The sequence below is a fragment of the Nelumbo nucifera genome, chromosome 3, assembly GCF_055504915.1.
Source record: "Nelumbo nucifera cultivar China Antique chromosome 3, China Antique-T2T, whole genome shotgun sequence".
In the NCBI taxonomy this organism is placed as follows: domain Eukaryota; kingdom Viridiplantae; phylum Streptophyta; class Magnoliopsida; order Proteales; family Nelumbonaceae; genus Nelumbo; species Nelumbo nucifera.
This window is the reverse complement of record NC_142651.1, coordinates 44079705-44223883: the sequence shown is the minus strand read 5'-3', so window position 1 is coordinate 44223883 and position 144179 is coordinate 44079705. Positions and strand designations below refer to the sequence as shown.

General features: G+C 38.8%; 3 protein-coding genes and 1 non-coding gene across 19 annotated transcripts; all 4 read right to left on the bottom strand.

Annotated features, from left to right (window-relative positions):
* Positions 1-10247: 10247 nt before the first annotated feature.
* Positions 10248-14803, bottom strand: LOC104612862 (E3 ubiquitin-protein ligase SINAT2-like). 3 transcript variants are annotated; one of them, XM_010280474.3, is made up of 4 exons: positions 14526-14803; positions 13244-13637; positions 12380-12766; positions 10248-10766 (listed from the first exon to the last, which is right to left on the bottom strand). In XM_010280474.3, the coding sequence occupies exons 2-4, from the start codon at positions 13454-13456 to the stop codon at positions 10446-10448; spliced, it is 921 nt and encodes a 306-aa protein (XP_010278776.1). In that variant the 5' UTR covers positions 13457-13637; positions 14526-14803; the 3' UTR covers positions 10248-10445. The 3 variants fall into 3 exon arrangements, with proteins under 3 accessions (XP_010278776.1, XP_010278778.1, XP_010278779.1); XM_010280476.3 differs by having other exon boundaries at positions 14343-14795; XM_010280477.3 differs by lacking the exon at positions 14526-14803 and adding an exon at positions 14224-14324.
* An 8680-nt stretch (positions 14804-23483) lies between these two features.
* On the bottom strand, positions 23484-126184 carry LOC104612863 (protein transport protein SEC23 C-like). Of its 14 annotated transcripts, XR_016083925.1 has the most exons (14): positions 125192-126166; positions 124665-124838; positions 91957-92118; positions 90145-90296; positions 89249-89324; positions 88990-89165; positions 88812-88893; positions 49108-49185; positions 45698-45859; positions 45295-45558; positions 41526-41630; positions 38273-38490; positions 38077-38200; positions 37457-37766 (listed from the first exon to the last, which is right to left on the bottom strand). XR_016083925.1 is itself a non-coding variant. In XM_010280481.3 (13 exons), the coding sequence occupies exons 1-12, from the start codon at positions 125918-125920 to the stop codon at positions 24559-24561; spliced, it is 2301 nt and encodes a 766-aa protein (XP_010278783.1). In that variant the 5' UTR covers positions 125921-126165; the 3' UTR covers positions 23484-24056; positions 24552-24558. The 14 variants fall into 14 exon arrangements, 5 of the variants coding, with proteins under 5 accessions (XP_010278783.1, XP_088756899.1, XP_010278782.1 ...); XM_010280481.3 differs by lacking the exons at positions 37457-37766; positions 38077-38200; positions 38273-38490 and adding exons at positions 23484-24056; positions 24552-24699 and having other exon boundaries at positions 125192-126165; XM_088900773.1 differs by lacking the exons at positions 37457-37766; positions 38077-38200; positions 38273-38490 and adding exons at positions 23485-23801; positions 24552-24699 and having other exon boundaries at positions 125192-126165.
* Positions 126185-139277: 13093 nt separating this feature from the next.
* Positions 139278-139359, bottom strand: TRNAS-GCU (transfer RNA serine (anticodon GCU)). Its single transcript has one exon. It is a non-coding gene; the product is annotated as a tRNA-Ser (tRNA).
* Positions 139360-141568: 2209 nt separating this feature from the next.
* LOC104612865 (late embryogenesis abundant protein At5g17165-like) lies at positions 141569-143274 on the bottom strand. The gene is made up of 2 exons (XM_010280486.3): positions 142864-143274; positions 141569-142162 (listed from the first exon to the last, which is right to left on the bottom strand). Exons 1-2 carry the CDS (start codon positions 142983-142985, stop codon positions 141883-141885), a joined length of 402 nt encoding a protein of 133 aa, XP_010278788.1. The 5' UTR covers positions 142986-143274; the 3' UTR covers positions 141569-141882.
* Positions 143275-144179: the final 905 nt, after the last annotated feature.

Below are 144179 nucleotides of genomic sequence, written 5' to 3'. Positions count from 1 at the left end.
TCAATTCCTATTCTCATTCTTGTCTTAACCAAACAGATTATGGGAACCATTTCGATTTCAGCTCTGATTCCGATCTAACTGCGAACCAAATGGACTCTTACTCAACTCCAAATACAAAATTGTATTTTCAAAAGCAAATATAAGAAAGGCTTTAATGATACAAACAAAAACTTTAATATATTATATTATAATATATATATATATATATAAAATCATGTCCGAGTCAGATTTTTATCAGATGGGGTACATCTAAACCTAATCCAATTTTCAATGGGATCAAATGTTCGATTGAGCTACAGAATTTTAAGTATCATTGATAGACCTAATCACATTCAGCTAATCCAAATTCCACCAAAAGAGACCAATGAGGCTATAATCGAGATCAATGACTTTACACTGAAACATTGGTCTTAATTTTGCCAAAGTTACTTTACACTGTCATTGGTTTTAATTCTGCCAAAGTTTTTTCAAGGTTTTGGAATATTTCAGTAATCCAACACCGAAACATTTAAATTAATACTTTGACCGACCATCTCTTTTTTTTTGTTTTTTTTGAAGTATGTACTTTTATTACTATAGTAGCGTTAATGATAAATTCTATTTTCCATTTAATTTTTTTCAAAATATTTTTGGCAAGAAAACCTTCAAATTAATTTCTTTTTTAGAAACATGGTATTGTAAATCAATTAAATTTAGTGTAAAAGACTTAAACATACCCGACTTCTTCAAATTGACTTAAATATACCTTGTGGGCTAAGCTGGTAACCCCATTAGACTTAAATATACCCTCTACTAGTAAATCATTCTTATGAGATGTCAAGTGACTTCTTTAAAATTTAAAAACTTCATTTTACCTTTTCTTGACTGTTCTCATGTTCCACCAACAAAGAGAACAAAGGCTTTGTTTTCACCTCTTTCCTTCAGTTGTTCATGTAGTGAGCAAGATTGTTTGTATCCACAAATAACTACCACCAAAGGATCAAAGTATTAGTATTGGATATCGTATTAGATTATTTGGATACGGATACACTTTGGAAATGTATGGATACGGATGAAAGATATGAAAGTACATTAATACACTAGGAAAATACATATGAATTTCATAAATACATAAATCAATTATACTAACTCTAAGGTTAAAATAACCACAAATAAGGCATAAATACATAAAAAATGTATATTTTAATGGTTTATATTAAAAAACATATTACAATTAATATAATGGGATGCATAGATATCATATTGATAATCCATCAATCAAGAGTCCAAGACTCATATTATATAGATATTTGCAAATTAACACATGCATAAAACCATTATTATGTTATATTCTATTTAAGTCCAAGACACAAAACATATGTAATTATTATATTTTAATTACTATATCAATTATTTTCTATTTTACTATTTTTACTTTTCAACGTTAATAAAAAAAGTCAAATAAATATTTGAAATGTTTGATAAACAATATATTTTTTTTTGTAAATAATAAATATTTTATTATAAAATGTAAATTAAAATATCAATTAATAATTTATAAAATATATAATCTTAGCTTAAAATATTTCATATCTATATTAAAATTTTTAAAATACATATCACATGCAAATTCATAATTTTTAATTACTAAAATATCTATTCCATTATTAACATTTTTATTTCAATAAATTTTCTAACATAAGAAATCATTTTTTATATAAATTTAAATTAGGGATTTGATAGATTCGATATAATATTATATGCTTGAAATTTTTATTTTTTATAAATAATAAATATGTTATTATATAGTGTAAAATAAAATATCAATTAATAATTTATAAAATATATTAAAATATCAATTAATAATAAATATGTACAAATGTATGAACTTTAAATACTAAATAACTATTCTATTATTAATATTTTTATTTGTATAATTGAGAATAGAAAATCATTCTTTGATATAAATATAAAAGTAGTAGAATTGTTATTTCATTTATAATTATAAATATTAATTTTTAATATTATTCTTTGAACATATTAATTTTTAATATGTCATTTCTTTAAATTGCATGTTTACAATAAATATAATAAAATTAATTTATTTCACTTTGTATCGTAAATTAAAGGGTGGCTTAGTGGTTTAAATGCTAAGCATTTAGTATCTAATTCATCAAACCATGGTTCGTGCAAGCCCCATTTTTTATATGGGAGTTGTGTGTGTTCCTGTATTTATCGATGTGTATTGATTCATATCGGTCAATATGACGCGATATGCACCGATACAGCACTATATCATATCAATACGTACGACCAGCACAATACGATGCCAATATATCTGGCATCGTCTACTATGAATACCAATGGATACCAATACAATATGCCCGGCCTTATGGATATTTTAATCCATGCTACCACCTTCTAACAATCATGTCAAATGGTGGCCCTTGTCAATTCATCAGGGAGAGAGTCGCGACACCCATAGAGGTTATCAAACTGATTTGTAGGAAGAACTGGGACAGTTAGAACAGGGTGAAACTAAAATTCAGAGTATTAATTGATTCCAATGATAATATCTTTTATCTGAAATCAAGGCAATGGTTACCAAAACTAATTTGAAGTTGATTTGCATCTTCAAAATCACAAGACAACACATTTTTACATGGAGGCAATGGAAATTTCGTTGTTTGATCGACCATTTTAGCCCAGGACTACCACAATGGGAGTAACATTTGAGCATTTTATGAGAGGAATTATATCTCCACATAGTAAGAAAGTTGGATCAGGTGTCTCTTAAAACAAAAGCTGATCCACCACAGCCCGAAAATCTGAAAAGCAATTGTACAACTCGTATGTGTTTGCACAAACCAACCAGGTTACAGATTTCTTCCTTTCACTTTTTTAGCCCTCGTTCTGCCGCAATATAGAACCATGTTTATTTGAACCAACAGGCAGAATATCTTTTCAGTCTGGACTGTACATATACCACATATATATTGGATACTATCAAAATTTATAGAAATCTGAGGGTCCATTGATCCATTCGCATAGTCTGTTTGATTCAGACAGGAATGGGAATGAGAATTAAAATCAGGAGGAATAGGATTTCATTCCCAAAAGAGAGATAGGGAATGGCCATTCCCTCAAATAAGAAATAACATTCCAGTAGGAATGGGAATGGGATTCTGATTCCGTCCAACCAAATAGTTGAAATCGGAATAACCCATTCCGATTCAGATTCCAAACCCCTATTCCCACGAATCAAATGGGGCCTGAATTTTTTTGATGACTTGATTAACAAACCTCAAGGAGGATATAAACACTAAGGTAACAGTAATTCGTGGTGACTGGGATTCTTCTACAAGTAATCTTGAATTTTGACTACTCTTTAATGGGAAAAAGCCCAATTAGAGTGTCAAACGATCACAAAAGCGAGGCCTAAAGAAAGGAATGGGTTCTTGAGGTAGAAGATGACACTCTTTTATGAAGGGCAAAATCATCTTTTTCTTAATTTTGGTATTACATAATGGGGTGAAGGTATTTTTAACTCCATCTCTAAAACTTAGGGTATGTTTAAGTCTTTTACTCTTAAACTTAATATTAAAATAGGGATATTAAACTAGGACTGCAACTTGGGCCAAGTTAGTCCGAACCCAAGTAATGATCCTATCAATCTTCCAAAACATCTGCTTTGTTAAAAACACAGTGGCATTATAAGAGTTTTACTATGATATCGAAAGACAAGATACTAAGAAAACTTGAAACCAATCAACCAGTATCATAAAAGTTGTAACCAATCAGTGATACTTATCAAAATTCATGGGTAGGTTTTGATTGGCCAAGCTATTCTGGTATCATGTCTATCCGGCAGCATAGATATTTCCTCATTAGAAAGTAATATTATCATTTTAAAGTTTACAACTAAAAGAATGGGAGTTCAAATCGAACTTCCAAGTTTGTCAAAGACCTAACTTCATTCAAGTTCCAACTTGATAAAAAAATAGCAAATAAAACCATGCAATGGGATAGAAATTTAGTAAAAGCCTCTAGAAAAAGATTTTGGGTATGCCATTGCCAATTAATGGGAAAGTAGTTGAAGACTATGAAAGATTGTAAGAAGTTTACAAAATATCATTAAACATTTTTCAAGTAATTGTGAGGAGTTCAAAAAGTAGTTGAAGACTATCAAAGATTGTAAGAAGTTTACAAATATCATTAAACATTTTTCAAGTAATTGTGAGAAGTTTACAAAATAACCCCTTTTGATTTTTTATATTATTTTTTTTCATCGAGACATGCATAGCCCCTCTGTCTTCATCGAGCTTCTCCCCACAACTCTTTCACTTTTACAAATTCTTCTTCTTCCCATCTTCTCCCCTTCTCCCTACAACCCCTCTGTCTTCATCGAAACATGCATAACCCCTTTTCATGGTCGTGTTTCTCCCCATCTCTGTCTCATCTCCCTCTCCCCTGGTCATGGTCGTGTTATCATAACTTGCAATCAGAGATTCAGAGGTTGAAGAAAAAAAGGAAAGAGCACCGGGTTTCATCAAAAACAAATGAGCTTCATGGCGTTCTTCACTTCTAACTTCTTCCATTCAAATCTCAGCTTTCTCTGTTACTTCTTTATACCTCTTTTTTATTTTTAGATTTTTCAGGTGCTTTTTGCTATTATTTTCTTCTTATTCTAGTATTTTGAGGCATTTTCTTTTTTTTTTTCTCACAGGCCAAAGGGGTTTCTCCTTGTGTAATCTAATTTCTAGATTTAGGATTTTTAATATTTATAAAATTAGTCGAATTCAAATCCATTCGAATATTCGATATTTTAATATCCGATGGATTTCGAATCGAATTTGAATCAATTATTTTGTAATCGGAATCGAATTCGAACATGGCCTGATTCGATTCGAATTCGCTCCATTTACAGGCCTACCTGGTGAATCATTGATCTCAAACCTCCAATGGCCACTTTTTAGTCTTACTCTAAAGAGTTTGGTGAGAGGTGAAGAATCGGATGTGAGTTACAAAGAAAATGTTAGAATTAGCATGTGGACAATTAATAAGTATATATGTATATATATGTATGTACATATGCATGTATAATAGATATTGTTTTAGTGGACCAATTCATATTATAATATGCCAAGAGCCAATTCCTTTAAATGGTGTTAATTAGCTCAGTTGTTAAGGTCTCTAGTTGTTTATAGTAGAGACATGGGATAAAGCCATTGCCTTCACCAGTGTTAGGGGGCTTTATATTATAGGTATGGAGGAGTGTAGTGTGCAGACAAGTTTTGATCTGCTCCTCACACATTGTGCCTCACACTATCCTCACAGTGCATCGCAGCCGTGCGTTGGGAACATCTTCCCATAAATGATGGCATCATGTATGGGAGATGTTATCAACACACGACTGCGATGCACTTTGAGGTTTGTGTGAGGCGCGCTCTGTGAGGAGCAGATCCAACCTCTGTGCAGACCTATTGCAATCTAATAGCAACATATGTAGACTGAATAAAAGACCACCTCCTGTCCTCCTGTTCTTTACATGGGTAGAGGCCTCTTGTGTGATAAAATTAGTAAGGGAAAATTCCCGATCAGTACCCTATACTTTGGCTCGAGTGACAATTTGGTCCCCGAATTTTAAAATGCAACAATTTAGTACCCAAACTTTCAAGATGTGACAATCCAGTACCCGAACTTTCAAAATATGGCAATCCAATACCTGCCATTAGACCTGTTCATGGGCCGGGTGGCCCGATGGGCTGGCCCGGCCCCCGGACGGGCTTGAGCATGTGTTTTAGCCCGCGGGCTTGACCTCGGGCCTAAAAGCCCGAGCCCGACTATTTTACGGGCCGGGCTCGAGATTTGTTAAAAAAGCCCGACCCAGCCCGACTTTTCCAAAACTACCTAACCCTAACCCTAAATACATAAAATCTTTCTTTTCATTCTCCTTTCTCACTCTCACTCTCAGAAGCGGCTCTCATTTCTCCCTCTCAACTCTCAGAACCGGTGAACCCAACTGCATGTGCGAACTCAGTCACCGACAGCCGACTCCACCAGAACTAGTCATCTCTCTCTCTCTCTATCTCTCTCTCCCCCTCTCTCTCTCTCTCTAGCTGGCACCGTTTTCATCTTCTTTCTTCTCATTCTCAGTTCTCTCTCTTCTTAGAACTAGGTCTTCTATCTTCTTAGTTCTCTCTCCAGCCGACGCCACCAGAACCCAGGCGCACCATTTTCATTCTACGAACTCAGGCACCGCCACATCGGTGGCTAGCACCACCAGATCTAGATCGTCTCTCTCTCTCTCTCTCTCTCTCTCTCTCTCTCGAGCAGTGAGCTCTCTTTCTCTCTCTAGTCGGCACTGTTGTCATCTTCTATTTTCTCACTTTCTGGGTTTCTATTCTCACTCTCAGATTCCCAGGAATCGGCAAACTCAACAGGCACCATTCTCTCAGACGGCACTGGCGCTCAGACTCCCAAGTCGGGCTTCGGGCTCGGACTTCGGGCTTTTTTGAGGGTCAGGCTCGGGCCCAAGTTTTAGGCCCGTTGGTTGGGCCGGGTTCGGGCTCGGGCCTAAAAAGTTTATGTTAATAAAGAGCAAAAGCCCAACTCAAGCCCGGGCCGGCCCGGCCCATGAACAAGTCTACCTTCCATTAACCAATTCGTTAATCAGTTGTTAAGTGACATTTTGAAAAGTCAAAAATGCCCTAAGAATTAATGCCATCTAATTCTCTTTATCAACCATCCAAACATTGACAATAAAATGAACAGTTCCAAATTCTAGATTCTTCTAAACAATCACCAACTTTTTTGAATATAAGAGGCTAGGATTTGGGACTATTCAGTTTTTTGTCAATGCCTGGATGGTTGATAAAGAGAATTAGATGGCATTCGAAGGGCATTTTTGACTTTTCAAATGCCATTTAACAGTTGATTAACGGTTTGATTAATGATAGGTACTGGATTGTCACATTTTGAAAGTTTGGATACTGGATTGTCACATCTTAAAAGTTTGGGTACTGAATTGTCGCATTTTGAAGTTTAGGGACCAAATTGTCACTTGAGCCAAAGTACAGGATACTGATCGGGAATTTTCCCAATAAGTAAATAATAGACATCATAGAACATCATGTGTAACATTCTCATGTTTTCCTTTTCCTATTTAGGCCCTGTTCGCTTTTCGGTAAGTTACTTACTCAAGTAAGTAAGTGCATTTATCCATATTCTTTTATTTCCCATGTAAACAAGACAATGGCCATTTTAGCCATAAAAATTCATTATTAAAAGAAGTATTTTTGTCTCATTCAAGTGTTGACAATTTCTCCTTAGGTAGGAAAGCTATTTACCCATGTAGGAGATGGGTAAAATAAACTTTCACTGATCCCCACATAAATCGAAAAAAATAAAAAGAACATGAGACTCTTATCAATGAAAACCAAAATCCTATTGACCAACTTTCCCCTCTCAAAATTCAGAAAAAGAATGCCCCCTTAATTTAAATTAAAATACAAAGATAATATATGATATAGGAAGAACTTTGATCAATCACAACCTCTAGGGGATTCGATAAATACCAGTTGATACCACTTATTGTACCAGTTGATTGGTTATCAGTTTTTAGGTATTATGCCCTTCTGGTGTCATTGTCAAGACTCTTAAAGATATAAAGTAGAAATACCAGGAAAAATAGATATTTGACAATAGAAGTTTTTTCTAGTGATAACGAATCGGGTGGTTTTCATCAAAATGGATGGGTTTTGATTAATCAAATGCTTTTCCGATAGGCTACTCCTCTCCATTGACCAAATACTCCCATGACACCACGACCACCACCTCGGAATTGATACTTCCATTGAAACCAAACATATTGATTAAAAAAAAAAAAATTGAAACCTAACATATCCCTCTTGTGTTTTCCTCCATAAAATTAATGCTCAACAGTGGCACGAAAAGCACCCAAAACAATCACCAGGTCTAACCCCACCACCACATAATCAGTGCATTCTAAGGTAACTTCAAACCTCAAGAAATATTTGTGACGATTCAAAGGGGTTATAAACTTGGGTTGACTTTTTTTTTGGTAAATTTCAAGATTGAAACCCTTCAAAATGGCCACTTGTCATTTTGAGTTGACTAAGTCCGAAATGCAATACATACCAAAATGTATCAATACTTCGAACCTTGCTCTCAAAAAAATCTCCTAATGCTTCCAAATGGCATTAATTAAGTTTCATTATATTTGCATCTTAATGGCTTGGTTTCCATTAAACAGTTAGATTTTATTGCATTTTCATCAATCTGCTTATTAGGCCCAATCTCATTGTGACACTTCATTTGCTTTTGATCCGTTTAATTGATGGCAATGTGCCTGCTCTATTCAACAAATCAAATGACAATTTGATTGGGTATGGCCGTATGGGGAAGAACGAGAGGATTAGGTCCCTTAGGAAGAATAGAGAAATATTTTCTCTCACAAAATCCTTATTTGCTCCTTCTTTCTTTCTCTCATTTACTTTAATAGTCAATGTTTGTAACATTTTTCTTCCCCATTAAATGCCTATTTCAGCTTACATCTCTCATAATCCCTTTTGGTTCTATTTGATGAAGTAGGGGTGTAAATTAGATGTATGGATTAGGTTAAGGGACAACTCTAAACATGACCCTAGCTGGGATCCAAATTAATGTCAAAACTCAAATTTGCCCACCTAGTACATAGGCTGAACCAATACTCTTCTATAAAATTCAAAAGAAAACACTATTCCTTTCCTTTCCAAGGGTTATCAACTCTTTCTCTCTCTCTCTCTCTCTCTCTTATTAATTTAATGTAGATTTGTTTCATGGATTGTTATGGCTCAATAACAAAATGTAATAGAAATAGTCCATCCCCCAACCCTAGTGGCAATGGAATTTGATCCCAGGTCTTAACTACAATTAGCCAGAGAATCTACCAATTAACCAGTAAACCACCATCAATTGGTTCTCATAATAAATAAGCTATATAAAAATGAATAAATTTGAAGTTCAATAACTAAAAAAAAAAAGTTTTTACTATTTTATATATAAAGAGCTAAAAATATAAAAATTCTAATGAATCACTGTTATTTCATAATAACTATGCTATGCATTGCACAGGTCACCACTAATTTCATATAACTAGAAGAGCCATGCAATGCACGGGCTAAAAAGATGGCTATTCATTAACCGAATTGGTTGTAGATGAGTTTAAATAGCCCCATATTGATTTTTTTTTTAATTTCAAAAAACCATAAAGTTGTAAAAGAATTGTGAAACAATTTGAAAAATCTGGCCTGTACAACAGCATTTTAGAATATAGTATAGGGTGTACCAGCAGCCAGGTCTGTTGAATGTTGTGCACAGGTCCTTCTCATGGTAATCAAATATGTAGGTTAAACTTGGAAGAAAGTTTGAAAAGGATTCAATGTTTGATGATTTACAGGCAACCTCTCTGGCTGATGTGATTTATGCTATTAGAACATCTGGTGCAACAAAACTACAACCACAAGAGGACATGAATTACTGACGTTAAATGGAAAGAACAGGACCTCTCGATACAAATGTTAAGAGCGTCTATTTTTCATACAACTTTGTATTTTCAATGGATAGAAGCAGAGGAAAAGGCTTAAACGTATCAGATTGATGAAACAAACGGAAAATAAGCACTTCCACATTTTTATAGTCAAAGCAATATGCATCATCCATGAACCACCATAGGCGGCATCTCATAATGCCATACACAGACCAACAGGCGACAGCCAGAATCCAGAATATTTCAATTTCTCTGGTGATGCCTAGCCTTTCTTGTTGCCTTTTGCCTAACAGTGGGTCCATTTTGGATTTGGATATAGATATCCCACCAGAACCCTTGACTTCCTGCTAAGGTAGTTGAGGTTTTGAAGAGAACTAAAATATTCCCCCCAGCTTACTCTTCCCTGGATAGCATTTATGGGTTAAGCAGCTGGATTTGTAGTCCTGTACTCCTGTTTGCCCTGCGTTTCCCGGCTCGAATGAAAGCTAATGCCATTGGTTTTTTGAAAGACATTCTGTTGTTTGGATGCATACATCATTGGCATGTAGCAAATTCATATTTCCTACCTTTTTTGGTACTTCATATTTCTTGCTTGGCTAATAAATATATTCAGTTTACTAATGAGTTGTCTATGTTAAATCAAGATCTTTAATCTTCTTTTGGTGCATCCAAACAGGCTGAAACCCTGAAATAAGAATTCCAGTAGGCCAAGAAACAATTTTGGGTAAATACATGTGGTGGGGGTGGGGGGGATTTATTCTTAAGCTTACAACACAAAGTTCATTTCATTTACAGTTTAAAGCATGCACCAGATCAAGCATATAATTTCTGGTCTTAGGGTCAGATTATTCACAGTTAAATCAACGAGAATGATGGCCATGGAATAAGGCTAGGAAATATATTTTAAGGGCCATGTCTATTGTTCCCTCCATATTCGACCAGTCACTCGCAGCTTCAGCTCCTGTCTATTGCCACCGGAGAAAAAGAGTGCCATGTTACGGTGAATGACCAACCCATCATAACTGTCACGGACCTTCCTGTGGCTGTCTCGAATGCTTCTTGGAACCCCCTGCCATATTAGTTTCCGGCCATATCCACCTACTTCTAGACTGTAGCTGAAGTTCTTTGCTTCGTTGTCATCTCCCATGAATCTCAGGAAAGCCATATAAACTGGAGCTATTCCCAGAAGAAATGCCTCAAAGTGTAGACAGAAGTGTTGCCCAAAGCAATTAAAAACCTACATGAAAGATTAACAGTTTAGCCAACGAGGGAAAAAAAAACTAGAAAATGTATGTGCAAAATGCTAAATATATGCAATATGCTATAGAAATTTAGAGAACACATTGGAATTTGGAAATACTGCTTCTACACAAATTTTAAACAATAACACCAAGGTGGCAGCCCAAAATGTTTCCACATGTTCTCCTGGGTTTACCCTCTCTAGGGATGGTCCTGGCTTTCCAGGGTCTTGAGAGGGGTAGACTGGACATGGACCTAATCTTTGGCTTTATTTTATTTTATTTTTATTTTTATTTTTGCACAAAGTTGCAGCTCTCAAGCTTGAGCCGGTTTTCTCATGCTTTATCAGCCTGAGATTTTACCACTGTGCCATGCAATGGCCCCTCGGTCATTCTCCTTGTGGAAAATTAAGCCAATGACCTCTGCCACAGGCAGAAGGTTACCATTTCAGCTTAGGTTATTCTAAAAGTTTCAAGAAAAGTCAGGACTATCATTCATTGGGGAAAAGTGAGCTACATCAGATGGCTTAGCTAGACAAGCGGTGTTATGGGGAGTTAAGCTACTTTAGCTCTTTCTATGTATTTTCAGTCTTTAATCATTTAATGAAATCTCTGTTATTGATAGGAAAAAAAAAAAAAAACAAAAGTAAGCTACATCAGAGTATGGGGCCCAGATAAATAAAAGCAACGCTAACACTATGTGCTTTTTATCACAAGGAACTTGATAGGTTATGGGTATTTTCATTTGTTCTTTGTAGTTTATATCCAACTAGACATTATTTCTAGGATTAAAATACCCCAGTATGTACAGAAGAGGAATATAAAAGACATAATTAAATGGGAAGGATTCTCCTTGTTTTGTTGATGGGGTTTTGTTTTATCTAATTTATTGTATTTTTTGGCTAAATATTTTATTTCATTTTTATTTTATGGATTCTGATATCACTTTGTGATAATGATACCGATTTTCTAGGTAGCTGCATTTTTCTCTGTATTGCAAAAATATAGAAAAATCAACCACTTCCTAGTTAGATGGTAACTTAAGGTTCTGTTGACTCTGATAAATCAAATGGTTGTGTTGGTCATTGCTGGAGTCAGGATTCATAATTTTCTTTTTTCTTCTTTTCTTTTCTTTTTTCTTTTCTTTTCTTTTTTTTTTTTTTTTTTTTTTTGGGGGGGGGGGGCTCTATTAAGATGGAAGGACACATCCTATAATTCTCCCACATATACAGGTTTTTCAAACTTTAAGCCCCACACCCCTTAGCTCTGCCCCCAATGTTGGTGAAACCCATAATATCAGCCTTCTTCATCAGTAACCAATCAAGGTTCAAAGTATCAATAAAGGGGTGTATCAGTACTTTGTACCACATGCCACTTATCTGCTTTAGTTTTTTTTCTCAAAAATAGGACAGGGGTAGGTCTTAGACCTGCCTACCCCTTGAAATAGGTCAAAATCCCAAAAGCTACATATTTGGCATATCGGTGATCCACCAGTACAATATGTATCGGCCGATAAGGCCTGATACGTGACGAAATTTTGAACCTTGTAACCAATATACCAGCTTGCCTCAGCCATACAAAGCCATGATGAGAAGGAAAAAACATGACTTACAGTGAGCATCCATGTTGCATTCTCAACCTCTTGTGGATTGGATTTGACATAGCGATGATTAAATGTGCATCCGTCATGCATGTCCACCTTGTGATCATTTTTAAGGTGTGCAACAAGTGTTGGAATATCACCGGTAACCAGGCATTCTGAACCCGCATAGGGACAATTATAGGGTCTGAATCTGCACAGCTGCTCATGTTTCAATTTACTATAATAAGGGAACATGTCAGGACATCCAAGGTTCTGAAATCGGCAAGGAAGTTCAAGTGACTCAGCCACTTTCTCAAGAGCTAGGCACCTTATGTTTCCCAATTCGAATCTGCAAGTAGGACAGTGATTATGAACTCTAGCTTTGCAATTCGAGCAAAGTGTGTGGCCATTTGGACACTGCAAACATCCATACCACAGCAAATAAATTGAAGGCAAAATAAACATAATATAGAATAAACAACACAGAATGTACTGGACAAGAAAAATGGTGGTGAATGTCAGAAATATGAAAAGGTAAAAAACAAGTTTAAGAACCAGAATTTCTGGACTCTCTAGAGACTACAAAATAACTAAGAAAGAATTTCTTATATAATATTATTATAAGCCACAAAGCAAGAATTTGACGTATTTAACACAACATAAATGAAAAGGATCACACCACAACATTAAAACTCAACTAAAATTGATTTAGCTAATCATTTACTTGCAGTCTTCACAAAAATACTAATGAGAGTAAAAGGAAATGCAAAATACATCTGCAATATCAGGTTGAACAGTATATTATAAAATAAAAACATAAAACCAGAGACAATTATGTCTCATTTTATACAGAACTGAAAAATGAAACATGAGCTCAGAAATAGGGAGAAGGACCTGGTGTATGGGAGGATACATGGAATTGGTGCAAACTGGGCACTCAAGTAGCTCATGCACACCGCTGGTTGATGACAAACCCACTTGAGCATTAGAAATGTTGGAAATTTTACCCGTCAAAGCACTCTCCATTTCATTTTTAGTTGAAGATAATTCCATATTCATGGACAAAGATTCTGGAACCTCTACGCGGATACTGCTTCCTGGAGCCATCCAAGGCCAACTGGCTTCAGTTTCTCAAAATCTGGGTACCTAATAATTCTTATAGAGAACAATGTTCAAATTCCTGCCAAGGAACTCGTCCATTTGATACTTGAGAACTTAAATTAACAGAAACCCAGTCTCCTCATTGCCATGGAATCAATTATATGAAGTACGGATTGAGGTTCATTAACTGCAGATCACAAAAGAAAAGGAACTCAAATAAGGCATGGGAGCAAGTTGTTGATTATATAACCATAGAAAAAGTTTAATGCACTTGCAAATACCCAGCAGAAAAAAAAAAGAAAAAAAAAAACACAGAAGGTTTAAACTTGACAAAATACATTAGTTAAAACCAAGAAAAGGAGAAGATTTAGAATTTAAAAGATCCAACCATAACATGTAAAAGTTGAAAAGCTAACGAATCTAGCTTTCTTACTTGTTGATATTACCAATATCTAGAATATAAAAATAAACAGAAGTTAGAATCAGCAAGAAAATTAGAAAGAATTTACATAATAATTGTTAAGAAAACTAAAAATCCTGGAAATTATTCACAAAATATACTTTATTTCTTCTTAAAGAATCACTTATGAAAATTCAAAATAAATTCAGCTCAAGCACCCGTTTCACACAAAGGACTAAACTATCAGAGTCGAAGTAAAACATAAACAACATGCAATTCAGTTTCAAATACACAAATGTAAGTCCGAGTCCAGATGCTGCTAAAGAAACAGGAAATGCAAAAAAATAAAAGGGTGAAAGGAATTTCCACCGACATAAACTCAACCAGACTCAGACCCCCTAAACTCACTGATTCAAACCATTCGACCAAAACCCATTTGAAATTCAAGCAAACCCTAATAACCCAAATCTCCAAATGTCACATTTCAAGTACCTGCGGATGGAAAGGGAAGTTCCACAACAAAACAAAGCGACAGAAAAAGAGATAAAGAGGGTCAAAACCCTAGAGAAAACAGTAGAATCTGTAACTCCACGGTTGAATTCAAGGACTAAACAAGCCACAAGGAAATCGAAGAGGATAAAGAGAAGAATCTAAAAGGGGAAAGAGATTCATCACCTCGACAACGGCCGAGAGGAAGATTACGAAAGCGCAGAAAAAAGGGAACCCTAAAAAGTTTGCTCCGACAACGCGTGGGGGTTTGATGTCGTATACGGTTCCCTGAGTTTAAGAAACAACGCGATTTGTTCTGTCTGCTTAGCCTTTGTCCATTTGTATGCGAGTCACCGCTTTCACTGAAGAAACCTTCTAAGTTGTAAGCCTAGCCTACTACACACCGAGAGAAGAGGGGAGACGGTGGGGGTGTTGGCGGAACGGAATAACGTAGACCAGATCGTGCATTGGATTGGAATCTTTTTTGCTCAGAAATTTATATAAATATTAAAGAGAAATAAGTTTTTTTTATAGGCCTTCCTTACAATTTACAAAACATGGGGGTTCCTAACGATTTTTTTTTTCTTTTATGTTAGCCCCCTCTTTACTTTCATTTGTAACAAAAATCTACCGTGAAACTTTGAGATTCCAACGTTTTACCCCTATCTAGTAATGGAAGAGATTCAGTGGATGTGGAATCATCATTTCATAAATTAACTAGTTAATTGAACTTATGTCGTGTTGATGTCATTTTGATTGAACACATGTTATGCTTATTATAAAATCTTATTTGTTTTAACTGTTTGAAATGAATTGTTTGTTGTGTTTTAGATGCTATTTATATTTAGATGATTTATTATCTATTGGTTTTTCCATTGTCAAGTGAGAGGGGATCATAGTTCATTAAATAAATGTTTATATTTGATTTGTTTTTAAAATCGAGAAAAGCATTTGATAAATCATTTATTAATAACTAGGTATCATTAGGCACCACATCAATGGAATAGTGAATAAATACTTAACTATTAAGGAAAGTGTTAAAATGAACCTTCCCCTAACGGTTGATGCACACATAAATCATACCTACTTTTGTGAATACCTATGCGTACAGATCAACATGATAGGATAAATAATAATTTGGCAATAACATACATGACACCATACAAAACACCGCCTATATAGACAAAGCAATACTTTGATACACACCAAATGCCACCTCAATCTCATTTCAATTGGCTAACTCCTTCAACTATGTCCATAGCATAACAACAAATATTTTGATTTTATTGTATTTTGTGGTTGAAACATCATATAATGTGTCTTATGGGTGTGGGTGTAGTTAGTAATGATCTTAATAGTCTTGAAGTGATGGAGGGATAATTTCTTAATTACTATGTTTGATTAGATGATTCAACGTACAGATTTAGCTTTACAAAAATTATGTTTCAGCCTAGGTTCGTTAGATAATTTCTTGCCATGGAGAGCATAGTTCAACATAATGCATGAGGCGTGAAGAACTCATATGGGACATACACTTAAATACATTATTAGTTTGAAAGAAAAATATAATTATAAGTTTAAATATATGCATAAAGAGTTTATTATGGTTTATGACATCTCTTGGATTTCCATTTTGAACAATCCAATCGAACTGTTGGACGTATATCTTGATATATTTTAACTGTTGGGTCTCTAAATAAGCAAATATTGGTTGTTAGATAGGAAGCTAGCATAAGATAAACATCAACCTGTGTTGGTGCAATATATGCGTCATATACTTGATCAAAAAAATCACCCACAATTGTTTCACTTCAAACCAAAATGAATTACAACGTGAAAACATTGCTACTTTTCCTATATGACAACAACAATGTCAAACAACAAAAGTAGTGTTTTTGTGGTCATTTTTACGCCTTGTTTGATGATTAAGTACTTGTTAAAAGTACTTGTTTTATAAGTATTTCTTAAAAGTACTTATTTTAACAACTACTAAGGTTGTTTGGTGAACCACTTTTCAAATCACTTATTATGTGTTTAAGCACTTATTGGGGTGGCAATGTTTGGTAAGCTACTTTCCTCATAAGTACTTATATTGACACAAATGACAATTTTAACTGTCACTTCACTCATACATATATACAATGATTTTCACATGTTATAGTATATATTTCAACTGACAGCCCATGTGGGCTATCATGTGAATTTAATTAATAATAATAATAGTAATAAATAATAATAATAATAATAATAATAACTACTATTAACAACAACAACAACAATAATAATAATAATAGTAATAGGGGAAGACGACAGAGAATAGGTCTCCAAGCTGATGCAAGATGCCGACAAGTCCAGTCATGGCGACGCTTTCAAGTAGCGCTTCGGGGTCATCTTTATTAGCAGCTCTGTACAGCTTCGGATCGACGATGTTGTACTCGTTTCTTATCCGTACCTTGTAATGGGAATTTCGTCCAAGTATCACAAACCCTAGTTTCTGAAACTGAGTTTCCACTCTAATTTTACCGCTATATTTTCGCCATTAAAAGCCCCTAACAAATTTTCATTAGGGAGGGAGAGAGAACAACATCAGGGCCTATAGGAAATGCAATACGCAAATTCAGAAGTTTTGATGATAGGAACCACCACTGGGAGCAGTTATAGTTCGCCAAAATCCTTATTGAAACTGACAATGCGATGAAGATTCCAACACTATTGGACTTGTTCTACATAGAAGAAAAGTTCAACTAAGAATTGTAGTAGCAAGGAGAGAAATAGGGGAGAGATTGGGAGAGGAACTTACGAAGAGGGGCCAAGATTTGGCGAATAGAAGAAAAGAAAGAAGAAAGGTTTCCAATGTCAAAGTTGGTCAGCGGGGAGGTGAGGTAGATGAAGGGACAAAGCAAGGGAGGGAGGGGTGGAAGGAAGATGACGAAGCTGAAACCGTGAAGCGTCAAATTGGGGAGTAGGGACAAGTCAAGGAAGAAGATGATGAATAGTGCTTTTTGGGCGTGGGGGTATTTTAGGCATTATAAAAAATTATCAATGACTGGTTCATTCTGTTTTTTTTTTGGAGAAATATTTCTTCAAGAAGTACTTAAAAAGAGTCAATTTGAAGTCACTTTTTCAAAGAAGTACTTCTTCCCCACTTTTTTACCAAACACTCATAAGTACTTAAAAACCACTTAATGTGTGGTCTCATGTCTTAAAAGAAGTACTTGTTAAAAGAGGTACTTCTTTTAAGTGTTCTCAAACACTATCTTAGTGTGATATGGTGTTTCAGTTTCCTCCAAAAAAAATGCCTCACTCGATGTTGCCATGATACCAAACACCATCTTAGTATCTTATTAATGAGTTCAACGATAAAAAAACAAAATTTCTAAAATGCCCATCTAACGTTTGATGGACTAAGAGTCTACAACTTGAGAGAAGAAAATATTAAAAGAAAAATCATGAAAATAGGCATGTTAATTAAAAGCCGGGTTAGTTTCTCTTGTTGTATTTTTAATTTTTTTGCATGTTTCTATTCTTTTTTTTTATTTTAATGTACTTTATCAATTTTCTTTGAAATTCTTCAAAATGGTCTCATGAAATGGGAAAAATCTATGATGCCAGAAAGGCATGGTGTCAAAAGAGCCTTGACCAATCAAAAATCAAAACCCAGATGTAAATTTTGATAAATACCACCCGATTGACTAACACATTTATGATACCAGTTGATTGATTATAAGTTTTTCAGTTATCATATCTTTCTAGTATTCTGGAGTTTTAGAAGCCATATGAAAAATCTTTTCTAAGTCAATTGACAGGATATTAAAGGAAGGGGCAAAGTGCTGGAATCTAAAAGTCTAGGATGGGTATTTATTGCAAATGAAAGTCGAGGGAACTAAGTATGACTACCTCAAATTATAGGATGGGAATATGTAATATACCTTTTTCTTCCTCATTTTGGTCTGTTATCTAGTTTTATCTAACATATACAGGGCTGATTTGGCAAAACAGACTGTCCATTGATAAGGACATGTTGACTTTACATGTCAGCCCTACATCGGCTAAACCCCACCGCTCCACCCATTTATTAGAGTGATTGCTGAAAGTGAAATTTGTAACTGAAAAGCTTTCACCATTTTACTTTCAAAGACATAGCCAAGGAAAGGACTGGGTCTTGCCTTTGCCTCTTCTTTTTTAGCCACCTGGCAAGAGCCTAGGGGGCGGTAGGGGTTGAGAATGGTAATCCCTCCAATTGATAAACAATAAGAAAGGAAGTGAGTAATAAATGGTGAAGTGAACTCAAATTGAATATCTATCAATGCTTGTCAGGATGAATTGATTGATGATGATGACAATGATGAAAGCTCTTATTCAGGGCCATCCTTGGGATACAAGCAGGGAAGATAATTGAGCATGGCAGCACAAATTTGGAATTGTGATTATTCCGTTGTATGTGTAATCCACATATTAACAAACTTTGATATATATGACGTTTGGAGGTGATTAGTTGTTAATTAAATGAAATCGAAACCCAATTTCACTCCCACAATCTGATTTTGCAGAAATAGACATTTTAAGTTCATTAGAAAGGAACTGAAATGCTGTATTAGTTATCAAAATCTGTCGCATTCAAAACATTATTGGGCTTTTGAATACAATTTCCAAGGAATTTTTCCCATCTGAAAGAAAAAAGTGCATCATTTACACGTTACTAAGAGGTGGCAATTGGCTGGATTTGGTACGGGTTGAGGACCAACCCACCCACTAAAGTGCGGGTAGAATAGAGGGTGTTTGTGTGTAGGTGCAAGTGGAAAAAACCTTGTATATATATTGTGTATGACACGTAATCATGTGTGGGGGGGGTAAAAGAGTATTTTTTGTAACCAATATTTTTTTAGCCAAAAAGTTAAGCATGGAATTGAGTGGGTAATGTAAAGCTTCCAAAACAGTCATGACTCATGACACGTTACAATAGTGTGGGGCAAAAGAGTATTTGCAACCAATACTCTTTTAGCCAAAAAGACAAGCAAGGAATTGAGTGGGGTAATGTGTCGCAGGAAGCTTCCAAACAATTTGGGCTGTTTTTTTCCAAACAGGCAAAGTTTTTCCCGTATAATTTGGGTTGAGGTAAACCCTAAACCAACCAAAGTTGTTGAAGCTTACCGCTGATCTAAGTCATTTGGGTATTTCTTTACTTTATTATGCTCAAATGTTCTTATTTCTTAGGCTTAAGATTGATGGGTTAGGGTAACTGGTTTTAGAATTATTATATATTGGAAGAGAGTTATGGTGCTTTAGGAGTAATATAATTAGGGACTGTTTGGTTCATAGTTGAAATTGGAATCAAAATTCCTCATAACCAAAATCAGAATAGTCTAATATTTCCATAGTTTGTTGACTCTAGATCTCCTGCCCATGTCTACTCACAATACACTATCCCTCTGAATTGGGAACATCTCCCCCTGCATAATACTATGTAGGAGGATGAGATGTTCTTCATGTGTGGCTGAGATGTTATATGGGTAACATGGACAGAGTTTGTGTGGGCAGGAGATCCGGACTCTTGTTTGTTTGATTCAATCAGGAATTGAAATCAGAATTGGATGACATTGGGCATTTCATTCCCAAAGAAGGGGAGTGAATGACCATTCCCTCAAATGGGGGAATATCATTTCACCAGAAATGAAATGGAAATAGAATTCCAAAATAAAAAATGCAATTCCAATTTCGTTCAACCAAACAATTGGAATTGGAATGACCCAATTCTAAACCCCTATTCCTGGTTCCTGCAACCAAATAGGCCCTTATGTCACACTGAAAAATTTGTCTTTGGAATATATCATACCTATATTGGTCAGTGTCAGCCGTATCTGTTGATATACAACTTTTTTTTTTTCTTTCTATTGATATACAACTATTACAAACCAATGCATGCCACTACAAACCATTATAAAACCGATATCTGATTGCTATGTACAAACCATTAGGTAATAGGTATTATCCACACTCAACTTTACAAAATTGATATAAATCCCTAGTCAACCACTATAAACCTTAACCATTTTAAACCAATACTCAATTGATGCTATTGTTATAAACCCATAATCAACCGTCACAAATCATGATCAATTGTTATAAACCAATACTCAACCATTGCAAACTGACACTCGATTGGAGAAGCTTCAATAACTTTCAGGGCAAATAATTAATTTAGGGAAAATTCTTGATTAGTATCCTCTACTTTGGGCCTAGTGTCACTTTGGTCTCCGAACTTTAAAATGTGATAATTCAGTATCCAAACTTTCAAAATGTGTCAATTTAATACTTACCATTAACCATTAACCATCTATAAATCAGTCATTGAGTGACATTTGAAAAAGGCACAAATACCTTTCGAGTGTCATTTAATCTTCTTTATCAACCATCCAAACGTTGACAAAAAATTAACAATCCTAAATCCTTGCCTTTTTTTATTCAAGAAAGTTAGGGTCACGTCTCAATGGGCATTCTGGACCCCAACTTTCTTGAATAAAAAGGACAAGGATTTAGGATTGTTAATTTTTGTCAACGTTTGGATGACTAATAAAGAAAATTAAATGACACTCAAAGGGAATTTGTGTCTTTTTCAAATTCCATTTAACCACTGATTAACGGTAGATGTTGGATTGACACATTTTGAAAATTAGGGTACTAAATTATTGCATTTTAAAGTTCGGGGACCAAAATAATCGGGAATTTTCCCTTAATTTTAAAAGTATAAGGCTTTTTGATGAGTAAGGGAGCTCATCATAAATGTGCTAAAATAGTACAAAGACAAATGGGGATTAATAGGTTGGAGTGTTCTAAATATATGGGAGTTCCTTTTGGTGTTGGGTAGGAAGATGACTCAAGCAACTGTAAATTTTATTTTAAAATTTAATCAGAAATTGAATAGGTGGAGAGCTGTACATGCTTTTATCTCAAGCTGAAATATTAACTTTCATCAAGTCAAGTTTTGCAAACTTTGCCTAATTATTATATTGTCAATCATTGAATTTCTAATTCCGTTTTGCAAGAAATGGACAAATTACAAATGAATTTCTGGAGTGAAGAACAAGGAAATAGAGGCTATTATTGGTGTTCATGCGATCAATTATGTTGTAAGGATGAAAAGGGTGGGGTTGGATTAAGAAAAGCAGAACAGGTTAATAAGGCATTGTTATTGAAGTTGGGTGGGAGATCTATTAATTCAAAAGATGAATTATGGACTAAGCTTATAAAGTCCAAATATTTATCAAATTATGAGTGATGCCCAAGGAAAATTGAAAAAAAAAGCAAGGCTCACCTGTTGAGAAATGCATAGGAAGGAGCTTAATCAAATTAAGAAAGGATATTGACATTCAAGTTGCTAGAGATTCTGAGATGTCTAATTGAGGGAATATGTCGATAAAGGGTGATTAAAGCTCAATTTAAAAAATTCTGATCTTATGAACAATAACTCTGGTCAAACAATAAGCTTAAGATTTTAATCAATGAAGTGTGGAAACTAAAAATTCCTCCTAGATTTAAGTTATTTAGGCTCACTTTGGAAGGAGTACAAATGCAAATATGTATGGTGTAAATACATACAAAATAATACAAAATATAGGGTTTTGCACTCTACATATTTGCATTTGTACTCCTTCTAAACTCAGCCTTATGTAAAAGGTCTATGAAGGTTTTCTAGGAATTAAACTTAGGAGATTAGTGTCTGATTTTGTGTGGCAGATTTTAGATTCTATAAAAGGCAAAAACTCAATGAGGCATGCAATGTTTTGGGAAATTATCACCAAGGTTCAAAGTATTGATACACCCAATATGAATGAACTTGCATACTGGGTGAAACAAAGGCACACAATTTTTTTATTATTTTTTAATTTTACTGGGGTCGGTCAGGAGTGTCAATGGACTGATTTTAGGTTGGACCCCATCCAAACCAAAATCAATTTGGACAGATTGGATAGATCAATAAGATATATTGAATTGAACTAATCCAAACTTGATGGTCCAAAGTATTTATTGGATTAGATTGAACCTGGTCCATCTATAATGAATTTATATTGGATTGAGTGAATATCTGGCCCCTTGGTATAAGATAAGAATATAGGTGTCAATTGACCTGGTTTAGGTTGGAATTTGGAACCAATCTAAATTAAAACAAATTTGAACAGATTGGACGGTCCAGACATTGAATTAGATGGGTCCAAAATATTCATTGGTTTGGATTGGACCTGGTCCATTTGTAATGGACTCACATTGGACTGGATCGGATTGGACCAAATCTGGTCCAATTGACACCCCTAGGTCGGTCTCAGACCCGACTACCCCCTGAAAATATAAAAAACCCAAAACCTTGAGTATTTAGTGTATCGGGGTGTAGCTGGAATGATACGATATGCTCAATACACCCGATATGTTGCAAAGTTTTGATGCTTGGATATTACCGGTTATTATTTTTAGTTGATCAGAATTAGGAAAAAATTTCAAGGTAAGTAAGCTTCTGTTAGTAGAATTGTAAATCAGATCAAAAATATTTTTAATAAGTGCGATAGCTGGTGCTTGGATAATTGTAGAGATCCTCCTGAGTTTATTAATTTGTATTGAGATAGTCGTCTAAAAAATGAGAGTGAAGGCATTGTTGCTTTTGTTGCCAGAACTGATGGATTATTAATTTATTATTATTTTTTTTAATGTTACAATACAGATGAAAGCAGTATCCATGGAGAAAATACGCTGAAAAGTGGAAATGGAGTTCTTAGCTATTCTTTTTACAATTAAATTGGCTGAAGTTTTGGGATGGATTCTCTTTTGGTTATCAGAGCTTTATATTTACATTTCGAAAGTGCTGTTTTGGACATGTAGTTCTGTTTTGGGTGATATTAAATCTTTATGTAGTTCTTTGATGATGATTTAAGCATGCAGGTAGGAATCTAGATAGAGCAGCCCATACTGTTGCTCAATATGTGAAAGGTTTGAATGGACTGTTTATCTGGTGGTTTGAATCTTTTGTTGTTTAATTAATATTAAGTTTTATTCACAAAAAAAAAGAGAAAAAAAGAAAAAGTGCATTCAATTTAACTGACAAAAATAAAGAGCTTAAACCACCTGCTTGAACATCAGCGACCAGGAGATCCTTATACATGTGAATGCATGTGAAAAATGTGATAATCTTTTCTTTTTTTCTTTATTTTTTTGGAAAAATATAGATCCTTTTTATTTGGCCAAGATTGTTAAACATGGACCACCTTTACATCATCTCCAGACAATCTTAAAAGGGATCCCTCAGTGGGGTTTAGAACTTACAAGAGGACAAACCTTAGAAAGCCAAGCAGAAGTTGAATTCAGTCTTCATGGTATACCGTCATCAGTCCCAAGCGCTGCATCATTCCCTGGCATTCCCTGAATAAGATTATGTCCAGCCTAGCCACCAGTATCTGAGTGTCCTTGTCCTGTAGCCTGTAGTGTACATAATATACCACCCAAGTAGAGTCAAGACTCAAGACTCTATTATCAGATAATGAAAGCCACTGATTCTTAACGAGTGTACTGTACCACATCAAAGATACCAGTGTTCTTCCCATGTAGGATTAATGGATTCGAATAATTGCTCAAGCTTGTGGATAGATGGAACTAAGGCTGGGGCAGATCATGGATCTCTTTCTCCATTCTATTCCTATCCTTGCGAGTACAGCAGTCTTCCTTATTTCTCATCTAGGTTAATAGAATACACAAGATTGCAGACTCGTAAAATTACCCAGAAAATCACAGTTATTCACAGCAGCAAAAAGCATGCAACTTGGGTCCCTCTGGGCTGATGCGTATCGATACTTGAAACCTTGACTAAGTGAGTTTTAGATTAGACAGCCATTGAAAAGATGTCGTATTGGTGAAACCATGATATTAGAGATTTCATTTTACTCAGGAGTATAGTCAGTATAGTATACTCTCTCCTTGATCTTAGCAGTCTCAGCATCCAACTCGAAGATGGTGGGTGATTATGAAATGAAACAATATAGATAAAAAATAATAATAAATATTAAGAAAAAAATATGGAGCATCCAGAAAATACAGGCCTTGTACAGAAGGCATAGTCCATTAGAAAACACAAGGAGCTGAAGATTTCAGGTAAACAAGAAGGATATACTCTAACTTGCTGTACAAGGAAATAATAGGAAATTATACAAACTGGAGGTAGCTTTCTCATACCCGATTACTATTGAACAGCTAGCCTCTGGAGATGATCCAAGAATACCTCAAAGCTGACATCATCTGTGAAAATTACATTTCCTCCTGGTGAGGGAGCATTTAAGTTGTAAGTGGCTGAAGGATTCAATTTAGCCAAAAGAAAGCGGGCCTGCATTAATTCACAGTATTGTCAAATTCATACTAGAAAGAAAACCCCATTTTATACTACTTTTTGGGGTGTGGAATCAAAAATAAAATAAGCACATATGTAAATGTAGGGGCTGTTCAGGTATATTATAATTCCATGATAGCATGCAGGGAGAATTTCTCAGTTGCACATGTGGATGGTTATTCCAATCAGGCATCCATTAGAACTAAACTAACCAACAAGTAACAATAACAGAAACAGTTAAAGAAAATGAAAAAAGACAAAGGTCAAAAAACAATTTTATCACAAATGTTGCATTATATAACAAAATATATGTAATAGATAACATTGATCCGCATAATAACAATATTTATCATATTAGACAACCTTAATAAGTATATAACCACCGGAAGAAGAAACATAATTTAGACAGGCAAATTTGAATAGTTATCCTATGCAGCATCTACTGTATAAATTTATAGGTATTTAAAAACACCCAGCAAGGTCAGAAAAAACCGGAAAAACTCCATTGATGTTCTTGGACACCAACACCTCCCGTATGTTTTGAGTTTAGCATATCTACCAAAAATTTGTTACTTTAGGGTAAAAAAATGAACAAATGTCATCCTGGTTATTTTGAACACTTAGTACTCATCCTTGGTTTAGTCATTGGACAAAGAAAAAAATCTGTTGTACTCCTAAATTTGTCTCTTAAAGAAAGTACCAATGGAAATGATAAATTTGTCTTTTCTACTCAGAAAATGGCCAAAGTATATATGCATTGTCTTGAAGATATACATTTTGACTGACAATGATGCACGGATTTTCACTTTTTTCAACAAAGAAATTCATTAAGCATTAAAATAAATTTAAATTTGTAACAACATGTTGGAGCACTCCAACTAAGCCTAGATGCACAGAGCATACTTTTGCCCAAAAAACTGATGACTATTGACCCCTGTTTATAGCCAGTACATCAGCCGTTCCATTTGCAGTTCTTCTAACCCAATTGAAAGTGGTGTTGAGTTCCCTTGAGAGGTAGGTTATCTCTTTGAAGGCATGCTTGTAAATCCAAAGAGCTGAATTTGTTTTTCTTGTTTAAGATATGACTTGAATCCCCTTCCACTTTCAACTCTTGGCGTTCAAGCTGTTTTGCTAATCTTAATCCTTGTAGCAGTACTGTCAGTTCAGCTATAACTGAGTCACCAGTTCCAATTGGCCTAGAATACAAAGCCACCATCGAGCTCAAGTGGTTCCTGAATACACTCCCTATGCCCTGCCCTCCCCAGATTACCCATGGAGCTACCATCAAACTTCAGCTTTCTCTTGTTCTCATCTGGTTAATTCCAATTCAAATGCATATTTTCTTTCCTTGTTCCTGTTTGAGCCACTTCTGTCCAAGTCCTTACAATATCATCGACTGAGAATGTTTGAAAGAGTTCAAAGTTTTTATCCAAAGTAATGGATTTTCACCTTTCTAATAAAGGAAGTGATATAATTGTCAAAACATTAATGAAGGTTGGCTGATATTTAAGAAACTTGAGGGCAAACAATTTTCAAAAACACAAGGGTAATTTCCAAAACAAAAGCCATAAATATAATCTCTTAAATATTAAATATATAAGCACATGAATTGTAACATGTAGGTATGAATGGGAAGTCCCATCTGTTGGATCTTCCGTAATTATCACAATTTAGACCATGCTATGACACTAACTTCCAGTCTCACTAAATTAAAAGCAATTAATTTCAAATAGGTAAACAATGATTAACTGGACCTACATCATACAGTGGCATAAGAGAGCAGTTTAAAGATCTGATATAGATCATACATTCTTCTTCTTCTTCTTCTTGTTCTGAAACCTTTCTAGAAGAAGTTCTGGATGTAGCTTCCAACAGGTATCCTTGGTGTGTTTCGGTTTTTTACAGTATTCACATATCACATCTTTCTTCTCAGTAGGCCCCTTTGACTTCATCCCTGCATGTGCAAAATGCTTTGGGGAGGTGGTCCTTGTAACTATACTTTCTGCCTGCTTTCTTCACTACTAACCATGAAATATGCTTGAGCAAGAGTCACTTCATCCTTTGCTAAAATATTCTGCTTAGTGATATTGAACTCGGAATTGAGTCCAATGAAAAACTCAAACACCATGTTCCTTTCCACCAAATTTCTATAAGTTTCTGCATCTTTGGCGCTCTCCTACACAAATGTTTCCATCACATCAATTTCCTGCCATAGAGATTTCAACATAGAGTAATACGCAATTACACATTTCTCCCCCCGTCTTAGGTTGTTCACATCATTCTTCAATTTATAAGATTTGGAAACATTTAATTTCTGCTGAGAATATGTTTATGTAACACTGTCCCAAATCACCTTGGCTAAGTGCACCCAGAAGTAATGCTGACTTATGTGAGGCTGCATAGAGTTGACTAACCACCTAATAACTGTGTAATTCTCCTGCATCCACTTCTCATATGTGGGATTAATCTCTGCTGGTTTCTTCTCACTGCCTGTAAGATACCCCAATGTTAAAATACAGCTTTGTTTTAGGGTTATTTTAGTCTTTTTTCTTCTTTAAATCAGTGTTTTTTGTCTCTATTCTCAAGCATTTGTATATAGGGGTAATAGTGTAATTTTACCTTTTATTATGAATTAAACATTCTGGGCGGCAATTCTCTTCTTTGATAGAAACTGTGAAGCCCTATTCTATTCTACCTTTCTTCTCCATCTCTTCTCCTTCTAGGCTCATACCAGAAACCTTCTTTTTATTTATTTAACTACATACAAGCCTGGTAACATGGTATCAGAGCCAGGTTGGTCGAGTTTCCAGGTTTAGGGGTTGCGGCTATGCTGTTGAAGTTTCAAAAACAATAGTTAAGTTGGTTGGATGCTGTTATTGAGTCGAGAAGGTGTTTGTCTAGGGAGAGTGTTGCAGAAGTAACTGATGGCTACCTCTGGCAATGAATACAAAATTAGTGTGAAGGTACAACTTGATTTCATGGCTGTACAAATGACGTTGGTTAAACTTAATGGTACTGACTACGTACCAAGGGCAAAGTCGGTGGAGGTAAATTTGATGATGAGAGGAAAGTTAAAATATATTAAAGAAAACAAACCAGACCCAGGAGCTGCAGGGTATGATGATTGGATCTAGGAGAATGCACAGATTATGACATGTCTTTGGAATAGTATGGAACCTCATATCAATGTGAACCTGATGTTCTTTGACACTGTGAAAGAAATTTGGGAACATGCTTAGTAGTTGTATTCTGGACAAGACAATGTAACTAGAATCTATCAATTGTATCAAGAGTATTTTCAATTACAGCAAGGTGATAGGAGTGTGGAAGAGTACTATGCTTCCTTGAAGAGTTTGTGGAATGAATCGGATTCGTATCAGCCTCTTTCGATTGATCTCAAAGTGCAAAAACAACAGAGAGATCAGTTGGATGTGGCACGTTTTCTTTCCGAATTGAGGTCTGAATTTGAACCAGTGCATGCCTAGATTTTAGGTAGCAGTGACATATATCAGAAGTCTTCTCCAGAGTAAGAAGGGTTACGAGTCCACATATAGATAGCTCTCCAGTATTAGAGAAGTCATCCCTAGCCGCAACCAGAGGTGGTAGAGGTGGCTCACGTGGTAGAAGTAGCTATCCCAAAGGTAGTAACTTTGGTGTGAGAGGAGGTCGCAATGGTGGTAGAGATGGGAATTTTAAAGGTTGTGGTGTCAGCATTGCTGGTCGAGGAATGATCAAAGAATGCAGCTATTGTGGACGGGAAGGACACACTGTGAACTACTGTTATGATTTGCATGGCCCATCTTCTACTTGGGCCAATCATGCTACTGTAGAAGGAGATAGTGGTACTATGAGAGATGGCTCCATTTCTTTAGGTACTGGGAAGGAGAAGGAAATGGTTTCCATCACCTGAGAAGAGTATGAAAAACTTCATCTGTCTTCTTCTTCTTTTGGAAATACTGCAACTCTTACAAAGTCAGGTACAACATGTCTTGTTTCTTCCTTTGAACCATGGATTATTGATTCTGGGGCCTCAGATCACATGACTGGGTACTCTCGAACCCAGAAAGGATATAAGTGCTACAGTCCTTCACTCCTTCCTTTTGGCGTTCCTTTGTTATTCCTGATATGACTTTCTTTGAAAATGTTCCTTTTTTTCCTCAATTGAACCTACTTCTCTTAATACTCTATCCCCACCTCCACTTCCCTTACCAATGGAGGAGGTGTTTGTGCCTACTCCTGCTGTTCAAGAGTCAATGCGACCACCGATCCATCGAGTGTATGCTCACGACCCTCGTGGTATTGTGTTTCAGCCTTCTCCAGCTCTATCTCCGCCATCAGCGGCTCCTCCGTCGATGGATCCATCTCATTTCGATCTTCCCGTTGCGCTTCGCAAAGGTAGGCGTGCTTGTACTGAACATCCTATATCTCGTTATGTTTCATTTGCCCATTTATCTCCATCCTATCGGAATTTTGTATCCCTTTTATCGTCTGTGTTTGTTCATTGATCTCTTCAAGATGCTCTTCTCTTTCCGGAATGGAAAAAGGGCGATGGATGAGGAATTTCATGCTCTTCAATCTAATCATACTTGGAACCTCACTTCTTTGCCTCCAGGAAAGAAAGCAGTTGGTTGTCGGTGGGTTTACACTGTTAAGCATCTTGCTCTTGCCAATGGTAGTGTGGAGAGATATAAAGCATGCTTAATAGCCAAAGGGTATATACAGACCTATGGTGTTGATTATACTGAGACCTTTTCACCTGTAGCTAAAATGGGTTCGGTCCGGGTGCTTATTTCCTTGGCTGCACACTTTGATTGGCCATTCTAGTTGGATATTAAAAATGCATTTCTTCACAGTGACCTAGAGGAGGAGGTGTATATGGAGCAACCTTCAGGGTACGTTGCTCAGGGGGAGGAAGGTAAGGTGTGTCGGTTGAAGAAAGCAATTTATGGGTTGAAGCAATCTCCGAGGGCCTGGTTTGGGAGATTTAGTAGTGTAGTACAAAAGTTTGGGATGACACAATGTAGGGTTGATCATTCAGTGTTCAGTAGAGACACCACCTCTGAGAAGATTGTGTTAGTAGCCTATGTCGATGACATCATTATCATAGGAAGTGATGAGTAGGGCATTGAAAAGCTTAGACGGTTTTTACAAAACCAGTTCCAGACTAAGGACTTGGGGCACTTGAAATATTTTTTGGGCATAGAAGTAGCATGGTCAAAGTTGGGAATCTCTTTCTCACAAAGGAAGTATGTGTTTGACCTGTTGGAAGAAACTGGTCTTTTAGGGGAAAAACCAGTGGATACCCCTATAGATCCGAATGTGAAGATGTCTGATAGTGAGGGGGAACCCCTAGATGATCTTGGACAGTACAGGGGAGTAGTTGGAAAACTGATTTATTTAACCATTACAAGACCTGACATTTCCTTCAGTGTTGGATTATTGATCCAATTCATGCAAAACCCAAGGACAATCCATTGGGAAGGTATTGTTAAAGTTCTATGCTATTTGAAGGGGGCTCCAGGTAAAGGGTTGTTGTATAAGAAAGAGGGAGAACTTTCCTTGGAAGGATACACAGATGCTGATTAGGCAGGGTCGGTTACTGGTAGGAAATCAACAACTGGTTACTGCACTTTTTTGGCAGGGAATTTGATTACTTGGAAAAGCCAGAAGCAGAATGTGGTGTCTAGGAGTAGTGCTGAGGCCGAGTACAGAGCCATGGCCCACACTACATGTGAGTTGGTGTGGTTGAGACAATTGTTACAAGAGATGGGAATATCAGTCACAACCCCCATGAAGCTATTTTGTGACAACTTGGCTGCCATTCATATCTCTTCCAATCTAGTGTATCATGAGAGGACCAAACACATAGAGGTGGATTGCCACTTTGTTAGAGAAAAGGTGGTCAGTGGAGAAATCATTACCCCATATGTGAAGTCTGAAGATCAACTAGCTGATTTGTTTACCAAAGGCTTAAGTGGTGCTCGGATGAAGTACATTTGTAACAAGTTGGAGTTGTATGATATATATGCTCCAACTTGAGGGGGAGTGTTAAAATACAACTTTGTTTTAGGGTTATGTAGTCTTTTTTCTTCTTTAAATCAGTGTTTTTTGTCTCTATTCTCAAGCATTTGTATATAGGGGTAATAGTGTAATTTTACCTTTTATTATGAATTAAACATTCTAGGCGGCAATTCTCTTATTTGATAGAAACTGTGAAGCCCTATTCTATTCAACCTTTCTTCTCCTCTTCTTCTTCTCCATCTTTTCTCCTTCTAGGCTCATACCAGAAGCCTTCTTTTTATTTATTTATCTAAATACAGGCCTGATAACACCCAATTTGCCTCTGCTGCAAACATAAATCCGTATGATTGTGCCTAAGCCAAGTAATTTGTTCCATCTAGCTTAATTGTTGTCACAACATTCAGCATAGGTTCTGCTGGATCAATCCCGGATTCTGTGTTTTGTTTCCAAACTGCTCCATTAATCAAACAAAAATCCAAAAATGATATTTCTAGCCTAGTGGGGTGGGTAAGTGAGTATTTACTATGAAACATAGAGCTAATGGCATAGTGGAAGGATATAAGGCTAGGTTGGTGGTAAAGGGATTCACACAGGTGTATGCAATTGATTATGCTGAAACTTTTGCCCCGGTGGCCACTCCATTAGAGTCCTCATTTCCTTGGTTGCCAACTTTGATTGGAAACTTCACCAATTAAATATTAAGAATTCCTTTTTGAATGGTAATCTAGAGGAAGAAGTATATATGGTCCAACCTCCTAGTTTTTGTGCTAAAGGTAGTGAGAAGAAAGTGTGCAAATTGAAGAAATCTTTGTATGGCTTGAAACAATCACCGAGGGCTTGATTTAGCAGGTTCCACTTAGCTATGCAAAAAATTGGTTTTAAGCAGCATTAGTCTAGTCATACATTATTTGTGAAGAGGGGGTGAAAGTAAAATTGCAACAGTAATTGTGTATGTTGATGACATAGTTGTCACTGGAGATTGAACAAGTGAGATTGTAAAGTTGAACAAATTCTTAGCTACTCTGTTTGAGGTGAAAGATCTAGGCCCTTGAGGTATTTTCTTGGAATTGAAGTTGCCTGCTCAAAGAGGGGTATCTTCATTTCTCAAAGGAAATACATCCTAAATCTTCTTTAGGACATAGGTAAACTGGGAGTAAAGTTAGTTGATTCTTCTATTGATCCCAATCACAAGTTGGGTAATTGTGATGGGGAGGCAATAAAAGATGTGAAACAGTTCCAAAGGCTTATGGGAGAGCTTTTGTATTTACCTATGACTAGACCATACATTGCAAATGTTGTAGGTGTCCCCAGCTAGTTCATGCATGCTCCAAAAGTTGCTCAAATGGAAGCCACAGAGATGATTCTTAGGTATCTCAAGAAGTATCTAAGGGCTGGTTTACTCTTCTAGAAGTATGGACATCTAAAGGTGGAAGTGTATATAGATGCTGATTGGGTGGAAACTTTGCCACATGGAGGAGTAAGAAGCAAAGTGTGGATGCAAGATCCAGGGCAGAATCAGAATATAGAGCTATGTCCCATGGTGTTGCTGAAATGTTGTGGATAAAAAATTTGTTAAATGAGTTGGGATTTGCTGTTGGCAGTCCTATGTCATTGTATTATGACAACAAGGCATCCATCAATAGTGTCGCCAATCCAGTTCTCCATGATAGGACTAAGCACATTGAAGTGGATAAACATTTTTATTAGGGAGAAGATTGAAAGTGGGGAAGTTTGCATCCCTTTTGTCTATTCTGAAGAACAAAATGCAAATATCTTCACAAAGTGTGCCTGTCCTTAGAAGAAAAAATCACTTTTACTAAGAAAACATCTCTTTTGTATCTCTCACCCCCACAATGTGTGCACTTGAGGTGCTTTTTGTCTGAACCCTTCCCTCCTTTTGGCTTGAAGAAATCAAAGATGAATGCTCAACACACTACAAATGGGTGTCTACTTGCATCTCTTTCCTTCTAACTTCCTCACTCCATACAAGATAACAAACATGCTATAAATCCAAAAGTTCATCCCTTCCCAATATTTGAGATCTTATCCCTTTGTATATAGGGTCTATGCCAACTAGGAACTTAAAAGCTCTATCTTCCTTTGTCTGTTTATCATGCTTCTCCTTATCTTTTGCATTCTCCCATTCAATCACAAGATGATGATCTAATTCCTCTCACAACCCTACCAAAGTTGCAATGTAAGTTGCTATAGACATATCCCCTTGCTTTAAGGAAGCAATATCTTGTCTTCACCTGTAAATTCTTGCATTGTTCTTCTGCGATCCATAGGTCTTATACACTTTTTCTTGGATCTTGAAGGTTGTGGGAAAGTGTTGAACAGTTCTTGCTACCCTCAGAGTCATTAAAGCAAGTAACCAAGGCATAACAATAGCATTTTCCCTACACCAAGTCGAGAATTCAGCACCCCCCTCCTTGGGTTCCTTCTTCTTTCCATTTATATAGCCCATAAGATCCCGGGGGGTAATGAATAACTTGAATGAAACAGACCATTCTCTGAAATTATATTCATCCAGCAACACATTCGTTATTTGTAGACTATGCAGGTTAGGATTGTCAAGGTTTGAGGCTCTTGCAACAGTCCTATTGTCCTTAGAAGACTCTTCTCCTGAGGTTGTTGACATGCTTCCTTTCTAACAACAACACAACAGCTGCTGCCACCAAAAAAAATGGGCCAATACCCTGCTGAAACTGAGGCCGAACTGATAATAGTACCTTGCTGGACAAAACAACACTTGCAGCCTCCCTACACCTTCCAAATTCTAGAACCTCACAATTGTAATTGGCTGGCACCAGGAACTACCCTCCAGGATAAATCTAGGACTGTCCACTCAGTCTTCCTTCTAGATTTGTTCTAAACAGATCTCTCTAGTAGTCGAATGGCTACTGGCTGCTGTAAACAAGTTCTAGTAGGGCATACACAAACTGAGAAAACCACTCTTTGTCCCTACACCCAAAGAGAAACCCTAGATACAGACCTCTTTGTAAGCAACAATCAGACCTTGGGCTTCTTCACAAGAGCCAGAAAAAAAAAAGAAAAGAAAACAGTAGAGAAAAGAGAAGAAAAAAATGCTAGAAATAACCAACAATCAGGTTGATTTGCTTTGATACCATGTTTGCTGATTTTCTAGAGAAGAAGAGAAGAGTAGAGAAGAATGAATGGGCAATAAAAGTATTCTTAGCCGACCATAGAACTTAATTTATATTAAGATTTGAACATTACATAAAAAGACTAGAATGCCCCTAATTAGTAATGGGACACCTAGACAATAAAACAATAAAACTAACCTAGGCCCATAACAGTGAAAGGGACTGAAATATAAATAAGACAAACAGTTCCACAACTACACAACCACTCGTTACAACACTATGCACGTTCCCAAATCATCTTGGTCTACTCTTTCTCATTTCATCGTCTATTGGAGCTACTCCTAGGTTCTTACAAATAACTTCATTCTTAATCCTATCCTTTCTAGTTTTTTCACTCATCCATCTTAGCATTTGCATTTCTGCCACATTCATTTTCCTCTGGACATTTTGTTTCTTAACTGCCCAACACTCCACTCCATACAACATAGCTGGCCTTACAACTGCTCTATGGAATTTTCCTTTTAATTTAAGTGGTATTCTCTTATCACATAAAAGTCCAAATGCACCCCCTCCATTTTTCTCATCCTGCTCTAATTCTTTATGACATCCTCTTTAATCTCTCCCTCGATATGAACTATTGAATTAAGGTATTGGAAATGGTCACATTAAGTTATCTCTTGGTCTCCAATCCTAAGTGTATCTTGATTTACACTCCTATTATTACTAAATTTACTTGTCATATACTCTGTTTTAGTCCCACTTATTTTAAAACAGTTAAAGTAATCAAGAAGAAGAGGAGGAAGAAGAAAGGGTTTTGTCGAAAAACTTAGGTGTGTTACTATTCACATCTTGAAGAATGCCTTTTCTTAACATTTGAAGAAAATTACAAATAGGCCCTTGAATAGGCACCCAAATACAAAAAAAACATGAAAGGACATAAATGCCCTTACACTCTCAACAATCCCCCTCAAGTTGAGCATAGATATTTGTCATGCCCAGCTTGTTCAAATTGTTGTTAAGCTTTGATTTGGAGAGACCTTTAGTAAGACAATCAGCCAATTGATCTTCAAACCTCACAAAAGGTAAACAAATCTCTCCACCGGCAACTCTTTCTCTAATGAAATGTTGATCAACTTCTTTGTATGATCATGTTGAACAAGACTGTGGGCTATGTTTATGGCTGCTTGATTGTCACAATATAATATCATTGGAGTATCAATCTACACTCCCATTTCTGTCAACAAGTTCTTCAGCCATAACAATTTGGAAACTCCACGAGCCATAGCTCTGTACTCTGCCTCTACACTAGATCGACCACAACTGATTGTTTCTTACTTCTCCAAGATACAACATTACCACCCACCGAGGTACAATAGCTAGAAGTAGACCGCCTACCATCAATAGAACCTGCCTAGTCAGCATCAGAATAAGCCTCTACCTTGAGATGCCCATGATTAGAAATAACATTCCTTTTCCTAGACATCATTTTAAATAGGCAAGTATTCTATTCACTGCTTGCATACGAGATGATCTAGGCTTGTGCATATATTGGCTAACCACACTCACAACATATGATATATCTGGTCTAGTCAAACACAAGTAGAGAAGGTGACCAACAAGTCTTTGATACATAGCTTTGTTAGGAAGGACATCTCCATCATCAACTCCCAACTTATGATTGGGATCAATCAGAGTTTCAATTGGTTTACAATTCAATTTCCCTACTTCCTGAAGCAGATCAAGGACATATTTCCTCTGAGAAACATAAATGCCTCTCTTTGACCTTGTGACTTCAATCCTTAGGAAATACTAAATATTTCCAAGATCTTTAATTTCAAATTCAATAGCAAGAAAAGACTTTAGTTCAGCAATTCCAGAGATATCATCCCCTATGAAAACAATCATCAATATATACTATCAACATAGTCGCTTTTCCATTTGCTCTCCTGATAAACAAGGTATGGTCAGCTTGAGATTGAGAAAAGCCAATTTTTAAGATAGCTTTTCTGAATCTGTCAAACCAAGCTCTAGGGGACTATTTAAGACCATAAAGGGATTTCTTCAAACAACAAACCTTTCCTTCACTCCTAGGGATGTTCACTCCAGGAGGAAGTTCCATGTAAACTTCTTCCTGAAGGTCGCCATTAAGGAAGGCATTCTTAACATCCATTTGATATAAGGGCTAAGAATAATGGGTAGCAAGAGACATGATAACTCGAATTGAATTCATCTTGGCTACTGGAGCAAAGGTTTCCTGATAATCAATGTCGTAAGATTGAATGTACCCTTTTGCCACAAGCCAATCTTTATACCTTTCAATTGATCCATCAGCTTTATGCTTCACTATGTAAACCCACTTACATCCAACAGGAACTTTGCCCACTGGAAATGAAACAATTTCCCATGTCTGATTTTTCTCAAGCGCTTCCATTTCTTGGTTCACAACATCATTTCAATGAGGGAACTACACTGCCTTAGTAACACTGTGAGGGATAAAAACAAAAGCAATGGAAGAAATATAGAAACAATAAGAGGGAGATAAGGTACCAAAAGAGAACATAATTTGAGATAGGATATTTAGCACATGTCCTTTTTACTTTATGAATGACAATAAGAAGGTTAAGGTCAGAAACCACACTAGAAGGTTCAATAACAGGTTCACTACAAGTATTAGAAACAAGAAGAGGTTCAGAATCTAGATTACCTAAGTTTGGGAAGTCGGATTGTAATGGACATTCAATCTCAAGAATCATCCTCTTTTTCTATCTAACAAATAACTGGTGCCAAGACCGAGGAATAGGAGGCACGGGAGTATTACTACCACCACAAGGAGGCATAGAAGGATTGACAATACCCATTACAGCTAGAGCAGGAATCGACATACAAAAAGGAGTTTGATCTTCACTAGCATTTTCCCCCTGAAGAGAAGGATGAGAAGAGGAAAAGAAGGGAGTATGCTCAAAGAATGTAACATCTTTGGACACATACCTTCTTCCAGAGCGAGGGTCATAACAATGGTACCCCTTTTGGATTGAAGAATATCCCAATAAGACATACCTAACAGACTTTGGATCAAATTTCAACCTAGAATGACTCATGTCATGGACGAAACAGACCCACCCAAAGACCTTAGGAGGAAGATGGAAGGTATCCTCATCAGGAAGAAGAAGCTGATGAGGAGACTGGAGATGAAAGGTCCGCTAAGGAAGTTTGTTAATAAGATATACAGTTGTTTGTGTGGCATCCCCCCAAAATTGAGTTGGGACATGCATCTGGAATAACAATCCCTTGGCAACTTCAACCACATGTCTGTTTTTCCTCCCTAATACCCCATTTTGTTGGGGGGTATGAGGACATGAACTTTGGTGAATTGCTCATTTCTCTTCAAGGAAAGTTTGTAAGTGCTTTTGAAAGTATTCCTTGGCATTGTCAGATCTAATAATCTTAATCTTCTTTTCAAATTGTGTCTCCACCATATTAAAAAAGCCTTTTATAATTAAAGGAACTTCATCTCGGCTCTTTATTAAATACGACCAGGTATACAACGAGTAGTCATCAACAAAAAGAATGAAATATTTATAACCACCCATACATGGAATAGAATAAGGTCCCCAAACATAAGTATGTATTAAATGGAAAGCAACATTACTTCTCTTATTACTTGCAAAAATATGTGGTTCTACATTGCTTTGATAGTTGACAGACTTCACATTGTAGACCGGAACTAGACAATGGCTCAAAAAGACTAGGAAACAAAAACTTCAATGAACCAAAAGACACATGCCCAAGACAGTGATGCCACAATTTCAATTGACTTAGTTTTTCATCATGACAGGACTCAGACTGACACATTAACCCAAACTTTGGAGACTGATCAAGAAGATAAACTCCATCGGCTTCATGTCCACTGCTAGTCGTCTTCCCCGTACTCAGATCCTGGAGGACACAATAAGATGGAAAGAAGGTTTTAGAACAATTATGGATTTTGTAAGTGAGCTAATAAATAAGAGATTTCTATGAAGTTGTGGGACATGGATAACTGATTTCAGAGAAAGGTTGTTGGTAAGTTTAACTTCACCCAAACTCGAGATTGGGGTCTGAGATCCATCAGCAATAGTAATCTTACCTTTCCCTGAAAAACGTTTATACGTGGTAAAGTAGGAAGGCATACCAGTCATATGATCAGTAGCTCCTGTGTCAATTATCCAAGAGCCAGAGGATGAGGCATGACACGCAAGTGTAGTACCTGATCTTGCAAAGGCACTAGAAGGTGTATGTGAATCAACAGATGTAGGCAACCCATTCTTTTCAAGATGGAGCAAGATGCCTCTCAATTTTTCCATCACATCAGAGGTGTCATGAGTAGATGCCTAAGCAGAAGAATTTCCCTCAAGCATGTGAGTTTGAGAATCATGACTAATTGTAGCAACATGAGCATTTACCTTCTTTCCGATTTTAAACTTCTCAAGCTTTAGGTGGGGATTTAGTTTCCAACACCTATCCTTGGTGTGCCTTGGCTTCTTGCAATATTCACAAACTACCTCTTCAAGTTTACCAGAACTCTGTTTGGGTTTTGTAGACACAAGAGTTGTATGCTCACTGATAGGAACTTGCATCATGGCAATCCTCCTACTTTCTTCATTCTACACCAAAGAATATGCTGTGGAGGGCGACAAAATATCAGCACTAAGGATGTGTTGCCTGGTGAAATCACAATTCAAATGCAAAATAGGGGAAGCGATAAAACAAAAGAAAAGAAGGTGTTGGCGGCAAAATAGGGGAAGAAAAAAAAATTCCCAAAAATGTTTTAGGGATCCAAAAAATCTGAGACTGCTTCCTATAATCTAAAAAATTTACCACAATTCAAACGCAAGTAGATTTAACAGCAACCAGCCCACCATGTGAGCATGCAAGCCCTAAACTCCAAATCTGTATTTTTTTGCCAATTTTCATCTAAAAAATCCAACAAAAATGTAAAAGAGTTTCAAACCTCCATGAAATGTATATCAAAATTCCTCTAAAAATGAGGCACATCAATGGGTGTCAAAACCGCAAATGGACGCCGCCGACTGTACGGGCTGCTGACATCAACCGGTGGCGTGCTGACGTCAGCGGGTTCATCTGTGAATCACGACCAACGGTTGATGCTCTCCTCGATCTTCCGATGCTTTGATACCAAGAAAGGGTTTTGTCGAAAAACTTAGGTGTGTTACTGTTCACACCCTGAAGAATGCCTTTTCTTAACATTTGAAGAAAATTACAAATGGGCCCTTGAATAGGCACCCAAATACATAAAACATGAAAGGACATAAATGCCCTTGCACTCTCAACAAAAACCTCTTGTTTCTAAAGCATTTATCCATAAGCTTAATTTTTCATTTAATTCTTCATTAGTTTCATCAATTAAAACAATGTCATCTGCAAAAAATGCACCATGGAACTTCCCCTGAATATGTTTAGTCAATTCATTTATGACCAATGCAAATAGATAAGAGCTAAGTGTTGAACCTTGGTGAAGACCCATAGTAACTATAAAATTTGAAGTCTCTCCCATTAATGTTCTAACATTGGTTGTTTCCCCCTCATATATCCTTAATTAAGTCTATATACATATTTTGAACCCCTTTCTTTTCCAAGACCCACCATGTTATCTCTCTAGGAACTCTATCATATGGTTTGTCTATATCAATGAACACCATATGAGGATCTTTCTTTTTCTCTCTGAACTTTTCTATTAATTGTCTCAAAAGAAATATAGCTTCCATAGTTGATCTCCTTGGCATAAATCCAAATTGGTTCTCTAATTCACTTGTTTCAAGTCATAATCTTTATTCAATTATTCTCTCCCAAAGTTTCATGGCAATGGTTCAAAAGTTTAATACACTGATAATTATTACAACTTTGTATATCGCATCGCCTTTGTTTTTAAATAAAGCACCATACAATTGTTTCTCCAATCATCAGTCATCTTCTTTTCTTTCACTATCTTATTAAATAGCTTTGTTAGCCATAACGAGCCTACCTCTTCTATTCATTTTCATACTTCTATTGGAGTCCCATCAAATCCTAATGACTTTCCCTTCTTCATCTTATTTAGTGTCTCTTTTACTTCAATAGGCCTAACTCCACAAAGGTACATATTATTTTTAACACTACTAGTATTACTAGATTCTGCTCCATTAGCCCCCTCTCCCTGCTATTCATTTAATAATTTTTCCAAATAGTTTTTCTATTTTTGTTGATTTCCTCATCTTTTACCAAGAATCTTTGATCTTCATCTTTAATTCATCTCTGCCTTTCCTTTCCCTTAGCTTTACAAGTTTATACATTCCTTTTTCTCCCTCTTTAGTGCTTAATTTATGGTAAAACTCATCATAAGCCTTACATTTAACTTCATTTATTTTCCTTTTAACTTCTTTTCTTATGGTTTTATATTTTTCACAGTTTTCTACATTTTTAGATTTTTGTCATTCTTTATAGCATGCTCATTTTAATCTAATTATATTTTGAACCTCTTCATTCCTAAGACATCCTTTGCTACTTTCTTTATATCGTTTTCCAATTCAAGCCAACCATAATTAATCTTTCCATTTAAATTTCAATTCCCTTCTATTATCAATCTATCTCTAAATTAAGCTAGCTTTTCCCCTTTCAAGTTTTCCCACCTAAGGAAAAAAATATATTTGATTTATGTTTGACCCCCTTATAAATGTTATTAAGTGTTCATCATTCTTTTGGAAAAAGGTGTTTAAAATTACCATATCATGAGCCCATTGTACCTCCTAATTCATTCCTTTCCCCAAACCCAAATCCTCCATGCACCATATCATATCCTAAATTTCTTTTCTCTACATGCCTATTTAAGTCTCATCTTATAAAAGTATTCCCTTTATTTGGAATTTCTTGGATTAATCCTTCTATGTTTTCCCAAAATTGTCTTTTAATGTTTTCTTCTAGACCCACTTGAGGTGCATAAGCAATAATTATGTTAATGATTTCCTTACCTAAAACAAGTCTAATTACACCCCCTTAGAACTTTGCTTCTCTTAATATATAAGTTATTACAGAGCTTAGGAGGAGAACTCGACCAGCCCTAAAGGAGAGTTCGAATTACCCTAATATGGTGCCAAACTGATCCAAAACTGAGTGCTGAAAAACTACAAAAAAAAGTTAGCAGTGTGATTTCCATTGGAGGAATCAATTTTGCTAGTTGGATTGACTTTATCAGTAGAAATTTTCATCAAATAATTCAGATTTGGGGAGCAAATTTTGAGCAATTTACAAATATGAAATAAGCAAAATTAAAAACAGTAAGATAATCCATGGTAATCTTGTTGATAATGTGAATTAAAATTGCTTTATTTCTTGCAATTTCACTTTAAGTTCTGCCGGTCTAGCTTAGGTGCAACAGAGGTTTTAGAAGCTTATTTTCTGGTTGAGGCAATTAACTTTGATGGTTCATGTTTATGGAACCTATTGTATATCTTGACTTTGAGGCCTTTCCTGGTTAATATGGTTTTTGGAGTTTTTCTTTTTGTTCCTAGTATTTGGTTCCTATACTATGGATACCCTATTTACTCTTAATAAATCTTCTGTTATCAATTTATAAAAGAAGATGATCTAAAGTATATTGCAAACAATTTTTTCCAATCTTTATAATTAACACTGCCATTGGTATGGCAAGAAAAAAATAACCTGAGAGCCATATTGATCACAAATAACTAATCGAGTGACTGGAAAGCGCTCCTTGAGTATTGCATCTGCATCATCACGAGGATCTTGCAGCAACTGGGCAAATGCCTGCAAAGTACATGAACTTAAAATATTAGAAAGAAGCAATAAATTACCTTGCATCACTAGGTTGAACGCTTGAAGATACTTAACTGCATTGGATAACAATATCATGTTATCAATGCTGCTAATTAATTGAAAATATTAGTTAGTGGTTTAATGTATGACTTCCAAAGAAACATTTAATGGGAGAATGGTTAAAAAAGGAAAAATAGTAATGGTAGACCTGTGATCTGGAACTATTGGCTTAGGAGCAATGATTGGTTACTCTCTTTCTAAATGGGACAGAAAACATAGAGGTAAATGGTATTATGAAAATAAAATAGATTTATTCTCAGAAGAATTTCAGGGAATGGTCTTCTTAAAGGCAGAACAGAAAAGGTGAAATAGATACTTGGGTTAGAAGAAGCCTAATGCAGTAAGAAGGTTTAAAAACAAGAAGCAACACCGGATTCTCCAAGTTTCAAGAGTTTCCAGCAGATTAAAGGTGGGACTTGTGGGGGTTGGTCCTACCAAGAAAATAAATAAATCTAGGAAACAAAGGCTGCATTATCATGGTCAAGGAGGGGGGGGGGGGGGGTTAAGAAGGTTCTTGTTGGGGTTTGGGTTGCGTATTGAAGTTTTTTTGTTGGTTGGATCTTAAGGGGTTAGGGTTGATTTTTATTTCTTGGGCATGCTCTGTTGGGACTTTTGCTTTGAGTGGGTTTTGGATTTTTGGGTGCTGATTTTGGGTTTGATTGGAAGGGCTTATGGTTGGTGGATTGTTGGGGTCTGTATTCTTTCTTTTTTGTTGGGTGATGTCTAATCACCATCTTTGTCATCTCTTTTTTCCTCTTAACATATTTTCTTTTTTATTTATTTAAAAAAGTTAGAGACAAGGGGAAGAGAAAAAAAAAAAAACTTGCTGTTATCCATCAAAATATAAAAAGGTTAAAAGAAAACAGAAATCTTTAAACAGTAAAAGAAGTTGTGCATCAAAAATGGCATTTCTGGAGTTAGCATGATGACCTACAGAAGTCAAGGTAACTATTGGATATTTTGGAAATAGCTTGAGTGCAAAAGCTGTTTTTCCTACATTAGAAAGCTCTTATTGATCTAGTGCTTCCATTTCGTCAATCATTGAGCATTTTGACCCCTCAAGCAATCCAACCCAATGGTCCCAACCCAAACCCGACTCTACTATTTCTATTGTACATATGTATTATTGTTCCGCAACATACTATCATAATCCATTTGTCATAACTCTTAAGCCCTAAACTAAATGACAAGTTGTTATTAGTGATTTTCATTCCCTAATTTTATGATTTTAGATTTTCAATAGGAGATCTATCATAATTCATAATGGACTAATCATTTGAAACATTCATTCTTTCATTATTGCACCAAAAGAACCAATAAAAACATATAATAAGAAAATACCAATAAAAAAACATGGTCAATATATGATCATAGAACTTGAATTTAGGATCCTAATCAAAGATCAAAAGAATTTAAGAGATTTTAAGAGGATGAGAGAATGGTAGGGTTGGGCCCAACCTGATCCCAACCCAACTCGAAGTTAGGGGATTTTAGGTTGGGTTACAAGATGGGTAGGGGTTGGGGGATCAGAACCATGGGTTGGGCTGGATTGAAGAAAAATCTACAATAAAAACAGATGAATCAACTAGTCCAAAAGGCTTTTATGGAGATTGGATGTTAGCAACAGGTTACATGGATTCATGTATAAATGTCCAAATGTAACATGCACAAGGTGTCTGAGTTACAACTACCAAAAACAAGGGTTCAAGGATTTTTGTAATATTACTTATTTTCAAATTGTTTTTTAGAATATGTTTTGTTATCAGACCTGTATTAAATCAAATAAACACAGAAAAATGCCTATAGAAGTTCCTGGAAGAAAGAAAACAGAGACGAGGAAGAAGAGAAGGGAAACAAAGAGAATAGGGCTGAACAGTCTCTCCCAAGAGAGACAAAACTTCTGCCCCCTATATGTTTCATTCATAATGAAAAATATAATTACAATATTACCCCTGATGCTATACTTCAAGAACAGAGACAAAAAACAGTAAAAAGAAGGGAGAAAAAGACCAAAATAACCCTAGAACAAACACTGAATTTTACCATGTTTCTTATTTTTGAACTTGATTGAGAAGATAACAAATTAAAGCATAAATTAATGTACAAATCCTAAAGCTTTATAAGAACTCATAGTGGGCAATGACTTGTGTACGACCATTTCTGATAAGCAGGGAATACCCTAATCAATGATAAAAAAAGTTTCCTGAAATGCAACAATGCCTAACATTTACAATAATAAACCAGCAAATGTTTTGTCTTTCCACCTGGGTCTTTCCTGTTCAAAGAAAATGGATCTTTTCAGTATTAAGTTTTATCAAAATCATAAGTTTACAAATTATTCCCAGGTTCTAGCCTAAGAATTTGAGATCTTGTAGTCACATTTCGGAAAGATGGTAAAAAGAAGAATCCCCTCAAGTTCATTTTGATATGTGTCTGTGCATAGGGACTTATAATTCTTTCAATGTTCCAAAGAGTTCACTTAATATAGTTAAAAAGTCCAAAAAGAATTCAACTAAGAACTAATTTATCAAAGGGTCCATTAATGCATATTGTTAGAAGTTAACAATGTCTTTAATCAAAGAAAATCAGAACAGAAAATGAGGAAAAGATGTTCAGAGCTAGAGAAGAAGGAAGTGGAAGAAAAGCACAATGAAGAAAAGAGAATTGTAACTCTCTTTAGCCCCTCGATTCTTCTATTAGATTCATAATAAAGAACATAAAATTACATAAACACCCTTATAGGGTGTCAGTTAATAAACATAAAGGTAAATAGTTAACAGGCCCATTAACATAAAATAAAATAAAAGAGGCTGTCTAAGAACTATTAACAGCTGGACCATCATCTCTACAATCAGGTTACCAAAAAAAAAGACTATCCTTAAAAGCTCCCTGCCTACAAAGGCTATCTACAAAAATACCAGATAATCTTGGACCCTAGTGGAATGAAGGATGCAATTTCAAGAAGAACAACTAGCCTCTACATAGGTCCTACAGAGTCCCTTATCCTCCATAAACAATCTGTTGATTTACCTCAAGTATAATCGTCTTGAATCCCCTAAATAAGGATGGTCTAATATCCTTTCAAAAATAAGAAATACTTTACCTGAGAACAAGAGAGAAAATTTGATTATTTGAACCAAGAACAAAGGCTGTTTTGAGGTTTCTAAAAGGAACATATAATTGGTTAAAATTTCCATTTGTACAACCAAATTTTAGGTTTCAGAAGAAATGGAATGGATAGATGAGGGCTTGTTTTGAAATATCATACTTCATGACTTGTATTAAATTGGATGTGAACTAATTCTGCAGGAACTTTATGTCTCTCATCTTCTCATTAGTGTTGCATGATGGTCCCAACTGAACGAATGGACAGAAAATGGAAAGGAAAAAAGAATGTAACTGAAGGCTTCAAAGTGTGTAAACAAAACTTCTCACCATATTGCATCAATGGAGATAAAGTAATGCTGATAAACTATTTAAGATGCCTTGAGGCTCAAATGAGCACAAAACCTTAACTAGATGTACATAACAGGATTCCTCAATTAGTAGCTAATGATGTGCAAGAAGATTGTATTCTCCTGTGTGTGCATAATACCTTATGTTCTGGCAGATCTTGGTATCCAGCATTTCGCCATTGTGCAATGGTCATTCCATGAAATATAACAACAGTAAAGTATGAATCCAGTAGTAGGATCCTATCAGCACCAATGGCAGCCACATCAAGAAGAGCTGGTTCTGGGTCCTTCTGTAATGTGTAAGATATCAATGATGGTTGAATCATAACAACTGAATTGGAAACATTTTCTCGGTACAAGATCATTCTAAAATATGCAGTTTCATCTGGGCTATTGTTAAAAATCTGCACCAAATAGACAAACCATTATTTTAAATGGAATTTTATACAAGTATGGTACTCAAAAATAATCATACAAAAATAGATCTAAATTCCAAAGAATACCTAAAGTGGTGAACAATAACTTACGAAGACTGTAATGTACCTGGACAAACTGAGAACGTCGTAAATGGAACATAAATTGTGGAAATATTGAAAAGCGTGGAGACAAGCTGAAAGTGGATGGCCTATCTTTTTGGTAATCACCAAACCGAGAACATAAACGTATCAATGACTTATCCAGCCATTGGATAGGATCAAACTCAACCTGCTTCGAAATAAACACTTCTAATCATAGATATAACAGTTAAACAAAGATTGATTAGGAGGAATGCAATTTTTTAAAGATAAAGTAAAATTTTTTGTTGATGAAAATTTACAAGCAGTACAGAAAATCCCTCCTAGAGCAAAAGCTATAGGCTGGGGATTCCACCCAAATAGATCAGATTACTAATACAATCTCAAATATTATACATGCTTCTTTCATTTGAAATCTGAAAAGGTGATTGGTGAGCAAACTCAGTGGTTGCAGATAGCCAAGAGCCAATCCTCCTCAAAACCCTTCTAAGGATATCATCTTCATTTCCAAACTTCTCAAAAATTCTGTCCTTTCTTTCTGACCAGACTGTCCTTACCACCACCACAGGAATCGACTCTCAAATGATCTTTCCTCTGCTACTAAGGCCTCTAATGGGTCAGATGGACAATAAATCTAACACATATCTAGGCATGATCCAACCATGATTGGCTGACATAATAAAATGCATCCAGATTCTAACTTGTCTTTTGTGAGGCATTTTCTGAAAGTAATTGACCAAATCAGAAAGGAGATTTTAGGAGGAACATTTGACCTCCAAATAACTCTGAGGAAAAGCAGAACCCTTCTCAAATTCTTTGCAAAAGGCTTAACCAAAAAGCTCCTACTGTTCATCAACTCCATCATAATTCCCAATCTTGGAAATTTCGATGGAACCAGGGAGTCCATATCATGCTGCCTCCCATTCCTGTTTTTTTTCTCTGATAGTAAAAGGAAAATTACATTACAAAGAAAAGGATTCAAACAGGTAAAGAGATTTCACCACAAAAGGAGTATATCCAAAGATCCCAAAAACCAAAAGAAAGACATGGAAAAACAAAAGCAAGGATCTATCCACTATAATACTCTAATAACTCCCACAACTTCTCCCCAAAATCATTTCTGCTCAAAATTTTGAATTTGGAATGAGCAAGGGCCCACTCCATCAAAGAAGGACCAATATCTGTCATTAACATGACATCATCTCTTGTCTTCAAAGGTTCTCTTATTTGGTTCTCTCCAAATGCCCCAACAAACTGCAAAAGGAATGATCTAAAATGCCCCAAAAAACTCTTCAGTAGGCCATATGCATGGCACTACCTCCTGTATATAAGAACCCTAGTGAACGGGTTGTAAGTGGTGACATTTGTTTACCATTTGTGAATTCTAGTGATCAGTTAGCTGATTTCTTAACTAAAGGGGTTTCTTGGTCCAAGTTGGAAGACAATATCTGAAAGCTTGGCAATGTGTAATATCTAAGTTAAATGTATTGAGAGGTGTCATTGTGAGGGTACTTTTGTCACTTTCAACATTATACTAATTGAGGGTTAAGTTTTGATTTTTGTGTTAGTATAAATGATAATGAGAGGACTGTGCCCCATATTTTTGCCTCTTACAAATTTCTCATTCTTTTCTCCTCTCCTTTTCTTCTTAAACTAAATCACTGACAAATATATCTGAAAATCACGTCTTTTTGCATGTTAGTTTTCACAAGATTCAACTGATGATGCATTGAATAATTCAGTCCTACTCTTGCTCTTGGTGGCCATATTTTAGGATAGGCAGAAATAGTTAATGGTGGGGCAGGCAAACTGAATGGTTTTTTCCAAGAAGTTTGAATGGGGTCATATCTTATTTGGTAGCTGAAGTAGGGGTACAACTTGGGTGGACTTGGTTGAACACAATGTTTTAAAAGCGCAAGGTGAGGCACAAACCTTTTTGAAGAAAGACACAAAAATGCAAAAAATGGTAAAAATCAAGAAAAATCCAAAATATTAAAAATATTAAACACAATATTAATTAAAAGCATAAACTTAAATTTGAAAATAAATAAAAACTATTATCTCAAATTAAAATACTTGTATGACATAAAACATATTTAAAATGAAAATTTAAAAATAAAATCAAGCATAGCATATAAAACATATTCCAGCCTAAACATTATGCATTCTTGATTCTATGAGCTGCCTTTGTACCAAGCCCCTTGAGGCCAGCCTAAACAAGTCCATATTAAGGTCTTAAATTCTTAATTCCTATAAAAAAGGTTTTATAACTTAGGTGTCTTTGAAAAATATATTTTATTAGGATGAATGAATGAGAAACATTAGCAAATATGGACTTGTTTGGGCTTGCCTCAGGGGGTTTGGTACAAAGGTGGCTCATAGAATCAGGAATGCATAATGTTTAACATCACATTAGCTATTTAAAGTAATGCAATTCGGAAAAAATAAAGAGATTAAGAGTTTACATGATTGAATATATTTTATATGTTATGCTTTATTTTATTTTTAAATTTTCATTTTAAATATGTTTTACATGATATGTTTATGTATTTTAATTTAAGACAATAGTTTTTAAAATATTTATTTTAAAATTTAAGTATATTTTTAATTATATTGTGTTTAATATTTTGAATATTTTTTGGCTTTTATTGAATTTATTTACCATTTTTTTGCATTTTTGCACCTTGCTTCAAAAAGGCGCGTGCCTCACCTTGTGCATTGTGCGCCTTGGGTGCAAACTGGCCCTTGCATTTTGTTTTTTTTTTTGCTTTTTGCATATTGTGCTTTTAAAATATTGATCACAACAATTTAAAACTTTATTTTTGATAAAATGACCTTAATAAAAATGATAAGAAGTGTTTTAACCAAAATTATCTTATATACAACCTATGAAATTTACCCTTTTGACAAATAATATAACAAAAATTACAAGAAAACCAGGAGGCCTTTATATGTTATTAACCATATAATCAGCTTGGAACAGCAAGAACCGGTCCCAACCCAATTATTAATTGGGACAAAACCACAGAACTAGAACTGACATAATCGGTTCAGTTGGTTCAGTTCTGTTGGGTAGACCCCACCCAATGACAGCCCTAACTATATCTAGTCTACCCCTCCCAAGACCCTAGATAGCTGGAACCGATGTTATTTGATTCAGAAAATAAAATACCCAAAGGTAGACACATTGTCCTATTATGAAAATTTTAAAAAGTTTCACTTAAAGCCTAGATGACTTCAGTACGAACATACATACATACATACATACATACATACATAAAGCCTTGTTAAAGATGATGTACATAAGTAAATAAGCACTCAAATATCTACTAAACAAGATCATTCATTAATGAAAAAAAATTAGGTGTTCCGGGGAACTATTTCTAATATCCAACCAAGTTAAATAATGAACAGAATTATGTAATTGATTTGCAATACCTCAGTTTCCATTTTCAAAGAAACTAGACGTGTCATGACTACCGCAGCTGCTTCTTGGTCAAACCCAGCAATTAATTCCTGAAAAGAGTCATCAGTTTCCATGTTGAATTGGAACTTTAAAATACTGGAATATTTTAAAGGAAGCAATTGAAAAACAAACCATAGGAGAAGCAGGAAAACCAATGTAAGATTACTTACAAAGATCTCGTTTCTCTAGAATATATAATGTTAATTGATTTCTGTAGAGATGATGTGCCGAATGGGCCACAGTTTCCTTCTTTTTATTTAGTTCTGTTTATGCTTTATTTTTGTGATTAATGGTCCTTAGTTATGGGCCTCCTTTCTTTCTTTTCTTATCGCTTTTAATGCTGGCCACCCTATTAAGGGTATTCATGTAATTGTATTCACATTACAATCAAAAGAATAAAAGATCATTAGGAAGACTGGACAGAGGTTCGTTGACTCTCTTCCTTCTTCCCTTTCTTCCTTTCTCTTCCATCTTATTCTTCTACACTTTTTCTCTTCCATCTTCCTCTTTCTTTTCTGCTTTATTTTTGGATTTATACAGGTGGGGTTCACAACTTGATATTAGAGCAAGGTTCCTACCTTCTTTTTTTTCTTCCTATTTTAGTCCCATACATAGGTTGTACGGAGAGCTGATTGGTTGATTGATTAACAATTATTCAGCCCAATTAGAGGAGGTTTCTGGAGAAGATTGTAGAGTTTCCATCTTCCTTCTTTTCTCTTCCATCTTCCTCTATACCCAAGGCAAGTTCTTGGAGAGTTTCCCAAAAACCCTAGCTAATTGAAGAGTTTTTGGATTAAAGGGTATAGAGAGAGTTTGGAAGTGACGCTTGGGGCAAGAAATAGAAGTTTCTTGATTACCTTCGAGATCAATCCAAGTTGGAGAGGCTTCTAGAGCCTCTGGTAGGAGCGGCTAGACTTTCTCCCTTTCTCCCGAGTTGGGTTTGGTGAAATCCTATTTTTGGCTGATTGAAGAGCAGTTTTGACCTTAGGGCAGTTAGTCTTGACTAGTAACACCTTAATTTTATTTTCATTTGTTTCCGTTTGGCCAATGGAGCAAACTGGAGGTGAGATGAAATGACCTACAAACTCCAGGTTTGACCTAGGAGGGTTTGTGAAGACTCAATTGGGGGAATAACCTTAGTAAAGTTAGACGGGACTAATTATTTGGCATGGTCTCAGTCAATTAAGATCCATGTCTACAATGGAGGGAAATGGGGGTACACCACTGGAAGTAAGAAGCAACCTAAGGAGGATAACCCTACCTATGAAAGGTGGATGTAGGAAAGTTATACAATTGCAGGCTGGTTAGTAAATTCCATTCAGTCTCATATCAGCCAGCATTATCTATGAATGGGTATTGCAAAGGAGGTGTGGGATAGAGACACAAAGACTTATTCCCAAAAGTTAAATGTTACTAGGGCTTACAAGCTAAAGAGTGATGTGAATAATCTAAGACAAGGAGAGAAGCCTTTAGCAATTTACTTCTCTATGCTTAAACCTCTTTGGTAGGAGATTGACCTGATGGAGACTGTTGTGTGGAGGTGTATCAAGGATGTTGAGACTCATAGGAAGTTAGTGGAGAGGAACCGGGTTTTTAACTTTCATACTGGACTCAACCCAAAGTAGATATTTTCAGACTAAATATTCTAGCAAAGGATGAAGTAACCTTATCTCAGGCTTATGCTATGATTAGTAGTGAGGAGAGTAGGAGATAGGTGTAGGTTGCAGAAGTCCCAATTGATCACTTTGCCAATGTTGGAAACATGGAATGAAGCCAAGGGCTACCACTGAGAAGAAAGATGTAGTGTCTAAGTATTGCAAGAAACCTAAGCACATGAAAGATACCTGTTAGAAACTACATCTAGAGCTCATACTCTTAGATTCAAGAACAATAATAATGGCAAGAAGAATGGGAGTGGGAAAGGTGGCAATGCCAATGTAGCCACCTCTTCTAAGATTGAGAAAGGTTCTAGTGATGAAAAATTAGTAGGGGAACAGCTTGCAGGCACTAGAATAGAGTATGAGAAGTATGGCCAACTCATTAGCCACTTAAAATCTACCATTGCAAGTTTGCAACTACTACCTCCTTAGGAAATGGTTCTTCTATTTATGCACATTCAAGTAATCGTAGGATCCCTGGATAATTGACTCTGGTGCCTCTAACCATATGACTAGTGTGTCCCATTTATTTTCTACTTACTACCTTTTACTTGGTCAAGACAAGTCACCTTATCTTCATTTCTTCATGTTCCTAAGCTTAAGACTAACTTAATTTCGGTTAGTAATTTGACAAAATCCATAAACTACATTTTAACTTTTTTCCCTTCCTACTATGTTTTTCAAGACATCTCGAAAGGTGATTAGGAGTGGCCATGAGGCGATTGGGATATACTTGTTGGATATGCCTAAGCAAAGTCAAGTATCACCTCAAAGAACAACCTTTGGTTCTAATGTGTCAGAGTTAGTTAATCGTATTATGTTATGTCATTACCATTTGGGTCATCTTTCTTTTTCTTCATCGAGTCTTTTGTTTCCAGCTTTATTTAAAGAAACTAAGTTGTAGAAATTCTTATCCTACAAGTAATAAAAGATCTACAACAATGTTTTAAAACGCGGAGGCATGACGCGAGGCGTTCCACTACCTAGAGGCGTGAGGCGTAATTCAGAATGCAAGAGGCGTAAGCCTCCCGAACACAAGGAGGCGTAAACCTTCTTAAGAGGAGGGGGGTTAGGAGGAGGATGAAGAGGAAGGGGGGATCTCATTTTTTTCTTTATTTTTAATAAAAATCTTTTCTATTAAGAAGAATAAAGAACCAACATGTTGAAGTAGCCAGGAGTATCCTTTTTGCCCCCCATGTTCGAGTGAAATTTTGGGGTGACGCAACCATGACAGCTATCTTATTAATTGCATGCCTTCTCTAGTCTTGGGGTTCAAATCCCCCTTTGTTGTTTTGTTCTTGATGGTGATTGTTAAAGTGAGCCGAATAAGGGTAGTTTAGTCATCTTATCTTTGTTAAGTTGTATGCTTATGTGGCAGTTTTATTAGAGACACTCTGCCCCACACTTAAGTAAGGGCAGTTTAGTCTTTGTAGAAAATAGAGACTAATTACTATTAAGGGGTCGACTGATAGGGTTTACCCATCAGATTCGACAGTCCCTTCTTTTCCTTCTTCTTCTTCTCTTCTTCTTCCTCTTGCTGGTTCGGGTTACTGTAGCAGAAGTCGAAACATGGTATCAGAGCCATGTTCCTGACCTACTTCAGTTCGTGAAACATCTCAGCAGTGTTCGTGACCTCTCTTTCTTCGTTTCTGGGCTGTCAATGGAGAAAACTGGTTCGTCCTAGGTCTGAAACATCTCAGCTCGTCTCTCTCTGCTGCGCATAACCTTCTTCATTAAGAAAAATGACATCAGCAGTGAATGGTTGGTTGAGATTCTCAAAAGGTCGGTTATTTCTTCTCCTTGTGCTGCTGGTATTTCTGGGTAGAAAATCTTCAAGAACCTGCTAGTACGGATCAGAACCTAGAGAACTAGGTTTATTGTTGCCCTAGTTCTTGGAGAAAATCCCAAGAACGGGCTGTGTGTACAGTAGCCGAATGGTGTAGGGGCTGCTGTAAGTTACAGAGTGGTGTAAGGGCTGCTGTAAGTGGCCAAGTGGTGTAAAGTGTAATGCAGTGACCTAGCCAAGTTCCTTGTGGTCGTGTAGTGCCCTCTTAAAGGTATTAAACAGGTCTGTACCGGGTGTAACAGATATGACTATGTGGTGGTGCTTGTGATGCACAATTTTTATTGAGTGGTTGTAAGAGGGTTTGCATGTGATTAGTAAGTGTTGAATTGATGTTTATGTGGTTCGTGGTGTTGTGAAATCAGTAGTAGTGTGAACAAGAACAAGGCTTGTGTACCTATTATTGTGTTTGGGGGCTATTATAGGTGCTGGAACATCAAACTCCTAATAACAGCACTCAGTTTGTAGCTGAGAATTCAGGTTAGAGGCAACGGTGAAAGAGTACCATGGTAGCAATGGGAGATAGATATAATGATCAGAAACCTAGTGTGGTGGTTCCCTCTGACTACCTAGGTGTACAGATGACCTCAATTAAACTGAATGGAGAGAACTATGTTCCATGGGCCAAATCAGTGGAAGTTTTCCTTAAGGCAAAGAGGAAAGTGAAGCATGTAAAAGAAGATAAACCACCGGCTAACTCTCAAGGGTTTGATGATTGGGAACAAGAGGATGCTCAAATCATGACCTGGCTATGGAATAGTATGAAACCCAAAATTAGTGCCAACTTCATGTTCCTAGATACGACTAAGGATATATGGGAACATGCTAAGAAGCTGTATTCTGGACAAGATAATACTACAAGGGTATATCAACTTTATCAGGAATACTTTGATTTGCAACAAGGAAACAAAACCCTAGAAGAGTACTATGCCTGCATGAAGAATATAAGGAATGAACTCAATGTTTATCGTCCCCTCACTCCAGATGTTAAAGTTCAGCAACACCAGAGGGAACAACTAAATGTTACAAGATTCTTAGTGGGGTTGAAATTGGAGTATGAACCAGTTAGAGCCCAAATATTAGGGAGCTCTACCCTTCCTACTCTTGAGGAAGTATTTGCACGGCTTCGTAGGATTTCTTTGGGACAGACAGAGAATCCCACACAATCTGATAGATCAGCACTTGTGATAGCTAGAGAAAGTGGACATGGTACAAGAGGGGGAGGACATGCCTCCCGAGGAGGCCGTGGCAGTTCCATGTTTGGCTGGAGTGGTGGTCGTGACTCAGGGGGAGGCCGTGGCAAAGGAAAGAGTAACTCTGCAAGGAAGTGTACTATTGTGGCAGGGAAGGACACACAGTGAATTTCTGTTATGATCTACATGGCCCTCCCTCTAAATGGGCTAATCATGCTATAGCTGGTGAGGTTGATATCAGTGATAGTAAACAGGCATACCTAACTCCTTCCACATCTACATCTGCTTCTGGGAGGGAGATGGTGAGTGTACCGCGTGATGAGTATGAACGGTTCCTTCAAACCACTTCACAGCATACCACTGCTACTCTTGCCCACTCAGGTATTGCTTGCATGTCATCTAAAACCTCTCCCTGGATTAATGACTCTGGAGCCTTTGATCACATGACCGGGACTCCAGGTGTGTTCTCTTCTCTTTCTGAAATTTCCACATCACAAACTGTTACACTTGCCAATGGCTTCTCATCTCTCATCTGTGGTGTTGGTAATGTTGACATGGCTTCTCTTCTTTTATCATATGTTCTATATGTACCTAAGTTTCCATTCAATCTTATGTCTGTTAGTAAATTAACCAAGACTCTTAACTGTTCTATTACCTTCCTTCCTTCCTCTTGTGTTTTTCAGGATCTCAAGACGGGGAAGAAGATTGGTGGGGGGCATGAAGCTGGTGGATTGTATTATCTTGATGGTGGTGGATCCTCAATTGCTCTTCAGACTTCACTTACTCCTCTACAGTGGCATTGCCGACTGGGACATCCTTCTCTCAAGGCACTCAAGATATTAGTTCCGTCTTTGAGTCATTGGTCAGTTTTACAGTGCGAGTCATGTCAGTTTGGGAAACATCGTCGTGTTTCCTTCAATCCTAGAGTTGAAAGTCGTATGTTGAGTCCTTTTTCTTTGGTTCATTCCGATGTTTGAGGCCCGATCAAAATAGAGTCTTATAATGGGTACAAGTATTGTCTCTTTTATTGATGATTGTTCAAGGATGACATGGATTTACTTAATGAAAGAAAGAAGTGAATTATTTTCTGTTAACAGGTGTATTATATGTACTGTACACAAGCTTAGTACCCACAGGGGTATTTTTGTAATAATGTAGAGATATTGTTATGTACGGCCAGAATAGTATAAATACAATGCTTCACTCGACTGAAGCTAAGTTTTGTTGAGGCCTTAACTCAGTTGCCTCTTGTTGTTCTTCTTCTTCTCCTTCTTCTTCTTTCTTCTTCTTTTCTTCTTCTCCTTGGTCTCCTGCTCAACATGGTTATCAGAGCAGGACCGTCCAGGCCTAGAAAACAACTAGCTGAGGTCTCTCTCCACTGCTGTGTAGAAGCTATAGTCCTGATGCTTGAAGACAAGGAAGAGGAAGCTTTTCTAGTGCTGCGATCAGTCTCCACTGCCGAGTAGGGCTCTGCTACAAGTAAGCTGACTACTCAACTTCCTAGCGCAGAAAAAGGGTTCAGCTACATGTTTTTTTTTGCTGGTAACTGGGGTTGCTTCGGCTAAGAGGACTGTAGAAAACCATCCCAGATGTTCGAAGGAAAGCTCTGACCTGAAGGGAAGTTCGAGTCCATGACTGTACTGCCTATTCACAGTTCGGGTGACCTAGGTACTGAACTGTTTTTTTTCCTGTTTATGGTTCTCTTCTTGCACGACTATTAATGTCCCAAAATCTGAGTAGGGACTATTCCCCTTCCTCCGATTGTATGTTGCCCTAGTCAGCTCTTTAAGGGGCTGTTGATGAACCCTAGAACTTGAGTGACTGTTCGGCTGCCCTGGAAAGTGGATATCAGCCGATTAGGTGTGGTGAATCACCACTCGTATTGCTGTTCCTACTGTGTTTTCTTTTTGGGGCTGAGAAGCTGCATCAAAGTTGTGGACTGTAGGTCATTCAGACCTGGTTACACTGCATGTGCAGTTTGTATATTGTTCTGTGGACTCCTACACAGTGTAGGTCATAAACCCTAGTACTGCAGCTACAGTGTTTGTGCTTGGTTCTCTGTGAGCCCGAAAATCAGCAAGTGTCTAGTTGTGGATTGTTGCAGCTCTATAAGACTGTGCTTTGGTTTTGTGTACTTCTAAACTTAGAATCATGAGTAGTGAAGATTCAGCTACATCCGGAATCTCCACAATGCTGAATGGAATGAGTGGGAACAGTGATTTATCCTTCCCTATGGCTGTTGTTCCTCTTGACGGGTTAAACTACCTAGAGTGGTCAAGGGGGATCAAGCTATACATAACTGCAAGGGCAAAAATAGGCTACATAAATGGAAGAATCAAAGAACCACCTTCTGGAAATGCAAAACATGATAGATGGGATCAGGAGAACAATATGGTTATGTCATGGCTTTTGATCTCCATGCAACCGCAAATAAGGAAGAACTTCATGTGGGCTGAAACTGCAAATGAGATATGGGATCAGGCAAAGTCCACATATTCTGAACTTCGACACTATGCCAAGATTTATCAACTGCAAGCAGCTTCATCTATTTGTAAACAGGGGGAGAGGAATTTATTAGTTTATTACTCTGACTTGACAACTGCTTGGAAGGAGCTGGATCATTACCAGAATATTGAGTGGAAGTGTGAGGAAGATGCAAAATTGTATAAGAAGCTTGTCTCACAGCAAAGGGTGTTTGCCTTTTTACATGGTCTCAATCCTACCTATGAACCCATCAGGGTACAAATTCTAAGTTCTAAGGATCTTCCTTCAATTCAGGAGGTCTATGCTCTTGTCCAGTCTAAAGAGAGCAGAAGGAAATTGATGAACAATACCGGAGGGGATGCAATTGTGTTGGCGGCAAAGGGGGGTCTCTTTACTAGTGGTGGACCTTCTTTCAGGAGAGGGGATCTCCAGAAGAAAGCAGAAGATAAGGAAAAATTGTGGTGCACTAATTGTCAGAAGCCCTGGCACACCAAAGATACTTGTTGGGATCTCCATGGGAAACCGAAGTGGGCTCAGGATTTACCTAAGAAGCAAGGCTCAGATGTTATTAGAAGACCCGGGCAGCAAGGTACCAAGAAACACTACATGGCCAATATGGTTACTCGGGAGAATCAGCCCTCCACCTCCACTGTGACTCAACCACCACATGGCCAACATAACTACTCTGGATCCGACCCAAGGGAGGATATTGTAAACTCCTTCCGTAACCATTTGGAGCTTTATGGTAGAACAATTCACCAGATGGATGCTCCTCCCACCACCTCTTTTGCATCCACATCAGGTAATCCTACCACAACTTTCCATGTTGCTTCTCACGACCTTGACTCTCCATGGATCATTGATTCTGGAGCGTCAAAACACATGACTGGTATGTCCTCTTTCTTTCAAACTTATCACCCTCTTTCCAGAAGAGATAAAGTGAGACTAGCTGATGGATCATACTCTCCCATAGCTGGTCGAGGAACTCTCTCTCTTCCCCTTGGCCTTACTCTTTCTAATGTTCTTCATGTTCCAAAATTTCCTATGAATCTGTTTTCAGTCAGTAGTGTTACAAATTCCTTAAACTGTTCCATGACTTTTTTTCCTTCCTATTGTGTGATTCAGGATCTGGCCTCGGGGAGGACGATTGGTAGGGGTCATATGGTTGATGGACTCTATATGCTGGAGAATACGGCTGGCCTTCTTGTTATAGAGTCTGTGAGTCAGTTCAGAAAGAGTAAAATGTATTTATGGCATTGTCGTTTGGGTCACTTGTCTTTTGAGTCCTTGAAAGTTGTTTTCCTAGAACTGTGTAAGTCCGTGTCTATTTCTAATTTTTCTTGTCAAACGTGTCAGTTAAGCAAGCATTGTAGAACTCAATTTCCTCAAAGAAATAGTAAATCTGAGTTTCCTTTTCACATTGTGCATTCTGATGTGTGGGGCCCTGTTACTTTACCTTCTGAGAGTGGCTACAAGTACTTCATTACCTTCATTGACGATTATTCTAGATACACTTGAGTATATCCAATGCGAACCCATGAGGAAGTACAAAAAAATATCCAAGATTTTCAGCGGATGGTCTTCACCCAATTTCAGACCGAAATTCAAGTATTTCAATCAGACAATGCAAAATAATTTTTTCATAGTGACCTCACGGAGTTCTTTGCTTCACATGGATCTCTTCACCGGAGCTCTTGTGCCCGCACGCCATAACAAAATGGTGTGGCTGAACGGAAAAACCGTTACCTTCTTGAAGTGGCACGGGGTTTACTACTCCACATGAATGTTCCCAAACGTTTTTGGCTTGAGGTCGTCCTTTGTTCTACATACCTCATTAACCGAATGCCCACTCGTTGGTTAGAGTATAAAGCTCCACATCAGCTTCTCTTTCCTAAGGCCCCTCTTCTTTCTATTCCTCCTCGTGTTTTTGGTTGTCGGTGTTTTGTCCAAAACCTATCCCTCACCCGGGGAAAATTGGACTCTCATGCTATCCCGTGCATATTTCTTGGCTACTCATTCTCTCAGAAAGGGTATCGTTGCTTTGATCCTGTTTCACGGAAATTCTATGTCTCCATGGATGTTACCTTCTATGAGGATGAGCCCTTCTTCCCTGTTTCTCCTCAGGGGGAGTGTAGGTATGAGGAGAAACTGGTTCAACTTCCTCCTCTTCCTACTCCTTCTCCTTCTCCCCTTTCTCCTTCTGATCCTCCACCTTTCCGTGTTTTTTCTCGTCGTCGTAAAGGCCAATCAGGTTCAAGAGCTGAGGAGAATCCAGAAGCCGTACCTCAAATGCCATCAGATTCCTTGGGGGAAGATCATACTCACTCAGGTAACTTGACTCCCAACCTCCCTGTTGCTAATGATCTTGACCTTCCCATTGCCCACAGGAAAGGTGTTAGGTCGTGCACCACCAAACACCCCATTTCCAACTTTGTTTCCTATGAGAACATCTCACATTCATTTTGTGCTTTTCTCACCTCCATTGACAGTATCCCTATTCCCAAGAATGTGGCAGAAGCTCTCTTAGTACCAGAATGGATGAAGGCCATGAAGGAAGAAATTGATGCTCTTCATAAGAATGGCACATGGGAACTTGTTGATCTCCCTAAGGGAAAGGATCTAGTTGGATGTAAATGGGTGTTCGCTATTAAGCATGGGGCTGATGGAACCGTGGAGAGGTATAAAGCTAGTTTAGTGGCAAAGGGTTTCACTCAAGTATATGGGGTTGATTATGCAGAAACCTTTGCACCTGTTGCCAAAATGAACTCTATTAGAGTCATTTTCTCTCTTGCTGCCAATCTGAATTGGGATCTACATCAGCTCGACATCAAGAATGCCTTCTTGAATGGTGACCTTGAAGAGGAAGTTTATATGGTTCAACCCCTCGGCTTTTTGGCTCAAGGAAGTGAACAAAAGGTGTGCAAGTTGAAGAAGTCTTTATATGGGCTGAAGCAATCACCAAGGGCTTGGTTCAGCAGATTTCATACTACAGTCCAGAAGAGGGGATACAAGCAATGTCAGTCAGATCACACACTGTTTGTAAAAAGAGTAGAAGGTAAAATGGCTGCCCTAATAGTATACGTAGATGACATAATTGTTACTGGTGACTGGAAGGATGAAATTCAAAGTTTGAAGGGCTTCCTTGCCACTCAGTTTGAGGTGAAAGATCTAGGTCCCGCCAAATACTTCCTTGGGATTGAGGTTGCCCGATCAATTGCTTAAGGACACTGGAAAGATTGGGGTTAAACCAACTGACTCTCCAATTGATCCCAACCATAAGTTAAGTGACAGTCAAGGTGAACCACTTAAGGATGTGAAGCAATTTCAGAGGCTTGTAGGGAGATTGTTGTACCTCTCTATGACTCGTCCAGACATAGCGTATGTTGTTGGTGTCCTCAGTCAGTTCATGCATGCACCTAGGTCCACCCATCTTGAAGCAACGGAGAGAGTACTACGGTATCTTAAGAAGTTCGCGGGTGCTGGTTTATTATTCCAGAAACATGGACACTTGAGGGTTGAAATTTACACAGATGCGGATTGGGCTGGATCTCAAAGTGACAGAAGGTCTACTAGTGGTTACTGCACCTTTGTAGGAGGGAATCTTGTTACTTGGAGGAGTAAGAAGCAAACCGTGGTAGCTAGATCCAATGCTGAAGCTGAGTACCGTGCAATGGCACACGGAGTAGCCAAAGGTATGTGGATAAAGAATCTATTGGGATAGTTGGGTTTTCTAATTGGTAAACCCATGACTCTACTCTGTGACAACAAGGCAGCTATCAGTATCGCTGCCAACCCGGTACTACATGATAGAACAAAGCACATTGAAGTTGACAAGCATTTTATCAGAGAGAATCATCACAGGCGAAGTATGCACTCCATACATCAGCTCTGAAGACCAACTAGCAGACTTATTTACAAAAGGGCTAAACCATTCCAGACATCAAGGTCTCTGTGACAAGTTGGGCATGATTGATATCTATGCCCCAACTTGAGGGGGAGTGTTAATAGGTGTATTATATGTACTGTACACAGGCTTAGTACCCGCAGGGGTATTTTTGTAATTCTGTAGACATATTGTTATGTACGACCAGAATAGTATAAATACAATGCTTCACTCGACTGAAGCTAAGTTTTGTTGAGGCCTTAACTCAGTTGCCTCTTGTTCTTGTTCTTCTCCTTCTTCTTTCTTCTTCTTTTCTTCTTCTCCTTGGTCTCCTGCTCAACATTTTCCATTTTTCAAAAATTCCATGCTGAAATACGTATACAATTTGGTGTTCCAATCAAAGTCCTTCATTCAGATAATGGTCGTGAATACTTTCTTACTTCATTTCAACAATATTTAGAACAACATGGCATTATTCATCAAACCTCATGTGCATCCACTCCTCAACAAAATGGGGTGGCTGAACGAAAGAACCGTCAGCTCCTTGAAACTGCTCGGTTTATTCTTCATCATATGACTGTTCCTAAACGGTTTTGGAGTGATGCTGTACTCACTGCATGTTTCCTCATTAATTGGATGCCCTCCTTCATTCTTCATGGTCGGTCCCCCTTCTCTATCTTGTTCCCTACTTTATCTCCATTTCCATTAACTCCCCGTGTCTTTGGCTGTGTGTGCTTTGTCCACAATCTGGGTCCTGGAATAGACAAGCTAGATGCACGCTCCATTAAATGTGTCTTTCTTGGCTACTCTCGGACTCAAAAAGGGTACAAGTGTTATAATCTCATTACTCGAAAGTTCTATGTCTGTCCTGATGTCACCTTTTTTGAGTTTGTCCCCTTCTTCTCAGAACCTGAAGCACCTTCGTCTCCACCCTTACTTCCTCTTCCTCTTCCTGTCAGTGATCTGGTTTCGAATGTTCCTATTGGAGTAGACTCATCACCTCATCCAGTGCAGATCACTACTGAACGACCACCGATCCGGCAAGTGTATACACGTCGAACGACACCGACCCCTCCTCCATCTTCTACCTTATCTGCGGATCCTGTCATGGCTTCTGTTGCTGAACCCTCAGAACTTGACCTACCCATTGCCTTACGGAAAGGTAAACGCAGTTCTACTCTCCATCCCATTTCTAATTTTGTTTCATTATCTCGCATTTCCGCCTCACATTGTCAGTATGTTTCACTTTTGTCATCTATTTCCATACCTAACAATGTCCAAGAAGCTCTTAGTTCACCTGGGTGGCGGCAGGTAATGGAGGAGGAACTCTCTGCTCTTCAACATACTCAAACGTGGGAGCTCACTACTCTCCCACCTAGTAAACATGTTGTGGGCTATAAATGGGTGTATACTGTTAAATACTTGCCAGATGGTAGTGTGGAGCGTCTGAAGGCCAGACTCGTTGCTAAAGGTTACTCACAGTTGTATGGAGTGGACTACATGGAGACATTCTCTCCAGTGGCTAAGATTGGCTCTGTTTGTGTGTTAATCTCCCTGGTAGTTATGTATGATTGGCCTCTGTTTCAGCTTGACATAAAAAATGTTTTCCTTCATGGTGACCTTGTGGAGGAGGTATATATGGAGCAACCAACTAGGTTTGTTGCTCAGGGGGAGGATGGTAAGGTGTGCAGACTGAAGAAGGCAATTTATGGGTTGAAACTGAAGGGATGAGATATCCATCGTATGGACGCCTGAATCTTGCGGAATAGAATGGGCGAATTTCAAAAATTTCTCTCCATCCTACTGGGAATCGTATTCCCTATTTTAGAAAAATCATATTTTTCAAGGATCAATCTTGAACCAAGAACCAAACCAGATCTGAACAAAAATAGTAGGAGAGGGATATACCTGATACGGAGAAATAGTATCTCCCAATGGAGGTGTTCACACCCAAGGAAGGAACCAAAAACTACTCCCACTGAAGATGGCGCAGTGCAGGATGGAGCAAAATCAACAGCGTTCTTCACAAGAACCAGATCCTTCGCAAGAATCATCTGGATGGCACGTGAGCACTACTTCCAATCAGTCCTTCCACAAAGAACTGATATCGAGATCTGATCTTGATCACTCCCACTGAGAATAGGAGATCGAACTGGCAGATATGGCGGCGACAGGAAGGAGGCGGCAAGAGAGATTTAGCGCAGTAATGCTGAATTCTCTCTTCTGTGATTTCTAAAGGCTGCCGCCCCTCCTCCTTTTATAACCTTAAAGGGATCAGCTCCTAATCCCATTAGGAGTTGCTGATTCAAATCATATTTGGATCAGAATTCCCTTTAAGTGATAAGGGTAAACCCTTATCTTATCTGCAGATTAGATCAGCCCCCTCCTAATCCTATTAGGAGGTTTCCAGATCTGAATCACATTCAGATCTGGACTCTCTGAGTGGATAGGGTTAAGACCCAATCCTATCTGCTAATCTAGTCTCAGAATTCGCCCCTCATTTAACTGATCAAATCAGCCCAGTTCGAAATGGGCTTTAGGCCCAATAAGGTTATGTGCTCATTTAGCCTTCCAAACTGCTGCCTAGTTGGGCTTCCTTGTATGGCGTGGGACCCAAATATTGATCTACACATCAGCTACATGGGTTCAACCCAGCCTTTATTACAAGGCCTGGCCGAATACACTGTTATGGACAGTGCACCCCCTGAAACCCATCACATGGGCTCTATGGGCCCAACACTTACCCTAAGTGGTCCCTGGGCCAAACCACCTTGTAACACCCAGGGACTGTGGGCAGATGCAAGATTAGTCCATCATGTATTACCCTCAATGGTCTTACACTTAACCTCTCAGCCCATAATGATCAAACACTGCCCGACAAGAGAGGACCTCTCCCTCGGCTGCAAGGAACAGTGTTGCACTCTCTACTCACATGGATCCCGGGAATTAAAACCTTTTGCAAACAATTAGAAACCGTAATATATATACTTTTGTATCTCATATAAAATATATTTTGCAAAACAAATCTCAATGATTGAAATCGGCTGCCAGCAGTCTTGGTTTCCATCAGAGAGAGTGCATCCCCGATCATTACCTTTTTCCGACAAAGGGGCTGATCCTGTCACTATGATCACCCACTCAGATGAATTCTCAGACTGTCCCAACATACCCAGGTTTTGACCCCCGCTAAGGATCTCACTGATTGGCATATTAAAGACAACCCAATCCGACACCTAGTGTAGTATCATAATCAAGTCTAGGGGTCAGGTGTAACTTTCCAATTTTGCCCATCAATCTCCAAGGTCCAGGGCAATACTGGAAATCTGGTCCGGTTCAAAGATTTAACTAATCCTACACTGCATGTGCCTTGGGTCTCACCCTAGCAACTGAGACAGGCCACCCCAACATTTGGCAGCACACCAGTGTCAGCCTTGGCAGGATAAATCTCCCCAGACTTATCCAATGGCTGTGAACATTCTAAACTAACACGAGTCTCATAAGTGTCCAGTTTAAGGGTATTACACAAAAACACACCACATGAACATGAATCAAATATGTACTTTATTCATTTATAATAAATTCATAATGTATATCATTCTGATTGGAGCTAAGGGCATACAACTGTCTAACAGCTCCCACTTGCACTTAGATCCAATCTGGTACAAGCCAGAGTCCCATACTTTCCATGTGTTTCTCAAACACTTTCTGTGTCAGTGGCTTAGTCAATGGGTCTGCCACATTCTCCGCTGATGCTACCTCTCAACATTAACCTCCCATTGTCACACAACAGTGGAATGGGTGATGTGCTGAATTCCAAATTCAGGAATGAACACCTTCATTCATAAGACAGCCTCACTTACGACAATGTGTTCGGCTTGGGTTGTGGAGTCTGCCGTGGACCCCTGTTTGCTGCTTTTTCAACAAACAGCACACGATCCTATCGTAAAAACATACCCAGATGTAGACTTTCTATCATCTGGATCCAATTGGAAATCGGCATCAGTATACCCCTGGATCTGTAGTGAGCTACCATCGAATACCAGACAAAACTCTTTTGTCCTTCGAATGTATTTAAGTATGTTTTTCACAGCAGTCCAGTGCTCCTGCCCTAGGTTGGCCTGAAATCTGCTTACCACACTCACTGCCTGAGCAATGTCAGGACGAGTGCACAGCATGGCATACATGATGCTCCCTATGGCTGAGGCATAGAGAACGTCCTTCATGCCCCGACAAAGGGGCTGATCCTGTTACTATGATCACCTACTCAGATGAATTCTCAGACTGCCCCAACATACCCAGGTTTTGACCCCCGCTAAGGATCTCATTGATTGGCATATCAAAGATAGCCCAATCCGACACCTAATGTAGTATCATAATCAAGTCTAGGGGTCAGGTGTAACTTTTCAATTTTGCCCATCAATCTCCAAGGTCCAGGGCAATATTGGAAATCCGGTCTGGTTCAAAGATTTAACTAATCCTACACTACATGTGCCTTGGGTCTCACCCTGGCGGTTGAGACGGGCCACCCCAACATTTGGCAGCACACCAGTGTCAGCCTTGGCAGGATAAATCTCCCCAGACTTATCCAACGGCTGTGAACATTCTAAACTAACACGAGTCTCATAAGTGTCCGGTTTAAGGGTATTACACAAAAACACACCATAGGAACATGAATCAAATATGTACTTTATTCATTTACAATAAATTCATAATGTACATCATTCTGATTGGAGCTAAGGGCATACAACTGTCTAACAGAAACAATCGCCACGTGCTTGGTTCGGGAAGTTTAGTGAAGCGGTGAAGAGTTTTGGAATGAAGCAATGCTAGGTTGATCACTCAATGTTCAACTATGACTCAGAGGCTGGAAGGATTTTATTAGTGGTCTATGTGAATGATATTGTTATTACTGGCAGTGACAAATTGGGGATTGACAAACTAAAGGTATTTCTGCAAAATCATTTTCAAACAAAAGACCTTGGGACATTGAAGTATTTCTTGGGCATAGAAGTTGCCAGGTCAAAAGAAGGTGTAAATCTGTGCCAAAGAAAATATGTTCTTGATCTTCTAGAAGAAACAGGATTGTTAGGTGCAAAACCGGCTGAGAACCCTATGGAACCAAATGTTAAGTTGAGCAATGATACAAGGGAAGTATTTGAAGATCTTGGAAGGTATAAACGACTAGTTGGGAAGCTGAACTATCTGACTATCACGAGACCTGACATCTCCTTTGCAGTCAGTGTGGTGAGCCAATTCATGCAAAACCCTCGTATACCTCACTGGGATGCAGTTCTTAGAATTGTAAGATATCTGAAGGGAGCTCCAGGCCGTGGACTATTGTATAAACTAGGAGGAAAGCTTGAAGTAGTTGGGTACACAGATGCAGACTGGGCAGGCTCAGTGAATGACAGAAGATCTACTACAGGCTATTGCACATTTGTTGGAGGAAATCTTGTGACGTGGAAGAGTAAAAAGCAGACGGTTGTGGCTAGAAGCAGTGTTGAAGCTGAGTATAAGGCCATGGCACACACTACCTATGAATTAGTGTGGTTGAGGAATCTCCTACAAGAAATTGGGTTCCACATGGATAAACCTATGAAATTGTACTGTGACAATCAAGCTGCACTCCATATCTCATCCAACCCTGTTTTTCATGAGAGAACGAAGCACATAGAGGTTGGTTGCCACTTTGTGAGGGAGAAGGTTCTTGTTGGAGAGATAAGCACAAAACATGTGGGCTCGAATGATCAGTGGGCAGATTTGTTTACAAAAGCTCTAAGCTCAGGGAAAGTGAACTATCTATGTAACAAGCTAGGATTATATGACATATATTCTCCAGCTTGAGGGGGAGTGTTAAAGTGAGCCGAATAAGGGTAGTTTAGTCATCTTATCTTTGTTAAGCTGTATGCTTATGTGGCAGTTTTATTAGAGACACTCTACCCCACACTTAAGTAAGGGCAATTTAGTCTTTGTAGAAATTAATTAAAGACTAATTACTATTAAGGGGTCGACTGATAGGGTTTACCCTTCAGATTCGACAGTCCCTTCTTTTCCTTCTTCTTCTTCTCTTCTTCTTCCTCTTCTTCTTCTTCCTCTTGCTGATTCGGGTTACTGTAGCAGAAGTCGAAACAGTGATGTTTTTCCTATTCCTTTATGTGTCTTTGGTTGCAGATGTTATGTCCATATTCCCAGCTCTCAGAGACATAAACTTGAACCTAGGCTTGGAAGTGTATTTTCTTAGGTATGCATCACACAAATGGGTTATTGCTGTTTTGATCCCACTAGTGGCACCCGCTTTGTTTCCATGGATGTCACCTTTGCTGAGTCACTTCCTTTTTATGGACATTATCCTAAGGGGGAGCATTCTATTGAATCATTTGCTTCACCACTTCCTCTGCTATCTCCTATTGACCTTGGTGTTGAATCCTCCATAGCTCTTTTTGTCCCTTTGGTAGAGCCTTTCTAGTCTCCCTGTTCCCCCATCCTACTCCTCCTCCTGCACTTGTTAGTCCTCCAGTTTTCACCACTCATCATATTGTTCAAAGGTGGTACCAAAGACAAAGGCTACGACATGGACACGTTGTTCGCACATCTACAAGGACAAGTCCTTTATCACCTACTCTAAGACCTTTCTTCCCAAACCTAGACCTACCTATAGCTGTGAGAAAAGGAAAGAGAAAATGTACAACACACTGTATCTTAAAACACCTTTCTTATAGCCTGTTGTCACTTTCATACTATTCTTTCCTAGCCTTTATTTCCTATCAACCTATACCTAAGTCAGTTATAAAAGGTTTGTCTAAACTAGAATGGAGGGAGGCTTTGAGAACTAAAATAAAAGCACTCAACAAAAATAACACCTGGAATATTGTAGATTTGCCTAATGGAAGGAACTAGTGGGATGTAAATGGGTGTTCATTGAGGTATAAGGCCCGGCTAGTTGCCAAGGGTTATACACAAGTGTATGGAGTTGATTATATGAGGACTTTTTCCCTAGTTCCAAAATGACCTCAGTGAGAGTTTTATTGTCCTTAGCAATGAGTTATAACTAGTTGTGATATTAATTTGATGTTAAGAATGCCTTCTTAAAAGGGGACTTAATTGAAAAGGTTTATATGTCACTCCCTCCAAGCATGTAGGGTAAGGAAATACAAGGCAAGGTGTGCAAATTGAAGAAATCCCTTTATGGCCATAAGCAATTCCCTTAAGCTTGGTTTTCCAGATTCTGAGTTGCACTTGTTGAGTTTGGCTATACTCATACATAGTCTGATCATACCCTGTTTTTTAAGAGAGGTACTCAGGTTACCTTCCTTATTGTTTATATTGATGATATTGTGGTTACAAGTAGTTATACAGAGGAAATTTAGGCAATCAAGAACTTTCTTAATTCAAAATTTGAAATTAAGGATTTAGGGGAGTTGAGAGATTTCTTGGGAATTGAAGTTGGTAGGTCTAAAGATGGTATCTTCATTTCCCAACGGAAGTATGTGTTAGATATTCTTACTGAGACTAGAAAACATGGTGCTAAACCTACCTCTACAACTATTGATGCCAACCATAAGCTTTCAACCAACAATGTTGAGCTCTTGGCAAACATGGGAGTGTTCCAAAGACTTTTAGGGAAGTTACTATATCTTTGTGTGATATAGCCAGATATTTCATATGTTGTCTGTTAGGTTGAAGGTTTTTTATGTATTGATGGTTCGGCTGATAAGAGTTCTTATTAGCCTGTATTTGAGTTTAAGTTATTATATATTGGGCCTGTGTTAATGGGCCTAAGTTTGTTTAGTGTTTTAAGTTGTCTGGGTGTCCCATCACTAATCAGGGGCATTCCAGTCTTTTTCTGTAACATTGTACTATACTCTAATATAAATAATAGTACTGTCGATTGGGTTATTCAGTTCGACATTCTCAGCATCTCTTGGTCTTCTTCTCTCTTCTGCTACTTTGACTACAGCACTTCAGCTTTCATGGTATCAGAGCATTGAGCACCTTCCTGGTTATAGCTGACGCCATCTCCTCTCTCCTGCTGTCTTTCTTCTTTTTTTCATCTTGGTTGCTGCTGTGAAACCCTAGGGTTGCAGGAGAACAACACAAAGTTCGAACCTAGGGTTTCCCTTGGTTGTAGGGCACAAGGGAAGTAAGACCCAGAAGCTGATGTCCTACTAGACTGTTTCTAGTATTTAGCAGCTATTCGACTGCTAAGTGAGGTCTGTATAGGACAGACCTAGTTGAGGACTGATTTCAGCAGTCCTAGTATTGGCCGTAAGGAGGGGCACTCTCTTTACAGTTGCAGTACTCGAAGTTCAAGTGGAGTCTGCATAGCACAATAGTGGAGAGCCCTTAGTTCCAGGTTGGTTACCAGCCCAGAACTCCTCACTTGCTGCTTAACTGAACTGCTTTAGAACTGTGACAGTCCCGGAAAGTCTGAAACTGTGTTGAGAGCTGTCAGAACCTGCTGTGAACACTTCGGCTAATCAGAACCTGCTCCAGAACTGCTTCAGAACCTACTGTGATCACTTCGGCTAATCAAAACCTGCTCCAGAACATCTACACAGAGGCTGCAGTCAAGATGTCTTCAATATCCGGAGAGGTTTCTTCTAGGGATAACAGACCTGCAGCAAGGTCTTCAAATCTGGAAAACCCTAATCTGCACAGCTTGCAGATTACAAGTGTGCTATTGGATGAATACAACTTCAGGGAGTGGTCAGTTTCTGCAATGTTGTTTATTATTTCCCGTGATCTTACAGGCTACCTAGATGGGAGCAAGAAGGAACCTGAAGTAGGCAGTACAGAGTATGCTGTGTGGCGCAAGGAGAATGCCACAGTTATGTCTTGGTTGCTTGCCTCTATGACTCCTCGAGTTGCCAGGACTGTTCATCACTTTCCTACAGCAGCCAAGATTTGGGAAAAGGTGTCTAAGACCTATGGACAGAAGAAAAATAATGCTAGAATCTACAGATTGAATCAAGACATTGCTGCCTTAAGACAAGGTGATATGACAGTTGCCACATACTTTGCAACTCTGGAAGGTCTTTGGGAAGAACTTGACCATCACTTGATATAAGATTGGGAAAATGCCAGGGACAAGGAGAGACATGATAAGAAAATTGAAGAGAGCAGAGCCTTCAAGTTCTTGGCTGGTCTGGACCCAGTGTATGAGGGTATAAGGTCACAAATTTTGGGGAGAGATGAATTGCCCGAGTTACATTATGTTTATTATCTGGTGAGGAATGAAGAAGTCAGGAGAAAGGAGATGCAAGTTGACTCCCAGACTCAACCAACTGAACAATTTGGAGAACATTCAGCCCTGGTTTCTACTAAGGGAAACAGACATCCAGACAATAAGCACCTCAAGTGTACTCATTGTGGTGGTGAGAGACATGTAAAAGAAAAGTGTTGGGTCCTGTACCCTCACCTGAAGCCGGCTGCATTAAGAAAGGACAAGAAACAACAGAAGGGTCATGCGGCAAGTGGGAATCTTGTCACCAGCAACAATGGTGACAACTCACAGAATATACCAACAGTGTCTTCTTCTCCTATGGGACAGGTTGCTGATTCCTCTGGAACTGGTGCTTTGGGCTTCACTGCTAGTGAGGTAGAGGTCCTTAACAGGGCATTAGCCCGTCTAAGGAATAATTCTTTTGCTTCCACATCTCTTGCCAGATCAGGTACAATCTCTGCCTTCAGTGCCACTAGCTCTATTGACTCTACTTCTTGGGTTATTGATTCCGGTGCTACTGACCACATGACACATATGTCCTCCCTATTCTCTTCATATCATTTGTTGTCTGGTCAGGATAAGATGAGAGTTGCTGACGGGTCTTTCTCCACCATCTCTGGAAAGGGGGTGGTTGACCTAAGCAAGAATCTCTCTCTTAAATCAGTTTTACAGGTTCCCAGTCTTACCTCAAATCTTTTGTCTGTTTCAAAACTTACCAAAAATTTGAACTATAGTATAACTTTTTTTCCTACTCATTGTGTCTTCCAGGACAGATTGAAGAGGAGAACGATTGGGAGCGGTCATGAGTATGGAGGCCTCTACTATTTTGATGCAGACATCGGTTCAGCCTTACAAGCATCTGTTGCTGGTAGTCCGGAGAGTGTGGAGTCAATAGCTAGGTTGTGTCTTTGGCATGCTAGGCTAGGTCATGTGTCTTTCTCTTCATTAGAAATGTTGTTTCCCGAATTGTTTAAGGGCATTTTAAGTCAGAGTTTAATCTGTGACCCTTTTGATTTGGTTCATTCTAATGTCTGGGGCCCTTCACCCATTGTTTCTATTGATGGCTTCCGGTACTTTATCAGTTTTATTGACCACTACTCTCGATGCACATGGATTTACCTGTTAAAAGGACGGGATGAAGTACCATGGATAACTATGGCATTTTGCAAGATGATTGAAACACAATTTAATAAGAAGATTAAGCAATTCAGGTCAGATAATGCTGCTGAATACTTTGAAAAATCCTTGAACTTATTCATGGAAGATGCTGGCATATTACATCAATCATCCTATGCTAATACCCCTAAGCAGAATGGGGTTGTTGAGTGCAAGAATAGACATCTATTGGAGACAGCTCGATCCTTACTATTCCAGCACAAAGTCCCCAAGCAATACTGGTCTCAAGCTGTACTTACTACATCATATCCGATAAATCGGATGCCATCTAAGGTGTTGGGTATGAAAACCCCTTTCTCTGTTTTGTGTCCCACTCTTCCAGACTTTCCCCTTCCTCCTTGGGTCTTTGGCTGTATATGTTTCATACATGTGAAGGATCCAAAGAAGACCAAGCTGGATCCTAGGCTACAAAGGGAATATTCTTGGGGTACTCTCCTACACAAAAGAGTTACAAGTGTTATGGCCCTGTCTCCAAGAGAAAGTATGTCACCAGAGACGTGGCCTTCTTTGAGTGTCAACCCTATTTTCAGTCTTCTCAGAATCCTCTTCAGGGGGAGACTAGTGGGATGGAAGAGGATTCTCATTCTCCCTCCTTTTTTGTTCCCCTATCTGCCTCGGGTCTTCCATCCTCTTCTTCTACTCCTTGTTGTGGCATTCCGGGTCAACCCAGTGAGGCTCCCACTGTGCCGGTTACCTCTCCTGATGCTGCAGATGTTCCTGAAGGCTCCAGTAGGCAACGGAAAGAGATACTCACATACAACAGAAGAAAAAGGGGCCCCCAACCTCATGACAACAACCAGTTAGACTCAGATCAATGTCTCTACAATCCAAGGTAATTCCAACTCACATACTTCTAATTTGGATCTTCCTATTGCTCTCCGTAAGCCTATCCGCTCTTGCACCACCCGACACCTCATTGCTGATTTTGTTTCTTACTCACATTTATCTCCTGTCTATCACTCCTTTGCCCATTGAAAGGTACAAGGCCAGACTTGTGGCAAAGGGTTTTACTCAAAAAGAAGGGATTGACTACAAAGAAACCTTTGCCCCAGTAGCAAAACTCAACACAATTCGTGTTCTACTGTCACTAGCAACAAATTTTTCATGGGAACTTAAGAAAACTGAAGAGAGGAGAGCTGAATAATTACAAGGAGGCCCTTAGTTGGGCAAGAATCTACAAAGAACTTAATATTGACAGAATGGGCCGAGAATAAGGCCCATTACAGAAAAGAAACATAAAAAAACAAGAAAGAATAAACAACCTATGGGCCATTCGGCCCATCTACACTCCCCCTCAAGTTGAGCATAGATGTCAATCATGCCAAGCTTGCTGGTATCATGCTGAAGTTTTGCCTTGGGAATGCCTTTGGTGAGAAAATCTGCCAACTGTCCTTCAGATGTGATGAAAGGAAGACACACTTCACCCAAAGAGACCCTTTCCCTAATGAAGTGTCGATCAACTTCAATATGCTTGGTTCTATCATGTTGCACTGGGTTGTGAGCAATGTTGATGGCAGCCTGATTATCACAGTACAACATCATTGGCTTGTCATATTCAACTCCAATTTCTTCCATCAAAGATTTGAGCCATAATAATTCAGAAACTCCATGTACCATGGCCCTGTATTCTGCTTCAGCAGAAGACCGAGCAACAACCGATTGTTTCTTGCTTCTCCAAGAAACAACATTACCAGCTACCAAGCTGCGATACCCAGAAGTAGATCTTCTGTCATCAATGTTCTTGGCCCAGTCAACATCGATGTAGGCTTCAAGTTTCAAATGACCATGCTTGGCAAACAGAATACCCTTTCCTGGGGAGCCCTTCAAATAACATAGGATTCTCTCTGCAACTGCCATATGAGTGTCTCGAGGAGCATGCATGAATTGGCTAATGCAACTGACTGCATATGCAATATCTGGCCGAGTCATGCATAGGTACAAAAGTTTCCCAAGAAGTCTCTGAAAGATTCCTTTGTCTTCTAACAATGTCCCTTCTGAGGCTGAGAGTTTATGACTCATATCAATAGGAGTAGCAACTGGTCTAGCACCCATCTTTCCAGTTTCAGAGAGCAAGTCAAGAACATACTTCCTTTGGGAGATAAGAATCCCATCCTTGGATCGAGCCACTTCTATGCCAAGAAAGTATCTCAATTCCCCCAAATCTTTAATCTCAAACTCTGTATGGAGAAAAGATTTTAGATCATGAATTCCTGAAACATCATTACCAGTCACTACAATATCATCTACATACACAATGAGGTATACTGCTAGAGGTCCACTCGTCTTCACAAAAAGAGTATGATCGGACTGTGTCTGCACATAACCAAAGTTAACAAGTGTTGTTCTAAATCTCTCAAACCATGCTCTAGGGGACTGTTTTAGTCCATAAAGAGATTTCTTCAGCCTGCATACCTTCCCTTTCATATCAGTTCCATACATCCCTAGAGGAAGAGACATGTAAACCTTCTCATGTAATTCACCATTCAGAAATGCATTCTTCACATCCAATTGGTAAAGGGGCCAGTCAAAGTGAGCAACTAAAGATAGAAGAACCCTCACAGATGTCATCTTGGCAACAGGTGCAAAGGTCTCCAAATAATCAATCCCATATGTCTGTGTAAAGCCTTTTGCAACCAGCCTGGCCTTGTACCTTTCAATGGTGCCATCAGCTCGGTATTTGATAGTAAAGACCCACTTGCAGCCAACTGGATCCTTCCCTTCAGGCAAATCCACCACTTCCCATGTGTCATTCTTGTGTAGGGCATCGATTTCAGATCTCATAGCATCCCTCCATTCTGGAATCTTAAGAGCTTCTAACACAGACCTGGGAATAGGGTGAGAAGCAACAGAAGAGAAAGAGGCAAAGTATGAAGGTGAAAGCAAACTGTAAGAAAGGTGCTTGGAAATGCAGTGTGCAGTGCACTTCCGTTTTCCTTTTCTAACAGCAATGGGAATATCAAGTTCAGGGAAGGATGAATCCAAAGGTGCTGAAACAGTACCTGTTGTCTCTTCTGTGACTGGAAGTGTACGAGGCTCATGTGTTGTAGGAGAAACAACCTGCACATTTCTGGATCTTTGCCTTTGATACACCTTGGGATTAAGGATAGGACGAGGAGGTAGAGTACTGGGACAAGGAGAATGGAACGATTGATCCACCCTTGATGCATTTGAAGGAGAGGCAGACACATCAAGAGACTCAACAGGGACAGGAAGAGGAAGAGAAAACACCTGTGACAAATCCTCCCCCTGTGGACAATGTCCTTCTGGAGAGGAACCATAAAAGGGGGAAAGCTCATCAAAGGTGACATCCATTGAGACATACCGATTGCCAGACTTTGGATCAAAACAACAATAACCCTTTTGTGTGGGGGAATAACCAAGGAAGATACACTTTTGAGCTTTGGGTTCAAATTTATGCCTTTGGACACTTGGAACATGAACATAACAGGTGCAGCCAAAGACACGAATAGGAACAGGAAAAAGGTCCTTGTCCGGATGAAGAAGAGTGAAGGGAGACTTAAACCCCAAAACCCTGGATGGCATACGGTTTATAAGGTAGGTAGCAGTAAGAACAGCATCACCCCAAAACCTGGTAGGAACATGTGAGGCAAATAAGATACTTCTTGCAACTTCAACAATATGCCTATTTTTCCTCTTAGCAACCCCATTCTGTTCTGGGGTCCTAGCACATGAGCTTTGGTGAATAACCCCCATGTCAGAAAGATAGCAGGATAGGTTTTTCTCAAAGTATTCTTTTGCATTGTCCGACCTGAAGATTTTAATCCTGGTATCGAATTGGGTTAGAACAAATTCATGGAATTGTTTTACAAGTCTTGGAACTTCATCACGGGATTTCATCAAGAATATCCAAGTGAACTGAGAAAAATCATCAATAAACAGGATAAAATATTTGTAGCCACCCATGGAGGGTAAGTGGTAAGGTCCCCACACATCAGAATGCACAATATTAAAAGGAACAGAAGATCTTTTATTGCTCAAAGGGCTGTTTCTACAATGCTTTGACAATTCACAAGACTCATAATGAAGACTAGACAAACTAATTCGACTAACAGACTAACAGACTAACAGACTAACAGATCTTTTATTGCTGACTCAAGCCAGAAAAAGACAGATGACCAAAATGACAATGACACAACATAATCCGACTAACAGACTCTGAAGAGACAGATCCGAGAGCAACATTCCCAAGATGATCAGTGCATTGTCCCAGAGTATCAAGCAGGTATATTCCGTTCGCCTCATGGCCACTCCCAATCACCTTCTGAGACTCCAGATCCTGAAATGCACAGTAGGAAGGAAAAAATGTTACACAACAGTTTAGTGACTTGGTTAAATTACTCACAGACAACAGATTTGTATTTAGTTTAGGTACATGGAGGGCAGAAGGTAGGAACAAGGAATCTGTAGCCTTGATGGTTCCCTTACCAGAGATAGGGGCAAGTGAACCATCAGCTAAAGTGATTTTATCACGTCCAAGAAGTAAGTCATATGAAACAAACAAGGTAGACATATTGGTCATATGGTCAGAAGCACCTGAGTCAATAATCCAAGGGATCTTGAGATTACCTGAAGTGGTAGCATGATTGGCAAAAGCCCTTATACCTGAATGAGCAAATGCTGAAGCAGTAGAATTTCCTGAAGGGTTGGAAGTAGAGGTCACATCACTCAGCTGACTGATCATCTTCCCAAACTTTTCATATTCTGCTCTCATGGCTGCCAACTGTGCAGAAGCAGACATCTCTTCACTATCTAGCCCGGCAGCTACATTTGCACTTCCTGATCTTTTACTATCATGTTTTTTCTGAAACCGAATGGGAACAAGATTAGGATGTAATTTCTAGCACTTGTCTTTGGTGTGCTTCGGCTTCTTGCAGTACTCACATATAACTTCTTTCTTTCCTGTGCCACCAGAAGTTCCAGCATTCCCTTTAGGTTTAATCCCCATATTGGCAAAGTGATCATTAATATCAGCCCCTAGAACCTGGACAGCCCTTTTGCTCTTTTCACTACTCACCAATGCATAAGCTTGTGACAAAGAGACACACTCCTTGGAAAGAATATTTTGTTTTGTGATATCATATTCTGGGTTTAGTCCAGTTAAGAACTCAAATACCCTGTTCCTTTCAACCAATTTTCTGTAGGTCTCTGCATCATTGGTGGTGTCCCAAGTTACAGCTTCTATTAGGTCAATCTCTTGCATAGGGACTTCAGGGTTGAGAAATATACAGCAAGAGGTTTCTCCCCTTGCCTTAAATTCTTTACACCACTTCTCAATTTATATGCCCGGGCCACATTGAGTTTTTGGGAATAGGTTTCTGCAACACTGTCCCAAATTTCTTTTGCTGAATTCATCCATAGGTAGTGTTGACTGATTTGTGGCTGCATTGAGTTCACAAGCCACCCAATGACAGTGTAATTTTCTTGCATCCACTTCTCGTAGGATGGATCATCTTCTGGGGGAGCCTTCTTACTCCCGGAAATGAACCCCCACTTTCCTCTACTACATACATGAATCTTTACTGATTGTGACCATGCCAGATAATTAGTTCCATCTAGTTTAACTGTGGTCACAGTCAATAAGGAATCACTTGGAGTCCCCTGAACCAGTCCATATTCAGCACCACTTTTGTTTTCAAACTCTGAGGAGTACATCATGTAAACACTCCAAATATGATTTCAGATGACTTCTACAAGTATACTGAATAAGGACAAGCAATAACAGAGTTCAGCCAACCACAAGAAGGCAACACACTGAGTTCAGCCTTCAAGAAGTAAGAAACTTGTAGGCACTCAGCCGAAGTACCTTTTCAAATATGGACTTCAAGGTAAATACCACTTGGTATTGCTGAAATAGCCCTTTTTACAAACACAGTGTGGGCAATAGAGACAACCCCACTGTCAAAAAGAAAAAACAGGCCTCAAGAACAGTTCGTACAGCCCCCAAAAAACAGCCAAGTATAAGTAACAATCCACAGCCTTGTTACAAGGATGTTTCGGCAGTTTTAACAGTCCAAAAAGGAGTGGAAAACAGCCCAGAAATTTCTGGGTTAAACCAGATTCAATGGCAGCCGAAGGTAGTACAGAACAACCAGAGTTTTCGGACACTTCAACAGTCCAAACACATTCGAAAGCAATACAGAACAACCAGAAGAAAACTGAACCCAGAAATCTGAGCACAACTTACAGTTTTGAGCTTCAAACCAGAACCGAGCTGTTCCCCTTCCCATTTTTTTCTTTTCTCTGATTCTTCCTGGCCACCGAACCACTTCTCCAAGAGATTCGAGTCTTGGGCACTTCCAATGACCTCCAAGAATCAGGCAACACGAGTTAAGCTTCCAGCCCTAGGATATTGAAGTTCAGGTATGCTCTGATACCATGAAGAAAACTGAAGAGAGGAGAGCTGAGAGTTCGGCAATGAGGGTCTGAGAAGAGAGTTTCGAACTTACCCTCTCTCAACACCCTAACACTATTTTATTTAGATATATTTGAATAATTACAAGGAGGCCCTTAGTTGGGCAATACAAAGAACTTAATATTGACAGGATGGGCCCAGAATAAGGCCCATTACAGAAAAGAAACATAAAAAACAAGAAAGAATAAACAACTTATGGGCCATTCGGCCCATCTTCTCTACAGGAACTTCATCAGTTGGATGTGAAGAATGCCTTCCTAAATGGTGACCTTCATGAAGAGGTATTTATGGAACCTCCACCAGGCTATGACTTTGGTAGAAAGGTGTGCAAACTGAGGAAAGCATTATATGGGTTGAAGAAATCTCCCCATGCATGGTTTGAGAGGCTTTGTGGGGCTATGAAGAAAGTGGGGTACACTCAGAGTGGTGCAGACCATACCTTGTTCATAAGGAGACAGGATAGCAAACTTACTGCACTCATTGTTTATGTGGATGATATGGTAATTACCGGGAATGACTTGGAAGAGATAAAAAGACTGAAGGAGTTTCTAGCTTTAGAATTTGAGATCAAAGACTTGGGCCATTTGAGATATTTTCTTGGGATTGAAGTTGCTAGGTCAAGAGAGGGAATCTACATATGTCAGAGGAAGTATGTTCTTGACCTCCTAGAGGAAACAGGCATGATGGGGTGTAGGCCAACAGATACTCCAATAGAACAGAACCATGGCCTACAGGAATCAGTAGGGGAGGACTACTGTGATAGAGAGAGACACCAAAAATTGGTAGGGAAGCTGATATACTTATCCCTCACTCGGCCAAATATTGCTTATGCTGTGCATGTTGTCAGTCAGTTCATGCACTCTCCAAAGATCCCTCATATGAAAGCAGTTGAAAGGATTCTCAAGTACTTGAAGACTTGCCCAGGAAAGGGAATTCTATTTAGGAAAAACAATAGAATTGAAATTGAAGCTTATACTGATGCAGATTGGGCTGGTTCTGTTGGAGGCAGAAAATCAACTTTAGGATATTGTACATTTGTGGGAGGGAACCTGGCAACATGGCGCAGTAAGAAGCAGAATGTAGTTGCTAGATCAAGTGCGGAAGCAGAATATCGAGCTATGGCTCACGGGGTTGCTGAACTCCTATGGCTCAGGACCCTTCTTAATGAGCTTGGTATTAAAGCTGAGGGTCCTCTCAGACTGTATTGTGACAACAAGGCTGCCATCAACATTGCAAATAACCCTGACATGTTGAGATTGATCGACATTTTGTTAGAGAGAGAATAGTCTCGGGAGAACTCTGCATTCCTTACACTCCATCTGAGATGCAAATTGCAGATACACTGACTAAAGGGTTGGCTGCAGCAAAGTTCATGGACCTTCTTGGCAAGCTAAACATGATTGACATCCATGCTTAGTTTGAGGGGGAGTGTTAGGTTGAAGGTTTTTATGTATTGATGGTTCGACTGATAAGAGTTCTTATTAGCCTGTATTTGAGTTTAAGTTATTATGTACTGGGCCTGTGTTAATGGGCCTAAGTTTGTTTAGTGTTTTAAGTTGTCTGGGTGTCCCATCACTAATCAGGGGCATTCCAGTCTTTTTCTGTAACATTGTACTATACTTTAATATAAATAAAAGTACTGTCGATTGGGTTATTCAGTTCGACATTCTCAGCATCTCTTGGTCTTCTTCTCTCTTCTGCTACTTCGACTACAACACTTCAGCTTTCATTGTCAATGTGATTAGTCAGTTTACCCATGCCCCTAGAGACACATATGGTTGTTACAGAACGGGTTTTGTGTTACTTGAAGGGAACTCTAGGAAAGGGTATTCTCTTCTCTAGGCATGAAAACATGAAACTAGAGGCCTATATAGTTGGGCTGGTAGTATTGATGATAAAAGATCTACATCTGGTTACTATGCTTTGGTACCAGGAAATATTATCTCTTAGAGAAGTATGAAGCAGTTTATGGTAGTTAGATCTTCATTTGAGGCAGAACATAGGGCCATGGCCCATGGAGTTTCAAAATTGTTTAGGCACAACTCACTTCTAGAGGAGATCATCATTGCATATGATAAGCCCTTGATGTTGCATTCTGATAACTAGGCTGCAATTAACATAGCTCACAACCCAATTCAGCATGATAGGACAAAACACATTGAAGTGGACAGGAACTTCATAAGAGAAAGTGTGGCATCAAGAGAAGTTTGTCTTCCTTTCATTGCCTTAGAGCAACAATTAATAGATGTTTTGACCAAGTGTGTCTTTAAGGCAAAGTTACAACACTATATGTAAGCAAACTAGGCATGATTCATATCTATGCCCAACTTGAGGGGGAGTGTATAGATGATGGGCTGAATGGGCCATAGTTTCTGTTGAAGATTAATCAGTTTTGTGATGTTTTTCTAAGTAGATGTTTTATGTTAGTTGTTAGATAGGAGGTGGGGACCACAATAGTTATGTGAGTCCAAATTTTATTATTTTTTCGAGTGTTATATATGCTGTTTTATGTTTGCCGCCCTATAAGGGCATAGTTGTCTTTTACTGTTCTATTATTTTTAGTATAAATAATAAGTGAAGGGGGTGGCCAGATTATTGCTCTTTTCTTTCCAACTTCTCTTCTTCTCTTCTTCTCCTTCTCTCTTCCTTCTCTCTTCAAGAAACTACTTTTCTTTCATATTTTTTAATTCAGCAGATTTCTACTTGGTATCAGAGCATCGGCTAGGGTTTCTTGAAGCATTCTCATGCAGCCCTAGATCAGCCGACTGCATGAAGTAGTAAAGGGCTGATCAATCTGCTATAGATTGCCCAGTTCTTGGATTTTTTGGTGGGATCTAGTCATCAGAAAGGTGATCCACTATTCGGCATCAAAATCAAGAAGAACTGGAGTACGGGGAAGAGTCCCAGAAAAGTTGGACTCTTTGTTTTTTATCTGATCTTGGGCACCCATGTATTGTTAGTTTTCTTTTGATTTTCTGAAGAGGGCGGTTTGGTTTCTAGAATTTTCTGGGCCTCCCGGAGTGATCAATTCACTTTTCTCTCTGTTGGGAGGTGTGGGGAGGAGAGATATTTCCCTTCAGCTAGGGTTTTCTTCTTCCGGAAGGGTTGGTTTCTGTGTGTGTGATATTAAATTGTTTTTTGAAGGTCTCCAATCTATTTTTTTCTTACTGTTGAATTGTTTGAAGTAAGATGGAGAGTTGGAATACCGAGATGAAATCTACCGGTACTATGGGACTGGGTGTTGGAGGTAGTAGTGATATTTTTGGGTATGGGATCATTACTACAGTAAAACTTGATGGCACAAATTATTTGGAGTGAGCACAATCAGCTAAGATGGCTATTGGTGCCCGTGGAAAATTAGGGTATCTCACTGGGGAGGAGAAGAAACCTAATACAAACTCTTCCCGATGGGTGCAGGAGAATTACATGGTAATGTCCTGGCTGTGTAATTCTATGTTACCTCATATTGCAAAAAAATTCCTATGGGCTAATACTGCTAAGGAGATTTGGGATGGAGTGACTGAAACCTACTCTCAAAAGTAAAATGAAGCCAGAGCTTATCAGTTAAGAAATCAAGTGATAAGTGTGAAACAGGGAGAAAAACCTCTTGTTGTGTATTTCTCCATGCTGAAAACCCTATGGCAGGAAATAGATCACTTAGAAACTATGGTATGGGAAAGCGTAAATGATGCAGCAACTTATCACAGACTGGTAGAGAGGAATAGGGTTTTTGAGTTCTTGGCAGGGCTGAACCCCGAATTTGACATTGTTAAGTAGCATATTCTTTCTAGGGAGGGTGTGACACTCTCTCAGGCCTATGCCTTTGTCTCTGGAGAGGAGAGTAGGAGGAATGTAGTGCTGAGATAGCCTGTGATTGACCAGTCAGCTATGGTTGGTACAACAAAACCTAAGCCGAATGGAGACAGGGGGAGGAGTGAGACTAGAAGGGAAGATAAGAAGGACTTGGTGTGTGATTATTGCAAGAAGCCTAAGCATACCAGGGACACTTGTTGGAAGCTTCATCCAAATCTTATGCCTGCTCGGATAAGAAACAAGAAGGGAAATGCAAATGTAGCCACTACAGGAGACTCTTCAGCCCCTCTTTCCCAAACTGATTGGGAATCCATTGCAATAGCAGTAGTGAGAACAAAATTGGAGAGGTTTGGACAACTTATAATTAAGAAAGATTCACCTAGCTCTAGCCTTCCAGATGGATAGAAGAATGCAGGAGCCAACTACACCACTTCCTTTGCACATATAGGTAGTTCATATGCAACTGCAAATCTTGCATCCACTTCAGGTAAGGAGGGACCTCCCTTGATTATAGACTCAGGAGCATTTGAGCATATGACTAATGCCCCTACATTTTCAGTTCCTATCAGTTGTGCTCTGGTAGAGACAAAGTCTCTACAGCAGATGGTTCACATATTCACATATACCCATTGCTGGGAAGGGGTAGTTAGAGTGACCAATGATATAACTCTGTCTTCTATTTTACATGTCCCTAGACTTCATACCAACCTACTGTCTGTTAGTTCTTTGACAAAAAATTTGAATTGTTCCATGACCTTTCTTCCTGGTAATTGTGTTTTGTAGGATTTGGAGTCAAAGAAGATGATTAGGAGTGGTCGTGAGGTGAATGGAGTCTGTTGTTGCTTGTGGTGATTGAGAGAGAGAGAGAGAGAGAAAGAGAGGTACGGATGATAGAAAGAAAAGCAAACTCAATACTGGCAGCCGCCAGTCTTCTATTTATATTAATCTTTATAAAAAAGACAAAATTACAAGTATGCCCCTAGCGGCATATCCTAGGATAAGAACAATAAGAAAAAAAAGAAAGAAAGGACTAGTAGGTCTTCTCCAGCCTAGAAACTCCGCTCTGATACCATGTTGTTGCTTGTGGTGATTGAGAGAGAGAGAGAGAGAGAGAGAGAGAGGTACGGATGATAGAAAGAAAAGCAAACTCAGTACTGGCAGCCGCCAGTCTTCTATTTATATTAATCTTTATAAAAAAGACAATTACAAGTATGCCCCTGGCGGCATATCCTAGGATAAGAACAATAAGAAAAAAAAAAGAAAGAAAGGACTAGTAGCTGAAACTGTCCCACTAACATTAGTTACAAGGAACACTTAAGGCTTACAACAGAGTCTACCTTTTGGATGAGGTTCCAAGACATCAGGGCCATCATGTTAGCAGTAGCAGTAGTGGTGGGTCAGAGTCAGTGAACCAAATTATGCTTTGGCACAATCGCTTGAGACATCTTTCTTTTAGTTCGTTGAAACGTCTTTTCTCAAAGTTGTTTGAGTCTGTTCAGTTATCTACTTTGGAGTGTGAGAGTTGTCAATTAGGAAAGCATTGTAGACAGTCTTTTAAACCAAGTAATAAAAGAAGTGCTTCTGCTTTTAATATTGTTCACACTGATGTATGGGGGCCATATCATATCCCTTCCATGGGAGGATTCCATTACTTTCTCTTGTTTGTGGATGATTATACACGATATTCTTGGATATATTTGATGAGATCACGTGATGAGGTTCCTAACTTGGTACGACAGTTCCACCGGATGGTTCTCACACAATTTGGAGTGAGAACTAAGGCTTTTAGATCAGATAATGCTAGAGAGTACTTTGAGAAGGACCTGACCACGTATCTATTAGATCATGGTGTAGTTCATCAAAGCAATTATGCATATACACCGCAACAGAATGGAGTTGCTGAGAGGAAAAGCAGACACATTGTGGAGGTGGCAAGGAGTCTTATGGTGTGTGCTTCAGTTCCTGTGCAGTTCTTGGGAGATGCAGTTCTTATAGCCGTGCATTTGATTAACCGTGTTCCTTCACGGACTTTGGGGTTTAAGGTGCCATTTAGTCTTCTTTTTCCAGATGGGGAGATATTTCATATACCTCTGAGGGTTTTTGGTTGTTTCTTTTGTTCACATTCTTGGCCCTCACCGCAAGAAATTAGATCTTAAGGCCATGAAATGTGTTTTTCTTGGGTATGCTCAGAACCAAAAGGGGTATTGCTATTATGACCCAGTGTCGAGGAGCAGATTTGTCACTATGGATGTTACCTTCTTTGAATCTACCTTCTTCTTCACGAGTGGTTCTCCTCAGGGGGAGAGTTTTGGGGAGGAGAACTCACAATTTGTTCCTCTTCCTGTTTCTTTGGTGCCTCCATCAGTTCAGCCAGCATCTGCATCAATTCAGCCAGCACCAACACCTCCAGCTTCATTACCTGAGCCACTACGGGCAGCCTCACAGAAATATCAGCGCTGACAGATGATGGTTGATTCCACACATCCTCAACCCATACCACTCTCTGTCAGTCCTTCTGAAACTCCAGATTCGGCAGATACAGTTCCAGGTATTCCTCTTGAGCCTGAGCCTATTATGTTTTCTGATGATAATGTCTTTGTCCTTAACACCATTGTTGCAGCTGATCCCACTGACCTTGATCTTCCCATTGCACTTCGTAAGGGGAAGAGAAAGTGTACAGCCCACTGCATTTCACACCATCTTTCCTATAGTGCCTTATCACCCTCCTACCGTGCTTTTCGTTCTTCCTTGGATTCTGTGTCTATACCCAGGAATGTTACTGAGGATCTCTCCAAACCTGAGTGGAAAACAGCCATGCAAGATGAGATGAATGCTTTGGTCAAAAACCAAACTTGGGAAATAGTTGATCTCCCCCCAGACAAGGAGACAATCGGATGTAGATGGGTATTCACAGTGAAGTATAAGGCCGACGGCAAGATAGAGAGGTACAAGGCAAGGTTGGTAGCAAAAGGGTATACTCAGACCTATGGTGTTGATTATTTGGAAACCATTGCACCAGTAGCTAAGATGAGTTCAGTTCGTATCCTTTTATCTCTAGCAGCCACTATTCATGGCCCTTGTTCCAGCTTGATGTCAAAAATGCTTTCCTCAATGGTGATTTACAGGAGGAGGTATATATGGACATTCTAGCAAGATTTTATGAAGATGTTGGTAAAGGAAAGGTGTGCAGACTTAGAAAATCTCTGTATGGACTGAAATAGTCACCTAGGGCTTGGTTTGATAGGTTCAGAGGGGCACTCATTCGTTTTGGATACACACAGACACAGTCTGATCACACCCTCTTTGTGAAGAGGAGAGTTGCTTTGGTGTCAATTCTAATTGTGTATGTGGATGATATAGTAGTGACAGGAAATGATCTGGAGGAGATTGATGATCTCAAAAAATCATTGCAGCAAGAATTTGAGATCAAAGATCTTGGTGAGCTTAAATACTTCTTGGGGATTGAAGTTGCAAGATCCAAGCATGGGATCTTCATTTCACAGAGAAAGTATATACTTGACCTACTGTGAGAGACTGGGAAGCTGGGGACCAGATAGTGAAGGGGGCGGCCAGATTATTGCTCTCTTTTCTTTCCAACTTCTCTTCTTCTCCTTCTCTCTTCCTTCTCTCTTCAAAAAACTACTTTTCTTTCATATTTTTTTAATTCAGCATATTTCTACTATTTCCTTCTTTTTATTTAGTTATATTTATGTTTTATGTTTGTGATTAGTGGACCTTATTTGTGGGCTTTTTTCTTTCTTTTCTTATTGATTTTAGTGTTAGCCACCCTCCTAAGGGTATTCATGTAATTGTATTCATATTACAATCAAAAGAATAAAAGATCATTATGGGGGACTAGAGAGAGGTTCGATTGACTCTCTTCTTCCCTTTCTTCCTTTTTCTTCCATCTTCTTCTTCTACGCTTTTTCTCTTCCATCTTCCTCTTTCTTTTCTGATTTATTTTGGATTTATACAAGTGGGATTCACAACTCTTTCATAGTTAGATATCCTCATACTTTGTATACTATAGTCATGAGACTTATTATTATGTAAAGTGTTAAAACAGAAGGGTTACATGTCGAGTCCTCATAGTTCAATATGTGAAACAAACACCTCCACAAATGTACTTGTTTCAACTTCCCTGAATGACTACCATTTAGGTTAAATTAAAATTATTATTAGAGATTTATTTTTAATTTCATGAAAGATCAGTCTACAAAGATTGTGGCAAAGATTACATGGATATGGTCACAATAGATGGAAATATACAAGCTAAGGCCTCATATTTTGACACATCAGTAAAGGATTCATGTAGCAGAAAGATACATCCTGATAAGTTTGTGCAGTAGAAAAAATAATTGGCATTGTTTTTGAGATCTATAATCATGCAAAGACTATTAGTTGCAAAGGGGACTAAATGGTGCATACATCAATCAAAACGAAGATTAAATGAAGTGTGTTCAGATATCATCATCATTGCATCATTGATGATATTTTTTATAAGCTTTGGTAGTGGAATTGTGCATAGAAAGATATCTTTTATTGTCCAGTAGAAAAAGTAGTTGATGTTGTCTAGAGATCTATAATCATGCAAAAACTATTGATTGAAACTATTAAAGGGGACTAAAGGATACAAGCTGAGTTAATAGTAGGAGGTTTTAGTATTGTCAATATGGCCTAAAATTACAAGTAGAAATCATGGATTAAGAAGGATGATCCCACTTTGTATGTGAAAAGCTCTTTCTTATGATGGGTAAAGTATGAATATGATAATATTAATATAAAAGGAACCTTGTGAAAGGAACAGTGTATGGCATTCTGTGATGAGAAGCATTCAAGGATCTCATGCTAGGAACCCCTAATGACTTTCCAGTTAAATCTATAACCAACTCCTCCAAAGATTAGTGTTTTCAATTGGAAGTAGTGCACCATAAATGAATGCCTATGAAATGTATCAACATTTAAGCAAAATTTGGTCTTTAGTCCCCCAATTTATTTTCTATGTAAATATAATAATGAATCAACCTATCATCTCTTTGCCTCCTCTGCTTGAGTATGGAGGTCTAGTTTTTTGAATGGGAGCCTCTCTGCTTCCCTGAAAAAAAAAATAGCATTTCTCACATCCCAGGTAAAGGATCACAAATAAGTATTGGCATCACACATGGTGTGGGGCCACAGCCCTGTGTTCTGCTTTCTTGCTACACTGCTACTCCACAGGATGGTTGAAAGAACCTAATGCACTGGAGACAGTTATGATGTTTTTGGAAGGGAGATAGTCTGACCACGTGCTTCTGATATTGATATCATGTACATGATTAGGAAGCTCACCTCCTACTGGATCTTTTGGAAATTGGAACACCTAAGCAGAACTCCTTCACAAATTAGAGAGGGGTAAGGTAGAATATGATAGTGAAATGGCCTTTTTTCGGTCAAATCTTTCTATAAAGCCCCAGGCGGGTTTCCATGGAAGTGGATCTTGGAAGCTAATGCCCACGTGCATAATGGTACTTGATAAAATCTTGACCATCAATCATCTCATCTTACAGAGGCAGGACTTTAAACGAAGTTATTTGTGTAGATGTGGAGAAGTATGTATCTCACCTGTTGCTGCATTCTCCATTACCACTTCATTTCACTAAATACTGGGCTATTCCAAGGAGTGGCATCCTCAAACTCATCTTGGCCAATAAAAGGGTTTTTGTCCCAGAGGAATGGGTCAATATCTGGAACCTAACTCTGTTCTAGGGAAGGAATGAGATCATCACTTTTTTGATAGAATAAGCTACCCAATCACAGTGGTGATAAGAAAAATTGAGTCAATTTTAAAGGAGTTTCAGCCTTCCAGTGTCTGAAGTTTGATTATTTAAGGAAACAGAAACACTATTTAAGACTGTTCTTTTAGAGTATAAAGGACTAAACAATGTATATGTCATACATGGTTCTATCTCATTAATCATGTATAGTCCTTGTATTTGGGTCTATAACCTTTTTATGTACTTAATTTTGGTAGACCTCAAACTGTCAAATAAATAAAATAAAACCACATGCAATAAGAAGCTAAAAGGTGTTGGGATAACAACTTTTCACCAAAATAAATCCCCCAAAGAGGAATGAGAAGTGTTTGTACAAACAGAAAGTCTCTAATATGATATTACCCACAATATAAAAAACAACCAAAAAATCCCTAGCAAATGTCATAACCAGTGTTTTAAAAGGTGTGGGAGGCGTACGCCTGGAGTTACTCCCAAAACGCCCTGAGGCGTATGCCAGAGGCGCTGACACCTCTGAGGTGTACGCCTCTTGCCCTTTTTTCATGAGGCGTGCTAGAGGCATACGCCTCATGTGCCTCTGATATAAAAAGACAAAAAAAAAAGAAAAAAGAAAAAAAAGGAAAGTAAAGGAAAAGAAAGGGGAGGGAAAGAAAAAGAAAGAGAAGAAAAAAAGAGAAAAGGAAAGAAAAGGAAAGGAAAGGGAAGGGAAGAAAAGATTTTCTTAATATAAAAGATTTTTATTAAAAATAAAGAAAAAATGAGATCCCCCCTTCCTCTTCATCCTCCTCCTAACCCCCCTCCTCTTAAGGAGGCTTACGCCTCCTTGTGTTGGGGAGGCTTACGCCTCTTGCATTCTGAACTACGCCTCACGCCTCTAGGTAGTGGAACGCCTCACGTCACGCCTCTGCGTTTTAAAACATTGGTCATAACAACAAATTCAATAATAAGAAAGAGGAACATTAGATATTGCATAGCTTCAAGTTCAGACTTATTAATAATTTATGTTGGATATTTATTCAAATAACTTGGTGTACCCAGTCATGTAAAAATTAGGACAAAGGAAACAGATAGAGATCGGTGGATGTGATACATATCCTATCCTCAAAACATGCCATGTGATATATACAGGTATTTTGGTAATATCAGATCCAGGTCCATAGGAAAGTGATAATCATACCTTTGTATTTCTATATTTTAATAGGATAAAAAGCATAAGTTACATTATAGAATGTGAGAAGCAAAAGATTTGCCCATACATGGCTGTTCTCTTGGGAATCCAGGGCCATCAGGTACTGGAGGTGCATATATAAATGGATCAGATGAAACTAATTCCTGTTTTGAGGTCCAAATTTGACTCCATTAGAGAAGAAAGTGTCAGACTAGTGCAGGGCCTGAATCTGGGTTATGCACTGGGTTTGGATAGAACCTAATAGGAGGGGCCTCTTTGATAGTTACATTGGATGCAATCTCAGATCATAACATAAGGAATTATTTGCTTTAGGACCAAGACAAAACCATATGCAATCGATAAGGCACTTAAATAAGGACTTGGGTTCCCAAAATAACTCTAATAACACACTAATAATTCCAGTAGAATTAAAGGAACCAAAAACAACTTCAAAATAGAACCCCCCCCCGAACCCAAAAAAAAGGACTCAAACTCCATTAGAAACTGACACTATCACTAAAATGGTTACAACACACTGAAAGAATGCTAGATTTACAAGATTTTGGACTCATTGGTTTGTATATATATGGACTTCTTCACATTAAAATTTGACTGTTATTGATAAAAAAAAAAAAAGAAAAAGAAAAAGAAAAAGAAAAAGATTTTGGTCTCATTGGATAGCTAACTAATAATCCATTTAATGATACCAAAATCAAACAAAAGGGATAACTTCGAACCTCTGAAAAATAGGCTAAATGAAAAAGTGATTTAGTTGCATCTTCACCTTTTCAAAATTCTAAAAGCTCTCTAAACTATTTAAACTAATTTGACCCTTTAAAATGACTAAATCTAATCTTAAGTTAAAAAAACTAGAAAATAAATTGAAAAACTCAAAATACCAAAAAGTAATGAGATTGCCACTCGATAAGGAATAGGCAGAAAATTGATTTCGTTCTCCATGGATTCTTTCCCTGTTTATGTCTGAAGGGGGAGGGGGGAATAAATGAGAGAGAGAGAGAGAGAGAGCTTGCCTGTACACTACCAGGCCCAGCAACCCATCTCCTTGAAAGTGTTGTAGCACGAAGTCTCATTTGGCCATTGTTATGCTGATAACTGGAGCACAATATCTGCATGAGAAAAACTTCATTTGCACTACACAAATTTATGTCTAAATCTCATAATTCTGTATCAGTATCACAGAGTCCATACTAAGTCAAAAATTGGAGGTAAAATTGATTGTTTGTAGGTTGTCCGATAGCATCTACACCATCCCTTTTTGCAATCTCAAATAGCAAACATAAAGATGTAGCTTTGTCAAGGCCACACATCTTCCAAGCATTGGTATTTCCTTGACCAACAACTGTTTCAGAACATAAAGGACCTTTCTGTGGACGTTGGCAAAAATTATGAGTAAAAATATAGCAAAAAAATTGCAATGGAAGGACAAGTAAGATGCTTTAAATTATACCCTTTCAAGAGATGCACAAGGGCCAATAACACCCTGTATTTTGATATCCTTAGAGCAGTTTATCTCAAATATACCACTGCAATCAAAGTTAAACTAGTAAGAAACATTTAAGTGTTCCATACATAAATGCTTATAGATATTGGAATAGATATGGAAAAGATAAACCTCATATCTACAAATACATTGAAAATGACCATTAACTTACACATGCCTCAAAATGCTTATGATCAATGAGCATGTAATTGTACTTCTATGATAACTTAATGCCTTGAGAAAGAAAGGACAAGGACAGCATCCATTTGCAATAATTATGCATTTGGTGTTGGTTCTCAAGAAAATATTTGGTGTAGCATAAAGTAAAACAAAACTGTTGAAAAATAAAGGTAAGCCTGTTTGAATAGAAGAAAAATGAAAAGCACCAAGAACCAATAGGTCTATCAAGCTCATGGTCCCTTGTTAATCTAACATGACTTTTTATTTGATTGATAACAGTTTAAGATTTATTAACTAAGTGGAAAAATGATTACAAATAGTGTACCAAGCACCCCAAAAGTGTAGGTAGCCCTCCCCACTGTACACCTTTTAGTTTTTTACAAGCCCCCAACCAGAGAGATTACACCCTGAAAACAACTTATTTCTCATTGCTCTCTGTTTCACTGGACCACAGCCAAGGAGTTTGCTAACATGCTTTTGGAATTCCCAAAAGATTATTATCTATTAAAATATGGGGACTATTTTTAGAATGCATGTAAAACACAATTCGACAGAAAGAAGAAAGTTCTTTTATTTTATTTTATCTATAACTGGGAAAGGGGGATATGATGTCATAGGCATGGGCTCACAAAAAATCAGTATCGGTTCTACAAAAAAATCCAATGAGCCAGGGTAGGGCTTACTTAAATGACAGACCAAGGTTGTAGGAATTTGACTCAGTTGACTGAAAAATGCGTTTAAGTGAATCCTTGAAAATGGAATGGCCAAAACTTTCTGCAAGCACAACAAGCCCTCCAGTTCTTTCAACTGCAACTTTTAGTTCAGCCAATCCAACCTGGAGAGTAATGCCAATATGCAGAAGAGCTGCTCAGTTTCAAACTTTCAACAGTGACCTTGTGTCAAACCAAGGAATGTAAATAAGATAGACTAAGGGAGATGGATTTTCCATTTCTGAAAGTGCGCTATAAAACCTTTGGAGTGTTACTGCATCTCATGACAATGGATCGTGAAAGAATCATGAAGAAATATATATACGAGTGCATAACTAAAATATAAGAACAATTTAAATAAGTTCGGAAAAAAGCAGTCAGCACTTATGAAATGATTGTTATAAAGATCCTAGGAAACAAAGTGATATCCACAATCATCTTGACTCCTAGTCCGCTACTGAAGAAACATACTTCATAAAATGATTAGTAGAATAACGCCCATGGAAACTTTAATGTACTCAACAAGACCAAAAAGAATGCACATCATTGAGGGGATTTTTTTCTTCCTTATTTTAACATAAGATAATTCCGGTGTGACTTTAGGATTAATAAAGATGTTTCATGTCTTCTCCTTAAGACGGTTCTGGGCATCCTTTGTATTGATAGATGACTATATACACCTTGTTAAACTTGTAGTTTGGGCAATCAGGATTTCAAGCATCAGGGAATTTTTAGATTAGGAAAAGCACTCCAAGGATTGAAATTAGGAAAAGCACTCAACCACAGCAATTTGTTAAGAGGAAGGAGACTTAAAAGGTATTTATTGGATAAATCAAGAATAATAATCCAGGATTGTGGATGCATAGGCACACTTTGAGAGAAATAAGACATCTACCAAGGGAGCTTAAACCATTTTCATGTGGACACAAAGGTCATCAAATGGAATTACAGGTGCATTAGCAAGGAGTGTCAACAGGGATTGACTGTATTGGGGCGTTATTCATAGCAGAGCTGATTGTTGTGTGTAATCAAAGAAAAGGGATCTTAATGGATTAGGTAGATGGACTATCCTAAATCAAACTGTGGGTTGCTTGGACTAGCCTAAATCACCTATTATTTTTATAAATTAATAAAGTATTACAGTTAAATGAAAAAAAAAACTCCTTATTCTAGCCTATCCAACCTTCCTTTTCTATATTTTTTAAACAAAGACTTTAAACTAAGTTTTTTAAATCATTCCTTTATTGCATATTTGTAGTTTATATATTAACCTATACATGAGATTGCATCAATATCTTATGTTTAGGATGTATCTTTTTGTGACCTAGGTACCAACTAGTCATTCCTTTATTGCATATTTGTAGTTTAAATCATTCCTTTTCTAGTCAGCACCTAGGTACCAACTAGTCATTGTTTATCACATTAACTAAGGATGCCAAAATGACTAGCCATTGCCTCATCCCATTAATAATGCTAGATATTGCATGTATAAAATATGGAGAAGTGGGTGGGTATTTCTTCCTCTTTTGTCCTGAGTTCTATCCACCCTAGGAGTTGCTTGTCCCTCTTCAGTTTCCTTTCAATATGTTCCCTTCAGTTTTTTATATAATTTTTTGAGCCTTTCAATTATGATGGGATTTACTGGTGCTTCCAAACAATAATAAATACTGTACTGCATTCAATTGCATTGCAGAAACTTATGCATCATTTATCATATATCACCTAGATTATCACCATTAAAACATTGTCCAGCATATCATTAGAGGATATATAGGCAAAAAGTACCTGATCAAGAGCACAAACAAACAAATCGAGTACATGTCCTTGATTTACAAGCTGCTTTGATAATGCCTCATAGAATTTAACAGCTTTTTGGTAAAATGGAGCAGAATCTTTGTCTAGGTCCTTGTGAGAACGAATTGGTTCAGATAAACTCTTGGATACAATCTGCAAGTTGGATCATATAAAGAAAAGTAACTAAACTCTACAATTTTCAGGAATGTCCTGACAACATATTAATCTTAGCAAGTCTAGAAAGCAGAATAAAAGTATAGCCACATAGCTAGCTGATTGACATTTTCTAAGATAACTTACAGGAGACTTGTGCTTAATACATAATTTTTAGAGGTTTCATTTTTTAGTTTTTATCAGTAAGAGAATAATTTTATTTTTAATTAAGAAAGTTAAAAGTTACAAATAGAAAAGATAAGAGGCTAAGAAAGACACCAAAAAAGAAAACAAAAAAGTACAAGAATTTCTATCATAATAGATCAGCACCAATTTTATTGAGTTGGAAAAATGTGTTTAAAGGAATAAGAAATACAAGGCTGAATCTAGCCTGTATCACCCAACTAGCAAGACACATTCAACACAATAAAAAACCGCCCACTCCCCCATCACAGGCCCTCAATACAAGTCAACCCTGTTGACTCCTTTCTGGCAAGGGAGTTTGCATACCCTGGAACCCAGCTAAATAAGGTATCCATGCCAAATGCCAAGAACCATGCTTCCTTATAGTGTCAATGTACATCCAAGAACTTGAAACTTTCATTTTTTTCATAATAACAGAAAAAGGAAATTTTATTAAAATAAAAACCAAATATTACGGCCTGGTGTAGAGATTACACCACAAACCATTACAAAAAGCTTTCCAGATTACATTCTTGGATCTCAATTACTCTCCAAAAGTTAGACCCTAAATCTGACATGGATATTGAGCAAAATCCAGTAAGATGAGCACCCAATCAGTGACAGCCCTACCAATGGACTCCACCACCTTCTCTAGCTCCCACTGACTGTCTTCAAATAGTCTCCTGTTTGGCTGTTTCTTTCTCTCCATATGGACCAGCAGACAGCAAAAGAGTAGAAATCTTGCTGAATTAAAAAATCTGTGAAAGAAAAGATGTTTTCTTGAAGAAGAGAAGAGAGAAGAAGAAGAAGAGGAAGAGGTTCAAGGGAGAAAAGAGAGCTCTTAATCTGGCTGCCCCCTTCACTAGTATTTATATTAAAAATATAAAGTGGAGTACATTGACAAATATGCCCTTATAGGGTGGCAAGCATCTAAAACTGCATAAAACACTTAAAAGGCAATCAACAAAGGGCCCAACAAGAGTGTTGTGGTCCCCACTTCCTATCTATACAATAAACATATAAAATATTACTGCTAAATCTGCACAAAACTAATTAAATCCTCAACACTCCCCCTCAAATTGGGAATAAATGCCACACATTCCCAACTTGTGTAGATCATGTTCAAGCTTGTTCTTTGCAACTCCTTTAGTGAGGACATCAGCCAACTGCAATTCTGAAGAGACATAAGGCAAGCAAAATTCTCCAGTTGTTACCCTCTCTCTTATGAAGTGCCTACCAACTTCAATGTGTTTTGTTCTGTCATGCTGAATTGGATTGTGGGCAATATCGATTGCAGTTTGGTTGCCACAGTATAACATCATAGGTTCCACTGCTTTTATCCCAATCTCACTCAATGGGGACCTAATCCAAAGTAGTTCTGAAACACCATGAGCCATGGATCTATATTCAGCCTCTGCACTTGATCTAGCCACAACTACCTATTTTTTACTCTTCCATGAAATCAAGTTTCCACCCACAAAGGTACATACCCCTGATGTAGATCTCCTGTCATCTAAACAACCTGCCCAATCTGCATCTGTATAGGACTCCAGTTTCAAATTTTCATGGTCTGAGAAAGAATACCACTTTTGGGGTGCTTCTTCGGGCATGCAAGTATTCTTTCAATGGCTTCCTAGTGCTGAACCCGAGGTGCATGCATGTACTGACTCACAACACTGGCAGCATAGGAGATATCTGAATGTGTCATGCACAAATATAATAGTCGGCCTACCATTCTCTGATATCTCCCCACATCCTTAACCAACTCACCATCCACAACATTAATTCTATGATTTGGGTCAATAGGAGTATCAACTGGTTTGGTTCCCAACTTCTCAGTCTCCCATAGTAGGTCCAGTACATACTTTCTCTTAGAGATGAAAATCCCATGTTTGAGTCTTGCAACCTCAAAAGTATTTTAGATCACCAAGATCTTTGATCTCAAACTCTTGCTGTAATGATTTCTTGAGAGCATCAATCTCCTTCAGATCATTTCCTGTAACTACTATATCATCCACATACACAACCAAAATTGACACAAGTGCATTTCTCCTTTTCACAAAAAAGGTGCGATCAGACTGGGTTTGTGTGTACCCAAAATGGATAAGTGCCCCTCTAAACCAATCAAACCATGCCCTAGGTGACTGTTTCAGACCATGCAATGATATTTTCAGCTTACAAACCTTTCCTTTACCAACATTTTCATAAAAACCAGTTGGGATGTCCATATATACCTCCTCCTGCAAATCACCATTGAGGAATGCATTTTTAACATCAAGCTGAAATAAGGCCCATGAATAGGTGGCTGCTAGAGACAAGAGTATTTGAACTGAACTCATCTTAGCAACCGGTGCAAAGGTCTCCAAATGATCAACATTGTTGAAATAAATTGTTTTTTATTTTGTTAGGGTCTGTTTGGCTGATTAAAGCTTTTTTATTTTAATCTGTTATTGTAACTTTACTTAGTAGGGGCACAAGGGTCATTTCCCTTCTTATTTTTTCGCCCTATATATTATAATGAAGATGGCGCCACCAGCACTGTTCCATTGCCTCTAATCCTTCTCCTTTCTTCCTTCTTCTCTTCTCTTCTCTTCTCTTCTGTTATGGTATCAGAGCGTGGCCATTGAATCTGGGTGATCAAGTGTCTTCTCCAAGCTGCTGAATCTGGGCGGAACAGAGGAGTAAATCTGGGTTGATCGAATCAGATCTGCAACTGGTATCGCCCTATTTTTTCCTGTCTTTTTCTTCCCTTGGTCGTGTACCAAGAGAAAAACAAATGGATCTGAACCACTAAATGTCGGCAAACCCTTGTGAGGACCTTTGTTTGTTTTGGATTGTGTGATCCTGTACCTGTGAAAGGTGGTTGTAGTCACGTATGACCTTTTTTCTCTACTTGTTGGCTTGATGTCTTGTGTGTAAGGATCTCCCCTTGTGATTAATGCTTGTGGACCTTCTGGAAAACTAGTAGGCTAGGACTGTTATTTTGTACAGGTCTGAAAATCAGATTTGTCATATTGTTTTTTCTAGAAATTGGTGCTGGTTTTGTGCATAGATTATGTCCAAAAAACTGAAGTGTGTGTAGAGCTTTTTGGTCTGATATAAGAAGGGATCCTAAGTTGAGGTTTTAGATAAAAAAAAAAAAAAAAAAAATCTGTGTTGACCATGCCGCCTGAGAATTCTGCTACTTCAAGGATTTCTGGAAGTCAAAATGGAGTGAGTGGGGGAATGGATATGAATTTCCCCATGGCTGTTATTCCCTTTGATGGTCTGAATTACCTTGAATGATCTAGGGGAATAAAACTCTACATCACTGCTAGGGGAAAATAGGATACATTAATGGGAAAGTGAACGAACCGAATAGCGGAAGTGCTGAATATGATAGATGGAACCAAGAAAATAGTATGGTGATGTCATGGCTCTTGGATTCCATGCTGCCATAAGTGAGAAAAACTTTTATGTGGGCTGAAACTACTTGTGAAATATGGGAACAAGCAAAGTCCACCTATTCAAAGCAGAGACACTATGCCAAGATATACCAACTGCAAGCTGAATCGTCCACTTGCAAGCAGGGGGAAAGGAGTCTCTCGGTGTACTATTCAGATTTGACATCGATATGGAAAGAACTTGATCACTATTAGAATGTTAACTGGAAGTGTGATGAAGATGCAAAGGCATACAAATCACTTGTATCTTAACAACGGGTATTTGCCTTCCTCTTGGGGCTGAACCCTTCATATGAGTCCATCAGGGTGCAGATCTTGAGAAGTAAAGACTTGCCATCAGTTCAGAAGGTTTATGCCTTGGTTCAGTCAGAAGAGAGTAGAAGAAATGTGATGAATTGTACAGAGGGGGAGCCAATTGCCCTAACTGTCCGAGGAAGTTCAGATACTAATGTTGGAAGTGATTTTAAGAAGGGTGACTCTCAGAAGAGAACAGATGATAAGAGTAAACTTTGGTGCACTCACTACCAGAAGACAAGACACACCAGAGATACATGTTGGGATCTCCATGGAAAACCTAAATGGGCACAGGATTTGGGTAAGAAGTCAACAACTGATCAGGGCAAGAGACCAAGTCAGCAGAATCAGAAAAAGTATAACTCAGCTAATATGGCATCTCAAGAGACTGGTCCCATGGTAACTCAGGAAAGGCATCCCAGTTCTAACCCTAAGGAAGAGATCAACTCCTTCCGTGACCATTTGGAGTTATATGGCAGGACTCTTCGCCAGATGGATTCTAGTCCTACTCCTTCTACCTCCTTTGCGTCTGCATCACGTAACACCGCCACTGCCTTCCATGTGTCATCTCATACCTCTGATTCCCCTTGGGTAATTGACTTCGAAGCCTCAAACCACATGACCAGTAAGTCAAATTTATTTCAGGCATACAATCTTCTCTCTGGGAGAGATAAGGTGAGACTAGCTGATGGTTCTTTCTCCACCATAGCCGACTAAGGAACCATATCTCTCCCACTCGGCCTTAACCCTTTCTAATGTATTACATGTTCCTAAATTACCTATAAATTTGCTTTCTATTAGTAATATTACTCACTCCTTGAACTGTTCAGTTACTTTCTATCCGTCTTCACGTGTATTTCAGGATTTGGCCTCGGGGAAGACGATTAGTAGAGGAAGTATGGTGGATGGTCTCTACATGTTAGAGAATAAAGCTGGTCTTGTGGCTACAAAGTCCTTGAGTTCGTCCTGTGAGAGTTAAGTCTATTTATGGCACAGTCGTCTTGGTCATCTTTTGAGTCGTTAAAAGTTATGTTTCCAAAGTTGTTTCCGTCTTTGTCAGTGAGTCAGTTGCAGTGTCAAACATGTCAATTGAGTAAACATTGTAGAAGCTCTTTTCCTTTGAGAAATAAAAGATCTGAATTTTTGTTTCATATTGTTTATTTTGATGTTTGGGGCCCTATTACTCTACCTATTGAGGCTGGATATAAGTACACCATTACCTTGATCGATGATTACTCTAGATACACCTAGGTTTACCCTATGTGATCTAGAGATGAAGTGCCTAAAATTGTGAAAGACTTTCAACACATGGTGTTCACTCAATTCCAAACTGAAATCCATATTTTCCAGTCGGACAATGCAAAGGAATACTTCCATAGTGATCTCACGGAATTCTTTGCTTCAAGTGGATCACTTCAACGAAGCTCTTGTGCTAGGACACCCCAATAAAACGGTATTTCTAAAAGAAAAAACCGTCATCTTCTTGAAGTAGCTCATGGCTTGTTAATCCATATGAATGTTCCGAAAGGTTTTTGGATGGATGCTGTTCTGTGTTACGTACATCATCAACCGTATGCCATCTCAGTTACTAGAGTATAAGGCCCCACATCAGCTTTTGTTTCCTACAGCTCCGTTGTTCCCCATTCTAATGGGTGTCGTTGCTTTGTTCATAACTTGCCACCTACTCGGGATAAACTTGATCCTCGTGCTATTCCTTGTGTCTTTGAGAATCAACTTTTCTTCTCGGTTTCTCCTCAAGGGGAGAGTAGGGTTGAGGAGAAACAGGCTCAGACTCAACTACCTCCTCTACCTGACCCTCCTTCATTTCGTGTCTTTCTTCGCCGCCACAAAAGCCAGCAGAGTTCAAGAGCCATGGAAACTGACACTATGCAACCAACATCATCGGCTTCACCGGAGGTTGATCCTTCCCATCAGCCAAGTACACTTGCTCTTATTGATATGCCCGTTCCTCTCAATGTTGATTCCGCTGTCATTAATGATCTTGATGTTCCTATAGCTAAGATAAAGGGTGTTAGATCTTGTACCACTAATCATTCTATCTCTCACTTGTGTCCTATGATCATATTTCATCTTCATATCGTGCATTCCTCTCCTCTGTTGACAGTATCCCCATTCCTAAGAATGTGGCAGAAGCTTTATCCAAACCTGAATGGACAGATGCAATGAAGGAAGAGATTGATGCATTACACAAAAATGGCACTTAGGAGTTGGTGGATCTTCCTGAAGGGAAGGAACCGGTGGGGTGCAAGTGGGTGTTCACTGTGAAACACAAGGCTGATGGAACTGTTGAAAGGTACAAGGCCAGACTGGTGGCAAAAGATTTTACACAAGTATATGGAGTGGACTATGCAAAGACTTTTGCCCCAGTAGCCAAGATGAACTCTATCAGAATTCTCCTTTCACTGGCGGAAAATTTTGACTAGGAACTTCACCAATTAGACATAAAAAATGCTTTCTTGAATAGTGAGTTAGAAGAGGAAGTGTACATGACCCAACCTCTAGGTTTTTGTGCCAAAGGCAGTGAACAGAAAGTGTGCAAGTTAAAAAAATCTTTATATGGGCCGAAACAATCTCCTCGGGCCTAGTTTAGTAAGTTCCACTTAGCAATTCAACAGATGGGGTTCAAACAATGCCAGTCAGATCACACACTATTTGTGAAGAAAGGTGAAGGGAAAATTGCAGCTCTAATTGTGTATGTGGATGACATTGTGATCACAGGAGATTGGGAAGCTGAAATACATAGACTAAAAAAGTTCTTAGCCACTCAATTTGAGGTGAAAGATCTAGGCCCCTTAAGTTATTTCCTTGGAATTGAATTTGCCCGCTCTCACAAGGGCATCTTTATTTCTTAACGGAAATATGTACTAGATCTACTAGAAGATACAGAAAAACTAGGGGCGAGACCAACTGACTCACCAATTGAACCTAACCATCAACTGGGAGACAGTGGGTGTCCTTAGTCAGTTCATGCACAACCCTAGGACAACTCACCTTGAGGCTGCAGAGAGGATCCTCAGATACCTCAAGAAGTTTCCTAGAGCTGGTTTGTTGTTCTAGAAACATGGACATTTAAAGGTGGAAGTATATACTAATGCTAATTAGGCAGGGGCAGTTGATGACCGAAAGTCTACTAGTGGATATTGTGCCTTTGTGGGGGGAAACCTAGTCACATGGTGAAGTAAGAAGCAAAGTGTGGTGGCTAGATCTAGTGCTGAAGCAGAATACAGAGCTATGTCTCATGGAGTTGCTGAAATCATGTGGATAAGAAATCTGTTAGGAGAACTGGGTTTTATAGTTAGTAACCCTATGTCACTCTATTGCGACAATAAGGCTGCTATCAACATTGTAGCTAATCCAATCCTCCATGATAGGACGAAACACATTGAAGTGGACAAGCATTTTATTAGAGAGAAACTTGTAAATGGAGAAGTGTGCACCCCATATGTCAACTCAGAAGAACTTGCAGACATCTTCACCAAAGGTCTTCATCATGTGTGGCATAATGATTTGTGTGACAAGTTGGGCATGATTGACATCTATGCTCCAACTTGAGGGGGAGTGTTGAAATAAATTGTTTTTTATTTTGTTAGGGTATGTTTGGCTTATTAAAGCTTTTTTATTTTAATCTGTTATTGTAATTTTACTTAGTAGGGGCACAAGGGTCATTTCCCTTCTTATTTTTTTACCCTATATATTATAATGAAGCTAACACCGCCATCACTGTTCCATTGCCTTTAATCCTTCTCCTTTCTTCCTTCTTCTCTTCTTTTTTGTTGTAATCTTCAATCGGATTTACTGTCAAGAAACATCATAGGTCTGTGTACCCTTTTGCAACCAACCTTGCCTTGTACCTCTCTATGCTGCCATCAACCCTAAATTTTACAGTGAACACCCATCTACATTTGATTGTCTCCTTGTCTGGAGGAAAATCAACTATCACCCAAGTCCGGATCTTAACCAAGGCTTTCATCTCTTCTTGCATAGTTGTTTTCCACTCAGGTTTGGAGAGAGCTTCAATAACATTCCTGGGTATAGAAACAGAATCCAAGGAAGGTAGGAGGATGAGAAAGCATTATAGGAGAGATGGTGTGAGATGCAATGGGTAGTACACTTTCTCTTCCCTTTGCGAAGTGCAATGGGAAGATCAAGGTCAATGGGATCAGCTACAACAATAGTGTTAGGTACAGGAGCATTATCATCAGGAAAAATAACGGGCTCAGACTCAAGGGGAATACCTGGAATTGTATTTGCCGAATCTGGAACCTCAGAAGGACTGATAGAGAGTAGTGCAAGTTCTTCTAGTTGAGCATGTGTGGAGTCAACCCTCATCTGGCGGCAGCGCTGATAGTGTTGTGTGGGTGCTCGTAGTGGATCAGGTAATGGAACTGACAGAGGTGCTGATGGTAAAGTTGATGGAGAAGAAGGCATAGGAAGAGAAACAAACTGTGAGTTCTCCTCCCCAAAACTCCCCCCTGAGGAGAACCACCATAGAAAAAGAAAGGAAACTCAAAAAAGGTAACATCCATAATGACAAATCTGCTCCCCAACACAGGATCATAACAATAATACCCCTTTTGGTTTTGATCATATCCAAGGAAAACACATTTCTTGGCCTTAGGATCCAATTTCTTGTGATAAGGACCAATAATGTGAACAAAGGAAACACACCCAAAAACCCTCAAAGGTATATGAAACACCTCCCCATCAAGAAAAAGAAGACTGAATGGCACCTTAAACCCCAAAGTACGTGAAGGTACACAGTTAATTAAGAGCACATTTGTGAGAACTGCATCCCCCCAGAAACAAATAGGAACTTAAGCACACCATAAGACTTCTTTCCACCTCCACGATGTGTTTATTTTTCCTCTCTGCTACTCCATTCTGTTGCGGTGTACATGCACAACTACTCTGATGAATTACACCATGCTCCAAAAAGTATGTGGCTAAATCCTTCTCAAATTATTCTCTAGAATTATCTGATCTAAAGACCTTAGTTCTCACTCCAAATTGTGTGAGAACCATCTGGTGGAACTGTCGTACCAAATTAGGTACCTCATCACAGGATCTCATCAAATATGTCCAATAATACCACGTGTAATCATCCACAAACAAAAGAAAATAATGGTAGCCACCCATGGAAGAAATATGGTATAATCCCCATACATCATGAACAACATCAAAAGCAAAAGTACTTCTTTTATTACTTGATTTAAAAGAATGTCTACAATGCTTTACCAACTGACAACTTTCACACTCCAAACTAGATAACTGGACAGACTCGAACAACTTTGGAAACAAAAATTTTAATGACCTGAAAGAAAGATGACCTAACCAATTATGCAAAAGCATAATCTGACTCACTAACTATGATCCACTACTATTGTTGCTACTAACATGGTGGCTCTGATGTCTCGGTATCTCATCCAAAAGATAGACTCCATTGACCTCACAACCACTCCCAATCGTCCTCTTTGACTCCAGATTCTGCAAAACACAATTACCAGGGAGGAAGGTTATTGAACAGTTTAAATTTTTTGTCAAAGAACTAACAGAAAGAAGGTTAGTATGAAGTCTAGGGAGATGTAAGACAGAAGATAAAGTAATATTATTAGTCACTCTAATTGTCCCTTTCCCAACAATGGGGACATGTGAACCATCTGCTGTAGAGACTCTGTCTCTACCAGAGTACAATTGGTAAGAATTAAAAAGTGTAGGTATGTTAGTCATGTGCTTAGATGCTCCTGAGTCTATAATCCAGGGAGGTCCCTCCTTACCTAAGGTGGATGCATAATTTGCAGTTGCATATGAGCTACCTGTATGAGCAAAAGAGGTGGTATGATTGGCTCTTGCACTCTGTTGTCCATCTGAAGAACTAGAACCGGTTGAATCCTTCTTACTCATAAGCTGTCCAAACTTCTCTAATTTGGTTTTGACTACTGCTACTACAATGGTCTCCCAATCAGCTTGGGTAAGGGGTCCCAAAGAGTCTCCTATAATTGCCACATTTGCATTTCCCTTCTTGTTCTTCACCCGAGCAGGTATGAAGTGTGAGTAGAGCTTCCAACAAGTGTCTCTGGTATGCTTAGCCTTCTTATAATAATCACACCAAGTCCTTCTTATAATAACCATAGCAGACTAATCAATCCCAGGTTATCTCAACATGACATTCCTCCTACTCTCCTCTCCAGAAACAAAGGCATAGGCTTGAGAAAGTGTCACACTCTCTCTAGAAATGATATGTTGCCTAGAAATGTCAAATTTAGGGTTTAACCTAACCAATAACTCAAAAACCCTGTTCTTCTCTACCAACTTCTGATAGGTTTTTGCATCATTCACATTTTCCCAAACCACAATTTCTAAGTGATCTATCTACTGCCAAAGGGTTTTCAGCATGGAGAAATACATGGCAAGAGGTTTATCTCCCTGTTTTATACTAATCACCTGATTCCTTAACTGATAGGCTCTGGCTACATTCTACTTCTGGGAATAGGTTTCAATCACTCCATCTCAAATCTCCTTTGTTGTATTAGCCCATAGAAAATTTTTGCCAATGTGGGGTAACATAGAATTACATAGCCAAGACATTACCATGTAATTCTCTTGTACCCACTGGGACTAATAGCCATCTTGGTTGATTGTGCCCATTCTAAATAATTTGTACCATCCAATTTAACTGTGGTAATAATTCCAGACTCAAACATATCACTTGTACCTCCAACACCTGGACCATGTTACTGGTGGACTTCTGCTCAGTACTCCATCCCTCCATCTTGGCTTCAAACAATTTAAAAACAGCAAAACACTATGTAAAAAGTCTCTAAGATCAGATCGATCTCACTCACAATGGCGGCTGACCTTTCTAGAAGGAGAAAACCCTCTTCTCCCATCGTCTCCCACTAGAGAGAAGAGTGATTCGATCACTCTAGAAAGCTTAAAAATATCCAGAAACCCACGCCCACTCTAAAAGCCCTAGAGAAGTCCAACAAGGTCCAAGCACCCAAGATCATATCAAGAATGAAGAGTCCAACTTACCTAGGATTCTTCCCCGCACTCCAGTTCTTCCTGATTTTGATGCCAAAACCTAGATCACCTTCTTGATGATTAAAATACACCAAAAAATTCAAGAACTGGGCAGTCTGAAGTAGATCGATCAAACCTTTATCTCCTCATGCAATCGCCTGATCTAGGGTTGCATGGGGGAACTCCACAAAACCCTAACCTTGCTCTGATACCAAGTAGAAATCTTGCTGAATTAAAAAATCTGTGAAAGAAAAGATGTTTTCTTGAAGAGAATAGAGAAGAAGAAGAAGAAGAAGAAGAGGAAGAGGTTTGAGAGAGAAAAAGAGAGCTCTTAATCTGGTCGCCCCCTTCACTAGTATTTATATTAAAAATATAAAGTGGAGTACAATGACAAATATGCCCTTATAGGGCGGCAAGCATCTAAAACTGCATAAAACACTTAAAAGGCAATCAACAAAGGGCCCAACAAGAGTGTTGTGGTCCCCACTTCCTATCTAAACAATAAACATATAAAAGATTACTGCTAAATCTGCACATAACTGATTAAATCCTCAACAAAAAGGAATACAACTCCAAACAATTCTGGCCTTTTTGCTTCCATTGAAGAACGGCCACTTAGAGAAAATTTCAGTTGGAGACTCAGGAAGGAACATATGTATACCAAACAATACTGAGTAATATCTCCAGCACATTTTTATCGGATGTCTATGAGAATCGATTCGATTCATTTCTTATGTATCCATAGGTTCTATATTGGATTTGAATCAGATTTCGAATCAATCTATATTGATTGACTGCCTCCATTATGTTGTTGCTAGCAAATAACACTCTTTTTGGTTTTGGATCTTCCAAATCATTCCCGTAGGAGATCCAGACCGATTTTTTTCTGATCCTTCGATAGAAAGATTCATTCTCTTTATAAAAAATAGGAGGTAGTACCAATAAAGATTTCTTTTTTGATTCATCCCTGGAGTTGAATACCTTATTCAAGAATTTTTTTTTTATCCAATCCGTAGAACAATGGAGGAGGTAAATCCCTTGTGATATCTGCTGGGTGATTTGGGAAGAAAGGAAAAACAGAATATTCTTAGACAGGAGTAGAACAATGGAGGAGGTAATCAACACCATCAAAGTTAAAGTAACTCATTGGGTAAGATCTATGCATATCTTTCAAGATTTCTCAGTCATAGACATTATAAGATCTTGGATAGAAGTAGCACAATCCTCAAGAATGAAAGAGAAAGGATGGAATGGAAACTCCAGATGGTAACAGGTTTAAACTGAATTTCGATGGAAGCTCGTTTGGAAATCCGGGACTGTCAAGTATTGGGAGAGTAATCAAAAATTCTGAAAGGAGAATATTAGCTTTGTTCTCTAGACCGATTGGCATGGGCAGCTCTCTAAAAACTGAGTTAATGGCATTGTTACAAGGACTGGAGATAGCTAAGCAACTTGGAATGAGGCATATTGAGGTTGAAGGGGACTCCAATGTGATCATTTCTTGGGCTAAAAACAATAGAAGTATTCTGTGGACCTTCAAACAAGTGATAAGGGAAGTGGAAAAGGTCGCAAGGGAGGTAGAGGTTGAATTCAAATGAGTTAGAAGGAGTGCAAATGGGTAGCTGATTGTCTTGCTAAACAAGGGGCTTTAAGGCAACAATTGTTTTGGGCTGCAATGTAAAGTGGCACAGAAATTTGTAATAGTATGGGAGAGTTAATCCCATACACAGCTGTAAAACCTTATTTTAACCTAATTTCAAATAAAATTCTCTTTTACTGATAAAAAAAAAGTAATATCTCCAGCACATCTCTGCCACACTACACAAGAAGAACAAGTGAAAGACTGTTTCCTCACTTTCTTTGCGCATATGGCATATGCTTTCCATGTGAAAACCTCTTGATTTTAAATGATCAGTGGTAAGGACACTATCCATAGCCACCAACCACGCAAAAGCCTCCACCCTAGGTGGAACAGGATTACCTCACACACCTCTACAGCTCTCTTCCCCCATCTGGTCTTTAATCATGGACAGATAGAAAGATTTCACTGTGAACTTCCCATTCTTGCATTCCTTCCACCACAGTTCATTCCTTGAGGAATTAGAGACCTTTGAATTCTCCAAAACTTCCAGCAGCTTTACACATTCCTCCACTTACCTATCCCAAAGGGGTCTCCTGAATTTAGGAACATCATGATTGAAAGCTAAATTACTGTAGCCGAAGTAGCCGAAAAGAGAAGAAGAAGAAGAAGAGATGCAGGAATGTCGAACTCTCTACTCAGTCGACAGTACTATTATTTATATTATGGTGTAGTACAATGATACAGGAAGTTACTAGAATGCCCCTGATTAGTGATGGGACACCCAGACAACTTAAAACATTAAACAGGATTAGGCCCATTAACAAAGGCCCAGTACAGGACAACTTAAACTTAAGTATAGGCTAATAAGAACTCTTATCAGCCGAATACTCATACATACAAAGACTTCAATCCAACACTCCCCCTCAAGCTAAGCATGGATATCAATCATGTTTAGCTTGCCAAGCATGTCCCTAAACTTTGCTGCTGCCAGCCCTTTAGTCAGTACATCCGCAATTTGCATCTCAGATGGAGTATAAGGCACATAGAGTTCACCCGAGACAATTCTTTCTCTAACAAAGTGCCGATCAATCTCAATATGTTTTGTCCTGTCATGCTGCACGGGGTTGTTGGCAATGTTGATAGCAGCTTTATTGTCACAATACAGCCTGAGAGGACCTTCAGCCTTAATGCCAAGTTCATTAAGAAGAGTTCTGAGCCATAAGAGTTCAGCAACCCCGTGGGCTATAGCTCGATACTCTGCTTCTGCACTTGATCTAGCCACTACATTCTGCTTCTTGCTGCGCCATGTGACTAGGTTTCCTCCCACAAATGTACAGTAACCCGAGGTTGACTTCCTGTCTCCAACAGACCCAGCCCAATCTGCATCAGTGTAGGCTTCAATTTCAATTCTATTGTTTTTCCTGAAGAGAATTCCCTTCCCTGGGCAAGTCTTCAAGTACCTGAGAATCCTTTCAACTGCTTTCATATGAGGAATCTTTGGAGAGTGCATAAATTGACTGACAACATGCACAGCATAAGCAATATCTGGCCGAGTGAGGGATAAGTATATCAGCTTCCCTACCAATTTTTGATATCTCTCTTTATCATAGTAGTCCTCCCCTACTGATTCCTGCAGGCCATGGTTCTGTTCCATTGGAGTATCTGCTGGCCTACACCCCATCATGCCTGTTTCCTCTAGGAGGTCAAGAACATACTTCCGCTGACATATGTAGATTCCCTCTCTTGACCTGGCAACTTCAATCCCAAGAAAATATCTCAAATGACCCAAGTCTTTGATCTCAAATTCAGAAGCTAGAAACTCCTTCAGTCTTTTTATCTCTTCCAAGTCATTCCCGATAATTACCATATCATCCACATAAACAATGAGTGCAGTAAGTTTGCTATCCTGTCTCCTTATGAACAAGGTATGGTCTGCACCACTCTGAGTGTACCCCACTTTCTTCATGGCCCCACAGAGCCTCTCAAACCATGCACGGGGAGATTGCTTCAACCCATATAATGCTTTCCTCAATTTGCACACCTTTCTACTAAAGTCATAGCCTGGTAGAGGTTCCATAAATACCTCTTCATGAAGGTCACCATTTAAGAAGGCATTCTTCACATCCAACTGATGAAGTTCCCATGAAAAATTTGCTGCTAGTGACAATAGAACCCGAATTGTGTTGAGCTTTGCTACCGGGGCAAAGGTTTCTTTGTAGTCAATCCCTTCTTTCTGAGTAAACTCCTTTGCCACAAGTCTGGCCTTGTACCTTTCAATGGACCCGTCCTCCCTGTGCTTTACAGTAAACACCCACTTGCACCCAACAGTGGTCTTCCCCTCTAGCAGATCCACTAATTCCCAAGTTCTTGCTTTCATTAGGGCTTCATCTCTTCATTTATAGCTTCTTTCCACCTTGGATCAGACACAGCCTCTGAGTACCTAGAAGGAACACGCACAGAGGAAAGAGCAGACACAAAAGAGTGATAGGCAGGAGATAAATGTGAGTAAGAAACAAAATCAGCAATGGGGTGCCGGGTGGTGCAAGAGCGGATAGGCTTACGGAGAGCAATAGGAAGATCCAAATCAGAAGTATGAGAGTTGAAATTACCTTGGATTGTAGAGACAGATTGATCCGAGTCCAACTGGTTGCTGTCATGAGGTTGAGGACCCCTTTTCCTTCTGTTGTATGTAAGTATCTCTTTTTGTTGCCTACTGGAGCCTTCAAGAACATCTACAGCATCCGGAGAGGTAACCGGCACAGTGGGAGCCTCACTGGGTTGACCCGGAATGTCACAACAAGGAGTAGGAGGAGAGGATGGAAGACCCGAGGTAGATAGGGGAACAAAAAAGGAGGGAGAATGAGAATCCTCTTCCATCCCACTAGTCTCCCCCTGAAGAGGATTCTGAGAAGACTGAAAATAGGGTTGAGACTCAAAGAACACCACATCTCTGGTGACATACTTTCTCTTGGAGACAGGGTCATAACACTTGTAACCCTTTTGTGTAGGAGAGTACCCCAAGAATATTCCCTTTGTAGCCTTAGGATCTAGCTTAGTCTTCTTTGGATCCTTCACATGTATGAAACATATACAGCCAAAGACCCGAGGAGGAAGGGGAAAGTCTGGAAGAGTGGGGCACAAAACAGAGAAAGGGGTTTTCATACCCAACACCTTAGATGGCATCCGGTTTATCAGATATGATGCAGAAAGTACAGCTTGAGACCAGTATTGCTTGGGGACTTTGTGTTGGAATAGTAAGGCTCGAGCTGTCTCCAATAGATGTCTATTCTTGCGCTCAGCAACTCCATTCTGCTGAGGAGTATAAGCACAGGATGACTGATGTAGTATGCCAGCATCTTCCAGGAATAAGTTCAAGGATTTTTCAAAGTATTCAGCAGCATTGTCTGACCTGAATTGCTTAATCTTCTTATTAAACTGTGTTTCAATCATCTTGCAAAATGCCATGGTTATCCGTGGTACTTCATCCCGTCCTTTTAACAGGTAGATCCATGTACAACGAGAGTAGCGGTCAATAAAACTGATAAAGTACCGGAAGCCATCAAAGGAAACAATGGGTGAAGGGCCCCAGACATCAGAATGAACCAAATCAAAAGGAGCACAAATTTCATTGCTGGAAATTGGATACACAGTTCTACATTGTTTTGACATTTGACATACTTCACAGGTTAGACTCTGACTTGGAATGCCCTTAAACAATTCGGGAAACAACATTTCTAATGAGGAGAAAGACACATGACCTAGCCTAGCATGCCAAAGATGCAGCTTAGCTATTGACTCCACACTTTCCGGATTACTAGCAGCAGATGCTTGTAAGGCTGAGCCGATGTCTACATCAAGGTAGTAGAGGCCTCCATGCTTGTAAGGCTGAGCCGATGTCTGGAAGACACAATGAGTAGGAAAAAAGGTTATACTACAGTTCAAATTTTTGGTAAGTTTTGAAACAGACAAGAGATTTGAGGTAAGACTGGGAACATGTAAAACTGATTTAAGAGAGAGGTCCTTGCTTAGGTCAACAATTCCCTTTCCAGAGATAGTGGAGAAAGACCCGTCAGCAACTCTCATCTTATCCTGACCAGACAACAAATGATATGAAGAGAATAGGGAAGACATATGTGTCATATGGTCAGTAGCACCGGAATCAATAACCCAAGAAGTAGAGTCAATAGAGCCAGTGGCACTGAAGGCAGAGGCTGTACCTGATCTAGCAAGAGATGTAGAAGCAAAAGAATTATTTCTTAGACGGGCTAATGCCCTACTAAGGATCTCAACCTCACTAGCAGAGAAGCCCAATGTACCAGTTCCAGAGGAATCAACAACCTGTCCCATAGGAGAAGAAGACACTGTTGGTGTATTTTGTGAGTTGTCATCATTGTTGCTGGTGACAAAATTCCCACTTGCCGCAGGCCTGTTATCTCTAGAAGAAACATCTCTGGGTATTGAAGACATCTTGACTGCAGCCAGTGTGTAGGTGACACTGATTGAGACTAGCCGAAGCAGTTCTGAAGGTTCTGAACCAGTTCTGGAGCAGATCTGATTAGCTGAAATGACCACAGCAGGTTCTGACAGCACTCGACACAGTTTCAGACTTGCCGAGACTGTCACAGTTCTGAAACAATTCAGTTACAACAGCAAGCAAGGAGTTCTGGGCTGGTAACCGACCTGAAGCTAAGGGTTCTCAACTATTGTGCTATGCAGACTCCACTTGAACTTTGAGTACTGCAACTGTAAAGAGAGTGCCCTTCCTTGCGGCCAATACTAGGACTGCTGACATCAGTCCTCAACTAGGGTTCACAGTGCTGAACAATCTGGAGCTGGCAGCTCCCTAGGTAATCTCACAGCAGTGGTGAGGGGTTTCGGACTGATAACCACCCTGAACTTGGAGCTGTTTGCCACATTGCTATGATGGTAGAAGTGTTCACAGTGCTGGTAGGACACTAGATAGACTTCACTTGGGCTGAACCAAAAACTGCAACAGTTCGGGTACAGTAGTGAGTGAACAGTTCGAGGCCGCAACAGTAGCAAGTGAACAGTGGGCTCTGTAGAAGAAGCTAAGTCTGTGCAAGTCTTGCTGGAGCACCGAAACTGTAACTGTAGAAGTAGCTAAGCCCCTTTCGGCTAGTGCTAGGACTGCTGAAATCAGTCCTCAACTAGGTCTGTCCTACACAGACCTCTCTTAGTAGCCAAATAGCTACTATTTGCTGGAAATAACCTAGTAGGACATCTACTTCTGGGTCTTACTTCCCTTGAGTCCCACAACCAAGAGAAACCCTAGGTTCGAACTTGCTTTACTCTTACACCCCTAGGTCTTCTCTACAGCAACCCAGAAAAGGGAGAGAGAAGATGAAAAGACAACAAGAGAAGAGAGTGTGTGCCGGCTGAAATCAGGAAGAAGCTAATGCTCTGATACCATGAAAGTTAAATTACTGTAGCCGAAGTAGCAGAAAAGAGAAGAAGAAGAAGAAGAGATGCAGGAATGTCGAACTCTCTACTCAGTCGACAGTACTATTATTTATATTATGGTGTAGTACAATGATACAGGAAGTTACTAGAATGCCCCTGATTAGTGATGGGACACCCAGACAACTTAAAACATTAAACAGGATTAGGCCCATTAACAAAGGCCCAGTACAGGACAACTTAAACTTAAGTATAGGCTAATAAGAACTCTTATCAGCCGAATACTCATACATACAAAGACTTCAATCCAACAATGATCAACCGGCCTGTAAAGTCTGGGGCAAATCTCACACAACCTCCCCACTCCACACCAGTCATCCTCCCAAAATTTTATTCTGGTACCATCCCCAACAAAGAAACAAGTGAGATCTCTAAATTCTTGGTTAAACTTCATGATTCCTTTCTAGACACTCATCCCAAAAGAAGAAGTAATTTCTCTTGATTCCCACCTAAATCCAACCACCACGCTGCTCCATAGGGATTCCTTATCTTTTTCTAATACAAACCTCCACAGCCACTTGCCCAACAGAGCCCTATTAAAAACTTTCGGCCTTTTGATCCCCAAACCCCCAATTCTTCTTTGGTCTGCAAACCAGGTCCCAGCTAACCAAATGGAATTTCTTAGACCCTCCCACCCCTTCCCATAAGAACTCCCTCTGCAGTCTTTCAATTTTCTTGGTCACCTCAGCTGGAATTCTCAAGAGAGGGATATAATACGTTGGCAGACTATACAGGACACTTTTAACCAGAGTAATTCTGCCTCCCCAACAACAAATACTTGGCCTTCCACCTATCTAGCTTCTTCTCCACTCTCTCAATGATTGGCCTCCAAATAGAAAAAGCAGAGGACTTAGCCCCAACCGGCATCCCCAGATACTGAAAAGGGGAGCTCTCCAACTTGACATTCGAACACTACAGCACAGTTCAACAGCACTTCTCTCTCAACTTCCCTAACCCCAATGATGGTGCTCTTGGCTAGATTCACCCTTAAACATGTTAGCATATCAAAGTTGGCCAGAATAACTCTCAGGCTTAGGACTTGATCCACTGAGGCATCCAGAAAATATCAAGGTATCATCAGCATATTGCAAGTGGCACATACATGGACCATCAGACCCAACTTTGAAACCCTCAATTAGTCCAAATTGCACTCCTTTGTTGACCAGCAAGTTAAGAATCTCCATCACCAACACAAAAAGCAAGGGGGACAAGGGATCTCCCCATCTTAAACCCCTAGAGGCTTGAAAATTTTCTAAAGAAACTCCATTCATTAGAATTTAAAAGGAGACTAAAGACACACATGTGGAGACTCTATAACTTGATGTACCTTATTAGTATAGTCCCTGTTGTATATTACTTTTACATCTTATTCTTCTTTTCTCTTTCAGCCCTATATGGGCATTCTTGTAATTGCACATATCTTTTAATATATGTTGAACAAGAGAAGAGAGAGAGGAGAAGCGAGAGGACTGAAAGCCCAAAAGAATACTGCAGGCATGCAATATGTTATTATTTATACTAGGATGGCCGTACAACTTAAAGAAGAAATTACAAAAATACCCTTGCGGTACTAAACATATGTACAACATCTGTCAACACTCCCCCTCAAGTTGGAGCATAGATATCAATCATGCCCAACTTGTCACACAGATCATGATGTCTGGAGTGGTGTAGTCCTTTTGTAAAGATGTCTGCAAGTTGGTTCTCAGAGCTGACATAGGGAGTACACACTTCGCCTGTGATGACTTTCTCTCTGATAAAATGCTTGTCAACTTCAATGTGTTTTGTTTTATCATGTAGCACTGGGTTAGCAACAATGTTTATGGCTGCTTTGTTATCACAGAATAGAGTCATGGGCTTGTCCACTGGGAAACCCAACTCACCCAACAGATTCTTTATCCACATACTTTCAGCTATTCCGTGAGCCATTGCACGATATTCAGCTTCAGCACTGGATCTAGCCACCAGATTTTGCTTTTTACTTCTCCAGGTAACAAGGTTCCCTCCTATAAAGGTGCAATAGCCACTAGTAGACTTTCTGTCATCTTGAGATCCAGCTCAATCTGCATCTGTATAAACTTCAACTTTCAAATGCCCGTGTCTTTGAAATAACAAGCCAGCACCAGAAAACCCTTTTAGATATCGAAGGATTCTTTCTGCTGCTTCAAGATGAGTGGACCTAGGTGCATGCATGAACTGACTGAGGACACCAACATCATAAGCAATGTCTGGGCGGGTCATAGAAAGATATAACAATCTCCCTACAAGCCTTTGAAATTGTTTCACATTCTTGAGAGGTTCACCTTGGTTGTCACCTAATTTATGGTTGGGATCAATGGGAGAGTCAACTGGCTTCACCCCTATCTTTCCAGTGTCCTGAAGTAAATCTAGGACATATTTCCTTTGGGAAATGAAGATACCCCTTTTTGAGCGGGCAACTTCAATTCCAAGGAAGTATCTGGGAGGCCCTAGACCTTTCACTTCAAACTGAGTGGCAAGGAAACTCTTCAATCTCCGTATTTCATCCTTCCAGTCACCAGTAACAATTATATCATCAACATATACTATTAAAGCAACCATTTTACCTTCTCCTCTTTTCACAAACAGTGTGTGATCTGATTGACATTGCTTGTATCCTTTCTGCTGAACCGCAACATGGAATCTGCTGAACCAAGTTCTTGGTGATTGTTTCAGTCCGTATAAAGACTTCTTCAACTTGCACACCTTCTGTTCATTGCCTTGAGCCAGGAAACCAGGGGGTTGAATCATGTAAACTTCCTCTTCAAGATCACCATTCAAGAATGCATTCTTGATATCAAGCTGATGTAGATCCCAATCCAGATTAGTAGCAAGAGAGAATAGAACTCTAATGGAGTTCATCTTGGCAACAGGGGCAAAAGTATCTGCATAATCAACTCCATACACTTGAGTAAATCCCTTTGCCACTAAGCAAGCTTTACACCTCTCCACCGTTCCATCAGCCCTATGTTTGACAGTGAACACCCATTTACATCCAACTGGATCATTTTCCTTAGGAAGATCTACAAGTTCCCACGTGCCATTTTTATGAAGGGCATTAATTTCTTCCTTCGTGGCATTTGTCCATTCAGGTACTGAAAGAGCTTCTGCCACATTCTTTGGGATAGGGACACTGTCAATCGAGGTAAGGAAAGCATGAAAAGAGGGTGAAATGTTCTCATAGGAAACAAAGTTGGAAATGGGGTGTTTAGTGGTGCACAATCTAACACCTTTCCTATGAGCAATAGGGAGGTCAAGGTCATTAGCAACAGAGGTATCAATTGCAATAGAATCAAGAACATCATTGGGAGCCAAGTTACCTGAGTGAGTATGATCCTCCCCCGAGGAGTTTGATGGCACTAGAGGCACCGTTTCAGGATTCTCCACGGCTCTTGAATTTGGTTGGCCTTTGCGGCGACAGAAGAAGACACGAAAAGGCAGAGGATCAGAAAGAGGAGGGAGCTGAACCAGTTTCTCCTCATGCCTACACTCCCCCTAAGGAGAAACAGGAAAGAAAGGCTCATCCTCAAAGAAAGAAACATCCATGGAGACATAGAATCTCCGAGAAATAGGATCAAAACAACGGTATCCCTTTTGAGTGAAAGAGTAACCAAGGAATATGCAAGGAATAGCACGAGAATCCAATTTCCCACGAGTGGGAGACAGATTTTGGACAAAGCACCGACAACCAAATACACGAGGAGGAATGGGAAGAATGGGGGCCTTAGGGAAGAGAAGCTGATGTGGGGCCTTGCACTCTAACCAACGAGAGGGCATACGGTTAATGAGGTAGGTAGAACAAAGGACAGCCTCAAGCCAAAAACGTTTGGGGACATTCATATGGAGCAGTAAACCTCGAGCGACTTCAAGGAGGTGGCGGTTCTTTCGTTCAGCAACACCATTTTGTTGTGGTGCTCGGGCACAAGAGCTACGGTGAAGTGAACCATGCGAAGCAAAGAATTCCGTGAGATCACTATGAAAATACTCTTTCGCATTATCTGACTGAAAAATTTGGATTTCAATTTGAAATTGAGTGAAGACCATCCGCTGAAAATCTTGGATAATTTTTGGTACTTCCTAGTTCGCATGGGATATACCCAAGTATATCTAGAATAATCATCAATGAGGGTAATAAAATACTTGTAACCACTCTCAGATGATAAAGTAACAGGGCCCCACACATCAGAATGAACAATGTGAAAGGGAAATTCAGATTTACTATTTTTTTGAAGAAAATGAATTCTACAATGTTTACTCAACTGACACGTTTGACAAGAGAAATCTGAAACAGACATTGACTTAAACAGTTATCGAAACACAACTTTTAAAGATTCAAAAGACAAATGACCAAGGCGATAATGCCATAAATAAACTTGACTCTTACAGGACCGACTCATAGACTCTGTAACATGAAGACTAGTCTTATTCTCCAGCATGTAAAGTCCATCAACCATACGTCCCCTACCAATCGTCCTCCCCGAGGTCAGATCCTGAATCACACAATGAGAAGAGAAAAAAGTCACTGAGTAGTTTAAGGAATTAGTGACACTACTAACAGAGAACAAATTAATGGGAAATTTCAGAACATGTAGGGCATCAGAAAGGGTAAGGCCAAGGGGAAGAGAGATAGTTCCTTGACCAGCTATGGAAGTGTATGATCCATCAGCTAGTCTCACCTTGTCTCTTCCAGAAAGAAGGTTATAGGTTTGAAAGTAAGAGGGCATACCAGTCATGTGTTTTGATGCTCCAGAATCAATGATCCATGGAGAGTCAAGGGTGTGAGAAGCAACATGGAAAGCTGTAGCAGAGTTACCTGACGTAGATGCAAATGAGGTTGAGGGAGGAGCATCCATCTGACGAATTGCTCTACCATAGAGCTCTAAATGGTCACGGAAAGAATTCATAATATCCTCCCTTGGGTCAGATCTAGAGAGATGTGTCTGAGTCACAGTATGGATGGAGGGCTGATTCTACCGAGTAGCCATGTTGGTCGTGGTGTATTTCTTTGTACCTTGCTGTCCGGACCTTTTATTCACATCTGAACCTTGCTTCTTATTAAGATCTTGAGCCCATTTTGGTTTCCCATGAAGATCCCAGCATGTATCTCTGGTGCGTCGGGGTTTCTGGCAATGAGTGCACTACAATTTGTCTTTATCCTCTGTTTTTTCTGGAGATCTCTTTTCCTGGAAGAGGTTCCCACACTAGTAGAGACACCCCCTTTTGTTGCCAACACAACAGCATCCCCACCTGGGTTGTTCAACAAATTCCTTCTGCTCTCTTCAAATTGTACAAGAGCATAAACTTCCTGAACTGATGGAAGATCCTTAGAACTGAGAATCTAGACTCTAATAGATTCATACATAGAATTCAAACCATCTAAGAAGGCAAACACCCTTTGCTGGGAGACAAGTTTCTTGTACAATTTTGCATCCTCGTCACACTTCCAATCCACATTCTGGTAATGGTCCAACTCCTTCCAGACAGAAGTCAAGTCAGAGTAATATATCGATAAACACCTCTCCCCCTGTTTACAAGTAGACGATTCTGCCTGTAGTTGATAGATCTTGGCATAGTGTCGCAGTTCTGAATATGTAGATTTTGCTTGTTCCCAGATCTCATATGTTGTTTCAGCCCACATGAAATTCTTCCTTATTTGAGGCTGCATGGAGACTAAGAGCCAAAACATAACCATGCTGTTCTCCCGATTCCATCTATCATATTCCGCACTCCCAGAGTGTGGTTCTTTAATTCTCCCATTAATGTAGCCTATCTTCCCCCTTGCAGTGATGTATAGCTTGATCCCTCTTGACCACTCTAGGTAATTTAAACCATTAAGAGGGACAACAGCCATGGGAAAGGATAGGTCACCACTCCCACTCATTCCATTCAGCATTGAGGAAACTCCAGATGTGGCAGAATCTTCACCACTCATGATTTCAAGTTTAAAAAACAACACCCAAAGAAGGAGACTTGTCTCAAAGAGATGTTTCAGAAGGCACCAGGCACTTCTTCACCTTCAGTCCACAAAAAAGGATTGTTGTTGCAGCACATAAACAGGTCCTTATGACCTACGGTTTCACAGGGATCCAGAAACAAACATTGTTGTTGCAATACATAAACAGGTCTTTATGACCTACGGTTTTACAGGGATCATACGACCCTACAACAAAATGGAAGGAGCAAGGAGAAGTTCACCACACATCTAATCGGCAGACCTGGTACAGGGCCAACTTCAGGGCAGCCGAACAGTCAATGAGAACAGTAGATGAACAGCAGGTAATTCCTTCGTGAACATCAGATGATAGCCTCTGAAATTTTCAATTGAACATCAGATGGAAATCTCTCCATAAACCAGAACTTTCTCTACGCTGGAAGATGAAAAGTCAGGTAGACTTCTTCGAACATCAGATGGAAATTTCTCAATAAACCAGAACTTTCTCTACGCTGGAAGATGAAAGGTCAGGTAGACTTCTACTTGCTGGAAGCCGAACATCAGATAGACACAACTGGGAGATGAAGGGATTGACTGCTCGACATCACCCTTCAGGCCTAGACGACCTGCCCTGATACCATGTTGAACAAGAGAAGAGAGAGAAGAGAGGCGAGAGGACTGAAAGCCCAAAAGAATACTACAAGCATGCAGTATGTTATTATTTATACTAGGATGGCTGTACAACTTAAAGAAGAAATTACAAAAGTACCCTTGTGGTACTAAACAAATGTACAACAACATCTGTCAATAATATATAAGAGACTCTTTGAGGTGGGGGTCATTCATTCTTGACACCTCTAAGATTATTCTTGTTCTTTTCTCTATTCGGCCAAGAGTGTTGACATGGTACCAGAGCAGGTTGCTCTCTGATCTATTTTCTCGCTCTCTTTAACCTTACTAGAAGCAGTAAACCTGTCGTATTAGGACTGTCTTGAACAACCCTTTTTTGCTCTTTCTTCTTTGCGTAACCAGCAGGAGAGATTTCTTTAGATCTCTCTTGGGAGACATTGGTTTGAGGCCAAACTTCAGATCTGGTATCGCCTAGACCTGATCTATTCTCCCTACAAACAGCATCTGATTTGGTAAAGTTTTCAAAGGAGTTTTGATCTTCTTCTTGGGGCGGCAACACTGTACAGTTTCCTTTTTTGGACTGCAACAGCTTTGGACTTCAGATCTGGTGTCGCCTAGACCTGATCTTTTCCACCTACAAACAGCATCTGATTTGGTGAAGTTTTCGAATGAGTTCTGATCTTCTTCTTGGGGCGGCAGCACTTATAGTTTCCATTTTTGGACTGCAACCTTTTTTGGACTTCAGGCCTTCAACATCAACCTGTGATTTAAGTTTTTCTCTCCAAATCGAAGGGTTCTCTCAAGCTCTTCTTAACCCTACACTCAGTTTCTGGTTTGGAGTTTTTAAGGACTGCCTCAATCAGCATAAGATACCTCCCTATTCATGAAGAAGACGTTTGATGTGTTGGTAAATCACAAATTTCTCTCAATTGACTGACTCGATCAACCTGTAACCCTAGATCTGGTGTTGTCTTAGGGTTTTCTTGCCTCCCATTTATTTGATTCAGACTTCAGATTCATATTTGAAAGGCCTTAGACTCGACAGTCTTAAAAACTTGCCTTTTTTGGGCTGTCATCTTCTTGATTGCTGAATTTGGTCGTCTTTGATATCCTTGTGTCTGGACTACTGTTTTCTTGCTAAAATGGCCTCCATAGTGGCAATTCTTTTGTTAAAGATGATTCTCTAGCATCTATGGTTGAGCAAAACATTCGACAACCGGTAACATCTGCTATTCCTTCTGCTCTTTCTGCTATTGGCTTACCTGGTAAGTTTTCCGATTATTGTGCTTCTCCTTCTCATATTTGGATCACTGACTCTAGAGTTACCAACCACATGACAGGAGCCTACCCTAACCAACCAAGTAACCTTACTAAAATCCATCACAAACATATTGTTACTGCCAATGGTGAAAAGCTAAACATCATTGGTAGTAGTGATCTGTCTCTTAAGCTTTCACCCACTGCATCTTTCCCTCTTACCAAGACTCTTCTTGTTCCTAATCTTACTACAAACTTGATTTCTGTTGGCCAATTAATTGATGAAGGTAACATTCTCATTTTCTCTCAGGATGGATGTTTGATTCAGGACCGGAACACTGGGAAGGTGAAAGGGAAGGGGTGCAGGCTGGGCCGTCTATTTGCATTGGAATTCGAGAAGCCTCAAACAGCAGCATCATCAGTTTATTTCAGTTCCTCCACTTCTAGTTCCTTTCTGAATCATAGAAATAATGTTTGGGACTTATGGCATAAACGTCTGGGTCATTTACATTCTGAAAAATTAAAATTTTTGTTTGATTTTGGCCTTATTAAGAATAAAGTTCCTTCCTTGTACACCTTTGATACATCTTGTGTTTCTTGTTGCTTAAGTAAGAGTCGTACCTTACCTTTTCCTCACACATCTGAGCATGCTACCTCTCCCTTCGAGCTTATACATAGTGATGTCTAGACTGCTTCTGTCTCTTCTTGGCTTGGATACAAATATTTGTGTCGTTCATTGATGATTGTACCAGGTACACATGGATATACTTTCTTCGCCACAAGTCTGAGGTGTTCCCAACATTTAAGTTGTTTCATGCTATGGTGCGGGTTCAGTTTCAATCACAAGTGCGTATTCTCCGTTCAGATTCAGGAGGAGAATACACTGATGGAGATTTTTAATCCTATTTGAAGGATCATGGAATACAAGTGCAACGAAGTTGTCCAGATACTCCTCAACAAAATGGTGTGGTCAAGCACAAGAATGGACATATCCTTAGTGTTGTGAGGACATTATTGCAGGAGTCCCATACTCCACCTTCCTTTTGGGTAGAAGCAGCCAGTACAGTTGTGTTTTGGATCAACTACATTCCTTCATCAGTTCTTGGTAATATGTCTCCCTTTCAGAAGTTATTTGGTCATTCTCCAGATTTATCTATGCTTCATGTCTTTGGATGTGTGTGCTTTGTTCATCTTCCCTCTCGTGAGCGTTCTAAATTGTTTGCACAGTCTGTCATGTGTGCCTTTGTGGATTACAGTCCTAACCACAAAGGATTTATTTGTTATGATCCCTCTATTTACCGCATTCGTATATCACGTAATGTTGTTTTCCTTGAGCACATTTCATTTTTTGTTGGAATTGCTAGACTGTCTACACTGTCTGTTTCTATTTTGCCAAACTTTGATTCACAGGATACTCCACCTCCTTCTGCTGAGAAGGACTTTCTCATCTTCTCTCGCAAGCAGTTACGTGCTCCAACCCCTGCACTTGCGACTCTCCTTCCTTCTAGTTCATATCATCATCCTACCACTACTCCTGTAAGTGATACCTCTACTTTAGACACTCTTCATACTTTTGTTCCTCTTCGTCGTTCTACTCGTATATCTAGACCTCCTGACCACTATGGTTTTCCTTCAAATCATAGCTTTGTGTCTACTGTCCTATCCTCCACAGATGTTCCTCGCTCCTACCAGGAAGCTAATAGTAGCCCTTATTGGAAGGAAGCCATGGATGTAGAGATTCATGGTTTACATGAGAATGACACTTGGGATCTTGTGCCTGCTCCTCCAGATGCATCCATTGTTGGGAGTCGTTGGGTTTACAACATTAACCTAAAGTCTGATGGATCTCTTGATCGATACAAGGCACGTTTAGTTGCCCAAGGATATAGTCAGGAGTATGGTATTGACGATGAAGAAACCTTTGCTCCTGTTGAAAAGATCACCACAATCTGTGTTCTTTTAGCAATGTTTGTTGCTCAGTCTTGGACCATATGCCAGCTTGATGTGAAGAATGCCTTTCTTCATGGTCAGTTGAAGGAGATGGTCTACATGAAGCCTCCTCCCGGATACTACAGTGATCCTTCTTTAGTATGTCACCTCAAAAAATCTCTATATGGTCTAAAACAAGCTCCTTGGGCATCGTTTGAATGCTTTCACAATGTTGTTGGTGTTGTTGGATATAGCCAGAGTTCTTCTGATCACTCTTTATTTGTTAGGCGATGACCTCAGGGTATTACCATTCTCCTACTATATGTTGATGACATATTGTTGACTGGGAATGATGCTGAAGGCATTCATGAATTGAAATTGTTACTTCATAATTCCTTTCACATGAAGGACTTGGGGCCTCTCACATATTTCCTAGGACTGGAAGTACATCGCAGTGATCAAGGGTATTTTGTTTGTCAACAGAAGTATGCCTCTGACCTTGTTAAACTTGCTAGTCTTAATGATGAAAAGCATGTTGATACACCTATGGAGCTAAATCTTAAGCTTTCTAAATCTGAAGGTCCATTACTTCCTGATGCTGCCTTATATCGCCAGCTTGTGGAGTCCCTCATTTATCTCACTATGACTCGACCTGATATTTCTCATGTTGTCTAGGTTGTTAGTCAATTTGTTTCTGCTCCTCGTTAGCCTCATATGACTGTTGTTCATCGCATCATTCGATATGTTAGAAGCACAACTTCCCAGGGACTGTTCTTCTCCTCCTCCTCCTCTCCTATTCAGTTGAGAACATATGCTGATGCGGATTGGGCTAGTTGTCCAGACACTCGTAGGTCCACATCTGGGTGGTGTGTTTTTATGGGTGATTCACTCATCTCTTGGAAGTGTAAGAAACAACAAACAGTTTCCAAGTCTTCCAATGAAGTAGAGTATAGGGCCAAGTCTTCGGTTTGTAGTGAGATTGTTTGGTTACAGTCTCTCTTTATGGATCTTGGCATTCAGGTTCCTACTCATATTCCTACAATACGAGTGCAATCAAGATTGCATCTAACCCTGTCTTCCATGAGAGGACCAAGCACATCGAGGTGGACTGCCACTTTATCCGAGATCTCTTCACGATTGGGTCTATGTCGCTTCCTCATGTAGCCTTGGACATGCAGATTGCTGATATCTTCACCAAAGCTATGACTAGAGTTCGACATCTCTTTCTTATAGACAAACTGATGCTTATGTCGAGGCATCAGTTTGAGGGGGGGTGTGGAGACTCTAATACTTGATGTACCTTATTAGTATAGTCCCTATTGTATATTACTTTTACATCTTATTCTTCTTTTCTCTTTCAGTCCTGTATGGGCATTCTTGTAATTGTACATATCTTTTAATATATAAGAGACTCTTTGAGGTGGGGGTCATTCATTCTTGACACCTCTAAGATTATTCTTGTTCTTTTCTCTATTCGACCAAGAGTGTTAATAGCATGCATATATGTAGCTTCTCCATTTTGCTCCAAAACCCATCAACCTTTGAACCTCCTCCAAAAAACCCCACTCCACATGACCATATGCCTTTTCAATATCAATCTTGCACATCAGCCCCAGCCTTCCAAACCTAAACTCATCTGGCCCCAGAGCTTTATCTCTAGAGATTCCTTTCAATGCCTCCTTTACATCTGCCATCTCAAAGCTACTCTCGAGCCAAAGAGAAGCAAATTCACTCAGTTTCCTAGGCTCTATCCCCCCTAATGCCACCCAACTCCATTGTCTAGCAGAGTATAGACCTTTATAGTATTCCACCATTTTTTCTTGAATACCAGGCCAGTCATCCACTACTTCATCACCCACTTGATTCTAGAAATGGTGTTACATCTATGACATTTGCATATGCATAAAGAAAGCAGTGTTCTTGTTGCCAGTCTTCAACCAAACTGCCCTACACTTCTGCCTCCAGCTCACTTCCTCCCTTCCACCTGCCACCCACCCCATTTCTCCTCCCCCCATTCCCGGAAGTCCAGATGATCAAACCACATATTCTTGAAGCAAAACGGCTTAGCACCCAACACCCAGACACTTTCCTTAACAGAATTGGTTTATCATCAAAAGGAAGTAAGGTAAGGCCCCCTAGATAACTTCCCCGATTTCATCAACCCAATCCCCTGTAAACAAGAATCTATCTAGCCTTCTGAGAATTGACAGATGCTGCCCATTTGACCAAGTAAACGTCCCTCCCATCAATGGAGGATCAATCAACCCAACATTGGAAATGAAATTTCCAAATCTCCTCATCCCCACACTGACTCTCCCCTCCCTACCCCCTTTCATCTCACTTCTCCTTCTAACCACGTTGAAATCCCCCCCCCCAAATCCGTCTGACCTCCTCCAGCTCTTTCCAGAAATCCTCCCTCCTTCCTTCCTCATTTGGGCCATAGACATTGGTAATTCCCCAACACCACTCACCCCCCTTTCATGTCCACCCAATGACTACTTGAGAGTCACCTCTTAGAGAACCATTCAACCTATAAGCTTAAGCTGTTAAGTGAGGTCCTTGAATAGGTTTTATTCTCTAACATGCCCCCTCACACGAAAGCCCATTGGGCTTGAAGCGTGGACAGCACAGGCCCAACCATACCTTGCGCTGAAACTTAGTTAATTATAATGGGGGTGATGAGAATCGAACACTAGACCACTTGGTCAAAATGGCTCTGGTACCATCTCAGAGAACCATTCAACCTAAAAGCTTAAGCTGTTAAGTGAGGTCCTTGAATAGGTTTTATTCTCTAACATCACTTACAACCTACAATCCTTTGTAGCCCATGTCAACCTCTGAAGTGAGGAAAGAAACTCAGGTTTAACTGCTTTCTCGTTACAAATAGAACCTAAATATACAAGATACACAAAGGTGCTATCATCCAAAATCAGCGTTGTTGATCCATAAAAGTTCTTCAACACCAACACCAATCTATTAGTTTAGCGGCATGTTTAAAAATCCTTGAAAATTTTAAGGATACATAAAACATATTCCTGTTCCTTTCTACCATGGTCCCTAAATATAGGAATGCTACCACATTCCTAAAAGTGCCACCACTAGAAGTGAATTTCACTATCAAAAAGGCCTACAGGAGCTCGTGAAGTTCAACGGCGCACTTTCCAGGGGCTCATGAAGTACAAAAGTGTACTTGTTAATAGAGTGTCAGGCATTTGAAAATTTTCTACTAATGATGTTTCAAATCATATGTTATTTTCTTTATAAAATTATGAAGAATTTATTAAAGATTCGACAAAGAGAGAGAACAAAGAAGCTGAAGGCATACAAGGGGTGTCAGGCTCTCAGAATTTTCTACTGATGGATGCTTCAGGTCATAAAATTTTTCTTTACAAGTTATGAGCAATACAATATAAATTATAGAGAGAGACAAAGAGAAATAAAGACTCCAAAGGTTGAAATAGTCTGTTGCACTTATCTCAAGCAGAATTTGGATATAGTGCTGGTTTCCATTCCAGACTTCTAGGGTCAATCATAGTAAAAGTACCAGCTGGTGTTTTAAAAGGCACACTCAGGTACATATATGGAGAACATTTTGAGACATATTCCTTGCTTGAACCCAAGCAAGGCCATTCTCAAAAGGCAAACGCTTGGGCTGAGGTGACCCAGGTCTGCACCTTTTATAAGTTTGCTTATTTAGTTTCTTTTTTTGTACATTCTTGTCAGTTTGATACGTTTTTAATGGCCTACCACATTCTAAACAATCTTTTGTTGTTGCTTGCATGCTAGTAATGGTCTATCGACTTTTAAAAGAAACAAAAACAAAAGACATCTCAAATACCTGAAGCCCTAGCTACTTGAAGTGATGCAACTAAGAGATAGACACATTGCAACTTTCAGATTAAAAATGTTGAATGCTTGAAGCACTTTTGTATGATCCAGTGAAACAAGGGCTCTTCCTATCCTCCTCTCTGTTCTTTTGCTTCTCTAAAACAGGGTCAAGTAAAACAAGGGTTCTGCTCCTTATCCCCTCCTCCTCCACCCCCTTTCTTTCTTTCTTCTTTTCCTCCTTACTCCATTATAGAGGTTTGTGTGCTTTTTATTTGATATAGCATCCAGATTTTTCTTTTCTCTTTTTTTCCGTAGAGTTACTTAGATCTAAAGATTCACTGAAGAATTTCCTAGAGGATTTCTTGTCTATAACAAAGTATCCATTTGAAGAAAGCAGAAGAGTTCCTTTGACTATATTCTTTTCTCTTCTTCCTTATACCCTCTGCAGAAGAATAGGGACAGAGAGTTAAAGAAAAATTTTTAGCTTGAGTTACCAAGAGTCCCGTTCCCAAATATGGTGGATCTTAGTTCAATGGTTCTTTTTCCATTGATAAGTAACATATAAAAATAATATATAAACAAATAAATTAAAAGGCAAAAACTCAAAAGGAGTTAAAGCTTTACAAAATCCCAGAGTGAATAATCATTTTCTAAGAGCCAGAAATTAGAAACATGGATTGCTAAGGAATTGATCTTTTACTAGTCGATTAATGATCTAAAGCCCTTATAATAACCAAGCTTTAATTTCATAATGCACTGCGGAGCTAACATGAAGTGATAAAGAAAACCCAATTTTATAACAGGTTTGGCTTCTTGATTGCATACATTGAGAGAGAGAGAGAGAGAGGAGACAGAGACTTCTGTGATTGCAAAACTAAAATCTAAGTGAAAACGAACTGCAACAATTATGACAAAGTCCAGCATAACTTACAGCACCAGGTCCTTCTGTTGATGGCCCTCCAATAAATGCCATGATTCTAGCTCCAGAACCAGGAACACAAGCTCCTAACAAACTGGTAGCCACACTAAGTGCCGTGCTCGTGCACCTTATTGCCCGTTGATCTGCTTGTACAGGCCAAGGATCTTTCTGAAGCTCTTCCAGAACCTGAACCACGAATTAATCCATCCAAACCAAGGAAAAAACGAAAAGTCACAAATAACGGCTGTCAAGGTTTCAATTAACTAAAGACCAAAGATTGCATACATTGACAATAATGTACTAGTGTCTATGTCTCTGTGATTAACAAGATTCTTTTTCTCAATTCCAACTGAAAAAAAAATAATAATAATAAATAGAACAATTAACGACTTTGAGTCAGTTGGGAAAAACAAAAATTCACCAACCATAAATCATAGACATCCAACCTTAAACTGCCATAATCGATTGAGCGCTTTTATAAAAAAGAATCCCAAAAAGTTGAGAGATATTCTTGCTTAAAAGGACTAAGTTAAGATTACCGAAGTCAAAGCAAATTCGCACTCGGACGCAGGCAATAGGAACCGAGCTATGCTCTCGGCAGTGAGCCCGTCCCTGGGACCAGAAGCAGAAGTTACACCAGTGATTGGCTTTGGCTTCTTTGCAAAGAACTTCATGTGCTCAAGAATCTGATCCTGCGATATCTCTTTTGACCCCTTAAAAACGTATGTCTTGGGGATAAGCCCGAACCCCAGCTCGTGCACATGAACGTAAGTGCCGAAGGTGATGAACCCAACAAGTGAATCGTCCGGCACCAGATCAATAGCCTGCAAGAGAGCAGACTTTAAGAACCCTAGCTCCTCCTCAATGATGCACGTATCAACGACGAACAGGAAAACAGGTGGGACTGCAGTCTTATCTGTGGGCGCCTCGTACTCTATTGTGGTGTATTGAGGGAAGAGATCAGGGGGGAGATTGTCTTGGGAGATCGAAGCGTAGTGAGGGGGGAAATGGTTGCGTTGGAAGCAAAAGGGACATATCCAGATCTGGCCCATGTAGTCGACGGTGGAGAAAGGGTTCAGAACGGATCTACAGGTGCGGCAACGGAGAGGAGAGTAAGGAAGGACTGGCATGTTGGGGAAGGGCTTCAATGGCGTGTAGATGGCAGAGACAGGGACAACGCAACTGGCTGCTTCTTGCTTGGTGCCTGGGAAGACGTTCCATGGCATGCGTATGCCGTCGTGGGCTTCCAGGTCAAGGAATTCCGCCATCACAGAAGAAAGGTGGTGCCTTTCAATTTTGGAGCGAAAGGGAGAGAGTGAGCACAAGAGTTTACGTATTATTTGTTGATTGAACAATCGGTTGGAAACTTTGGTTTCGGTGGCGAGTTTGAACTTTGAACAATCCGTTGATCTCGTCCCGTCCCAGCTTGATACCAAGCTTTGGTTTGGGTGGCGAGTTTGAACAATCCGTTGGAAACGTTTTGTAATGCAGACCGCACTCGGGAGTCGGGACTACACACTTCCGTTCACTCCGTGTCATTACAAATTTACACGTGCATGCATAAATATCCGTCCAAATCTGCTCTACTTTTTGCACTTTCTTTTAGCTCTACTTTTTATAAGTATACAACTAGATACAATTTTGCGTCCTATTCAATTTTATATCTGTTCTTTTTGATAGAATTGTATCTATTTTTTGTATTTATGATTTTCACTCCTTTTTTATACAAAATTTGCACCATCTTCCTTCGTTAATTCTTGTTACATAAAAAAGGATTTTTTTTTCAGAAAAAAAAAGGATTACATCATCTTGCTTCCTTTCACCCTCCCAAGTAAAAAACGTAGCCTTCCTATCTTCATTCCTAGTTTATTTTACTTATTAAAAACAAATAAAACAAGATGAAATCTAAAGCAAAAAAGTCATTAAAAACACACGTACACAAAAGTGAATATGTTATGTTAGGGTGTTCAGATCTCCCGCCCACACATCACTACAGCCGCACATTTGAAAACATCTCCCACATTTGTATGTATGGAGATGTACAGTTAAGCGGCAATTATCACAAGTAGGACCTTGAAATCAACCCAAGGAATGGGGCCCCTTGAAGCAAATTTAGTTAAAAATAAAATAAAAATGAGCTCAGTATAAAATTTACCTCATTTTTGCTACATTTGCTCAGTATAAAAATCTAACTGCTTGAACTCGACTTGGCTAAAAACACAAGGCTTTAGTTTAGACTCAGGCTCAATTTGGGCTAAAAACAGGAGCTCAGTTTTTTTCTTTTTTTTTATATTTCTTTTTTGAAGGGCTAAACAACAAGGGGTAGCCCATCCTCCAACCCAGGTTTAGATAGGACTCGATCTCAAATCTCCACTATGACAAGCAGGAGACCTTATATACCAACCAGCTGGTTCACATTATGCTAAAGAACTCATTTTTTCATTGTGATATATATAAATATTACTCAAGCATCAAGCTTGACACAAAGATGGAAATGTTTTAGACTTTTAGTGCTTGTAAGCAATCTTGTCGATAAAGTAACATAAATGGCTAGGGATGGCAATTTTTCCCATTTCTCCGATCCCTGTGGGGATCTGCTTCAAATAGGGTGGGGATGGAGATGATTTTCCCCCTGCGGAGATGGGGATGGGCAAATTTTCATCCCCATTAGCGAGGACGGGAATAGCACTCCCCGCCCCATGGGATCCCCACTAATATATGTATATATATGCATACATTATATATGTATATATGTATACATACATCTATATATTAATATTTTAAAAATATATATGATTGAATATATTTGAATCTTTTCTAATAAGATTATAAATTTTAATTATTTTATTTTTATTCTTTTAAATAAAATAAAAATTAAAAACAAAATGATTAATATTATAAAAAATCACGAGGAATGGGGATCCTCCTGGGACGGGGATGAAGATAACCTTATCCCCATTAGCAAGGACGGGGACAAGGATGGGGAGAGACAACCCATTGCCATTCCTATAAATGTCTGATGTCTCTTTATAATAATAATAATAATAATAATAATAATAATAATAATAATCTGACATACAGTGAATGTACAAGATGAATGAACCTATCATAAGTAGTTGTTAAGATATATATCATAAGTAATTATATATATGCCCTTTAACATTTAATTGCACACATGCATGCACGTGCTTTTACACCACTTATTATAAATGGTTTTGAATATGGGCCATGCCCATGGTCTTTTTAAACCTTGCACAACCATAGCCTTTCCCTTGGGCTGTAGTTAGACCAGCTGTAATTATACTTTACAATAAACTTTTGGGCCTAGTTAGCGATATATTTGTTGTTGTCCGGACTTGGTGTAACTGTGCAAACTAACTAGTCTCATAGAAATTAAGGCTACTTCATGATTTCTGTTTTACATTCCAAAAGCATGAATCAATTCCAGGCTGTGTTTTAGGCTCCATTTGCAAGGAGTATAAATACAAATTTGTAGAGTGTAAAATCTTGTATTTTGTATATATTTGTATTGTATAAATACAAATTTTCAGAATACAAAATCTTAAATTTTATATTATTTTGTATGTATTTGCTCTATATATATTTGTATTTGTACTCTTTTTAAATTGAGCCTTAGGGTTTAGTGTTTTTGATTTAGATGGTTATATTTTTAAAGCATTTCTTACCAAATTACAAACATTTTTCACTCATTCCCATAGGCAGATTTATGTATATGTTAGTGGGCAATTGCCCTAACTGAAATTTGAATTATTTTTTATAATAGTGAAAGAATTTAAAATTTTTCATAATTTCCCACACTCAAGTATAATAGTAGAGGGTTTGTTTTTCTTTTTTGGTAATGAGTAAGGGATCAAATAATGAAACTCATGCCTAGGGGTGGATTCGAGCTGAGCCGAGCTGAATAGTATGAGGCTCAAGCTTAGATCGCCAAGGTTGTATAAGGCTCGAGCTCAATTTGAGGAAAATATTTTATAAAAATAAAAAATTATGTATAACAAGTATTTTTTATTTGATATTTAAAAAGTTAAGAATTATAATGTTTTATTATATATACTATTTTCTATAATTTTATTTTATATGTATATATATATATATATATGTTTGAGCTCAGCTCGTTTATTAATCGAGCCTGTGAATTGGGCTTGAGCTCGGCTCGAAGCTCGATTGAAACTGAGTCAAGCTCGAGCAACTCATGAAAAGCTCGGCTCATTGCCACCCCTACTCATGCCTCAGGAATCTAAAACTGAAATGATGAGAAATGAAGTGATTCTTATACCCACATTTTTTCCATTATGACAACTAAAAGGGTCATTCAAACCATTTATTCTCTTTTCAAGTTTAGCGTTGGAGGCTTAAAGCAAGTTCCTGGAGCACGGATGAGGAAACCAGGGAGTAAGGGTGGACATGGATCAAGATTTTCTCAAGCTACTAAAGCCTTGGCTCAAGAAAAACTTGATTTGAACCAAGACAATTGAAGCTTATACATACATACATACATACATACATACATACATACATACATACATACATACATACATACATACATACATACATACATACATACATACATACATACATACATACATACATACATACATACATACATACATACATACATACATACATACATACATACATACATACATACATACATACATACATACATACATACATACATACATACATACATACATACATACATACATACATGTATATATTTTATATTTTTTAATTATATATATGTTTAATTTGTTATACATATAAGGTTTATATGATTTTTTTAATTTTTTTAGTGGATTCTTGCTTGAGCAAGCTAAGCTCGAACATATGAGCTTTTGAGCCAAGCCAAATTCAAGCTAGCATTTCTAGCTCGAATTGAGTTTGAGCTCAAACTAGAGCCCTATTGTTTTATGTTGAGTCAGATTCAGCTTAGCTCAGCTTGAACCCACCCCTGGTAGGAGGACAAACCTGGTAGAATCCTTCCCTTCTAGTTCTATTCACTCTACCATTCTTGAAGGACAAAACACACTTGATAAGATCAACAATGTTTCATTTTCTTTTTAGATTTTAGATCCCTATATGGTTCAGAATATCACAAAAAATAGGAGAAAAGATGATCCATTTTGTGAGATGTATCTATTTCTCTTAAAATGTTTTTGAGTTAATATATTTTAATATCAATTTTTTGTTTTAATTACTCAAATGTTATGACAAAATTGATGTTATGATAATGTCTGGCCCCATTAATTAAAGGTCAATGTATCTATTTCTCTTAAAATGTTTTAGAGTTAATATATTTTAATATCAATTTTTTTGTTTTAATTACTCAAATGTTATGACAAAATTGATGTTATGATAATGTCTGGCCCCATTAATTAAAGGTCATAGACCTATCATTGTAACTCAAACTTGCCAAAACTTTAATAGAAATCATATGATTTTTATGACATGATAGTTAATCTTGTTTTGAACAGTGTTTTTAACCCGCCATTGACCCGACCAGTTGAACCGTTCAAATCATCACCCAACCTTGATTTTTGGTTCTGCTTCTATTCAAACCATTTGGCCTAGGCAGTTCAATCGTTGACCCATTCGACCCAGTACCCAGTCATCAGGTTGCAAGTTGCACACTTAATGTATGTGCAAATTTTTAGAGGCCTTAACTTTGCACTCTAATGTTCGATTGGGGTGATCTTTTTTTTTTATTTAGAGTAACTTTTCGAGATATATGCATCCCAAGGAGCCATATGCGCCTTGATCTGCTATTTTTGACAAAAAAAAACTTTTTGGCCTCAAATCAATTTTTAATATTTTTGTTAAATAAAAAAATTAAAAGCATAAATTAAATATAAAATAATACATACATAATATGTAACACACACACGCATACACACACACACACACACACACACACACACACACACACACATATATATATATATATAAGATGCTGATGTGGAACGATCTGACTCGTTTGGCCTAGACGATCAAATAGATGACCACAACCGGGAGGCAAAAACTGGTTGGCCTCTGAATCGATTTTTAAAACATTGGCTTTGAAAGAGAAAAATCACACGTATTGGGCTTATTGGCTATCACCCCATAAATTATGTCAACATTGTCCAGTCCCATGCAGATAAATGAATTTTAACACTATTAAGATTTAAATTCCAGTTCTTTAAATTTAGGTATTAGGTATTTATATTTTTCTTAGAAAAATTAAGTAATGACGAATTTCTTTAGAAAATAATTTTTAAATTAATGAAATAGGAAAGATAAAATGAAAAATATTAAAGGAAGACTTCAAGAGTGCTTCAGCTATTGTTGGCTCTATTGCCTCAAACTTATTTTTCTCCCATAATGGAAAATTGTTTAGGGTCAGTTTGGAAAGAGTACAAATACAAATATGTACAGTGCAAATACATACAAAATATAAGGTTTTACACTCTACAAATTTGTATTTGTACTCTTTCCAAACTGAGCCTTAGGCTGTGTTTGATTGCAATGAAAATAAACTTGCATTGATGCAAAAACATAGCAGTGCAAATGATTTGTGTAAATTCTGACCTATTTTTTTATTTTAAATTTAGCTTATTTTATTTGATTGCAGTACAAATAAAGTAAATTAAGACATGAAGTAGAATAAAGTAAAATCCAAACACAACCTTATTTTATTTTATACTAATGCAAATAATTTTAGGGTGCAACCAAACACAACCTTATATACATTAATTGTCAGAATCTTTGAAGCCTAAAACATGGTCTTTCAATCTTAAGTGGCATTATCCACAAGAACTTCCCTTGGTTGTTTTTATTGGTTAAGAGGGGGTGTTTGACCCAATAATTAAGGGGGTGTTTGACAACGTTTTCTGTTGTCTAAATCAGAAACAACTGCTATGCCAGAAAAATAAAATAAAATATAACACCTCCTAAATGCGCAGAACCGCCGGTTCTGACACTGTTCTCAATCATCCCAACCCAAATCTATAATAGTATAATAGTAATGTTCTTTTATAAAAGACTTTGGCTTCTAACACTAATGGGAAGGATACATTCAATAAAAATCACATTTTGAATTTAGAATTGAAAGCATAAACCTGGGAGGGAGCAAGGCTAGCTTATTCTGTCCGGCTAAAACAAAAATTCACCAAAATTTTTGACCCGGGAACCAATCATGGCTTTAGGTCTGGTTTTGGAGAGATCGGCTTCAGTTAGTTCAAAGTCCATTCGAACATTGTTCGAACAGTCATCATAGCCTTGTATTGGGAACATCTCAATACTTTTATATTTTATTTTATGGGGAGATATTCCCAATGCAAGGCTATGATGGCTGTTCGAATGGACTTTGAACTGACTGAATCCAGTTTAGGTTTTAGACTCTAAAACTGTCAGATCAGGCTTTTGGTCAGATAGTCAGACCGTTTGACCCATGAATTGGTGATCAAAACGGTTCCGCTTTGGGCCGGTTTTTAAAATCCATATTGTTATTACCTATTTTTGATATTTTGGTTGGAATTTTTTGGCCAAGTTAAAACCCAAGTTTCTGTGAAATCTTGAAAATTTTCTGTAATATTTTCAGATTGAAATTTGATGAATTTAATTCATTCTCACAAAGTGAAATTGAAGTTAAATAATTGCAATAACCTCCCCGAACTTTCTGATACAATTACCAGACTCCATCCATTAAAATTCTCAAAAATATCCAAAATACTCATTACCTTTGACCAATTATTTTCCAAATTTTGTTTCATATCAACCATTCAAAGGTAACGGCGTAACGCCAACTTCGATAAACCGACGATTTGCACTTTTACAGCAAACCGGGATACGCATATTGACTCAACCCGAATTAGAACGAGTTCTGAGTTGACGCGTGGAGTTTTAAAAGATCTGACATTAGGGAAAGAATGATTTATGGCTAGCCGGAAAATGTTCTAGCGGTTTTTGCCGTCCGAGTTTGGTGGATGCTTTTGTTGGGAACCTTTCGCAGGCAGTTTGAAACCAGCATCCTTTTGAGGTCGCGTTCTATGCACCCATGGGCCTCGAATGAGATGCGAACACGTCATCTCATCCGTGTTAACTATGTTATTCCCATTTTTAACTCGGAAGTAGACCTGTTCATGGGCGCGGTCCCCGGACGGTCTTGAACAGGCTTTTTGGCCCGTGGGCTTAACCTCGGGTTAAAAAGCCCGGCCTGCATAAAATTCGAGCTGGGTTCGGACTTTACCAAAATAGCCTAGCCCGAGCCCAACCCGGCCCGACCTATAGTTAAACCTAAGTAAAAACCCTATGTGATGTCCATTTGAATAATTTTTTTAATTTAAGAATGTTGTTGATTCACTTGTAGGCCCATTGTTCATTTAAATAGGGGAAAAAACATCTGAATTAAAATAGATAATGTTCATTTGAATAGGGAAATTTTCGAATTTCTTTTATTAGGTCAGGCTCGGGCTCGGGCTCGGGCTTGGGCTTCGAGCTTTCTATCAGTGCCGGGCTCGGGCCCAAGTTGTAGGCCCGTTGGTCGGGCCGGGCTCGGGCTCGGGCCTAACATTTTTCTGTTAATAAAGAGTAAAAGCCTGGCCCGGCCCATGAACAGGTCTACTCGGAAGCGACGTCCTCTCCCCCTGAGTTCTTCTCATGCCCAATCGTACTAGTGCAACCTCCTCCCTTTCTACAGAGTACCTCTACTCTTCGTCATTGATGATCTCTCCCCTTGTTGACGATCGCAGCAAGTACACTGGTTATCGCTTCTGTCATTCGCCGCCTGCTCTTCCTCCTCTGCTATATCCATAGAGACGTCATTGTTCTTGGGGAACAGTTGCATGGAGCGACAACCCATGAGCCGACAACCAAATGTCTATGTGCTATGGAATGGGTTTGATTGGTCAATTACATGAGAAATTGTACATGCACACTTGATTGAAAAATTATATTTTCTCTTATAAAACCCAGTTTTAAATTTATCCTATATTGGAAAATTATAAGCTTTGTTTTCAGTATTTTAATAGGAGCTGATTTACACTCCTTAGAAATAGTAGAGGAGAGTATGGGGGTTTGATACCATGCAACGCGCGTGCACATGTGTGCGGCGCAATGAGGCGCTTTAGAGGCGCACTTTGCGCGCACCCGCGTGGCTCGCGAAGGACGGCTTTGGTTTTGGTGTGGTGCTGACCATTGATCACGATTCGATCGGGTGTGATCAAGAGGCACAATTCAAAGTTAACAGTCATTAACTGTTAACTACTTTTTAAACAGTCACAATGTTTGAAATTGTGACTATTCAATGTGCCTTCTCTAAACCAACACCTACCTTTTCTTCATACCTCTTCATAAACTATTTAAGGAGCATGAATCAGACTTAAAAAACACACATTTTCGAAACCCACTTTCTCTCTCTCTCTTAGTCCAGTCTGCTACAGTCTCAAGGTTTCTCCAGAGATTCTTCAACTTTACTGATTGCAAATTCTCGCCCAAGGCTCTGTTGTATCCTGGAAACGAATTTTCTTATAACCCAACAACAAACTCAGTGAAACTAAGTGGGGGCAAATAACATTCTAAAGACAGTGTCTTCAGACGCACCTCATAGCTTCTCCTCCAAAGTTACAGTGACCCCATTTTCCAACAATTTTAGAACGTTATTCTGCAATGGAGGCAGAAGCAAGCATGACTTCGATCAAGATGATGAACCAAGATCTTGTTCGACTAGACCAGTTCGATGGAACAAACTTCAGCCGGTGGCAAGATAAGATGATCTTCTTTCTGACCACACGAAAACTATACTATCTGTTGGACCCGAATCTACAATCACTTCCTGAACCCACTGACAAAGACTCAGAAAAACTAAAGAAGGAAAGAGTAAAACGAGAAGATGACTCACTTCTGTGCCGATGACACATATTGAATGCCTTATCGGACCGGCTCTACAACTTCTACAAGGAACTTACATCTCCAAAAGAAATCTGGAAGGCCCTGGAATTCAAATACGAATAAGTATCTTATTACAGAATACTTTGACTTTACCATGAACGACTATAAACCCATACTGGAGCAAGTTCATGAACTACAGGTGATAGTCAACAAAATTTGATCCCTTGACATCATCCTTCCTGAATCTTTCCAAATAAGAGCAATCATTGCCAAACTTCCACCCTCTTGGAAGGATTACAGGAAGAAGATTTTGCACAAGGCTGAAGAACTTACCTTGGAGCAAATTCAGCAACACCTTCGTATTGAAGAAGAGTCTCGGATTAGAGATAGTAGGGATAAGACCCTGTCCAGTATGCTGAACTCTAAGGTCAATTTTGTGGAAAACGGATCGAAGAAGACTAACCATGCATTACAAGTAAAGAAGAATGATGGAAACTTCAAGAAGAGCAACAATAAGAAAGGATCATGCTGTGTTTGTAGAAAGAAGGGGCATTATGCCCGAGTCTACCGACATCGGAAAGGCAGAACCAAGTCTGCAAACATGGTAGAAGACAATCTAGTGGCAATAATTACTGAAGTCAACATGGATCGTCTTCTAGATGGTGGTTTGATTCAGGCGCCATAGTCCATGTTTGCAAGGACAAGTCCTTGTTCAAGACATATGAAGAAATGATTGATGGCCAGGAGGTACAGAAGGAAAACCAAACATCTGCCAAAGTTGTTGGAAGAGGCAGCGTAGAGTTGAACTTCACCTTCAGAAAGACACTAACTCTCCTGAATGTTTTTCATGTTCCTAACATTAGAAATAACTTAGTCTTAGTAAATCTTGTCTGTAAGAAAGGATTCAAAGTTGTCTTTGAATCCAACAAACTAATCATATCCAAGAATGGGATATTTGTTGGAAAGGGATATGGTTATAATGGTATGTTCAAATTAAGTATTAATGAAGGAAAAGTTTCTGGTTATATTATTGATTATTTCTCTTTATGGCATGATAGATTAGCACATTTGAATTTTAAATCCATAAAGAACATGAGCAAACTTGGTATAATTGCTTACAATAATGAATCAACTGAAAAATGTGAGATATGTGTAAAATCTAAAATGGCTAAGAAACATTTCCCTAGTGTTAAGAGAAATTCTCAACTTCTAGAACTAATTCATTCTAACATCTGTGAACTCAATGGTGTAATAACTAGAGGAGGTAAGAGATATTTCATAACATTTATAGATGACTTTTCTAAGTACATCTATGTCTACCTTATAAGAACTAAGGATGAAGCCTTTGACATGTTTAAACTATATAAGGCTGAAGTTGAAAAGCAACTAAAAAAGAAAATTAAAATCCTTAGAAGTGATAGGGGTGCTGAATACTTTAAAAATGAGTTTAATTCTTTCTGTAAGGAATTTGGAATAATACATCAGTCACCTATGTGAGGTCAAGTAAAAATTTGGTTGATCCTCTTACCAAGGGCTTGGCCAGAGAATTGGTAAGAATGACAACCAAAGATATGTGATTAAAACCCTTTACTTAGTCACCTGTAATGGTAACCCAACCTGAATTGAAAACCATCAGTATTGGGTTTAATGGGTAACAATAAGTTACAATAATATAACTGTTAGCACTGACATTGAGAAATTTCCCATCACAACATAAACAGTATTGTCCATTATGATGAGAGGTTGAGTTAAACACTTAATGGAGTTCTAAAATATGTCAAATAACGAAACACATAGTGGAACTTCACCTATGTGAACATAGAAGTGGTGCCACTTTTCATGAGAGTTTGGGTTTTCTCTCGGGATTGTTCATGAAACCAGGAAAGAAGCACATGGCCATAACAGTGCTGAGCAAAACTTGAAACTCTTGCAGATACTATACATTTTTGTGTGTATAGGTGTCTCCGATCTGTCTTAAGAGTGATTGGTTTAACGTCTTACCACCAATAACTTTGATAAGGCTCTAAGATATCTATACTAACAAAAGGTTTAAGCTGGTAAACACCTTTTGTATGCATAACTGTGTCATAGTAGTTTGGATTGAGAGAGAACTATGTTATTGATCAATCAATGTGGGGGATTCTTGGGTTTTAATCTCATAAGAGATTAAATCCAATGGGTTTGATTGGTCAATTACATGAGAAATTGCACCTACACACTTGATTGAAAAATTAGGTTTTCTCTTACAAAACCCAGTTTTGAACTTGTCCCACATTAAAAAATTATAAGCTTTGTTTTTAGTATTTTAATAGGAGTTGATTTACACTCCTTAGAAATAGTAGAGGAGAGTATGGGGGTTTGATACCGCACAACGCGCGCGCACATGTGTGCGGCGCAATGAGGCACACTTTGCATGCACCCGCGTGGCTCGCGTGGCTCTCTCTCTCTCAGTCCGTCTACTAAAGTCTCACAGAACGTTTATCCGGAGATTCTTCAACTTTACTGGTTGCAGATTCTCGCCCAAGGCTCTATTGTATCTTGGGAACGGATTTGCCTGTAACCAAACAGCAAACTCAGTGAAACTGAGTGGGGACAAATAACATTTTAAAAACAATGTCTTCAGACGCGCCTTAGAGCTTTTCCTCCAAAGTTACAGTGACCCCATTTTCCAACAGAAACTTGTGCCCATAGTAAGGAATCACCTTCATAGCCTCCCCCTCGTTGAATTCGCTCAGACACTCAACACAGTCGACGGGCTCCTTGGCGCTCCCGTCGTAGGCGAACACCGGTAGAGACTTAACGGTACTTGGATTGAGACCACGGGGCCAGCGAGGCTGACCCCGCTCTGCGCTACTGGCATCGGTTGCGTGAGAGATCGAGGGCATTCTCTTCGGCAAAGCGGCAAATGTAGATGAAGAAGAAACCCATGAAGAAAGAGAGCAGTGAGGAACACCACGACGGTTAAGGCCATGGAGGAATCGAAGGTGGAGATGGGTTGCAGGGGCTTTCTGGTAGTAGTAGTAGTAGTAGAGGAGTTATTTGCAGGGGTTAGAGTTGGGACTGAGGAGTAGCCATCTCGAGGGAGAGAGGGTGAGTGGCTGGTTCCTGGAGGCGCATCGTCGTTGAGCAACTTATGAATGTTGGGCTTCATGGATGGATGAGTGGATTGTTGGTGAGATTTGAAAGCGCGGTTTGTAGAGATAGAGGGAATGAGAAGAATTGAGGGAACGAGAGACAACGTGAACAAAGGATCTTTAGATCTTGGCTTGGAGAGAGAGAGAGAGAGAGAGAGAGAGAGTTACGACTGTTGTGGATGGAGATTTGATAAAAGAGAGAGGAGACAGACGGACAATTTGACGATGAAGATTTGATTTGGAGTGAATCTGGATGGGATTTAGGGGAGAATGGCCTACAAAACGGAGAGAGAGACAGAGACATGATTGAGGGGCATATTGTAATTTGCAGTGGGCTCGGTGGAACTGGTGAGGCGTTGTTGTAGAACTGGAACTGGAACTGTGGCTGGTTCAGCGCTTCACTTCCCTACTATGGAACTGGAACTGGAACTTGGCTTATGCATTCACAACTGGAGAGGCATTGCCAGTGAACCGCACGGGTGGGCTTTGGCTTCGTGGTCCCAGCGTTATGAAAGGTAAGAAGCAAAAAGGATGAGATCTTACACCCATCCACATCCGCTGTGGGTGGCTTCTGCGTTCAGTGAGATCGCCGGTCACGGGTGGATGCTTCTGGGCTAGGGGTTAGCGGAAGAAAGTATGGGAGGATGTGTTTTAACTTTTTCGTCTTTTTGTATCCGGATCAACCGGATTTTTTAACTAACAACTAAACGTCTGTTAACATTGATAAATTTTAAACACGCCGATGTGGGCGTTTGTGATTGGCGGGTGCAATCGTCCAGTGCACCCATGGGTAGAGGTGGCAACGTTGCCCGCCGCCGCCTTACCCTCCGGCAACGTTGTGGGAAGTGGCCGGAGGTAGAGGTGGCACCGGCAGCGCTGGTGGTTTATCTGTCCAACGTCGCCACCTGAGGCGGAGGTAGAGGTGGACGGAGGTGGTGGCGTTGGATAGAGAAACCACCAGTGCCGCCATCGCCACCTCTGCCTCCGCCATCACCACCAGGCGGAGGCAGCGGAGGAAGGTGGTGGCGGGCGGCGGCTCTGATGAACAAGGGGCAAGAAGAAGAAGTTGAACAGTATTTTTGTCCTTTATTGATATTAAACCATAAAAGTTGCCCTTATATGATAGAAACTAAATCTTGATCTTTGCATGTATACCCTTCTTTGATTCTTTCTCTTCATCTGTATCATCTCTAACTCTCTTAACAGTATACATAGTCGACCAGCAATTTTTGTAGATGAAGACGATATTGCAACATACACCATAAAGATCGACTACAGACGACCATCGTACACTAAACAAGACTATTTACATCAGGCTACCAGAAAAAATACTCTCTCAGGGAGAAACTGATCAGTAGGAAGAAACTAAACAAGTCGAAGTGTTGAACATTTCTGAGGAAAACTTTGAAGGAGAAAGAACTTCATATATATATATAGAGAGAGAGAGAGAGAGAACAGCAACCTTGAATCTTATTCCGTTTTGGTTCTGTGTCCGTGCTCAATAATTTTCTTTTGGTGTGTTCCAACTTCGAGCATTTTATCTGATGTCCAAAAAAATAAACTACAGAAAGGATTTTCTTGAAGCAAATAAAACAAATTAAAACGTCGCCTGAGAGATTCGAACTCTCACGGAGAAACCCCATGTACTTAGCAGGCACACGCCTTAACCACTCGGCCAAAGCGACTGTTACACGCATGAATTCAGTTATATATATTGTAAGGGGGAGGGGGGAAGGACATCAGTTCATTTTTTGTTTGGGGCTAAAGACCCACTTTATTAGCTTTTTACCTTGCCTCCACTTACTAAGCTATATATATGATAGTTTTTAACAAAAAATTTAAGGGGGAGGGTAAGAACCTCCACCAATATATTTGGCTCGGCCCTGAGTACAAGGAATAAACAGGAGAAAAACTGTTAAAATTATATATTTATTTATTTATTAAATGGCTATAAATAAAGACATACACACAGGAATAAACTAAGAAAATTTCAAATAAAAGGAAAATCTATAATGCCGAAAATACATGCATGATACCGAAAAAGGCTTTGACCAATTTTGATGAAAATTCATGTGATTGGTTAATATTTTTTTGATATTTTTATGATGCAGGTTGATAAGTTGTGGGTTTTTCCAGTATCATGTTTTTTATTTTGGCATCATAATCGAACCTAGAAAAATGATAAATTAAAATATCATTTAAATCAAGGAAAAGAAAGCTATTGATTTCATCATTCGACTAATTATTTAATTTTTTGATATTAACAAGTTGATAAAATGACTTGGGTTTTAGACACAGTATGGCCGCTACATATGGTTTTTAGGTTATATTCTGATGTAGTCACACAGTACCATCATATTCTTCATGAGATCCCTCCTTTTTCGTTTTTCACCAAGTATTCAGATTCCAGAGTCCTTGGGCTTTACACAAATAGAACGCTTTTATATGAGAAGCTTCTAAGTGATTACATGTAATAAGCTAGACCATTCAATGGTGGGTTGTCATTATCTGACCATGGGACAGACAACACATGATAAGTCACTATAGCTCCATATATGTCATGTTCCAATTCCTATTCCTATAGTATAGCCCCACGAAACCCAGCACATAACTTTTTTCTTTTAAAAATTCCCAAGCTTTAGCATCCTTTACGGTACCTCTCCTCTATTAGGGAATCGATGCCTAAACCGTGCACTATTCCATTGTACTTCTGTCTACCTACATAAATCCGTACGTAATCTGTCATTGTTAAAGACCGTGGAAAACTTTGCAGTCGCGTAGAATGAAAAAACCTAACAAAAAAAACACAGATGAAAAACCCTAGTCGAGGGAATAGGCAAAGGAATAAGTTGAAAATGGGCTTAATTTTAGATAGTTTGATTTAGGGCGTTAATAGACCAGGTTTGGGTTGGACCCATCCCAATGAAAAACCAAATTCAACAGGTTAGGACAATTCAATAAGACATGTATATTGGGTTCAACCAGTCTAGACTTATTGTTATTGGATTGATTTGGAGCTGATCCATTTGTAATGGATTTATATTAGACTGGGTATGTTGAATTAATATTCGGTCTAGGTCTTAAAAGATATAAGAGTGAACTAATTAATAAAAGATAAGAGTAAGAGTGAAATAATTTTGGGTTGGATATACACAATCTGAACTAAAACTAATTTGAATAAATTAGACAGTCTTTAATTAGAATAAAACATTAAATTGGATTAGACCTATTCCAATCCAAAATATTTATTGAAAATATTTATCAGATTTCCATCTGTACTGAACTCATATTGGATCAAATTAGGTTAGATCTTTTATGCTTGCCCAAGGAATACAAATATAAATATGCAAAGTGAAAAACGTTATATTTTGTATATATTTGTATTTATATTCTCTCTTATATTTTGTATTTTATATTATTTTATATATATACATATATATATTTGCTTTTAACATATTTGTATTCATATTCTTTTCAAACAGAGCCTAAGCAGTTTCTTGAGGCATCAAAACTTAGCGACAATTATCCATCACTTGACCTAAAACTATACTTTATCCCTTTAATATTGAACTTATAACATAGACAAGCACAAACCCATCAAATATTTAATTAATTATAATGAAGGCGAACATCAAAATTGGAGTATTAAACACTGGACCCTTCATGCAAAACTTTATCAACTTATAATTAATTAACTTAAAATGAAGACGATCGATAAGGCTTGATGAAGTAGGGTTTGATACCATCTTCAACTTTTGAAGCTAAATCCCTTGAATAGATTTTTATTCTCTCTCTCATGCATAGAACTCTGCATAGAGAAGCTATACATGTCTCACAATTAGAGAATTATATATCCAAGTAGAGCTATCCATATATACAACATGCACCACAAAGTAGCAAAAAGTAGTAGGAGTATTGAAATTAAGTACCTCCAAGTTAAAACAAACCATATCTGTATATAAAGATGCCAACATATTAAAACTACATGTCATACTCGTATAAACCTTGAGGAGACTACCGTATTTATACTGCTTATTTATTGTATTATAATACATTGGATGTATATATCTGATATATAGATATAGATATATGACCACCCTACTATATACGACTCTTTCCTACTATTATATTACTACGCAAAAGCTGTCACGGTCTGGTATTCTCTCCTCAGCCACGGCCCACGGGTAGCTTAATTAGCCTTTTCCAGTTCAGAATTGTTGAGGTTTCTCCACGTCCTCTAGGTAACGGAACCAGAACTTCTGATCCAACACCGAATTGCCACCATTCGCCGGTGGGGCCTGGAAGCCACCCCCTTCCCCACCGGCCCTATCCTTGTTCTCAGTCGCGGGTACAAACACCCCAGTATGTGGGTGTGGAGCCCAGTACTTGTCCGACTGCGCCTGGATCACATCGTCGGGGACTACCGATGGACTAACCTGATCGTCGATGTTCTTCTCGTATTCGTATCCAGAAATGTGCGCACCCCTCCTGCATACATCCACACCATAGATAGATATCATTGCATAAACATCCATACGTGACACGTCGTTGTCGTTAGACTGAAGGAATTCTGACAGGACAGCTCTAAGAAGGGCGCTAACTACCGTACAGAGTACAGTACAAACTTAACGGAAAGAAAAGCAGACGTTACAAAAAGAGATTTGAAACGGAAGCTTGCGGAAATGGTCCCTCGAACTCCTGTTATCAATACCGTCAGGCCCTACGGACAGAATAAAATACTCGGAGAAGACAAAAAACTGAAAAAGAGATAAAAAGACACCGGGAGTGGCTGAGGAACTGAAGGTGAGATTGAAGCGGTTAGGCGGTGAGCTTCTCAGCTGTCCTCACGCCCACCGATTTCGACACGTGACCAAAATATTCGTATCGATCTTATTCCCTGTCTTACATCTGGAAATGGAACTGAGATGGTGATGAGGACGATTTGGAGCCCGCGAGGAACGGGCTTACGAAATATCATCGATCGACAATGTTGGAAAAAAGAATTAAAACCTAAAAGTACGAACTAGAAATAAGAACAAGCTCTCGCAGACGTACTGATTCCAGGAAAGCTACCTTCGGACAATCGCTTTATAAGCAGAGATTGATCAAAGTGAAACGATAACTAGAAAGTAGAAGTGTAAACGATGGCATGCATGTGGCTATGTGAGAAGTAGGATAAAAGAGTTTACCTGAATGCAGAAGCTAGGGGCGAGGAATATTGCGGCGAGTCTCGGTAGCTGCCGGTCCAGATCTGGTTGATGAATCGCCTCCCGAAGCTGACGACTCCTCGAGATTGTGAAGTAGCGGCCATGCAATTAGTGGTGATTATTGTTGGGAAGGCTCTGATCGATGAAATTTTCGCAAGTAGCAGAGAGAAAGCAAGAGAAGCAGCAGAAGAGCTCACGACAAAGCTAAGAACTGGTTTTCTCGTTCTGTTTGTCCCTAAATCCCTCCCTATTTATATCCGACTCCCTCTACTCGTCTGTCCTTCTCGGTCACCCGCCCAACAACCTCTCTTTCTCACTTCTCAGCCAACACCCACTCCGTAAGTCTCTATCAGAAATCGTACTTTTTCCCTCCATGCACTCTATATTTTAACGGTGGCTATCAATTAACGGAATCTGCTTCTCTGAGAGTACTTTTTTTATTTCTTAAACGGAATCTACGAGTGGGCAGACGCGTTTCTTACACGATGAATGGAAAAAAAAAAAAAAGGAAAAAGCGTCGATTCGTTCCGTTTGTCGTACTATTGTAACTTTTAACGGTGCCAGTTAACCAGTGTCTAACTAAAAGATCATGATTAGCGAGATTACAAAAAGACCCTTCATGTCGGTTTGAAATGTAAATGAAATGCCGCCTGTCTAATGCCCCCCAGTAGGCTACATTAGATCAAAGATACAAGGTGGAGCTTGCGTGTAGGACGAGGATAAAGATAAACTATTACTACATAGAGGCCCTTATCGTACGAATGCTATGATCAATTGCCCCAACACGTGTCTCATGCAATGTTGGACGTCAAGTGTGGGCCTTTTCAATTAGCCACGTGTCCCGAGCCTACGATGTCAGAACCGACCAGGGAATGGACTCCACCGAGTATATTGAAAAAATGAAAATCAGCATTAAGCCATTAACATTTAACGAGCTTATTTCAATGAAGAAAGCTAGATGGGGAGGGTTACGGTTATCCCGTGTTGTGTTACCTTTTCTTTCCTCTTTATTTATCAGGAAACAAATAATGTGGAATAAATCAGCTGTGGACCAATCATTTTATTCCACGTAAGTAATAAATGATGTGGAATAAATGATTGATCCCACATCTCCTTAAAATGGTTATCAAGTTCATAACAATCAGATAGTTTAGAATCATTTAAATTTTCAATATGCCGATCTTTGATGTGATTATGATATTCTTCTTTTTTCTTTGGGACCCAACTAGTGGGCTCCGATGCTGGACATGCAAGTTATGGGTATATTTGGGCCGCGTGTCCCTTGGCCCGCGACACTT

Bases quoted from the DNA above. Each gene is read 5' to 3' on its own strand.
- LOC104612863 (XM_010280480.3), bottom strand. From the start codon at position 125,920: ATGGCGGAATTCCTTGACCTGGAAGCCCACGACGGCATACGCATGCCA. The intron at 41,631-45,294 runs GTATTATGCACA...TGTACTTTGCAG, and splicing joins AAGATCTGCCAGAACATAAG to GCATTTGCCCAGTTGCTGCA. The intron at 24,700-41,525 runs GTTATTTTTTTC...GAATTAATGCAG, and splicing joins GTGATCAATATGGCTCTCAG to GCCCGCTTTCTTTTGGCTAA.
- LOC104612862 (XM_010280474.3), bottom strand. From the start codon at position 13,456: ATGGCTCCAGGAAGCAGTATCCGCGTAGAGGTTCCAGAATCTTTGTCC. The intron at 12,767-13,243 runs GTCCTTCTCCCT...GGATGTTTGCAG, and splicing joins TGTATCCTCCCATACACCAG to TGTCCAAATGGCCACACACT. The intron at 10,767-12,379 runs GTAAGTCATGTT...TCTTTCATGTAG, and splicing joins ATGCAACATGGATGCTCACT to GTTTTTAATTGCTTTGGGCA.
- LOC104612865 (XM_010280486.3), bottom strand. From the start codon at position 142,985: ATGGCCGCTACTTCACAATCTCGAGGAGTCGTCAGCTTCGGGAGGCGA. The intron at 142,163-142,863 runs GTAAACTCTTTT...GGATGTATGCAG, and splicing joins CCCCTAGCTTCTGCATTCAG to GAGGGGTGCGCACATTTCTG.